The 121,896-nt window shown below is 46.7% G+C and overlaps 6 protein-coding genes and 3 long non-coding RNA genes across 27 annotated transcripts in view; 6 read left to right on the plus strand and 3 right to left on the minus strand.

Annotated features, from left to right (window-relative positions):
• The window catches only part of LOC124051874 (unconventional myosin-XVIIIb-like), a 21,064-nt gene extending 1,684 nt beyond the window's left edge, over window positions 1-19,380 (plus strand). Inside the window, exons 2-43 of one of the 2 annotated variants that reach the window (XM_046375635.1) lie at window positions 206-352; window positions 429-785; window positions 925-988; window positions 2,119-2,231; window positions 2,319-2,486; window positions 2,953-3,163; window positions 3,238-3,380; window positions 3,471-3,571; window positions 3,827-3,890; window positions 4,307-4,451; window positions 4,717-4,896; window positions 5,253-5,343; window positions 5,587-5,779; window positions 6,342-6,422; window positions 6,679-6,799; window positions 6,899-7,046; window positions 7,160-7,343; window positions 7,420-7,570; window positions 7,710-7,819; window positions 7,910-7,975; window positions 8,057-8,185; window positions 8,557-8,700; window positions 9,095-9,184; window positions 9,269-9,388; window positions 9,553-9,658; window positions 9,811-9,935; window positions 10,039-10,193; window positions 10,988-11,111; window positions 11,600-11,800; window positions 11,881-11,991; window positions 12,518-12,622; window positions 13,124-13,285; window positions 13,378-13,491; window positions 13,593-13,709; window positions 13,799-13,882; window positions 14,034-14,171; window positions 14,252-14,437; window positions 16,121-16,254; window positions 16,336-16,377; window positions 17,278-17,442; window positions 17,659-18,600; window positions 19,206-19,380. In XM_046375635.1, the coding sequence (XP_046231591.1) occupies window positions 206-352; window positions 429-785; window positions 925-988; window positions 2,119-2,231; window positions 2,319-2,486; window positions 2,953-3,163; window positions 3,238-3,380; window positions 3,471-3,571; window positions 3,827-3,890; window positions 4,307-4,451; window positions 4,717-4,896; window positions 5,253-5,343; window positions 5,587-5,779; window positions 6,342-6,422; window positions 6,679-6,799; window positions 6,899-7,046; window positions 7,160-7,343; window positions 7,420-7,570; window positions 7,710-7,819; window positions 7,910-7,975; window positions 8,057-8,185; window positions 8,557-8,700; window positions 9,095-9,184; window positions 9,269-9,388; window positions 9,553-9,658; window positions 9,811-9,935; window positions 10,039-10,193; window positions 10,988-11,111; window positions 11,600-11,800; window positions 11,881-11,991; window positions 12,518-12,622; window positions 13,124-13,285; window positions 13,378-13,491; window positions 13,593-13,709; window positions 13,799-13,882; window positions 14,034-14,171; window positions 14,252-14,437; window positions 16,121-16,254; window positions 16,336-16,377; window positions 17,278-17,442; window positions 17,659-18,595 (6,327 nt within the window). In that variant the 3' untranslated portion in view covers window positions 18,596-18,600; window positions 19,206-19,380. The remainder of the gene's footprint in view (window positions 1-205; window positions 353-428; window positions 786-924; window positions 989-2,118; window positions 2,232-2,318; window positions 2,487-2,952; window positions 3,164-3,237; window positions 3,381-3,470; window positions 3,572-3,826; window positions 3,891-4,306; window positions 4,452-4,716; window positions 4,897-5,252; window positions 5,344-5,586; window positions 5,780-6,341; window positions 6,423-6,678; window positions 6,800-6,898; window positions 7,047-7,159; window positions 7,344-7,419; window positions 7,571-7,709; window positions 7,820-7,909; window positions 7,976-8,056; window positions 8,186-8,556; window positions 8,701-9,094; window positions 9,185-9,268; window positions 9,389-9,552; window positions 9,659-9,810; window positions 9,936-10,038; window positions 10,194-10,987; window positions 11,112-11,599; window positions 11,801-11,880; window positions 11,992-12,517; window positions 12,623-13,123; window positions 13,286-13,377; window positions 13,492-13,592; window positions 13,710-13,798; window positions 13,883-14,033; window positions 14,172-14,251; window positions 14,438-16,120; window positions 16,255-16,335; window positions 16,378-17,277; window positions 17,443-17,658; window positions 18,601-19,205) is intronic. The other variant, XM_046375636.1, reaches the window with a different exon arrangement.
• A 228-nt stretch (window positions 19,381-19,608) lies between these two features.
• LOC124051785 lies at window positions 19,609-23,087 on the plus strand. The gene is made up of 3 exons (XR_006841879.1): window positions 19,609-19,750; window positions 20,169-20,335; window positions 21,999-23,087. It is a non-coding gene; the product is annotated as an uncharacterized LOC124051785 (long non-coding RNA).
• A 6,180-nt stretch (window positions 23,088-29,267) lies between these two features.
• Window positions 29,268-66,574, plus strand: LOC124051865 (seizure 6-like protein). 4 transcript variants are annotated; one of them, XR_006841884.1, is made up of 18 exons: window positions 29,268-29,563; window positions 50,429-50,884; window positions 51,441-51,583; window positions 52,987-53,182; window positions 54,229-54,414; window positions 54,618-54,789; window positions 55,206-55,372; window positions 55,897-56,091; window positions 56,192-56,330; window positions 57,681-57,877; window positions 60,965-61,159; window positions 62,139-62,330; window positions 62,912-63,106; window positions 63,883-63,918; window positions 64,170-64,284; window positions 64,427-64,532; window positions 64,646-65,029; window positions 66,042-66,570. XR_006841884.1 is itself a non-coding variant. In XM_046375616.1 (17 exons), the coding sequence occupies exons 1-17, from the start codon at window positions 29,467-29,469 to the stop codon at window positions 64,673-64,675; spliced, it is 2,817 nt and encodes a 938-aa protein (XP_046231572.1). In that variant the 5' UTR covers window positions 29,268-29,466; the 3' UTR covers window positions 64,676-66,572. The 4 variants fall into 4 exon arrangements, 3 of the variants coding, with proteins under 3 accessions (XP_046231572.1, XP_046231575.1, XP_046231573.1); XM_046375616.1 differs by having other exon boundaries at window positions 64,646-66,572; XM_046375619.1 differs by lacking the exon at window positions 55,897-56,091 and having other exon boundaries at window positions 64,646-66,574.
• A 2,532-nt stretch (window positions 66,575-69,106) lies between these two features.
• ubc (ubiquitin C) lies at window positions 69,107-71,665 on the plus strand. 4 transcript variants are annotated; one of them, XM_046374173.1, is made up of 3 exons: window positions 69,107-69,261; window positions 70,213-70,901; window positions 71,358-71,665. In XM_046374173.1, the coding sequence occupies exons 2-3, from the start codon at window positions 70,220-70,222 to the stop codon at window positions 71,363-71,365; spliced, it is 690 nt and encodes a 229-aa protein (XP_046230129.1). In that variant the 5' UTR covers window positions 69,107-69,261; window positions 70,213-70,219; the 3' UTR covers window positions 71,366-71,665. The 4 variants fall into 4 exon arrangements, with proteins under 4 accessions (XP_046230129.1, XP_046230128.1, XP_046230130.1 ...); XM_046374172.1 differs by having other exon boundaries at window positions 70,213-70,673; window positions 70,902-71,665; XM_046374174.1 differs by having other exon boundaries at window positions 70,213-70,445; window positions 70,902-71,665.
• A 588-nt stretch (window positions 71,666-72,253) lies between these two features.
• On the minus strand, window positions 72,254-91,501 carry slc4a5b (solute carrier family 4 member 5b). 4 transcript variants are annotated; one of them, XR_006841775.1, is made up of 28 exons: window positions 91,438-91,501; window positions 90,891-91,112; window positions 87,921-88,050; window positions 87,564-87,724; window positions 86,957-87,112; window positions 86,672-86,779; window positions 85,686-85,741; window positions 83,570-83,727; window positions 83,406-83,493; window positions 83,163-83,317; window positions 82,757-82,882; window positions 82,495-82,669; window positions 82,257-82,390; window positions 81,994-82,174; window positions 81,834-81,924; window positions 81,251-81,309; window positions 80,704-80,895; window positions 80,302-80,415; window positions 79,974-80,087; window positions 79,378-79,539; window positions 78,231-78,409; window positions 78,075-78,147; window positions 77,920-77,988; window positions 77,221-77,394; window positions 76,975-77,133; window positions 76,250-76,352; window positions 75,334-75,386; window positions 72,607-72,691 (listed from the first exon to the last, which is right to left on the minus strand). XR_006841775.1 is itself a non-coding variant. In XM_046374168.1 (27 exons), the coding sequence occupies exons 1-27, from the start codon at window positions 91,499-91,501 to the stop codon at window positions 72,400-72,402; spliced, it is 3,645 nt and encodes a 1,214-aa protein (XP_046230124.1). In that variant the 3' UTR covers window positions 72,254-72,399. The 4 variants fall into 4 exon arrangements, 3 of the variants coding, with proteins under 3 accessions (XP_046230124.1, XP_046230125.1, XP_046230126.1); XM_046374168.1 differs by lacking the exon at window positions 76,250-76,352 and having other exon boundaries at window positions 72,254-72,691; XM_046374170.1 differs by lacking the exon at window positions 72,607-72,691 and having other exon boundaries at window positions 75,254-75,386.
• Window positions 73,169-87,597, plus strand: LOC124051156. The gene is made up of 6 exons (XR_006841777.1): window positions 73,169-73,220; window positions 73,707-73,780; window positions 76,672-76,773; window positions 77,056-77,425; window positions 86,666-87,276; window positions 87,450-87,597. It is a non-coding gene; the product is annotated as an uncharacterized LOC124051156 (long non-coding RNA).
• A 2,655-nt stretch (window positions 91,502-94,156) lies between the features above and the next one.
• LOC124051927 lies at window positions 94,157-98,220 on the minus strand. Of its 3 annotated transcripts, none has more exons than XR_006841896.1 (4): window positions 98,107-98,220; window positions 97,733-97,844; window positions 96,559-96,631; window positions 94,157-94,865 (listed from the first exon to the last, which is right to left on the minus strand). It is a non-coding gene; the product is annotated as an uncharacterized LOC124051927 (long non-coding RNA). The 3 variants fall into 3 exon arrangements; XR_006841897.1 differs by having other exon boundaries at window positions 97,973-98,112; XR_006841895.1 differs by lacking the exon at window positions 98,107-98,220 and having other exon boundaries at window positions 97,733-97,962.
• On the plus strand, window positions 98,220-104,933 carry LOC124051926 (substance-P receptor-like). 4 transcript variants are annotated; one of them, XM_046375726.1, is made up of 8 exons: window positions 98,220-98,690; window positions 99,572-99,747; window positions 100,341-100,535; window positions 102,200-102,350; window positions 102,511-102,707; window positions 102,845-102,941; window positions 103,185-103,385; window positions 103,924-104,933. In XM_046375726.1, exons 1-7 carry the CDS (start codon window positions 98,463-98,465, stop codon window positions 103,368-103,370), a joined length of 1,230 nt encoding a protein of 409 aa, XP_046231682.1. In that variant the 5' UTR covers window positions 98,220-98,462; the 3' UTR covers window positions 103,371-103,385; window positions 103,924-104,933. The 4 variants fall into 4 exon arrangements, 2 of the variants coding, with proteins under 2 accessions (XP_046231682.1, XP_046231683.1); XM_046375727.1 differs by having other exon boundaries at window positions 103,934-104,933; XR_006841893.1 differs by having other exon boundaries at window positions 98,221-98,690; window positions 103,185-103,758.
• Window positions 104,934-108,221: 3,288 nt separating this feature from the next.
• Window positions 108,222-120,721, minus strand: scarb1 (scavenger receptor class B, member 1). 4 transcript variants are annotated; one of them, XM_046374294.1, is made up of 13 exons: window positions 120,498-120,655; window positions 118,345-118,505; window positions 116,740-116,881; window positions 116,447-116,650; window positions 116,068-116,163; window positions 115,870-115,985; window positions 115,525-115,691; window positions 115,273-115,391; window positions 112,607-112,680; window positions 112,408-112,459; window positions 111,691-111,837; window positions 110,134-110,206; window positions 108,222-109,235 (listed from the first exon to the last, which is right to left on the minus strand). In XM_046374294.1, exons 1-13 carry the CDS (start codon window positions 120,615-120,617, stop codon window positions 109,228-109,230), a joined length of 1,479 nt encoding a protein of 492 aa, XP_046230250.1. In that variant the 5' UTR covers window positions 120,618-120,655; the 3' UTR covers window positions 108,222-109,227. The 4 variants fall into 4 exon arrangements, with proteins under 4 accessions (XP_046230250.1, XP_046230249.1, XP_046230248.1 ...); XM_046374293.1 differs by lacking the exon at window positions 120,498-120,655 and adding an exon at window positions 119,166-119,488; XM_046374292.1 differs by lacking the exon at window positions 110,134-110,206 and having other exon boundaries at window positions 120,498-120,721.
• Window positions 120,722-121,896: the final 1,175 nt, after the last annotated feature.

Genomic DNA, 121,896 nt, shown 5'->3' on the forward strand with positions numbered 1-121,896 from the left:
CACCTCCGACTGTCGTCTGTGCGTGATGCTTTTTAAACATGTTGAACGAGAGCAAGTAAACCCCGAACGACGCTGCAGGATTGGCAGTTTGTGAATAAACACTTGAAGTCCGTCCTTGACTTGAACGTGTGCGTGTAGCATCTTTGTTTCTGACTCTGTGACTTGTTCTAATTGTGCCTGCTGTCGTCGATCAACGAAACCACAGATAAAGGAGGAGAACAAGCCGGTGGTCGCGGCCGTCCCTCCGCCTCCTCCTCTGTCGGCTCTGCCGGGCGGCTTCCTCAAACAGCTGGTCAGAGACTCGGAGAAGGAGACCAAACAGAAAGAGCCGGAGGTCAAAGAAGACAGACCGGTGAGTCTTGGCAGCATTCTTGTCAAATTTTGATCAAACAATTGAGTCATTTAACCCGATTTTTCCCTCCTTCCAGCCAAACAGACTGAGCGACAACCTCGTGCAGCAGTTCCTCCACCCGGACGAGACGCCGCCGATCCTCGAGGCCCAGAAGTCCCTCCAAGCCGAGCAGCTAATCAACAACAGCAAGCACATCGTCGCTCCTGAGCCCAGGAACAACCAGGAAACCAGACAGGAAGTGACACCAGAGCCCCCGCAGCAGCAGCAAGAGGATATGAAGCCTGAGAGGAGCCAGAAGACGCCACAGGCCGAGCACCGGCAGGACAGGAGAGAGCAGGTGAAGCAGGTGAAGCAGGTGGAGAAGAGGGAGGAGCGGCAGGAGCCTGACGGAAGGCAAGCAGACACAAGCATAAGTGAAACCACCAGGAGGGAGGTACGCATTTATAATGAGGCGTTAATGTCGTCGGTTGGTAGATTTAGTAGATTTAGATTTAGTGTTCAGAAGGCAAAAGCTTTAAGCAGAGGAGACAGCATTAGTCTTTGTCTTTGTCCCTCTGTCGTTTGTCCCTCAGGTGAGGGACGTGTGGTACGAAGCTGGAGACGTATGGTACGTCCACAAGGACGGTTTCACGCTGGGTGAGTCCTTAAAGCGACCAGAACAACCAAATGCGTCCAATCACTGAGCTTTAAATCATGTGACGTGCACCGACAGGTGGGTGGGGGTGTGTGTGTGTGTGTGTGTGGGGGGGGGGGGGGGTCGTTTTTATTTGGACGTAAAAGAGCATTTCTGACACAGATGGAGTTCCAGGTGTCACACGTGTTGGTTTGATGTGTGAACAAGTCGTCTCCATCGTGCAGGATTAGCAGCATCTTCTGCTAATCCCACAAACAATCTCTGTTATGTTGGTACACGTTAGTCACCTCGTCCCTCCTGAAGCTTCTGAATGAATCCATCCATCATCCATCCATCCATCATCCATCATCCATCCATCATTCACCCATCCATCATCCATCATCCATCCATCCATCTGTCCACGCTGCTTTAAATGATCAGAGAATTAAACAGGAAAAGCTTAGAGTGTCTTGAACCTGGCTGGGTGTAAGGAGGACTCGAGTCGGTAGGGCAGTAAACAAGGTTGATCCCAGGCAGAGGTCGGGACACAGAGAAGCAGTCAAACCAGGCAGACGTATCCAAGACGTGAGGCAAAAAGACGAGGTCAAAGACAAGCAGGGATCAAACACTAAGAAGCTATGACTGCAACGTGAGGCTGTGAACAATGACGAACTGGCAACGAGACAAGACACAAGAGGGTCTATATGCACGACTAATGGGGAGTGATAAGAGACAGGTGTGGGACAAACAATCAGGGATCAGGTGCACACAGACGGGGAGGGGGCAGGGCACACAGGAACCTGGACCAGAGACAGAGGTGAGCGATCACAAAATAAAACAGGAAGACAAGACATGAAGACATGAGGGAAAAATAAAACACTTAACAGACAAGGAACATGACATAGAGGGACCTGAATACTCATCCATACAGCAGTAACGGAAAGTACATTTACACTTACATTTATAGTTTTGAGGTACTTGTACTTGAATAATTACATTTTATGACACTTTATGCTCAACACAGTTTGAGTATCAGAATTTTGTTTCAGTTTTTTTCCATTTGTCTTTATTGACCTCAGCTTCTGATCAAAGTCTCATTGATATAATCTGATATATGATCTCCATCTGATTGGTTGATTTGTACTTGTTTCAGCCACTCAGCTGAAGCCAGATGAAGGCACACCTGAACTGCCAGAGGGCCGAGTGAGGGTCCGCCTGGAGGCCGACGGCTCTCTGCACGATGTTACAGAGTTTGAGATTGAGAAGGTCCCTCGGTGCTCTTTATGTTCGAATGTCTTCCTGTCTGCCTGCCGCTGTCCCCCCTGTGGACTGACGGTGTGTCCTCGTCCACAGTGTAACCCGTCAGAGCTGGACCTGTGCGAGGACCTGAGCGACCTGCAGAGAGTCAACGAATGTGGAGTCCTGCACACTCTGATCAGCCGAGCCAAAGCCAACATGCCGCTCACACACGCTGGGCCCAACCTGGTCAACTTCTGGCCTCCGATCCAGACGCACAGCAAGGTGAGCCTAACCTAGCATTAGCCTAGCCTAGCCTAGCCTAGCCTAGCGTTAGCCACTCTTCCATGCATCTCCTGGTTTGTTTTCTATGTGTATTCAAAGTCAGAAACACCTGTGAGGATCCCTGTTCAGACTGTCAATCTGGCCTCAGTGCTTTCATAAAGACAGGAAAACACCTGGTCAGGTGGGCAGGTTTTGTTCCTGATGTCATAGTAAGAAACCAACTTTCGGTTTCGGCTTTTCGGTTTTGAATCCTCTCGAGTCTTGGTGTAGTGATGGGGTAAAAAACTTGTACACAACCGTGGAGCTTCCTCCACTGAGCGAACGTCCGTCTGTTCGCTGTAGTTTGACGGTTGGGTTTCCGCCACTCTTCCTGGTCTCCTTCTTTAGTGAGATAGTGAATGACTTTATGAAACAAGTGAACTGTTTCCAATCATCTCATCTTCTTCTTCTTCTTCCTGTCTGTTAGACTCCGAAGTCCCGGCGAGGGGAGTCGGTGTGGGACGCTCCTCCTGCTCTGGCTGCTCTGGTCAAACGGGTCTACGTGTCCATGGTGGGCACCAGGAGAGACCACAGCGTGTGCGCGGTGGGACGCAGCGGGACCGGGAAGACGACGGCGTGCCAGGCCTTCGCCCACGCCCTCCTCAAACAGGCCGGGACGACCGGAGAGAAGATGAGCGGTGAGTACAGCGGCTGCCTGCCAGGATGCCAGGCCACACCCTGCAGGCCGCTGATTCGTCTGCTCTGTCCGCAGTGGAGCGCGTGCAGGCCATGTTCACCATCCTCAAGTCTTTTGGCTGCGTGAGCTCGCAGCACAGCGACGCTTCGTCTCGGTTCGCCATGGTCTTCTCGCTGGACTTTAACCACGCCGGACAGGCTGCTGCTGGACACCTACAGGCACGCCAAACGCACACACACACACATTTAACAGTCCACTGTGGTCTCACACTCATGTCACTCATGTCACGCCTCCTGCTGCTCCTCCAGACCCTGATGTTGGACAAATGGAGGGTTTGTCAGACGACTCGGGGAGAGAGTAACTTCCTGGTCTTCTCTCAGATGCTGGCGGGACTCAGCACCGAGTTGAGGTAACGTCCAGAGTACGAACTCCCCGCGCTGCTGTGGATCCTGTGAGACGTGCTGCTTCTTGGTCTCTGGTTGGTCGGTTCTGACTCCAGCTGACAGATTCTGTATCAGTTGTGAACTGCTGCAGCTGCATCAGTCTGAACAATCCAGCAGAGTCACACTCAGTTTACTACAGAATGAGTACTTTTACTGCTTGTTACTCTATGATTTGACTCAGTGTGTACTTCGGCGCTCACACTCTGAATTTTCTCCATCAGGACTGAACTGCAGCTGCATCAGCTCCCAGAGTCCAACTCTTTTGGTATCGTCCATCCCACTAAGGTACAGTAAGTGCAGCCGACTGCACCAACAGCTGCTGAAGGAGCAAATAGCAACGTGAACGATGATTAATGATCACTTAGCAATTTAAAGTTAAATGTTTTCAAAGTTACTTCCAAAGTCAGGAAAAAGAACCTGATGAATCTGAGACCATCTTCTGACGTGGCGCCCCCTGCTGGACGCCGTGCTCAGAGTGCAGCGCTGAACAAACAGCAGTTTTGTGTTTACTACGCTGCTGTGAGCTCGTGCTCGTGTAAGAGTGAAGCACTGGGGAGGAATGAAAATGGAAAAATGAGCCACAAAGTGTTTTTGAACGGCGAAATCATGTGACGAGGAGACTGTGATGGCAGATGAGATGTGACTCAGCTGTTCCTCCGCCTTATTAAGATTTCAGAACCTGTCTGTCCGTCTGTCGTCAGGTGGAGGAGAAGCAGCGAGCGTCCGTCGCCTTCGCCAAGCTGCTGGCTGCCATGGAAACGCTGGGCTTCTCGGCCGGCGAGCAGAAGGCGATATGGCATGTTCTGGCTGCTATTTACCATCTGGGAGCTGCTGGAGCCTGTAGAGGTAACACTGATTCATCATCATCGTCATCATCATCACTCACACCCTGTTGGTGAACACACACACACACACGCACACGCTGTAGTCCATCTATGCTTGTGAGGACCCTTGTAGTCGTGTCCCCTCCAGACTTCTCTCATGGTTCCATTTACTTCACTGTTGGAGGTCCAAGCACAGCAGCTTCACACACAGGACCAAAGTACATGGACTTCAGTAACAAGCTGTCCCTTCGTGTCCTCTCTGTGTCGTCCCCTCGTCCCCTGCTCAGTGGGCAGGAGGCAGTTTGTGAGTTTCGACAGCGCTCAGACGGCCAGCGGCGTGCTCGGCTGTGAGGGAGAGGAGCTCCACACGGCCGTCTTCAAACACCACCTGCGACAGCTGCTGCAGAGAGCCACTGGGGGCAGCAGAGAGAGGAACGCCGCCGCCACCGCCGCCGAGTCAGAGGAGGGTGAGATGCACACACACACGCACACATGGATGATGCCGTTCCCTCAGGCACGTGAAGGAAAATCTCTGAAAATGTTGGAGGTTTTAGATTTTATTTATTGAGCACTTTGTTCTGACAAACAAACAAAAGTGTTACGACTTTATGTTCTAACTTTAACTTTAAAGGGACAGTTCGCCCCAAAACCGTGCTGTTTGTCCATCCAGATGGTTTTGGTGTGAGCTGCAGTTTGGAGATGTCAGCTGTAGACGTCTGCCACCAAAAAAACTACACTGAAAAGCTCAGTTTGAAAGATGTTAACTGTTGGACGTCCCTCACTGGAGGAGGACACCATCTGACAACATCCTGTCTGTCTGCAGGTCGCCGGCTGACGGCTGCTCAGTGCGTGGAGGGAATGGCTGCCGGACTCTACGAAGAGCTCTTCACCGCCGTGGTCTCGCTCATCAACAGGTGTGGATGCGTCTCACGCTGCCCAAAACTGTCACCGCTTGGTGAAGCGTTGGACAGACGGCTGGTTGGAGCTTCACCTGGAAGACTCCATCCGTCCATCTGTTTGTTCAGGAAGGAGACGCTCGGGTGGAAATGCTGATTCTGATTGGTCATACTGGATCGTTATTGTTCACTGAATCGACCCAATTCTCAAATCATCCTTTAACCTGTGTGTGTGTGTGTGTGTGTGTGTCCTGTGTGCAGGGCTCTGAGCAGCCAGCAGCTGACGCTGGCCTCAGTGATGGTGGTGGACACGCCGGGCCTGAGGAACCCGAGACACTCTGCAGAGGAGCGAGGGGCCAGCTGGTCTGAGCTCTGCCACAACTACCTGCAGGAGAGGCTGCTGGAGCACTACCACACACACACCTTCACACACACTCTGGACAGATACACACAGGTAACGCACAGACAGGTCGACAGCTCGTTGTCTGCACGCACGCACGCACACACACACACACACACACACACACACACTCTGATTCCTTGCCTTCCTGGCTCCACGTGACTGGTTTGAGTCAGTGAAGGTGGAGTAAAAGCCGACTGATGAGGTGTCGGCTCACCTGTCGGCTCACCTGTGAGGTGGGCTGCCTCCCCTGTGGCGCCGTGTTCTTCCGCAGTACAAAAGCTTTTCCTTTCCTGACAGTGAAGCGATTACGGAGCCTCGAGGGGGGAACACAAAGTTTGTGCTGCTCACAGGAAACTCGCTGAAGCTGACCAGAAAGCAGATAAACTCGAATGACTTTTCCTCTGCTGTGAAGTTACTTTTGATCTTTATTGAATTTTGTTTCCTGGTGTCCTCTGTGGGGCTCCGTACGACAAAGTGCTGCTGTAATTTTACAAATACTGCAGTCGCGGATGATAAAACACTCCATCCTTCATTTATTTTTATTTTTCTCATTTCGGTTTTCCGGTCTCAAAGTGTTAAAGCTTCAAACAGTTTACTTTATAATGTGCCACAGGAGAAGATCCCCGTGGAGGTGGAGAACCCAGAGAACAGCCCGGCTGAGGTGGTGTCAGCCGTCGACCAGCCGCCGCCGCAGGTACGCAGCACACACGAACCGCACAGCTACGTCACGGCGCCGCTTAAAGGGCCACTCCGCTCGTTTTACACGTGAAGGTCGGTGAGTTCGTCGTCTCTGAGCCGACGGCTGGAGGTCTCTGACCGAACGTCCGCATCACCTTCAGGACGTAACCTTCATAACACACACATGACACTGTGTGAAGTACCAAACAGCCAGTCAGTGCGTGTGTGTGTGTGTGTGTGTGTGTGTGTGTGTGTGTGCGTGCGCCTCTCAGGTCCGGGTGGCAGATGGAGACCCCAGAGGTCTGTTATGGGTTCTGGATGAGGAGATGGTGACGCCAGGCTCCAGTGAGAACACTGTGCTGGAGAGAGTCTGCCAGTATTACAGCAACGCTGGTAAACACACCGCCACACACACACAGGTTAAGAGTCCCTCCCGGTGTCTTCGTGTGTGTGTGTGTGTGTTATATAAATGTCCTGTTGCTGTGAATTCAGTGCGTCAGTGCGAGCAGCCGCTGCAGTGCGAGGTGAACCACCTGATGGGCTGCGACCCCGTCCGCTACGACCTGACTGGATGGTTCGGTCTGATCCAGAACAACCTGTCGTCTCTGAACGCCACCTGCCTGCTCCAGAACTCCACCATGTGAGTCCGCCTGAAGGCCCAGGAGGCTGAACGCACGGGCGCGTGGTCGTCGTAGGCTACAGGTTTTGTTTCAGACAGGAAGATGGGCTCAGTCTCTCTCTCGTCTTCCTCAGCGCGGTGGTGAAGGCCATGTTCACGCCCAGGATCTCTGTGCCCGCTCTGTGTCGAGGCGTGGGGGGTCTGGAGGGCAGCAGCCAGCGCTCCCTGCAGAGGAACGGCATCATCAGGAAAACGCTGAGCGGAGGAATGGCCGCCATTCGCCGACACTCGCAGTGTGTCGCAGTCAAACTGCAGGCAGTGAGTATCCCAGCGCGAGCATTTCTCCCCACGCATGACCGGATGCATTCAGCCTCTCGCTATCGCCGCCCTGCAGGACGCCCTCGTGAACCTGATTCGGCGAGCCCGGCCCGTCTTCCTGCAGTGCGTCAGCGCGAAGGCAGACGGTGGAGGTTTTGACGTGCCGGCGCTCAGAGTCCAGCTGCAGTCCACTCAGATCCTGTCGGCCCTGCAGCTCCACCGAACAGGTCAGCAGTGACTCTTACATGTTACACAAAGCGTGGAAACGTTCAACAGTTCAGCTGAAACGATGAGTCGAACGATCAGCTGTTTGCTGCCCTGCTGTCTCTTCATGTGGAAACTAAATCCGTCCTGTGACCCCCTCAGGTTATCCAGACCACATGACTCTGAGCGACTTCAGGTGTCACTTCCAGGCGTTGTCTCCTCCCATTATGAAACGTTACTCGTCCATGTTTGTCAGCCACGACGAGAGAAAGGTCAGCAGCTCTGTGCCGTACGAACCGTCCTCTCCGCCGCTCTGAGCCAACAGTCGGTTTCCTGTCTCTCTCTCTCTCTTTGTGTCTCAGGCGGTGGAGGAGCTGCTGGTCGAGTTGGATCTGGACAAGAAGAGTGTCGTCGTGGGCGGCAGCAGGGTGAGCACGTGTTCCTCTAATGGAGCAGCAGGACACGTATCCAGCTGATGTGTCATGGATCTTCTTCCTGCCGTGTCTCAGGTGTTCATGAAGCGAGGCGTCCTGCGACACCTGGAGCAGCGAAGGGACCAGCAGGTCACCGGCTGGTTGGTCCACCTACAGGCCGCCTGCATGGGACATCTGGCCCGTCAGAAGTACCGCAAGCTGAAGGTGAGTGTTCCCCCGAAGACACACGTCACCCTGATGGACCCACTCGTCTGAGCATCCACTTCCTGTCCCGAGCAGGGGTCCCTCCTGATGTTTCCTTGTTTTTCCCACCTGGTTTTTGTTCCTCATAAGAAGGTCTAAGTCAGAGGACATCAGATGGACTTTGTTGTTATTTCCTCCGTCAGTTAATCTGCTGATTGTTTTCTCAACTAATCATAAAGTCAGAACGAAGATGAAAAGTCAAAAACACAGAAAAATGTCTCTGAGCTGAAGCAGACGTCTGCAGACCCCAATCGAAAACCCAAATAAAATCAATTCGTCCAAACATTTAAACCTCTAGGTGCGCGCGTGTGTGTGCGTGTGTGTGTCTCCAGGTGCAGCAGATGGCGGTCAGCTGTCTGCAGAGGAACCTGCGGGCTCTCAGGGTTGTGGCGAAGTGGAGCTGGTGGAAACTTTTCTGTCGAGTGCGTCCTCTGCTCGATGTCAACATGGACAACGAAAGGCTGCGAGCTAAAGAGGTACACACACACACACACGCACACACACACACACAGGACTGATGGAGTGTCAGCAGCATCATGCATGTGCACAACACGACCTGAAAGCAGCAAACGGTTCACTATTTTAAACGTAGGGTTCAGTCAGGTTTGTCCTCTGAGTCGTCACAGTGAAGGCTCAGCTGATGAAGCTGACGAAGCTGACGAAGCTGATGACGCTGATGAAGCTGACGAAGCTAACAAAGCTAACGAAGCTGACGAAGCTGACGAAGCTGACGAAGCTAACAAAGCTAACGAAGCTGACGAAGCTGATGAAGCTGATGAAGCTGACGAAGCTAACGAAGCTGACGAAGCTGATGAAGCTTCAGGCGCCTCCTCGGTCGCTCTGAGATCCTCTTCTCTTTCTTCTCTGCAGGATGAGGTTTGGTCTCTGAGACGCCGCCTGGAGAAGTCAGAGAAGGAGAGGAACGAGCTGAGGCAGACTGCAGACAGTCTGGAGACCAAGGTGTGCACTGCAACACACACACACACACACACACACACACACACACACACACTCTCTGCTCACGTCATGTGTGTGCGCGTGCAGGTGACAGCTGTGACGTCGGAGCTGAGCGATGAGCGTTTTCGCGGCGACTCGGTGGGTCAGGCTCTGGATGTCGAGAGGGCAGAGAGACTCCGACTCAGCAGGGAGAACAAAGAGCTGCAGGTGTGTGTGGAGAAACACCTGAGCACGTCCTCCTCCTCCTCCTCCTCCTCCTCCTCCTCCTCCCCCGCTTTCAAGTCCACTCGCTTGTCGAGCTCCTGTCTCCATACTTTTCCATCACAAAATGACTGTTTCCACCCCGCAGTCAAACGTCTCTGTTCTCTCAGGCTCGAGTGGACCAGTGCAGAGTCGCCATGGTAACCCTGGAGAAGCAGCTGGAGGAGGAGAAGCTGAGGGTCCAGACCGCCGAGAGTCAGAGAGGAGCAGGGACAGGTGAACCTTCACGAGCAGCAGCTCATCCTCTGTGTGTTTATGATATCAGTATTCCAGTTTTTACAGCCGTACAGTAAAAACCGACCAAACAGGAAGCATCATCAGTTAGCCCGTCAGCCCTGACGGTGTCGCCTCCACCTGTCCACACACAGGCAGCGAGCTGGCCGTGCAGCTGGAGTGCTGCCAGACGGAGGTGGAGTTTGTCCGCAGACGACTCAGGCAGACGGAGGAAAAGCTGGAGACAGAGAGACAGACGCGGCAGCAGCTCGACACCAAGGTGAGACAGGAGGCCGAGACGCGCCGAGACACTGACGGCACATTAAGTGTCTGAGGGGTAACGCAGTGTGTGTGTGTGTGTGTGTGTGTGTGTGCGCGTGCAGGTGGCCACGCTGCAGGCCCAGCTGGAGCAGTCCAGGCGGAGCGCGACAGAGCTGAAACGTCACTGTCGCCGCGTGACCTCCGACCTCCAGGACGCCCGAGTCCTCACCGACAGCCTGCAGGGCCGCATGCACGAGCTGGAGCGCAAACAGAGGAGGTCGGTGTCCTCCTCTTCCTGTCCTTTCTGTGGGCTCGCGTGTGTCTCGGGTGGTGTGATCGATGTTACCTCCACCTTGTATCAGTCGGAGGAGGGAGGGACGGCAGCAGAGCCTCCTGTGGGAGATAAACAGGATCGACTGCCCTCTGCGGCGGCCTGCGAGCTCGGACAAAAGCCTTTGGTTTGAAAGCATGCGGACGTTTTGCCGCCGTCGCCTGCTTTGTTAAACGAGGCTGAGCTCGTTTTCCCTCCTGAAGCTGAAGTCTGAGGAGGTCAGCGCGAAGCTTTTCAGTCGGATTCTGCCAGCCAAAGAAACGGGATTAATGAGTTCATCACAGAGGCTGCTTATGTAATGTTATGAAAAGGTTCTGGAGGGAACAAGCAGGAGTTCAGATCAGACCTCTGGGTGAAGGTCTTCTCCTGGTTCCAGTTTTCTGATGAATTAGTTAGACTTTTATAACCAAAGCTGTGAAACTCTGAAATGTTCTCTCAGGCGCTGAACTTCATGTTTTATGGGTTCATTGGATTGTATTTCAGCTGTTGATTCATTTATGCTTAAGCCTTTGATTGCTTAATGTGTAAATCATCTGCTGAATCAGAATAACATACATAACAGTTGATGTGTTAAAGGAACAGTTCACCCAAAGAACAAAAGTTCAGTCATTTTCCCATCAGCTTGTGCACCCACTTCAGACGGGGTTTGTGCCGATGCTTTTAGCGTTTAAGTGACATCCTCAGATCAGCGGGTCGCCGGGTCAGCACTGGACCTGAATGGTGTTTCTGTTTGCCTTCAGGTTCGACAACGAGCTGACTCAGGCTCTGGAGGAAGCCGACGGCGAGAGAGAGCAGAAGGACAAGGCCCTGCAGGAAAACGCCGCTCTGGGAGCTGAAGTCTACGCCCTGCGCCGGAGCCTGCAGGTGCGTTCAGATCGACGCGCTCATTCACACAGAACGATGAGGAGCAAACACGCTGAGCTCCTCCCACCGCCGCTCGCCGCAGCCAACGACGTCAGCAACACCAACACTCGTCAGTTTAATGTGGACAAGAGCACGTAATCTGTGGTGGAAGTTACCTGTGTGGTACTACAGTGTAGTATCACACTGTAGTATCACACACCACCAGCTTTAACATTTAACATTAACCTGGTAAAAGCACAAAGTTATCATAAAATGGAAATAGCCAAGTACAGTACAAGTACTTCATATTGTACTTCAGCGCAGAACTTGAGTAAGCACTGATTTTTAACTGATGTCTGAACTGTTTCCTGTTTGTCGTCCTTCACGCTGCTGCTTTTCGCTTTCGTCTCTCGAGTGAAGCAGCCTGACCTGCGCTGTCAGCAGGAAGTGGAGGACAGACAGAACGGGGGGGACGAACTGAAGTGTGTGGACGCTCTGTGTGTGTGCAGGAGGGCCAGGCGGAGGTGGGCCGTCTGCAGAAGCAGAAGGACGAGCTGTGCGCTCAGATCCGCGACCTCAGCCTGCCCGTCCATCTCGCCTCCGACTCCCTGCCCGACCTCAAGAAGCAGCTGCGCCTCCTGGAGAGTCAGGCCGACGAGAGAGCGCAGGAAGTCGGCACGCTGACCGCCAGGATCCAGCAGCAGCAGCAGGTGCTGACGGCGCCCGCGGACCGGCTGACATGTTTTCACATGTGCCGCCCTCCTCACCTGGTCTCTCCTCTCTCTGACAGATCCACATGCGCTTCGAGATGGAGATGGAGAGGATGAAGCAGATCCATCAGAAGGAGCTGGAGGATAAAGAAGAGGAGTTAGAGGACGTGCACAAGTCCTCTCAGAGACGGGTAGGACAGCACGTTAGCACTTCAGTTTAATGTTAATGTGACGATAATTCACTTCGTAACAAAGATTATCCTCCAAAATACGACTTCGTCCCTAATCACAGATGATGTTTTTGATTTCAACCTGCGAAGGCGTCAAATACACGTAGTGAAGTAGAAGGCTTCCCGTCGAACTGTAGTGGAGAAGTAGTCTGAAGTGGAAGAAAATGAAAGTACTTTTGAGTAAAAGTACTCCGTTCCTTCCCTCCTCTTAATCTTCTCGATGAAGAATTTCAGTTTGTTCCCTTCAGCAGAAGCTTTAAATCAACGAGCTGCGGTTGACTGATTCAGCAGGCGGCTGTTGGCCTCTGGTGTTTGTTCTGTTTCCTGTTTTATGCTCCTCCACAGATGATGATGATGATGATGATGTTCTCATGCTTATCGTTGAGCATCCTGCTGCAGGGTGCATCTCCCGTCACAGACACAATGAAGGCTCATTCAGGCGGCCGTTCATCACCGTTTTATTTGGTTGTGCGTTCGTTGTGTGTAGCTGAGGCAGCTGGAGATGCAGTTGGAGCAGGAGTACGAAGAGAAACAGATGGTGATTCATGAGAAGCACGACTTGGAGGGACTCATAGCAACTCTGTGTGAGCAGGTACACACACACGCACGCACACACACACACACACACACACGCGTGCGCACACACACACACACAGCTCTTCATCGTTGTGTCTCGTGTGTGTGAAGTGACTGACTGCGTGTCCAGCCATCAGTACATCATCATTATTGTGTCTTAACGAGCTGATGTGTCATTGCTACAAAACCAGCATATGCAGCATGAAGGCGGCAGCTAATTCAGCGCTCCGTCTCTGTCACTGTGAGCTTGTAATTGGAGTACTGATGAGCCGTGGCCAAGGCCCGAGCCATGGCCTGAGCCGTGGCCAAGGCCCGGGCCGTGATCAAGGCCCGAGCCGTGGCCCGAGCCGTGGCCCGAGCCGTGGCCCGAGCCGTGGCCTGAGCCGTGGCCTGAGCCGTGGCCTGAGCCGGGACCCAAACCGTGGCCGGGCTGGCATGCAGAGGTTCAGAGCGAAGGATGTAATCTCGTTCCCCAGGTGAGCTCATCCCTCTCAGGTTAATCCGTCTTGTCTCGCAGGTGGGGCACAGGGACTTTGATGTGGAGAAGAAGCTGAGGAGAGACCTGAAGAGGACTCACGCCCTGCTGGCCGACGCTCAGCTGCTTCTCTCCACCGTCGACGGCTCAGGACAGAACCTGCCCGACGGCAGCAGAGAGCAGATCGAGCGTCTGCACTGCCAGGTACGCTCACCTGAACGCTCGCCTGACTCTCAGCGCTGTCACCTTCTGCTCCGTTCGAGGTACATTCACGCCCTCTCTGTGTCACCGATTAGCTGGAGGAGAGCGAAGCGAGGCGGCTGGAGGCCGAGAGCATTCAGGCGACTCTCTCCCAGGAGCTGGACAACACTCAGATGGAACTGGAAAATATCTGCAAACTGAAGAGTGTGGTGAGTGTGCAGTCAGGTGGCTGAAGGGACTTTTCGAGAAATTAAACTGGGGAGCAGATTCGCATGGAACCAAGCTTTCCTTTTTATCTTTGACCGTGCAGACGGACGAGCAGCTGGCCATGCTGCAGCATGAGAAGGCGGACCTGCTGAAGAGGCTCGAGGAGGACCAGGAGGACCTGAATGAACTGATGAAGAAGCACAAAGCGCTCATCGCTCAGGTAAGGCTTCGTCTGCACGGTTTGTCTCTCCAGCTCTGTTCATCTTCGCCCTGGAAGCAAATCTGTGTCCCCCTGTCTCTGCCGTTTAGTCCTCCAGTGATATTTCTCAGATCCGAGAGCTCCAGGCCGAGCTGGAGGAGGTGAAGAAACAGAGGCACACTCTGCAGGAAGAGGTAGAACACAAAGGCAGCGGCGAGAGGCTTCTGAGCTGAGTGTGCTGCAGCTTTCGGGGTCATTTCACACCTCTCAGTGTAAGCGTCACATTCACTGGTGCTCTGGTGCTTTACTTTGGCTCTCCTCTCCCTCCACCTACTCATCGTGCAGCTCCAGCAGAGCGTGTCCAGGCTGCAGTTCCTCGAGTCGTCCACTGTGGGGCGCAGCATCGTCAGCAAACAGGAGGCGCGTGTATGTGACCTGGAAAATAAACTGGAGTTTCAGAGAGGCCAAGTCAAGAGGTTTGAGGTAAGAAAACATGACCGTGTGTAATGCTTGACTCCCTGCGTGGCTTCATCTCAAGTCTGTCCCCCCTGTGTGGCGGCCAGGTGCTTGTGCTGCGTTTAAGGGACAGCGTGGTGCGTCTGGGAGAGGAGCTGGAGCAGAGCGCCCAGGCTGAGGCTCGGGAGCGAGAAAACACCCGCTACTACCAGCAGCGCCTGCAGGACATGAAGCTGGAGATGGAGGAGCTGACGCAGAGGGAGCAGGACAGCAGCCGCCGACGCGTCGAGCTGGTAACCAACATCAGACCGCCGCTGCTGCGACGTCCGCCCACAAACCAAACGCACACAAACCACACATGTTCCCTGCCCAAACAGAAACCAAATCCACCTACAAACATCTGGACAAGCTCACTGTAGAGGACTTTCCATCCAGACTTACTCTGCATTTCACAACATGCTCTTCCCTCTCAGGTCTTATTCTGTCACGTCACAACAACATCAGCAGCAGCAGCAGGACTGAAAACCTTTCTGTCACAAACAGCAAACCCTCGTCCAGAGCTGAGGACGATTACAGGAGCAGAGAAAGGGAGTAGGTCCTCCCTTTCTGCAGACAGATCACCTCCAATCTACCTGGACACAAAGCCCAGCAGGTGTTACTCACGTCCGAGCTGTGAGACGGCAGTTCGAAGCGACGCTGGTGCTTAAAAAGCTCTGGCAGGAAACTCTTCCTCCAGGCTGTGGCTCAAAGTAGCACAGAGGAGTCACTTCTCCGCCGCTCTCGTTAACGGCGGATTATGTGGAACATCAGAGAACACGGCTGTCGTTAGCGTACAGGTTTGATGAGTGTAGCTCTGACGGCAGGAGGGAGGGCCTCTCCTAAACACGCCTACACGTTCTGCGAGGATCACAGCGCCTTCAGGTGACCGACGCGCTCTCACAGCTCGTTTATATCACCACGCTTTAGCAGACAGGACGTCCTGCAGGTCAGGGCGGGCGATCTGACGCCTTTAGATCACATCGACCTCGAAGGCGTCCGCAGTCGACTTCACACGACTGCTCCTGGATCCAACAGAAGTGCCAGTACCAAATGGCATGAAAAGACGAGTACCTCCACGTGGTACATGTACTTAGTTACAGTCCACCTCAGCTTCGAGGCAGGTTTTAGGACCACATGATGAGAACGCGTCCTCATCTGCGATCAAACACACAAACATGATGAAGAAGTGAAGTTTTCTCTGCAGACTCGACTCGTTCACAGCAGCTTTTCTTTGTGAGGCACAGCTTCAATAATTATTCAGTTATTAGTACAAAGAAAGCAACACACACACACACACACACACACACACAAGGATGCCCTTTAACAACCTACCAACACACACACACACACACACAGTCCTGCACTCCTCCTCCTCCTCCTCCTCCTCCTCCGTTCTTAACGTCATCTCTCCCTCATCCTGCTTTCTCTCTCTGACTGTGATTAATCCTCATTGTCTCTTCAAGGTTATGGGCACACACACACACACACACACACACACACACACACACACTCATACATGGTTATGTGTCTCTATGACAACCGCTGCACCCACACCCGTCTCCTCAAAGCCAACAAAAGCAATAACTTTGAAAGCCTAGAAGCTTTTTGTGTGTGTGTGTGTGTGTGTGTGTGTGTGTGTGTGTGTGTGTGACAGGATGCGAGAGAGACAGAACAAAAAAACAAAAAAACAGACAAGATGAATTAATAAATCACCCAATGTCAGCGGGAAACAATTTTCTTTCTAAACAAGCCGGGCAGACGGTTCAAACATCAGCACCTTGGAGGTCTGCAGGGCTGAGAGGACACGTTGCAGGACGTCCACCGTTTGACCGACGGGGTCATGAGGGTCAGGCTGATGGCGCCTGCTGTGGCGGGTTGGGAGGTGCACACACCCGGCCGCCCTGCTGACGGGGACCAATAAACATGTTTGTTTACAGGAGATGCAGGTGGAGGAGCTGAGCGCCGTCAGGCAGGCGCTGCAGGCCGACCTGGAGACGTCCATCCGCCGAATCGTGGACCTGCAGGCCGCGCTGGAGGAGGTGGAGTCGAGCGACGAGAGCGACACAGAAAGGTGAGTGAGTTCGCTCTCTCCGCCGCCTACATGATCACGTCTGTGTGATCCGGTCCCTCACCACTCTGCCCTTCACTCCAGCGTTCAGACGGCCGTGGAGTCCCTGACTCGAAAGAAAGACCTGTAAGAACCTCCTGAGTGTGTGTGACCTGAACATCAAGTCATTAAACACCTCATCGCTTTCTGTTCGTGTGATGGACTGACGTCATGCTGCTGCTCTGCTCTGAGCGTGTGTGAAAAGCGACTTCCTTTCTAGGATGGTGAAGGACCCGCCCAACCTGCTCATCGTCTCTTGTATCAGCCAATCAGAGGCAGAGTAGAGCAGGCCATTCCTTCGCCATCTGAGAAAAAGGAAACAAGCAACAAGTGTGTCCAGGCTGCGTTCGGCACTAAAATGTCCTCTGGAAACACTTCCTGTTTCCTGTAGCTGCAGCACGTTTTTGTAACGCGTTTGTCTGTTTGCATGTGTTTTCTCAAGCTGCAGTGTGTTGAGCCCTCTCAGCCACCGTACCAAACTTTAGTAAAATGTGTTTGGTCTATGTTCATAAACCAAATGAAAAATTAAATCTAAATTAAAGAAGTGATCTCCTTTACCTGACCGATCCTGTCCTCTTTACCAGTTTGAATACCTTTGAAGCAGCACAGCCATCAGTTTGAACCAAACCGTCCACACTCGCGATGCTCCAACTTCCTGATCTGTGATTTAATGAATTACAAAACGATATGTTTCACCCCTCACACAGCGCAGATAAAACTTGAGACAAACAGCTCAGTGTAACGTAAACCTAACGGCGACGCCTCCGAGGGGAAACGAGGCGTCGAACGTCCTGCTCTTCCTGCATGTAGTCCAGCTGGGTTTGTGTTCACGGCTTTGTGGGCTTGATATGAACCTAAAGCTTCTACAAGACGTTCAGCGTGTTCGGGGTTCAGTCTAGATGCTTGCATGTTCGTGGCAGCCAATCGTGTGTATTTGTCAGTTACAGGAGAGTTAAGCTGGTCATCTGATCTGATTCTGTTCTGCAGTGACTCGGTGTCCAGCGTCGGCTCCATCGGGACCGAGGATGTCGGAGAGGGGATTCGGATTCGAGGAGGCTCTCGTGGCCGTGGATCTCCCTATGGCGGCAGTACTGTCAGCAGCCACGGGGGGCGCCAGTCTGTCACCGACACCATGAGCACCTACAGCTTCAGGTGAGCCTGGTGACTTATGTTCCTCCACAGGTTCAGACTGATCAGAAGAACATCAACAGGAAAAATATTTTGTTAAGTCATTAACGTTTTTCACCAAACTCATTCTGCTTCCAGTTTCTCAAACTTTCTGTTATGTCTTGACAGTAAACTGAATATCTTAATGTGAATAGCTGCAGCCATGGCTGTGTGTTGTGAGTCTCTTCTGTCCCTCTGCAGGTCTTGCATAGATCCTGATGACGACGGCTCTGAGGCTGGAGGTCCCAGGGGTCTCGGTCGAGCCCCGTCCTCCTCGGCCCTGTCTGAGCTGCTGGATGGACTTCGTAAACGCAGAGCTGGCGGCGATGCAGGAGGAGGAGCCAGCAGCGCCGTCTCACTGCCCATTTATCAACCGACCGCAGCCTCAACTCTCAGGCGAAGAGCCTCGGCGCTCTCTCTTGGTCCAGAGGACCTCCAGGAGCCGCGGCCCGGCCCGAGCATCCTCAAACCGTCCTCACCGCTGCTGCCTCGCGCTGCCAGCGCTCGCTCCATTGGTGACGCTCAGACGTCCTCCACAGCTGGAGCCAAACTCTCCCGCTTCAGCTCAAGCGAATCCGTCTCTTCGCTCCCCTCACTGCCACGCCTCTCCTCCTTGGCGTCCTCTCTCGCCACTCGCCATCGTCCTCCCTCCCTGGCCATCCCAGAGGAGGACGCGGAGCAGCCCGTCCGCTCCGTGACGACTCCCATCCAGCGCTCCCCTCAGGCACCACGGCGGTGCATTCTGGGTAATCTTGTTGCAGAGGATGGAGGTGAAGCCTCTCTGGGTTCAGAGTCCATGGTCTTCCAAAACCGCCGCCTGACTGGGGATAACGACGCAGCCTCTGACGTCCTGCCTGCCATCCGGAGAGCTCAGTCCACCAGCAGCCTGGCCAGCTCAGTCAGAGGAGGCAGGAGGGCATTGAGCGTCCACTTTGGAGAGCTGCCTCCTTCGACCCGCAGCAGGAAAAGCTCCGAAACCGAGTCCTCGAGCTCAGGCGGATCAGGGGGAAGTTCCCAGGGCGGCGGGCCGAGACGCAGGTTTGACAGGCCGCGGGGAGAAAGGCTGGAGGCGGAGGGGAGTGAGGGGGGAGACGTGGCGTCAGTCATGAAGAGGTACCTGAAAAAGGAGGCTGACTGAAGCAGGTGAGCTGAGCTCCCAGAGAGGCGGAGTCGCCGTTAATCACCACTGGAGGTTCTCCACCTCGTGGTTTAGATTCCACTGTTTCTACATCAGAGCCTCATTTCCTGAAAGCATGTCAGGCCTAAGATGATCATAAAATTCATCTTAAAAACATAAAAACTCTCATGACCGTACTTTATTTTACATTTTAATGATAATTTAGCTATCAGTTATGTTCCAATATGAGTTTTTATTGCCTTGTGGTGGGATTTTCTTATCCTTTTCCTTATTATTATATTTATTTGTTGTTCTTTTTCTTGCTTTTGTACAAAAAAGTGCTGTTCTTATCAGGAAATGTGATGTTCGAATGTGATTTCACACTGAAACCAGAGAGAAAAAGCACACAGAGTCTTCTGGCTCTGAAGGCTGTAAATCTGAATGGGGAGGTGTAGCCTGAGGTGCAAATATCCCTCCAGTCCCATTTGGAGGTTGTGGTATTTTTAGTTCCACTTCCTGGGCGAGATTCGGAGGTGTTTGATAAATGCAGGCCTGGACACGAGTACGCGGCGGTTTCTCACCACCCATCTCTGGTCTGACCATCTCATCTTTGTTTTTTCTCCCCCGTCAGCCTCGTCGTGTGTCCACATCCAGCTGTGAGCTCCACAGACTCTGAACCCAACACTCCAGAAGCCAGCGAGGAGCTTGTCTGACTTGTTAAAACCACCTGAAAATCCACAAGCTGTCAGTCAGCTGTGTTTCAGATAAACACTGTTTGTATGTGAATAAAAAAAAAATGAGATGAACTTTTTGCCTTGTGAATTTATTCCATCATTTGTCATATTTGACGTGACTTTGGATCGTCGGACAGCGTGTGCTTCCTGCTGGACGTATTTACTTCTGATGACGTGATAATTCAGACGCCGCGTAGCCTTAAATGTTGGCCAATATAATCAGTTTCCAAAGCAGAGATCCTTTCAGTAGAGATGCTTGTTCTGTACTTCCTGTTGTTTTTCTGCCAAACATCACAAAGGTCTTCCAGGATGTCCTCGACACTCAGGACGTTTACTCAAAGCACAGCTGCTTGGTTTTTCCTCTTTCATTTCAAAACAACTTTTGAATGGAAAACTCTCACAGCTGCTGCGTCAGAGAGTTTCAGACCACAACATTTCAGATGTAAGTATTCATACTTCTCACTCCACTGCATTTACTTAAGTTTTTACATTCACAACATATAAAACAAAACTCTTTGTTGAAGATCACCAGCAGTTATTCATGTGCTGTGAGTACTTTTACTTTAAGTATCTTTTGATGTACTGAATTTTGAATACAGGATATTTACTCTAGTAATGACAGTATTACATCTTGGTATTTCTACTTTTACTTCAGTAGATGTACTGAATGCTTCTTCCACCACTGGTATTTTAAGACTTTATATTTAAACCGTAAACAGTTTTCTGTGCCAACATAAGAAGTGAATGTAAACAGTACAAGCTACAGAATAATGACACCATCAGTGTAGCGTGTCACTATTTCCACTGTCAATATTTAAATTTTCTATGCTTTTTAAACAAAGAATCTTCGTCTTCATCAGTTGTCACCTAATCGACAGTCAAAATGTTCTGAAACGCTGGAGGCCTAAGCTGAGAAGCTGTTATGTTCAGGGTCATGGAGGACGGACTGCTGGTCAGGACCAACCTGTCAGAGCTTCATTGGCTGTGGCTTCTATGTTCTTCATCCCCATCTGTTGCTCTGCATGAGGTGAGCCACAGTTCAGCTTAAGGTAACATTACTGAAGGAATCTCCAGGTGAAATCACCTGCAGCAGAGAAGCAGGTGAGGCGCGAAGGAAAACTGTACTCTGTACCACATCCAAAAACGAATACTGCTGAAGTATTTCTACTTTCTACCAGACTCCAATGTCGTGTGATGTTGTCTTTAGTGATGCTGTATCAATTCTCAGAGATTTGCTGCTAGGGTTCATTTTGAGTTGCGTTTACACCCCCGACAGCTAGATGGCAGTGTTGCAGTCTATCCTCAGGTGTTTGACTGCAGTGTAACTACAGAGACAGGACGAAGTTTAGCACATATCGTGATACGTATCACATCGCCAAACTCCTGCCAGTTCGCACACCAAATCATTACAGTTCTGCTGTATCATCTGTCAGATGTTACTGAAATCTTTTCCCTTTTAAAAGGACATTATGGTGTTTGGAAAAGTTTACATGAAAATGAAAAAGACTAGAATGAAAATATGAGCTAAACGTCACTGATCTCCCTAACATTGTAGCTAAAACTAAAACAAAGAGATACCTCTCCTGAAATTATTTTTAATTAAAGAAATTTATTTTTATATTGCATTTGTGGTAATGAAGGAACACCTCACTGCTGGTTTGTCCTCAGTGATCAGTGAAGGCATCTCTCTGATTGCCTTCACTGATCAACCGTCTCAGTATGGCAGCAAATCAGCTTCTATTTCCTGCTTTTGAGATTCCATCACATTAAACTTGCTTTGCCTAATGAAATCTTGAGGTGACATTAACGATAAGAGTTGTGGCAACCAAAGATAATTAGTTTATAAGAACATCTCCGGCTACCGGCGACAGGCTCGTGGATTATAGTCTTAATGTTGTGGATTATGGATTTGCATTATCTGCAGATTTGATTGAGATTCCCCACACTTGAGTTTTGAACTGTGTGAAATGGTTACGCAGCACCCACACAGCAGCTTCAACTCGCTGCGATCGCTTCATCAATGTAATCTTTATCATAGCACAAAAAACCCCACAAGCCCCGTGAGTGTCTGCAGGGCTCGGAGGTTTGGGATCGATTCGGTCATTCACAAATCATCAGCGTGGTGTTCAGAGGGATGGAAGGAGGAGCTGTGTGATTCTGTCCATTTCCCCTCCTCCTTGTCTCGGTTCTAGTTGGCGAAGAACAAACACAGCGTCCTGTAGCGTTGGACTCAAACCCTTATTTGTGAATTCCCAGGAGTCTGCAGCTTTTCCATCCAATGCAGCAGCTGGTTTGGTTTTCCTGTCAGTCATCTGTAAGGTGCAGCTCTGACCGCCTGCAGCCTAACCTGAAACGCTGCTACACCTGGCCGGCCTTGTTAGCGCTGCTCCACCCGCCACATGTAGTTTGCTGCAATAAATATGATCATGCTCAGTATTTTTTAAAGCCAGTTTGTCCACAGTTTAAGTCAGAGGTAAAAAAAAATGGCCTCTGATTTTTGTAAAATGACAAACTAGCAGATTTTATCAAGCTAGTTAGCTAATTAAGCTAACGTCAACATCATGTGGAGGCTGAGGAAGACGTTAAACCACTTTGATCTCTCTTAACTTCACTGCAGTTTTTGTTTTGAAATTAAAGGTTTGTGTCCATGTTTTATTGGCATTTAACCAAAATCCAAACATTTCTTTCAGCTTAACCAAAGCGCTCGGTTTGCCTAAACCAAACCACAGACGGGATGCAAACTCTGGATTGTGATGTGCCATCCACCTCCACCGACTCCAGCACGATTTATCGTTCACGAGCTGCTGTGATGGCGTGTCGCTTCGACGTGACGAGAGGTCAGCAGCACAGGTGACATTCGGAGGATTGGATTAGTTTTTGTGGATCTGCCTCTCACACATGAAGCTGTTGAAACAACTTCTCTTTCTTTGCTGTAATGGATCTACGGAGGAGCTGAGTGCCCTTTACGAAACCTTCCTTTACACTCAGATAATCCCCCTCCAAACAGCTGCTATATTAAATGTTTTCCCTCCGAATGCCTGGGAGTAATTTTGGATTATCCCACTTTAACTTGTGCACTGAACTCTTGTAGCTTTTAAAATGTAGCCACAAACTTGTGGCCCACTTCAGCTCCTCGGTGTGATGAAGCATGTCAGACATTAGTGTTCACTGATTAGCTCGGTGCTTGAGTCCTGACCTAATTGTCTGAAGTGGAACTCTTGAATTGCAGACCTTTTGACTGTAATCCACAACGTTGCACTGGGATTTTTTTATTGATCCAAAGCAAACATGAGTATTTGATTGAAAGTTCCAGTCAGCTATCATTTCTCAGTATTACCACACAGGATCAAATAACAATTTTAACTTCAGAGCCCTTCAACTGTTGAAGAACCGACACCGTACCTTCCCTGTAGGAACGTTTATTTTTATGTTTCTCTCAGTTTCTAATCTTTCAGCTCACTTGAACCAGAAGACATAATTACAGTCTGTATCTTCACCTTTTTAAAATATCTTGAATGAATTTCCAGCGATATGACTGGCCTGGCTCTTTGTTTAAGGTTGTTTTCCTGCTCCTTCAGTCTGTTATTTCTTGGATGGAACTGAAACGAGATGAGGCAGGATTGTTTTTAAGTTTCCAGTTATGACTTTCCCTAAATGGCTTTGTGGTGGAGAGGCAGATAAATGCTGTGGTTCCATCCTTATGTCTGTTAAATGTAAGGGTACATTGTGCACTCATGAACAGTAAACAGGACCCCATCTGAAGGCAGCAGGGATTTGGACCCTGGACCCTGCAGCAGAAACACACTGAGCTCCTTCAAAGCTTCCTCCTCTCTGGGGGAGATGAGGCTCACGTTAGTGCAGCTTTGTGAAGGTGACAGGTGATCCACATTAACCTGCAGGCAATGAAAACCAAATGGATGGGATCAACATCATGTCCCAACAGGATGGAAAGGAACTGCAGTGTGTGTGTGTGTGTGTTGTTATTTACATTTACAGTTAATGTCTCCTCAGTGCTGTAGTTGTCCATGTTTCTTTTTTGGCTTTTACTGCTCGTACCCTGAAGGTTGACCCCTCTCATCACGGTCGTTGTTGTTGTTGTCATTTCAGGACGCTTTCTTCATTATTCTAATGGCTTTATAATGTGCATAACAACAAGTCAGTTTAAAATGCTCTTAAAGCGGACTGTGTGATGTACCATAATGACTTTAGAATTTAGACAGTTTAAAAAGAGGGCGTGACTGTCGTTATTTGTTGCTCGGAGTTGCACTGTTGATTTGGTGGTGACTCCTGACAGGAGGCCATCGTGCTGACAGATGCTGCTCATACAGGACATTTTCCCCAGTGTTTGTTGTACTGCTGGTGGTTTCAGAGATTTGAAGGGTTGACCTTTTCCTTTGCACCCTGTTTAATCATTCTTTACACAACTATTTCTGTCACTTTTCACCAGTTCAGCCGACTGTGAAGACCACCTGGGAGAGACTTTCTGTTGTGTTCACCTTTAGCCCCAAATCTTAACAGTTAATGCGTCTCGTTCCTCTCTGTGAGTTTGGTCATTCAGGACAGTTTAACACTTTTGTTGAACAACATAGTTCTGAAGTTCCTGCCCACATAGATTTTCTACCAGTCAGAGCCAACAGTGTTGGTCAGGACTAAAAACTGCTTCCTGGATAACAAAAATCTCCCTGAAGCGTTTTTCAGCTCCTTCTGCAGGAGCTTGAGGTTGCTGCCGACCAGATGACATATATGATCCCTTCTCTGTGTTCTCGGTCTACCCGGAGGTTTCCTACCGGTTGGACGTGTGTGTAAAACCTCCAGAGGATCATGGCCAGATGCTGAACTGCCTCCATTGACTTGGTTTGACGTGAAGGAGCAGCAGCTCTCCTCCGAGCTCCTGAATGTCTGAGCTCCTCTCTGAGACACGACACAAGCTCACTTTAGCTTCTCGTGTCCGTGATCTCCTTGTTTCGGTCACAACCAAAAGCACCAGGTGGTGGATTTCGTCACAGTCCTGCTGACACCAACCTCACGCTCCCTTTGACCCTCGCTGATGTTTGTGGTAAAGCATTTTGTAACACTGGATTTAATAACTGCTGTGTAAATAAGCATCATTTTTTATTAGTATACAGAATAATACACAATTTTTACTATTTTATTCTATTATTTTGTTAAAGTTAGCTCCATCGTATATTCTATATTTTTATACTCCTTTAAACTTTATATTTTCGTACTTTTCTACTTCAATGCACGCCAATTTGTGCTTTCTGTCTTGTGCTGCTGCTGCTGCTGCTGGGTACTGAAATTCCCTCAGGATCAATAAAGTATCTATCTGTCTATGTAGAACATCCAGGATCTTGACAATGATGGATGGGCGTATTAAAGAGATTGTCTCCATGTAAAAGCTGACTTACTGTACGTGTGTGTCATCTGTATTCCTGTCATGATGGGGCTGTGGATACGAAACCCGAGCGAAGCAGTCAGCCCTCATTAGGAGCTGGAGAACAGCTGCACATTAGCTATGCCGCGTCAGTGGGAGACCTTCCTCTGTGATTACATCTCTGCCGCCACACGTCCTCGCTGCTGCATCCATACCGAGCAGAAATTATGTATATGGAGCCTGATTGTCCTCACTTGTAATTGCTGTATGATTTACAGTAATCGCCCGGCGTCACAGAGCTGATGTTTCACTCACCCTCTGATGCCTCCTGCGACTGAACATACTGTCGGCGGTTAACGACTTCACATAAATCCCGTTTATGTTCCCTGAGTCCTGTTTATGAAATTGATGAGGGAAGGCAAATAAAATTAAAGCCAAGCGATTAATAACTGGCTGTCTGCTATATGCTAACCAACGCAGCCTATAGATCAGCGAGCTCCTGTTTGACTGAGGCAAACAAACGCTGGCTTGTTGGAGAATCCTGACAATAGAGATCCTGACCTCCACTTCAGCAAATCTTCACCACCTCAGGGCCTCTTACACTCACAGTGCAGCAGTGTGCGTGTGTGTGTGTGTGTGTGTGTGTGTGTGTGTGTGTGTGTTAAATCGATGCCTTGTGTTTTGTCCTGGAGATAATATAGCAGGGCTTGTTGGTTAATTTCATGTCTCCAAATGTCGGACGAGACGTGGATGGAGGCAGGGCTCAGTGTGTAAATTGTCCTGCTCGGTGACCTAAAATATTGTCCCCTGCAGCTTCTGTAGACGTGTTATTGTGCTGAGGACCTGGCGCTCTAAGTGAGTGTGCACAATAGGAAGAGTGGGTACACAATGTTATTGTCTGTTTCTGTTCTGTTTTCCTGCTCGTCAGCACTGATGCCGGTTAAACTCCAGGCAACAGAAGCACTTGGTGGAGGAGGTGTGCGTGAACATCTGTTTTCTGCCTGTTGTCAACAAAGGAAAAGACGTCCCATGAAAAGACAAAAACCAACAGTGAGCTGGTTCCTGTTCCAGTTTGGGACAGGAACCAACAGCTCCAAGCCGATTAGTTCCAACTGAGGACGAAAATCTTTGAAGTCAAACAAACAGGAGGAAAATGCATTTGTTGGGGACTATTTTCAGCGGCGGATTAATCCACATTTGGTGCTGCAGTGGGATTGAGGGAAAATCAATCACTCCATCAGGCTGACTTTTAACTCTTCATTTAGTGCAGTTGTCCTGTTCAGTTGGGACTTAGTGTCCACGTCCTTACACTCGTACTGCGATGTCTCCGGTGGCTCAAGCTGTCCGTTTACTGCCAGAGTCCAGCGGTGAACCTCACCTGAGACAAACAGCACACTGAGCTCACGATCATGTAAATCAACAGTTCATTTGCTTCCTGATGTCATCAGTAATCGGACCACAGATCTAAACAAATTTAAGGCAGGAGTCAGACTGTCAGATTTACACCTCAGTGGTTCAGAGGAGTAAAACACATCAGGCCTCAGACGTGCTCGCTGACCAGGACACGTTCACCGTGGGTAACCGTGATCTGTGCAGCATCACGTTCCTCACAGAACATATGAACGTTGCTGCCTGCAGATCTTCATTTATCCTCCCTTTCATTCACAGCTACACCACAGCCTGTTGTGCTTTTTCTCCTCCCAAAGTGTTCTTAAAAAGCTCACTTTGTGTTTTCTCAGCTCAATGTGACCTCTGCACCTCCGCCATGCAGTGTGAAGGAGAGACGTAGCGGCGTGAAGCCGGCTGTCGCTGAGCCGCGGCTCATGGCGGAGGCTTATCCTCCCCTCACATGTATCTGAGAAGAAAACACACAACAGCAGCGTGAGAACCAGGAGCGATGGGAGGAAAGTAGAGAGATAAAAGAGATGAGATTGGGGGTAAGATGGAAGAGGGGGGGATTAGACGGAGGGAGAACGAGCAGGGATGAGGACTGATGACACCGCGAGTGAGCTGAGGGTGGAGGAGGAGGAGGAGGGAGGCTGATTTTTCACAGAAATAATGATATCTCTCCTCCGTCGCAGGCCGTTGTCTTATCGTTTCATTCTGTGGTTATCAGAGATGGTGGAGACGGCGCTCAGCGCTGCCCGTCCCAGCACAGAGAGGCCAGAACGAGGACGATGATCCTGTTTACAGTCTCAGGACGGTAAACATGGCAGCACGTCAGCTGAGGAACAACCCTGCACAGATGATGAACTGCTGGTCGGGTTATTAAAGGTGCAACTTGTAAAACATGTCCAGAATTCAAAGGTGGGCAGCAAATTATCAGAACAAGTGCAAAGTGCCGCTCACTGCGCCGTTTGCTGTTGTTTTCTTTGGCTGTAGCTATAGCTATAGTTAGCTCTGTTAGCCGTGAAGCTAATGGCTGTTCTTCAGATTCTAGCAGAGGAGATTCACAGTGTTGTGAAATCTAATCACTGAGTCACTCAATAATTAAAGCAGCTCTGGTTGTTATTTTACAATGTGAGGTCACTCAGGAAAGTGACTCAACAGCAAGGTGTTTACGGGGCTTACGATCATCTGCTGCCCCCATGTGGCCACAAAATGTGTAAGTGCAGGTTTAATGTTTTATTTCATTTAAATACTGTCCAATGGATGTGTTAGGCCTTCGTTGGAAAATTCAAGTCAAATAAATATTTGAAGTGATGGACACAAATTGAGAGAAGAAAATCAGTGAGAGCAAGACTGATCGGGCTTCCGTCCTATCAGAAGGGACCGACTGAAATCCAGAAGATGTCGAACTCTTATATTCAGCCTAAAACTATTACGGCCTTTCTTTACTCACACGCCGTTCGCGGCGTCCTTCGTTTTCAGCAGCTCGGACAGACGCATTAATATTTTCTTTGTGCACCAGTCGTGTTGTGCTCTGTGGACGGTTTTCCTCAAGTTTCCACTCAGTTTTTCCCCGTCGTCGGCTCGTCTCTGTGTGTCAGCAGCTGAGGGTTGCGAGTGCAAAATCCTGCAGAAAAGGACGAGACGGCTGCTGCAGCACAGAGTCAAGACGCACATGCAAAACAAGACATGCATCCGTCCATGCTTTGCTTTTTAAAATAAACTGATACCACTGAATGATTGATAACCTTTTGTCATGCATTATAGACGGGCTGAGAGGCTAAAGCCTGTTACACAAATATGTTATTTTCTTACACGAAACTGCTGCTGCTACAGATTAAAGCAAAGTGAGGCCCAATCAGCTCAGACACGTTCTATGAAGACCACATCTACATCCGTGCATTGTAGTGTGTTCATAATGCTTTACGACTACAGGCATGAACACACACGACGCACTAAAAACTTATGAAGCATTACACATGTGACTGAATCATAAGCTCAGGTGGTTCATGCAGGCTCTTCACTGGTTATAGAGGCTGACTGATGGGGCTTATGATGCATAATGACTGCTTATACTCACCGAATGCATCACGAATGCCTTCATAACACAGTGTAGGTGTGGTCATCTGACACATTCACAGACTGCACTTCACCTGTGGAGCCTTCAGGCCTTTGGTTGGTCTCTCACACTCGCAGCTCTCAGTGTGTTGTGTCCAGCAGAGGCGGGCAGCTGCTTTCAGAGGAAAAGCTCTAAGAGTTCACCTGCTCAGCACCGAACAGCCCAGTGTCACCAGCATCCACTCTGAGGCCTCTGCTGCAAGCTGTCACCTGACCTTCCCCGCCCACCTGCTCACCTGTTCCCACCTTCGCTCGCCGGCCTGCCCGCCTGACCCCTTTCTGACAAGGTGTCTGTTTTTGACAGCAGGTGAATGTGAGCTTTTACTGAACGAGTTCATCACATGGCTGCACTGCACCAAAGTGGCCAAACAGATCAGTGACGGCAGGCTTGAACGGCGGCTGGCAGCGTGAGTTTGATGCTCTGAAAGACGTGTAAAATCCTGTTTACACTCCTCATCTGTCCTGGTGGATCCGGTGAAGGTTCGGAGGACAGGGGACACTTTACTGCACTCAGTACTCTTACTTTGAATACTTTAAGGACATCACCGTGTTTTTCAGCACTGCAGTGATTCAGTGAGTTACTGTTGATGTGATCTGAACATGAGCGTCTATCTGCGCTGTGTTCAGTCCACTCTGAAGCTCTGCCACAGTGAAATGCAGCTACTTAAACAGATTACCAGCTCGGGATGAGATGGCTCGTAAGTCAACCCTCCACCAGCACCACCACCTCCACCCCTGCAAACACACATCCCCTCATCCAGCTAGTAAATCTGCACTATGGGACAATGTTATTTTGCCTCTCTCATCTTATGTAAGTGTATGTGTGTGTGTGTGTGTGTGTGTGTGTGTGTGTGTGTGTGTGTGTGTGTGTGTGTGTGTGTCCTGATGTTACTGCAGCCCACAACCTGACACACACACATACTGAGCAAAAGTTTCATTATCATTAAGGTCAGCTCGGCGTGTGTGTGTGGAGGGGGCGGGCGGTGAGGGGGCACGCAGAGAGAGAGAGAGAGAGAGAGAGAGAGAGAGAGAGAGAGAGAGAGAGAGAGGGAGGGAGGGAGAGCAGAAGAGTCCGCGGAGGAGAAAAGGAGGACAGATCCGAGGCAGAAAGCAGGAGGCGCTCCTTGCAGTCAGGAGGATGCTGCGCTGACACGCGGACCGTCGGCTCTCTCTCTCATCAGGACCGCGACGTTACCGGCTCCAGATCAGCCAGCTGACAGACCCGATCCCGCCAGTCCACTGCGCTCCCCCTCTCCTCTGGACCGGCTCCCGTCGCCATGCCGCCGGCCGCCCGCTCGGTCGGCTCCCTGCTCCGCCTCAGCCTCCCCGCGGTGCTGTGCATCGGGCTGCTGTGGAGCGGCGTCTCAGCGGGAGGTAAGCTCGGTCTGATTCACGATCTGCTTTAGTGTTCTCCCACTCCTCTCTGCCTCGGCTTCCGTCCAGGCTGAAGGACAGCAGCTTGAGTTCAGCTGCAAAAACAACTCGTCTTTGTGGGCATCCCTCCCTTGTTTGGAGACATCTCCTCCCGCGACTCGTAGGAGGAGAAAGAGGGGGGAGAGGGGGGAGAGGGGGGAGTCTGAGGCAGCACTGGTACACTTGAAATTAACGCTTTTGTTACGGGTTATTGACTGCGCGGCCAGTTTGGCACCACAGTCCAGGCAGCGCTGGCGTCCAGAGGGAGTCCAGGTGGACCGGAGCCCACTCGTGTGCGTGGGAGCCTCGAACGGGAGTGAATGCAGAGACAGAGACAGCGAGAGATCACCTGTCAACAAGCTCTGCAGCTCGCCTGGTTGTCACGCACCGAGTGGGAGACCGGGGGGATCCCTCCAGCCCGAGCTCCAGCCCGAGCTCCAGCCCGAGCTCCAGCCCGAGCTCCAGCCCGAGCTCCAGCCCGAGCTCCAGCCCGAGCTCCAGCCCGAGCTCCAGCCCGAGCTCCAGCCCGAGCTCCAGCCCGAGCAGGATGGCAGGAAAGTTGAGACGGAGCTTTTAAAACGACTCCTCTTCAAACGAAGCCCGTGTTGCTGGTTAATGCGCGCGCGTTTGCTTTATTTGATTTGGTTTCACCTCATCAGCAGAATGTTATTCTGAAATGTGGTCCACACAGTCCACACAGATGAAGCCCACGCTGCTTCACGTACAGAACACAACACAAATTGTACCCACACGAGCCACGTCAGGACTTGATGACTCCGTGGCTGCACTGCATCACTTTAACTGCTCTTTAGTTTAAAAATCAGTGGCACAACCTCAGTGGACTTCAGCCGACTTCCTCCTGTCCTCCCAGCAGACAGCGGCGAGACGTCTTATACGTCTTTGTCCCCCCCGGTTGTTGTTGAGGGATTTGCTGCTGTTCTTGGGGGGGCAGTTTCGTGTGTCTTTTGTGGCTCACGAGGAGCTTCGTCTTGGTGGGCCTTGAGTGGAGTTTAACAGCTGCCAGGAGCCAAAAGTCCAAAGACTGCTGGATGATCTTCCTTTAGATTAACCTGAAGTGTTCTAGTGGCAGAACCCTCACCGTTCCTGCAGCGTTTGCTCAGAACCTTCATCTCTCATCTCGTGGTCGTGATGTGCAGATTCTGTAGAAACAAAGGGCTGAAATATTTTGGCTTCAGAGGCTAAAAACAGGTTGTTTGAGGTTCCGGGTTGGTTTGTGTTTGTGCTGACATCTCGGCGGAGATGTGACGTGTCGTTCACTGTATGGCAGATCCAAGGTCAGTTTTCTGTCACACATTACTCAGAACATCAACCAATCTGCAGCAGCAAATACGTCCTATTACAAAATCTGCTTTGCTCCAGTGTGATTAACGTGTCTCATGTGGCCTCTCGAAGGACTCAGTTATGGTTTAATACTGAAACATCATCAGTCATGTCTGATGTCAGGGTTACATTACTGACACACTTACAGCTACAGGCTGGCTCCAGATCAGCTCCATGCATTTGACAGGTTTATGACATACATTGGATGACATTATCATACAAATATTTCACCATACACTGTCTATGCAGGGGTGCTTTCACCAAAGTTTTGTTGCTTAGTTGTCAGGATCTCAGGGTCTTGACGTTTGACTTAAGTAAAGATGGCCGACGTGTCTTCCTCCCACTGTACAAAAGTGAAGACAAAATATCCTGGCTTTGAGCGCTGCCGTGTTGTTGTGGTGATGTCATTTGGAGCCAGAGTCTGTGCACTGAGTGATTGAGTTCCTGCCCGCACACCCGTCTGAGCCAATCAGGAGCTTTCTTAACAATTAACTGTCTGTCTTTTGTTTTACTGCTTTTCTGTTCCATGATGTCCGTTACTGGTCGACATGATGTCACCTTGAGCTCTGGGTTTGTTTTTTGATGATTAAAAGAGACAATAATCTGCAGACTAATCAGTAATGATAAGCATGCTGGTCTCGGATCTGTTAGGCTCCATAAAACGTGTACATTAATGTGGTCATAGCAGAGACAAATCTGCCTCACATGATTTCTCTGACTCATTCCAGCTCTGACTGAACATCCTGCTGCAGCAGATTTCCTCTCTCTTTGATTTTATTTTGAAGTTGGTCTCGTAGAGCCATTTAATGTCCCACAACCATCGACGAGGACTTCTTCGCTGTGTGTTTCAGTAATTCACACACACACACACTCTGGTTTCATCTCTCTGTCGGTGCTGGTGGTTAATGAGATCACCCAGCAGAGATGTAATGTGACCAAACAAGCTCGTGATCGTGTGCGTGTGTGTGTGTTTTAATGTGAGGATTGTGTGTGACGGTAGGCTGGATCACCGCGTGGTCTCATTTCTCGGGGTGAGACTGATAATCTGCCAGAGAGGCAGCTTGACGACTGAGTGCGGATTCAGGAGCTCCAGCTGGGAAGCAAAGCCGAACTGCAGTCTGCATCCAGGGAGCGACTCGTTTCAGCGTTTTTGTCGGCCCAAACCGGCGCTGTTTTCTGCGAATGCATGTTGGCTGGGTTTAAAACATACAGATTCTCCTCTGTAGAAGTTATTCATCTTGTAGCTCGCCTTTCTCCTCTCACCACATGACCTTCCTGCTGCCCTCTCAGCCTCTCGCCTCTGATCTTTGTTTTACTCGTGAGTGAGGGGAGAGAAAAATGAAACCGAGGGAAAGGCTGAGGAGATTGTTTCTTATGGCTGAGTAACTCTGCCCTTATTATACAACAAGATCCTCAGGCTGCAAACTTTTGAGGATAAGCTTCAGAGGATGAGGAAAAGTGAGGCTGAGGCGACGAGAAACAAAGAAGCAGAAGAAGGTTGAGGTTGTGCGAACGTTAGGGTTCATGTACCTCATACGTATGGAACGTACCGTCAGGTTTGAGCCACATTCTTGAATTAATCAAATAAAAAAGCTGATTTATTCTTCATTATGGGAAATCGCAATGAGCTGTTTCCATAGTTTTCCTGCATTCTACAGTCCATCCATCCATCCATCCATCCATCCATCCATCCATCCATCTATGGTGCCAGCAGGCTAAGTGAGGCAGTCCAGACGTCCGTTCCAGCAATGGTTCCAGCTCCCTCTATCAGGTGTTTCCAGGCCACCTGGGCCCTGGAGGAACGCTGTCTGGTTTCTCTGTTCACCGTTACCGTAAACAGCTGAAATGACAATAAAAAAACCTTTTGACTTGACACAAGATGACATGATTTCTCCAGAGGGTTCTGGGTCGACCTCGAGGTCTGCTACCAGTTAGACTTGACCAGGGACCCTCCACAGGACGCGGCTCAGGATGATCCAGATGACATGAATAAAGATGGCTTCCTCCCACTGTGCAAGATCAGATAAGATAAGGTAGGCCTTTATTAGTCCTGCACTGGGGAAATTCACACTGTGCAAAATTAAAGACAGAATATCCCTGATACGAGCGCTGCCATCCTGTTTGGATGATGTCATTTGGAGCCAGAGTCTGTGCGTAATGTGTTGATGCTGCTGTAGATCATAAAAGCGTGTCTGCAGAGTTTTGAGTTATAACTTGGAGTTCTGACTCTGAGGGGCTTGAAGCATGTGTCAGTAACATTACGAGCTGTCATGTGGCTGTAATGTGCTAACAGTCGTTGTAATTGATCAGCCACTGATATTTGATTGATGTTGGCAGGAATGGAAAGCCAGTAAGCTGGTTAGCAGAGCCACAACAGGTGGAGGAAGAGAGCATCCTCTGAGACAAGAGCAGGCAGAAAGTTGGAGGTGACCCCATTTTAATCAGCAGCACTCCTGGCCCAGCAGCAGCCGAGCACAGGTGGGCTTAGGAGGGGTTTAACCTTTCATTTCCAGGAGAGCTCAGTGGAATATGAGCCCCTGATTAACGTGATTATACAGATCACTGTGCTCTTAATGAAGAGCTAATGCTGTGTGTTCTGATGAAGTACTGCACTGCAGTCCAGCTTCAAAGGGCTGCAGCGCTTGGTTTAGCTTGTTGCACCAATATTTTCAATATGCTGAGTTAATTAGGAGCATAACAGGTTATGTTAAAGTGGATTTCCTGCTGGTTTCTGGTTTCCTCCTATTCAAAGGGCTGCTGTTTTGGCCCAAAACCTAGAAATCTGGTTTTAAAAGAGGTTACCACACAAACAGCTGGTGTAGAAAGGTTATTTTTGTGCTGTGAATGAACCGACCGGCTGCCTGAAACGTAGAAAACCAGTTTAGTATTTTGGTAAACGACTTAAAGGAACACCAGAGACTGAACAGTCAGATAGGTTGGCTCGTCGTCCTGCTCCCTCTCTGTGTTTGGGAGAGTTTATCCTTGTTTGTGTTTGCTGCAGCTGGAGGAGTGACGATGATCCACAAGCTGCCATCTCAATTAGTCCCTGCACTCATTAGGACCCGAAGTGAGAGCTGCAGTTTCCTGGTCTCTCAGACACTCTGACATATGGTCGGGGCTTCTGCACCAATCCTACCAGAGACGGCAACATCCCAGTGAATTATTCACTGTGTGTGTGTGTGTGTGTGTGTGAGGCGGTGGAGGAGGTGGTGGGGGTGTTTTCTCCTGGTTCTAACCTTCCTCTGCGTGCACCGTTGACATCAAAGGAGGACGTCAGAATCCGTGGCAGGTCTTACCGCCAGTGATGTCTCCACCTCAGCAGGTCTGCTTAGACCTTTGTGACCCAGTGCGGCTGTTTAAAGGGGTGTGAAAGAGTGTGTGTGTGTGTTTGTTGTTCAGTGTGAGCTGTTGGTGCCTCGGTATCCAGGATTATCCTCTCGAGGATGGCTGCAGGATTGCACGGATGCTGCTGACACTTCTCTACAATAGAAGCAATTAACTGAAGCTTAACTTGGTGTTTGTCTGTTTTAAGTCTTGTGTGTGTGTGTGCGTGTGTGTGCATGTGTGTGCAAGTGTGTGCATGTGTGTGCTTGTGTGTGCTTGCATGTGTGTACAGTTGAAACTAAACCACTGGGGTTTTTTGGGTTTTTTTTTTTTTTTGTAATCTGTCTCCATTCCAGGGTCTTCATTTATCAAAACATTCTCAGAACAAGTTGTGAACGCGTGAATGAAGTGAAAACATGATTCATGTGGACCGGCTCTGAAGCTCTGATTGGTGACGGATTCATGTGGACTGGATCTGAAGCTCTGATTGGTGATGGATTTTTGAGGTTGCTAACAGGTTAAAGAAAGCTGATGTAAAAGTCACAGTGACGTCTGCACGATGCAAATCCATCTGCAGGAAGTTCACTCTATTGCAGCTGAGAGCCCTTAAGTCTAAACAGTTAGATTCTGTTACTGGAAGTTTGTTGATTTATTATATAAAGTGAACAGTCGCTAATCTATTCCACAATTATCTCATTTTATGGGGGGGTCATGTGCCAGACTTTGTGTCTCCACGGTGACGGGTGAGGACAAGACTCCTGCACTTTCTCTTTATGCTAAGCTAAGCTAAGCTAATCATTTTGTTGCTGTCACAGCTTTCTGTTGTCCTCAGAGCATCAACTGCCAACGACCAAAGTGTGAGTTTATTCCTTCATTTAGTCTCCAATGCAGACGTGGCAGCAGACAGAACTGGTTCCAGCCCGACTGGATCAGCAGTCAGCCGAAAGCGAGGAGAACCAGTCCAAACGCTGACGGTGTCTTTATTCTACAGTCATTACTCAATAATCACACGGCAAAGCAGAAATCTGTGTGTCGCCAGTTTAACGGCCACTGATGTAAACCTCCAGGTTGATTAATGAGGCCCGTGTTTTGATGTCAGCGTGAAACTGCTTCAGGGTCTCTGAGGATCCACAATGTGCCAAAGAGAAATCAGAAGAAGCCAAATTTCTTGATTGAATTCTTGCAGAAAAGGAAAAGCGTTTCCTCTCTTTTAGACAAGTCTTCATTTAATGTCCCACTCCTCAGCCGTCCTCTGAAAGGACACTGAGAACGTCATTCATCTTGGCTCAGTGGCAGAAGATGAATTGTGATCCAAAGAGAGATTTGCTATGGTTGTCGGGGAATAAAGTGACAATTTGGATTTTCAGTCTGACCGAGTCTCACACACACACACACATGCACACACACACTTTGTCTTGTCAAACTCACTCAGAGCAGATTGGCACAATTGAGTGTGTCTGCAGCCAAGCCTTTTAAAAGGTTAATATTTCAGTTCCCATTTGCCTCAAAGCTTACGCTAAGCCACCGCTCGACTCCCTCATCTATCCGCCTTTGAAACGGGAGTCCCGCTGAAGTACTTCTGTTGACGCCTTCGACAAACAGGCGTCTGTGTGTGTGATAATCCACGGCGCTCGGCGCTCACGGCGATGCTGATAGCGACGCCTGTCATGCTGTCGAGCGAGCGTGTTCGTCTCCCTCGTACTTCAGCTCGAATCGGCCTGAGAGAGCTGCAGAGACGAGCCGAGCATTGTGGGACAGAAAGGATGTCTGGGTGTTTTTTCACTGTGATTGGCTCCAGTCTGGGCCGCCAGGTTCAATGTCTCAGCGGCGCTCCGCTCCGCCGCCTGCTCGGGGATTGATTGATTGATTCCTGTCATGGCGTGTGCAGTTTTTGCTTCCTCAAAGCCCCCCTGAGCTTTGGAGAAATTTATGGTCCAACAGTTTTGAAGCGCGATGTAGGATGAATTTAAAGGCTGAGGAGATGCAAAGACTCCGGCCAGACTTCAGCTTCCTGCAGGATGATGGCTGCCAGTCACGCTCTGAAGAGGAGGACGTTTGTTTCTGTCAGACTGATCCTCAGAAACCGACTTCCTCTTCTTCTTCTTCTTCTTCTTCTCCTTTCTCTTCTTCTACCTCTTGTCATGTTTGCCATGTAGTTTCGCCAAAAACATAGTCGTTAAAGAACCTCAACGGTCACTGCTGTTGCCAAGTTACTCTGAAGCCGTTTCTCAACCTGAATTCATGGAGTCGGCTGTTGATAGGACAGCAGAAAGCAGGAGGTTTAACAACCTCACTGCTGCTTTTTGCGTGTCTTTCTTTCCTGACTTCCTGCCCTCCAGGCAGTGCAGGCTTGTTATTAGTTTCTGTGCAGACTAAAAATCAACTTGCAGAGACTCGGAATTTGCTTGTGACGGCACTCTGTTGCATTTATTCATTTTGTTTTGCTGTCTTTGCAGGCTGTGAGTCTGAGAAAACCAAACTGCTGAACACAAACACTAAAACACTTGATCTGATGACGAGGCGAGTTTATCTGCTTCATGTCGTGTTGTTTCTTCGATCGTATTGAGTTCATAACCCAGCAGTCGTCATCCTTTCGTCGTATCAGTCGTGTGCTGACGTTATCCAAACATCTCGACAAAGTTCAAACCCAGAGGTGCATTTCACTTCCTGTTGCCGTAACTTCCAGGAGGGTAAACGTTCCTGCCTGAGTCGCGTCAGGCAGACTTTCATCAGCAACAAAGAAGACCACAACTCCCATGATGCCGCGCTGCCTCACGCTATGGCTGCAGCAAAGCACGACGTGTCCATTTCAGACTGAGTCTAATTAACTCACCAAAGGAACCCGACTGCAGTGAGCACAAAATGAAAATAAGTGAAACATTTCCACATCATCGTCTTCGGTCTGATCCTGTCGGCGTCTGCTGGATCTCCTGACCTGCCATCAGTTTTTACCGACTTTTGATCATTTACTCATGAAGGTCCGGACGGGAACAAAGCTGCTGGGGCTGAAGAGCAGAGCAGGTCATCGATCGACGCTAAGGTCACGTCTGACTGAACCTGAACAGTTTTCATTCCACCAGCAGGAAAGCAGCTCGCTGACCATCTGATGCGAGACAGAAAACGCCTCAGAAACTGCGAATCCTCTGCTTTTAGAGCACATTTATTATTCTATACTGTAAAAGCCTCAGCGGTGCACTCAGGTTGATGTTTTCATCACCGAATCGCCTCGAAATGAATCCCACATCCGAAGCTAAACAGGAAGGAGGAGTTTGTTAGGCGTTTCATTGTTAATCGCTGTGTGACGTCACTGAAGCTGACACACGACAGTCCAGCTTTCTCACTTTTCCCGCTCTTCGGTCTCATCATTTATTCCTGGATGTTCTGCATGTTGACATGTGGCTCACGGCTGCCCTGAGGTTCACACTAAAAGCATTTCGTCTCTGACTCCTTTCAGCTCTTTCACAATTCATGTGGCTGGTGAGGAGACACGTCCACCTTTTCTTTTATTCATGGATTAAAAGCACAGAGCTCACATACCTGTGACAGCCCACACACACACACACACACACACGCTCTGTGAGGCTGCGAGCTATGAGATGACTCCACTCAGAGATTTTCTTTATCATATCATCCTTTCAGTTTACTTATCGGCTGTGCTGAAACTAACAGCATTTTGCTGATATTATTATGATGATGAAATCCCACTTTAGGAGCTGTGCCCTTTGACCTCAAAGTCACACACAGACAATATTTTACTTTAAACGACTTTACGACGAGCTTTAGGTGATCACAGACGTGCTTCTGCTTATTTCAGCACGTCTGCTTTGCTGTGACGTCTGACATCTAAAGGAAAACGCTGCTTATTTTCTGTATTTTTCTTATCGTCAACAAATGGAAAGCGTTGCTCACTGTAGTTTTTATCAGAGGAAATGGTGTGTAAGCAAACTAACATGATAGCACCAGGAGCAAAGACATGACAGCAGCACAGGCGTCAATATTAACAACAAATGATGGCGACGCGTGTCGAGCAGCACTAACTGCTGTTTAAATCTCCCAGTCGTTGGTTGGACAGCGAACACACCATCCTGTCACACTCCCGTTGAACGACAATGACGTCTCCGTTCCTTTCACGCGGACGGTGAGGCACAACGAGAGAGTTTATGCAGACATGACCAAATTCAGGTCTGACATTACGTAACGATTTTCATGGTTTGCTGGAATGAGAGGAAACCAGCGGCTGACCTGAAGCTCTAAACACGAAACAAACCACCTACTGAAACACGATCCAGAGATCCAGAAGACAGGACGTCCTCACTGTGGGCCTGGGGAGGGATGGAGCTATCTGCTGGCATCACTTTCCTCCATCACTCCCCCTCCTCCTCCCCCTCCTCCCCCCTCAGCCCTTCCTGCTGCCAACTGGAGGCAGGCAGGAGTGTGATGAGAGTTTCAATGACTTGTGGCTGCGAGTGCACTGACACGGCGAAGCCTCTGCTCGGCGAGGCAGCTAACAAACACGTACATGTCGACACGCACGCCCTCACATTTGTATTACTGCTGCATACTTGTTAGAGACTCAGTCCTCCTAATCCTAACCTTTACCATTACTAACGCTGACATTTCCACTTAATCCCATCCTAATCTTAGCCCAGAAACCCACATCCAACTCTGAAGCCGCCCCGAAAAGAAGTGAAACTGTTGTGACTCGGGACTGTTTTCCTCTTCCTTCTTTCCTTTTTGAGGACGTTTAATCCTCGTGAGGATTAAACGTTGTCACATAAGAAGACACACGGAGAGAACTGCACTAGTTTAAATCGCTTCTGCTTTCCTGTTCATTCCCACTGCAGCAAACAACTGCTTCATCATTCGCACGCAGTCACCCTCCTCCTGCCTGCGCGCCTCATTGCCTCCAACACAAACCAGGAGACGCTCTTACTCAGTGTCAAGGCTCAAGAGCTTCTCACGCTAAGATCAGCCGGTTGCTATGACAAACATATTTATGAGACTTAAATGTGAAACGTTCAGTCATCGCAGGAGGTGCTGATAGTCATGACTCCGTCACTGATGTCCATCTGGGAGCTTTGGCACAACAAGCGTCTCCGCAAATACGGTTTAAGAGGCAGCGAGGTCCAATGAATTATCATACTGTTTACTGTATCTACGGGGATGGTTTGTGTTGGGTTTGTATTGACATTTGGTCCTGGATCTGATGTTGTCTGAGGCCAAAGATCTCACAGCTGAGAGCTGCTGTAACATTCAGGCTGGGATTGAGCTGAGGTGGAAAGTGAGGCCTTTTCTCTTTTGTGCTCAACAAATTATGATGATTTAAGGGAGTTAATGTTCCATGAAATGACTCGACTAAACCCTGAAATATTCTGCTCAGAGGAGCAAAAACTGGAATGGATGTTCGCTTCTGACGTTTGTTTTAAGTTTGTCTGCGTGCACTAAATGTTTCTGGCAGTGATTTATGAATTTTGTTGTAATCAGCCTGAAGTTATGGACCGTGAAAGATGCTTTAGCTGCATGCTCTCGAATCCCTGAACAGGTTTGGCATTTTTTTACATGACATTAAAAAACTCATTTATTCATTTATTTCTGCAGGTAAGGATATTTGAGTTCAAACTGGGTGACGTATTAATCTTAAATGTAATCATATATAAGGAAAACATTCTTACTGGCTGTGAGTGAGATGTTTTAGAGTTGAAAAGTAAACTTCAAAATTTTGTTATGCTCGCATTAGGACAGTAAAGACAATAAAGTCTCTTGAATCTTGAATCTAAACTCTTCAGTGGCATCTAGTGGACAGGTTATGTAATAGCAGCGCTTCTCGTAAGCACGTGTGGTAGGGTTGGGTTTCAGCACTAGATACTGAAATAACCCAGTACCAAGTAGTATCAAAACCTCTCCGGCCAAACGTCACGTGCAGTCGATCCTTTCTGTGAAAATATGTTTCCCGCAGTCTGTCAACACAAGCATTCACTGATAGACCAGATCAAACCCCTCCTCCATTTTGTTGGCCTTCAGGGTTCCAACTCCTGCCCCACCTACACGTGTCCGTATGACACACATATTGTTAGCTGCAGTCTTCATCTTTCTGTTATTTGGTGGTGGCAAAAGGTCATGAAATTTTGAGATGGAAATATGAGAAAGACGACTAAACCACAAAAATAACTTCAAATAAAAATATGGATGTTTGTGGGCTGAGCCTTAGATGCTCATGGCGGGTGAGTCTATAAAGAGTGCAGTTAGCTGATGATGGGTGAAAAAGGAATTAGACTCTCTTAGAATAAAGCTTTGGCGTTGCTCTACAATCCAATTGGGAAACAGTTTCTCTGGTTGAGCAACAGGATTTATTGCTCATTAATCATACGTGTTGCCCGGGGGAGAATCACAGTTACACGCTACAGCTTTACACGGGAAAAACACAGGAACAACAAAAGGGATGTGCAGACATCCAGGAAGGATTAAAGTCCATCTGAAACGAAGGCGGAGGAGGAAACACAGCTGCACCGACGGGCTGGTCGTGAAGCAGGAGGGGAGGACGCAGGCTGGACGACGAAACGAGAGGACGGTGTGAAGGAAAAAGAGTCCACAGACGAAGCCATCTGCTCCGCTGAGCTGGTCATGGCTGGCTGCAGCAGCACCTGCTGCTCACACACACACACACACGCACAGGCACAGGAACACACACTCACACACACATAGGAACATACACACACACGCACACACACACACACACAGGAACACACACACACACACACAGGAACACACACACACACGCACACACACACACACACACACACACACACACACACACACACACACACACACACAGGAACACACACACACACACACACACACACACACACACACACACACACACACGTCCAGCTGAGGTTTGTGCTGTGAAACTGTGATGTTGCAGTGTGGAGTTTTGAGCCTTAAACCAAAAGCAGAGCAGGTTTTTCACAGCTGGTGAAGGCGGCTGCACTCAGACAGTTCAGTTCATATTTCAGACTTCAGACTTTATTGATCCACAGCACCAGCCAACACAAGAACCATACAGATGGATCTGTAATGTGCTGCAGCTTAGAATACATTTGCTACAGCTGTTTCTGTGTGAGGAGCAGGTTGTTGACTTGTCAGAGATGGTTGTGTTGTGCTGGATGCTGTGCGGCCGAACGCTCCTGTAAAGCTGAGTGGGTGAACGTGTTGCATCGCTGCTGAAGTTTAAGTGACGTCCAACAAGTCCCTTTAACCCCATTGGTGCTTTTCCAGGTCTCCAGGTTTAATTAAATAACTTTAATTGTAAAATGGCGCCTCTGCGTCGTTAGTTGAAGGATGTTATTTAATCCTAAAACTCAGCGAATATTAGCCTTATTAATCAGGCCGTTCATTTAGCAAACATCAGCAGTCATTCGTTTTTCTCCTCGATTCACCAAAACTTCATGAGATAATCAGTTTTAATGAGGCTGAGTGTATTTAACCTTTGTGCTAATGACAGTGTGCATTAAAGTCTAAATTATACAGATGCTAATAAGCATGTTTACCCGCCGTGTGTGTCAGCGTGTGTGTGAGTGTGTGAGTTAGCAGGGAGGAGATTGTTTTCCCATCTGCCCCGAGGTCGTCGTCCACCAGTTCGATATCTGCTCTGCTTTCACTTTCAGGTCATTCCACTCGCTGACCCCGAGCGCCGTTTACGCGCCAACCCTCAGATACCATCGATCAGTGTGTGTGTGTGTCTGTGTGTGTGTGCGTGCTGGCACTTCTCACACAGGAAATCATTAAATCAGCACAGTATGCTTACCCAGCGCCTCATTTTGAGAGGCGAACACACGTGAGGTCACAAACGCTGCAGTTCAATGAGTGCTTGATGATTAGCAGCGAGACGCGCTGATGCTCGAGCTGTCCTGGTCTGAAGCGAGTGGCCTTCCATGATGATCACAGTAACACAGGACACAAGTTAACTGCTGAGGCCCGGGAATCCTTTAAGGCAGTTTATTTACTGCCACCAAGAAAACAAAAATAAAATAAATAACAAGAAACATTATATGGACAAAGGTATTGGGACAGCTGCCCATCACACCAACAGGGACTTTAATGACCTCTCATTGTAAACACACAGACAGCTTTGCAGCTCTAACAGCTTCCACTCTTCTGTGAAGGCTTTCCACAACATGTTGGAGTGTTTCTGTGGGAATTTGTGCCCATTCATGCAGTAGAGCATTTGTGAGGTCACACACTGATGTTGGACCAAAAGGCCTGGCTCACAATCTCCGTTCCAGTTCATCCCAAAGGTGTTGGATGGGGTTGAGGTCAGGGCTCTGTGTGGGCCAGTCAAGTTCTTCCACACCAAACTCATCCAACCATGTCCTGTGTGTGTGTGTGTGTGTGTGCGTCCATCGCTCACAGCTGCCTGCACTCTCTGGGCTGCTGAGTTTGTGCAGGACAAGGACTCACATTGTGTGAGAGTCTTATCGTGACTCTGATGTAATGTAATTCACTCGTGAGCGTGTCTGATCAGCAGCCTTACCCAGAGCTCAGCAATTACTTTGGGGAAGACAACATCAACCCAGCTGATAGGCCTGTAAATGATAGTCAGAACTACAAAGATTACACCAAGATGTAATAAACATGGATCGCTCTTTCATTCGGTCACTTCACTTGGCTGGTTGTTGTCCAGATATGTTAGTCCTGCTTCTGAAAAGGTAACCTGATTTGCTAAAGCAGCCAAAAAACTGTCAGCTGTGGCCTGTGCAGAATTCAGACAGCTGAGTCGTGCTGTGTGTGTGTGTGTGTGTGTGTGAGTGTGTGGTTATCACAGTGTGTCTCCATGGGGAACGGACATGCTAGACAGGGAATGTATTGCAGATACAGTTGCTGCCACTCTCAGCTCTGATAAAGCACTTTAAACAGCCACGAACTCCCAGAATACAAATTAAACCGAGTAACAAAGAAAACAAAAAAGATGAGCTTTTCTCCCTGTATTTTAGCTCAGTGGTTCAGCCTCAGAAAAACACACACATAAACGCACACAAAGCCACAAAGGAGCCCATCTTCATTGTTGCCAGGCGCCCCCTTTCAGAGTCACTGAGACCTTTTTTGACATCGCTTTAAAACCTCAGACCTGATTGTATTGGAGTGAAAGTCTGCAGTCACTGAGGACTATTGAATTCTGCCTCCATCTCGCTCTCTTTCTCACAACACTAATTCAGTTTCGAGCACAAACTCAAATAAACAGACGCCCTTGTTTTCCTCCTGCGGTGAATTTGTGAGACACACACACTCCAGACACTAAATGTTGCTAATAGGCTGACGTGACGAGCGCCGCTTCAGCGTCGTGTGATGTTTAAGGTCGCCTGGACTCCTCAGTGAGGCATGTTTGTGTGTATTAATGGAGAATGAGAACCAGCCACAAATGGAGGCCAGACGCAGACAAGCAATGAAGAGTTTAATGAAATTTCTGGCATCTAATATTCATGGCTTCAATCATCCATCTGATAACGAACCAACATCAGCAGCGATGAAACAGAATGCATTTCCCATTCGCTTCTGCCACAGTTCATTTCCTGCATAGTCAAGGAATTCAAACCAGCAGCACGATGCTCCCAAACTCCCACGCTTGATACCACAAGTGAATACTTCCAAATATAAAATGAAGGAAGGAGACTGTGAATCCACAAACTGGTCGTCCCCTAACTTGTTTCATCATCTGCCAAATTTCTGCCAGATATGTTTTTCCTTAAGTCGAAAGTGAGTCTGAGGGGGTTTACTACCCCTCATTAAAAGTCCAAATGATCAGCAGTTTGGCTGTCAGCCGTTATTGATGACGGGTGGCTCGATGAGTGCAGTTCACCCTCTTTATCATTTTGTAAACTAAACATAAGCAATGCACATATATAATGCATAGATAAGAAAACTCAAACAGACTGATCAAGTGCCATCAGCTGGTCCAGAGTCACAAGTTTCTGTGAATTTTTCCATCTCTGTGGATTATAAAATTTCAAATCCCTTTTCCCAATCTCACTGTCAGTGTGATGATCATAATGTGTGTGTTTTCAGACCTTTTCATTGGTCTAAAGAGCCGTGGACGATTGTGGTTTTGGGGGGCGTTTTTAGCTTCAGAGGAGGTCCCCTCCCAGCGCAAGAGGAACCTTGACTGACAGAAGTGTTTGGTGATTGGTCCAGTGAAAAGTGCATGCTGACTGGCTGAACACACGATTCAGTGCACCGCCGCCAACCTCCATTTTGTGCTTGATCAATATTTAAAAAGATGTGGTTAGCACAGTGCTTCTCAAATAGTGTGACCCTGGGGAACATGCTTTTTTTGCCGTACTAGAATAAAGTGTAATTGCACATCCACTACAGTAGTTGGCAGTGGCGCTCTCATCGTCAGAGTGTGCGCAGGGAGTATTAGCTCTGTGGTGTAGCGGTTTCTTTGCACCGAGCAGGCGATATGAAGTGCAGTAAACGAACCCTTAAGAGACAACATGAAGACATTTTTAACAGGGATGAGAAGAAAGGCGGAGAGAGACGAAGATAATGAGACAAAAGTAACTCGAGGAAATATGACGAAGCATATGTAGCTTGGCTTCACTGTGACAGCAGTGGGAGACGACAGACCGGTGTGTTTACTGTGTCTAAACATGCTGGCAGCGGACAGCATGAAGCCAAATAAATGAAGGCGCCACTTGAAGACATTACATCCCAATCATGCTGATAAGCCGCTGGAGATTTTTCAGCCAAAACGTGCCGAATATTGCCAACAATCATCCCGCTTTGTGAATGCTACTTCAGTAAACCAGCGAGCACTGTTAGCATCATATTATTACATATTATTACATATTATTATTACTATTATTTATAGTCGCGGCGGGGGGCGAATTGTTTTCTTCTTGCTGGGGGGGGGCGCAACAGAAAATAATTGAGAAGCACTGGGTTAGCAGTTTTTGTCGGTGACTCTAATGTAGCATCTTATACAGTGAATTTATTTTAGAGGATGCTGTTTTGGCTCGTTGCCTTCCTTCAGAATAAGAGGCCTCTTGTCCTGAAGGACACCGTGTAGCATAAGTGGATCAGAGTTATGAGTGTGCAGCTTTGCCCTCGTTTGGATAGTACCTGTCCTACTGACACCAGGTTCAAAACAGAGCTGAATCCCAGTAGTACGGGGTTTGGCAGTCAGACTTCTTCTGCTTGGAGAATCAATAAAATGTTTAGATTCTGTTTACAAAAATGTCCTGATTATTGTCAGCTAAAGCACAGGCGAAACCCTTGTCAACGCCCAGCAAGAGGCAGCTTTCATGGTTTCTTTGTGATCAGGAGGTCGTCCAGGTATCCCTGCACCCCGTGGAGTCCTCGCTCGACTTACCCCACAGGCCTTTGAAACAGAAGACATCAAGGCTCTCCCAAACAGAAAGGCTGATCTTCAGAGCACCTGCCACCCCCTGAGGTGCCGCACTGACCTTTCATGTCTGCACATAGATTTGGAGAATGTGCACAAACAGCCAAACATGGACGTATGAAAAAGGCCGGACGCTGGCAGATTATCAGCAGTCGTTAATGTCACTCATTTCATCAAGTGTCTGCAGTAACGACCTCCATGACCTGAGAGGTAAAGAGGTTTTAAACTTCTGAGCTCACCATGACACCTCAGCTGTGTGTATGTGTGCTGTGGCATCGCAGCATCAGACATGAAATGCGTTCTTTTTAATCTGTGCCTTTTGTTAAGCAAGAAACTGACTGTTCATTCCCGTGTGCTCAAACCCTCCAGATTAAACTTTGTCTCTATTTTGCAAACTGATGCTGGATTGGTTGTAGCGGGCAAAAAAGTGCTCTTTAGTTTCACTAAAGACTTTAACTGCAGACTCTGACATGAGTGGGCTGAAAACTGGGATTATCAAATCTTGATGCAAATTTTCCACAAACTGTGCAGAAACAGAAACATAATGGAAAAACACCAGAATTCTGGTGGCTTTTGGAAAGAAACTTTCTCCAGACTAAACATCGTGTCTTTTTTAGGTGTGATAAGCACCCCGTGACTTGTTTTGTGTGCAGCGTTTGGTAATTATCTCCAACCACACAGGCAGCCAGTGTGGGTTCCTGCCAGTGCTTTGGACTTTTGCCATCCAGCCGTGGCGACAATCACACCTTATTAGGTTTAAAGTGTTTAATCTGCTCAGCGGTTCCTTTCTCGTCCCCGTTGTGTCGGCGCGTTGTTATCCTGCAGCATTATCGTCCCTCGTCGCTCCTCGCCTCGGCTCCGTTTCTTTGTGTAGTAGCTTTTTGGTGAACTGTAGTCCCATCAGTTTGGTGAACACAAGCACTGGCTGATTATTTCCTCCCGTCTGATTGAAGGTGCTGATCACTGAGATCAGCTGCTCTGGGTTCTTGGAGTGGAATAAAAATCTGCAAACTCAGGTCAGCACTTTAAACGAGATCCAAAGGGTTAAAGCGAATGTCTGGAGATGACCCATCAGATTTTTAAGATTTATTTCCTCATTGTCTCGTCCTCTTGTCGTGAAACGGTATGCATGCAGTGTGTGACGAGCCTTTCAGCAGACAGTCTTTACAGAAAGCTGAAGACCACATCAAACTAAAGCTGTCACAGCAGACGTCACACCAAGTTCTACTTCAAACGAGCCTCAGAAACAAGTCCTCGCAAGTCATCAACATGTCTGCTCTCTTCCTCCCAGAGCTACATGCTGAACATGAATCTTCAAAACCACAAGGGGGGGGGGGGTTGTTATGAACACAATCTGTATTTTAACGGCCTTGACAACATCTGGGCCTTAATTATTAATCTAATGGCGAGGACCACATTGCTCAGGTAGCAGCGCAGCTATGGATGCTGTCAGCACGTTTTCCTGATACATAACAGGAAGCTAATTATACAGCATGTTCAATAGGCTTTTTAAACTGCATCAGGAAGGTTTTAACAAAACACACACAAGCTCAGTGATTTCTCATTTGACAAGTACGTGTGTGGTGAGATATTTGAGTTTAGCGGCTCAAACCGCAGGCCACACTTCAACCAAAGAGCTCATCATAATTGCTTTTACCCCAATCTATCAGTATTCATGTGTCTCTCACATAAAACACTCATAAAAGTCAGATGATGGCCCTCTTGCTATAAATAAGGTAATTGGGATGAGTGCAACAACAAAACAAAAGCACAGTGAATGCAAATGTGTGCGGTGCACACTGGAGACCAATTAGGACAAAGGACTGTCAGCCAACGCTGTCTAGAAAATTCTGTCAACAACATAAAAATAACAAACCACAAATGTGCTGCTTGGGCAACAAAATGTCTTATTCAGGAGGCTCAGAACAGTAATACTGAAATACCCAGGAGCCTCAGCCACCGATCCTGGAAAGAAGGAGCCGGCAGAGGCACAAACAGGGCAACAGTGAATCCAGAACATGTCGCCACAGCTGAATCCAGATCTTTGATTTTCTTTTTATTCACAGAACCAGATATTTTCTATTTAGATGATTAAACCAGCAGAGTTTCAAGTGGGTCCAAGCTGTAGAAAAGCTCCAACTGTGAGTCACATAACATTGTTCTTGGAAATAAATGGGATTTTTACTTCCTGAACCTGCAGGGCCTGAAATATGTCCTCCCACATGACTGTGTGTCGCCCTGCAGATTTCTGCCTCCGCCGCAGCACAATGAAGGTGGAATTTCATCTGTGGCTCTCGCAGCATTGAAATATTTTATTTAAGAAATCCTCGAGCAAAGTGTGTGCACTTGATTAATGATTTGGTGACAGAAAGCAGAAGGTTGTCACTTTCAATCAAAATTCAAACTACTGTTCATGTAAAAATGTTGTCTCGTGCAGCTCTGAAAGGAAGCAGGCTTTAAGCTTTCTATTTGTGACTAATCCATCTGAAGCTGTGGCTCACCTGATTGAAAAATTGTGTTTGTCACCACTAAAAGCTTCAAGCAGTAAGTTTTGGGCATTAATCAGAATGCATTACTTCCAGGTATAATGAAGCCTTGTCTTCCCGCTGAGCATTTCTGATTACGACTGGAGGAAACCTTACAGAGATGTGGCTCACCTGCCAACTTTGTCGGAGCCAAATGGACTGCAATAAATGATGTTCTGACACAGTGGCATTAATGTTAAACTTCACCTCCTACTATAAGGAAGTGGGGAATGAAAAGTCTGTTCCGCTGCCATTGTGACTAATGACTAAGTTATTATAAATGATTCATGCACACTAAATTCGGCGTACACACTACATTTCACTGCAGTTTGATTCTCACCTGTGGCTTTGATTGTAGGTTACAAGGCTTACATTCTAAATATTACTCGGCCAGGCTGAATGTTATGCTGGCTGGTTTAAAACAGAAGAGACAAGACTTCTGCAAAACCAGCACACAAGAGACAACATATGGATATATAAAGTCAGACAATCCACAACTGGAAAGGAGAAGAAAAAGAAAAGAGAAAACCATAAGAAGAGAGATACGATGAGGTGGTCTGGAAGCTTCAACAGTAAAGCTACGACGGCTGTCCGAAACGTGTTTTTAACTGTGAAAACTTAGCTCACAAGTGCAAGTAAAAGTCAGTTAGATGTGGTGAGGTACGTGAACTGCTAGCAAGCATAGTCTCATCAGCCCTCACAGTCAATGGGAAAAATGTTTGGGAATAATGCTAGCAGCTCAGTGAGAATGCAAGATTTGGCGGGTTTAAAGTGCACGTAATTTGTGACTCAGTTGTTCGTTCAACTTTTGTTCAAATAATTTAACCGTGAGAGACAGTCAGCGTGTCTAACCTAGCTTGGCGTAACGACTGGAAACAGGGAGAAACAACAGCTAGCCTGGCTCTACCTGAAGGTAACGAAATATCACTACAAGCTAAAGCCTTAAAGCTAATCAGCTTGTTGTAGAAAGTTGGATTTTTTTGGATTATATACGTCAGACGTTGTATACTCTCTGGCATTTCCAGTTACTATACAAGTCTGCTGCTATTACCAGACTTAAGGGATCTTTATCCGAAATGTTTATGTTGAGTGTTTCCATCTCTATAATTAATGTGATTTTCAGTCAAAATAATTGTAAACAACTTATCAAATGCACAGCTGTAGAGCAAAGCCATATGTGTGTGTGTGTGTGTGTGTGTGTGTGTGTGTTCTGTGTGACTTAGGCTACTTTCAGGGACAAAGTTCAGATTCAGATTTGAGTTTAGTGGGGACAGATGGTGCAGCTGGGGACAAAAGCCTGTCCCCATTTGGAAAGCAACTGACCCAGAGGTTAGGTTTAGGGAAAGCATCCAGGAAATTAATGTAAAAGTGATCTAAGCATGAGTGTGTGTGTGTGTGTGTGTGTGTGTGTGTCAACATCTGCTGCTAGCAGTTGCAAGCTGTGAAAGCTGAAATGAGTTTCTTGATGACAGCAGTTTGACACATCGAGCGTAATGCAGGTGTATAGGCAGATATGAAAAAGGCTTTTTATTTTTATTTTCTGTCTGGAGATGAAAAGTGGCAGAACAAGAGGAATGTGCTTGTTGTGTAGCTGACAACACGGAGAGGATATTTTCTCCTGTCTTATTTCCTTCTCTATAAGAATGACAGCGGCGGAGCTCTCTTGGTCTGCGTGGTTTTTGCTCGAGGACGGTTTAAATGACACTCAGATGCAGATTAAAGTGAGGCCGCACTGTGAGCACCTCCTCAGCTGGTTTGTGTGTTCGGCTGCTGCTTGTCGTCAGGGTGGACCGTAAGGTATGCAGACATGAGTGTATGTGAATGTGTGTGTGTGTGTGTGTGTGTGTGTGTAAATGCTGGTCTGTGCTGTTTTTGAACTAAGCTGCTGGAGACGGCATTTTAGCATGCACGGCAGAGCGGCTTGCCTGTCTGTGCATTTCTTCTTCTTTCTTTTTTAGCTTCTCCCCCCTCCTCCTCCTCCTCCTCCTCTTGGCTCAGCTCCTGTCATGCTTAACTGCCCTGTTTCCCAACTGTGCTGTCGTATCGTGTGTGTGTGTGCATGCTCACTGTGTTGTTTGTGTGTGAGATGTGGAGGGAAGCTCGACTGGTCTTTGGCTGTGCTGCTAGATAACCTAACTCCTGATAAGACCAGCAGGGCAGTGACAGAACCACCCAGAGCTTTACTGCCAGGACATTTTCAAAGATTCCTTTTCATTCCTTGTTTTCCACTCTTTTCAGATAAAGAAGCCCCCACAGCTGCCCCCTCTGCCCAGTCTCCAGTGGTGACGCCAGGGAGCACAAAGGAAAGCAGCCCCAAAGGCAGAACCTCCAGCGGCTTGGCTGGAGGTTTGCTACAGTCAGTGCTGACTCAAAAAGGACGACTTGTCTCCCAGAAAGGGGACACCCTCCCGTCCGCTCTGCCCCAGAACCTGCTCCCTCTTCTGGGCAGAGGACTCAGCGTCAGCTCCGTCCCTGGAAGCCATTCCCTGGAGCATCAAAGTGGGGGATTACTGAGGAGGGTAAAACCCCCATCATCAGCTGCAGCATCAGGCCCAGGCAGCCATCCAACTGAGCCTGCAGACACACACTCCCAGCTGCCTCGCACACAAACACACACAACCGAGCAGGAGGCCGAGGTCACCACCGTGAGCACGATGCTGGACGTGGACTCAGAGACAGAAACACCTGCACCAGGTACGAGCATGGACACCATACCTGACAGTCGGTCCACCACTTTGTCCCATGCTTGAGATATCTCAGACATTCATGGTCCCCAAAGGATGAAACGTGCTGACTTTGGTGATCCCCCTGACTTCTCCTCTAGCGCCATCATGAGGTTTTGTGTGATAGTTCTAGATTATATAGCACAGTATTTTCCTCTCAAATATACTGCGGGGGGCATAAGTGTAAAGCAGTAATGTACTACAAAATTGTACCAAAGTTTTGGACTTAAATGTACTTTCTGAATGCAGGATATGTACTGGTGATGGAGTATTTTTTATAGTACAAGAATCTGAGTACTTCACTGATCTTACTGAAGCCTTCAGAGGAATGTGATTATTTATTTCAAGTTAACAGCCACAAGTCCTCGCTGTGCGCCGCGTCGGCTCCGTCACCGTTTTGATTCCTGGAATTTCCGCCATTAATTATCCCCAGCGGGGGTTTCCAGCGAGTCTCCAGTCAGGGTCACATTAAAGGGAAAACAAACAATAAGACTGGTGCAAAATAAACTCGTCTGCTTCCTCCGCAGTCCCGTCGAGCTGCATGGTGAACTTCTCAGACCCAGAGGGGTACATAGACTCGACTGACGACCCCCCACTGCCTGATGGAGCCTCCTCCTTACACTGCACCTACACTGTGACCGTGTACACTGGCTATGGGGTGGAGCTGCAGGTACACGTCAGCAGCATGACATTACAAACACACACACACACACACACACACATACCTGCAGTGCAGCTCTGTGCTCCTGTGATGACCATGAGGATCTGATCCCATGTTGAACTCTGCCTCCTGGTGGCTGCTGCTGGTACTGCTTTCTTTCTCAAGTTCAAATTACTTTATTGGGTTTAATTATATCCACAGTAGTGGATAGTATCTTGGCGCGTGTGTTGTGTGTTGTGCTTAAGTACAGCCTTGGCACTTACATTTTACTTGATATTATTATTATTTACATTTTATTAACTCACTACATTTCAAAAGCAAATGTTCTACCTTTTACTCCACTACATTTAGATTAGGAGTTTACATTTAAAAACATGTTTCAAACACTGTTCTGCTTGTGGCTTTTCATTTCCCCTCTAAACTCCTCACATGGTTTCAGTTCATTATTGTTCTTGTCCAAGCAGTCAAAAGCTGCTCTGACACTAATGCTTCAGTATTAGCAATCTGATAAGGTCACACAGAGAATCAGATATCAGTCACAGGAGACGTTTTACTGCACACTGAGTACTTTTACTGCTGATGCTGTCACTACAATTTACAACTATTTGTATTTTAATAGGAATCCAGTGTTGGAAAGTAACTAACACATATACTTTTGTTCTGAAATATGTGATGTCCTCACAGTGCAGGCATGTCCTCACAATGGCTGACAGTAGAGCTGGTCCCCACAAAGACAGCAATCCAGCGCAGGCACTCACACACACTGAGGATTTAATTTCAGCTTGGCGTAACTGACAGATGTGATATACGACCAGATTCTCTGACGAAATGAATTCTGTTTCCTTCCAACTGTCTGACAACCAGTTGAACTGTTGTTGTTGTTGTTTGTTTGTTTTTTTCCGGTCACTCAGTAATTTGCTGCATCATGATGCAAATTGAATTCCAGAGACAGAAACAGAATTTGTTCCTCTGCCGCAAACAAGAGCTCAGCAGCACAGCCTGTGAATCTGAACAAGAAGATTAAGACAGAAAAGAAGGTTCATCCACGTTTAACCTTCTCCATAACAGTTAATCTCTCTGTGAGCATTTGTTTTCAGAGCTTACTCTGTGCAGTATCTTTTAGTGGTCTTTAAAGGGACAATTCACCACAAAATCAAAACTTTGTATTTTTCTTCTTGCATAAAAGTGAGGATGTACCTCAGAAAACAGTCAAAATTGAGCACAGTTTAAGCTCTAAGGTTAAACCTTGTCCTATAAGATGCTGTGCATAAGACCCATTTGAAATGTTAATCACATCCATGTTAACAGCAGTAAGAGAAGTTTGTTTATCATACATAAACATGCAACATTTCAGGTAGATTAACCATCCAGATTAAGTAACAGTAAGCTTTAAACTGTTCCTGTGTGTTCAGGTGAAGAGCGTGAACCTTTCAGAAGGTGAGCAGCTGTCCATCAGGGGAACAAACGAACAAGGCGAACTGCTCGTTCTGGCCAATCACACGCTGCTGGTTGAAGGTCAGGTGATCCGCAGTCCCACCAACACTCTGTCTGTCTACTATCGCTCGACGCCGGAGGGAAGTGTGGGCATCTTCCAGCTGCACTATCAGAGTGAGTGCATACGTACAGACGCCAGGGTACACAAAGTCAGATCTGAATATTCATGTACATAAACACGTATATAAATTCAACACGTGAATTACTTCATTAAGGCCTGAGGGGCTGTTTGTACTCTGTATACATGCTAATTACATAATCAGAAATCTTCTCCTCTAATCACTTAGCATGGTGATTGAATCTGTCATGTGAATTAGCTGATTAGAGCTCTGATTAATTGGCTTTCATCTCATTAGGAGGCTGAGGATATGGCAGTTTGTATAGACTGTGTGTGTGTGTGTGTGTGTGTGTGTGTGTGTGTGTGTGTGCATGTTTCTGTATGTGTGCCAGCCCATAATGCATATAACGAGGTCTGGAAAGGAGGAAGCATCAGAGTGTTAAGACCCACCTGTGCCATTAATCACAGCCATCTAATCTGCTCACATCAGCACCCGCAGGTAGACGAGCGCTGATGGAGATTAAAGGGAGGGAGACACTCGAGATGAGCCATGAAAATTAGTGTTAAGAGAAGGAAAACGACACAGACAACATGAATACACCAGGACTATTATCACAGCTTATGAGTGTCAATGTTTATTCAATTAAAACTCCCCTGCAGGTACGTCATTTCTCGAGCGATCATACGCATGGATTAGAAGCAAAAACACCGACCTAAAGCTCTAAAGGGACAGTTTACCCCAAAATCAAAAACACATCTGTTTCCTGTGCTGTTTATCCATCTCGTTTTGGTGTGGACTGCAGAGTTTGGGAGATGTCGGCTGTAGAGACGTCTGCCTCCTCTTCGACATAACAGAACTAGAACACTTAACTCAGCAGCAACGTCTCTTTCCAGAAATCGTGAGCTGATGATCCAAACTGTAGCAGTGGTTACAGTAGTATTTTGCAGTATTTACTGCAGTTGTAGAAGCAGTTGTAGTAACAGTAGTAGAGCAGAGACAGGAGCTGAGCAGTAACGCCAGCAGCGTTTTCTTACTGTACTTCATGTTTACTCGCCTTCCTGGTACACAAACTTCCTCCCCGGTTCCTCCCTGCGTTCACAGTCTTCAGGTTGAGCTGTTCACTCCCGAAGAGGCCTCACTTCGGGGAGGTGTCCGTGCTGGACCTGCTGCCTGGAGGCACCGCCCGCTTTCACTGTCACATGGGATACCACCTGCAGGGGGAGTCGCAGCTCACCTGCGTCAACGCCTCCCTGCCAGTGTGGAGCGGCAAGGTGCCCACCTGCAGGGGTGAGTGGTGACAGTCCAGCAGACTGCAGGTTTTCAACCTAACCAATTAAGGTTCTCAACATGTTCCCAACATGCAGTACACTAACAAAAATAAGACTATTTATCATATAGCACCTTTTCAGAGCAGTGCTGCTCTGTACACATGCATGTGTCTTTATGCCTGATCACTCTGGGAATAAATGAAAGCCACTTCCTGTCTGCAGCTCTCTGTGGAGGCACAGTGAAGAACGCCACAGTGGGCAGGGTGCTGTCCCCCTCTCCCCACCACGGGCCTAATGACTCCCTGGACCGCTCCTGTTCCTGGTCTCTGGAGGCACCCAAGGACCAGCGGCTGCACCTCCACCTGGAGAGACTGGCCTTGGGACCCACTGACAGGTAGGAGGACTGGTCTTTGGTGTCCCATTTGAGTCAGCGGTGGCTTGAGCCTTTTGACTTGAAAAAAGCATAAAATGCTGTTTGAGGAGGAAACCTCTGGAGGCTCGCAGCTAAACAAAATGTTTACGGACGCATCGCTTCTGTCTCTGGAGTCTGATTCACAGATGCAGGGACAGGGGCTTCATGTTGCATTCAAGGGCAACCCAAAAACTCGGAAATCTGTTCCCGACTGGCTTCAAAGAAGATGACTTGGAAATTGACTTTGAACTTTTCAGCCTTGAGTGCAAACACTTGACTTATTTGTGAGCTGCAAAATGATGACTCGCTTTCACCTCTGTGAAATAATCAACTGCATGCTCCCTCTGACGCTTTCACTTGCACATCCACTCATGCATACAGCGTTTCCATCCCTGCAGGCTGGTGTTGTGGAGCGGGTTGGATGCTGGTTCTGTGGTGCTGTTCGACTCGGGCCGGGGTGGGCAGATCCCTTTCGAGGGAGTGATCAGCGAAGGTCCAGCTGTGAGGATCCAGTTTATCACCGATCAGCCCAACCACAACACGGGGTTCAACATCCGATACGAAGGTACAGAAACTAAAATAGAGCCTGTGTTTCTGCATCACAGTTTAAAACTTGCCACAAGTCTTGTTATATTTCTATAATTACAGTGTAATTATGTAAACAAATAAGGAGGATTGCAAGGCTCAGTGTTTCTGCTTACATCGTGCACTGCCAAGCTGATTTTGGCTTGGATCGTCAGAAAGTGGGCTGATCATCCAACGTAATCTGAGATAAAGCTTCCAGAGTTTCTGGCAAAGTCCGATTGTGGAGGGATGGAAATATCTCCTCCAACATGTTTATCCTCATCAGTAAAGAGAGGAAGAATTATGTTTGGGAGTGGAAACAAGATTTTGAGACAATGTGTGATTACAGTTTATTTTGGGGGAGGGGGGGGTTCCAATCATCCTGGCATCCCTGTTTATGGAAATTACACAGTGGAAGCACAAAGAGACTGATGGACAGTTTAAGATTCAAAAAGCCTTGCCTTGACACATTTTGTTAAAAATATGAGGCAGACTGAGTTGTCTGGCTCTCGTTTCCTCTTCCAGCCTTCGAGCGTGGCCACTGCTACGAGCCCTACCTCCAGAACGGAAACTTCACCACCTCCGATCCCCTGTACGGGGTTGGAGCTGTGGTCCAGTTCACCTGTGACCCGGGCCACGCTCTGGAACAAGGCCCCCCAGTCATCGAGTGCATCAGCGCAAGGGACCCATACTGGAATGACACAGAGCCAATTTGCAAAGGCAATACTGACTCTTTTGTATCTTTTATCCTAAACTTCTTTCTTTTTCCTGTGAGGCAAACTTCTCACAAGTCTTGACTTGTCCCTCTGTCTCCCTGCAGCTCAGTGTGGAGGAGACCTGACTGGTCCGGGAGGTGTGATCCTGTCTCCAAACTGGCCGGAGTGGTACGGCGAGGGAGAGGACTGCAGCTGGAGGATCCACGTTGGCGAGGACAAACGGGTGCTGCTCGACGTTCAGCTGTGAGAAACCAACACGCTCAAACTCGCAAACATCAAAACTTCAGCTCTGATCCAGAGTTTGGCCCTAGAAGCAAATGTTATCATTAAAAATGCATGCAGGGAGTGTGGAGGCTCAGTGAGGGGTCCGGCACCCTGTCTGCATGTGCCCATTGATATTTCCTGCTCATACGGAGCCATTAAATTCAAAAAGTTGACAACTTAAGAGAACATGCTGGTAAGTTTTCAGCCTGGAGTCTGGACTTTGACCGGCTCACTCCAGAGCTGGCTGGCTTTGACTGAATCTTTCAATCCCCCACATTCACGTCTCAGGCACTTCCAATTGAATGGGGAATGTTCCAGTTTAACGCCATTGAGTGCAGTCTGAATGTTTCACACAGAAAGCACAGAGCTGCCTCCTGAATTTGCTGTGAGAGTTTATTCCAGTGAAGGGGACCTTGATTAGCTACCCCCAAAATATATTTCTTTAAATTTAGAAGCAGTTCAATAAGCAGCATCACAGAAACATAAAGGATCTGCTGGAGTACATGCAGCAATAAGACGGAGATGCAGGAAGAAGCCAATATGTTTAAAGCCTTGTAAGACGGAAAGAGGATTTTGAAATCGGCTCTGGCTGGTATTGATAGCCAATGAAGGATCTTATGTGATCAAAATAGAGTGAATGAAGGTCTCTTAATGCTGCCAGAGAAAAGCACAGTACAGTAGTTCATTCTGGATGTTATGACAGCAGGATTTTGTTGTTCGGGGTGGATAAAATGGGACAAATCTTAGCTGTGTTCTCTAAAAAAGGCAGATTTTGTGATGTGTAGTGTGACAGAAACTGTGCAGTGGTCATAATTAATGGGAATATCCATGAAAATGTCAGTTGTGTCTGGCTGAACCAACAATAAACATCATCCTGACCCAGCCTGACCAGGCCACAGTCTTCTTACAATACGTGACTTTGGGCTTTTTATTTAAAAATCATGAGTAAACTGCAGCTGGTGCACGGTGACATACAACATGTGCTTGTTATGAAATGGGTTTCATGTCTAACTGTACTTCCTGTAAGCATTAATCCAATTACGATCCGTTGGTAGATTAATGTCACATCATATCTACAGATATTTCAGGCTGGCTAACTGCACGTTTAAGACTCCTGTGCCGTGTGGTGAAACAAACGCCTCTGGGGCGCTAACAACATGGCTGTGTTTACAGACCGCTAAACACTTCGCCTGTGGGTGAAGGCAGCGTTTAGCCTCTGTGGTCATCTCGTCTCCCACGCAGTCGTCTGTCGACATGACTGCGCTCTGAGTCATCGTCATCGCCTGAAATGATACCACAGGCTGCACTTCTCTCTCTTTGTGTCCTCAGACTGAACATCAGTAACAGCGACATGCTGACCATCACTGACGGCGACGAGGTCACCACTCATATCCTGGGGCGCTACGTCGGGGGAAGCGGCCCCTTCAAGCTCTTCTCCACCACCCCCGACCTGACTGTCACCTTCCAGTCCGACCCGGCGGGGCTCGTCTTCGGGAAGGGCGAGGGCTTCATCATCAACTACATGGGTGAGAGTTCAAATCGACCTGACTGCAATGTGTTTTGATTCGGTCCCACATACACCGTCCTGCTGCCGCAAATACTCACCAGAGCGCCAAATGTGGATTCATCCAACAGTCGGTTGTCACTAATTCTCCAATCTGCACCATTAAGATATTATAGAAGAAAAGGAAAATCAAGAAATAAAGTCCCATGGCGGTCCACCCAAAGCGAGGGACTTCACCTTTACCTCCTCAGTGGGAGCCATTGAGCTTGAAGCTTCCATAGACAGGAAGTCAGAAAACACTGCGAGACAGATGGTTGTTGGTTGTTGGTTTTGGTCTTTTCATGGAATTTGTTGGTGTTTTTTGTAAAAAAAACAGATGTCAAATAACACCTGCCTTATCCTCTAACTGGATCTGGAAATGTTAGCTTTCATCCAGTTTTGCCATTCGTTTTAATTTAGCCTTTTCTCCTCAATCTGCCGCCTCCGTTTTTCATCTTCCCTTCTCTCTCCTCTCGGCTCTATTTGTCTTTCCTCTCGTTTCCCTCTGCCCTTATTCAATCACATCCCATTTGTTTCACCATCTCACAATGGCTCTCATCTACACACAGGCCCAGAGTTTAACAAGCAGCCAAATAAGCTCACTTCCTCCTTTTACATGCAGTAATCTGCACTGCTTCCCATATCCAGCACCTGACTCCAATTTAGAGACACACACCGTCCAATTTACTCGTCACCCACACCACAACATCACAACCTCACACACATTTCCCAGAGGAGTGAATCAAGTAGACACAGCATGAATACGTAGGCTACTCTCTTTGATTATGTGTGTGTGTGTGTGTGTGTGTGTGTGTGTGTGTGTGTGTGTGTGTGCAGAATAAATTACCCACCACACACATTCAGGCTACACTGAGAAGCAGAACAAAGTCAATAGAGAATGAATAATTGATCCAGGATCCTTCAACTTACAAATCCCCAAAGGCCGATTATATTGTACAATGTAATGCAATACTGTACAACGCTGATCAATCATCAGATGTACGTATGCAGACACACACTCACACACTCGTCCCAGTCGGAGGCTACTTGTTTATACGTCTCTCCAGGCTTTAAACAGTGTAGATTTTATTAACGTTCTGTATTTTCTTCCTGGCACAAAGAAAATACTGGAGGTGGTTTGTTATGTTCTTCCTTTATTCAGGCCTTTTCTACACTGGAGATATTAGAATCCACAGAGCAGCAGCAAACAGCCTTTAAGTGAATGAAAAGGAAGGACATAAAGCATCTGTGAAGGCACTTAACAGCTAATTTTCAGCTCATTCGACTGAGCTGCAGGATTGATTCTGGGCAGGAATTTCTTTTCTTATTCACAACTGAAAAAACATTTGAAACTGAGATGAGAACTATAAACTCGGTAACAATACTTGACAATAAAACATTGAAATGCTCAGTGGTTTAAACGGGTCAAACCCCCATTGTGTGGCTAGACTTTTTATGATGTGAAAATCTGGTCGGTTTCTCACAAGGGTCAGCTGCAGTCTGCATTATATGAATTATATAATATTACATCGGAGGGTCTACTTTTACTGTCCATAACTTCACATGTATTTTGAAGCTAGTAGCCTCCCAGCGTTTGGTTGATTTTGAACAATCCCAGAAGTTCCTGGTGTGGTTATTTGCCCTCAGCCTCTCCAGCATAATGGTGCAAAGCCAGTATACATGTTTCCCAGCCAGCTCACCAAAAAGTGTGGTTCTTCGATTTTTTGGGGGAGCATTTTGGAAACTAAAAATGAAAGGAGCTTCAGATTTTTACTCCTTGATCAATCTGAAGGGAGAGTTTCTCAACTTTCATGGCTGTGAGTTTTTATCACATTCAATTGGGAGCTCTGAAGTCTAAAGCTCCACTGATTTTAAGACCGTAGAGATAACGTGAAGAAAGTTTGAGCCGGACACTTTTAATCCAAGATCAGAGGAATTCTTGATTCAGAATGATGAAGGGACTGCTGGTCTGAGTGTCCTGCTGCTTCTCTCTCTGTGTAATCTACTCTTCTCAGATGCTGCATGTAAATCATGTAGCTTTCAGATGGGTCAGGGCCAAAACGTTCATCTTTTGTGTGATTTTTCTTTGAGTAAAATAACTAGAGTTTCAAACTGCCTCTTCAGAGCTGTTCTAATTGATATTTTTGGGTCTATGTGTAATATAAGAGGTGTACAAATAAACCTGCAGCCAACCATCGCAGGTACCGTCTAATATTCATTCTCTTTTTGCTCTATTTTTGGTTCCCACCACTTCCTGATGGAAATATCTGATCTTTTGCTGAGAGTGAACCAAAACAGTATTGTAGCTGGACAATTAGAGACACTTCGTCAAACTGAGCCGTAAAGATGAGGGCAGCTGAAGATTCACGTGAAATAAAGCAGAATGGACAATAAAATGTCCAGAAAATAACCCCAAAAACTTAAGCATGAAAAGTTCATTCATGACCTTTCAGTCAGGTCATCAAGAGCAGTAAGTCGAGGCTTTTGAGCACATCTTCCTCTATGTTTGGGTGTATGTGCATGGTTTTCCTTCTTTGTTTCGTGGCTTTCTGTTATATTTTTAAACATGGTGAAGTAAGCCAATCTGTCACCTCATGGTCATCATCATGTGGTTGAAACTCTCAGAAAAAGGATTAATTCGTCAGCTTCTAAAAAGCATAAAGAAAATCACCCTGACAGTGCATAGTGCTTTATCCTGTCGCAGATCAACACAGCAGTGACAGATAACTGACAGCTTCTAATAATTTCACTGAAGACTGTTTGAGTGGGAGTCTGTCGACTGGCTTCTCCAAACGGCAGCTTCACAGATTATATTTGAATGCTGTCCAACACAGATGAAATCCATCATTCTGTCACACGGTCAAGCGATCGCACAATAAGTCCATCAATCTTCCTCACGGGGAGTATGTGCCAGTATCAAGTCTAAATCACATGTAGTGTTGCTTATCTTATTCTCCTCTTGACCCTCTGGGCTGCTGTGAGAAACTGTACTGAACCCGTGCCACAAGCAATAACACCATCATAATGGGGCCATTAATCAAACTTTTGTTTTTTTAATTTCTTTTCTCAGAGGTGTCCCGAAATGACTCCTGTCCAGACCTGCCTGAGATCCAAAATGGCTGGAAGACAACGTCTCACATTGCGCTGGTGCGAGGGGCTCGGATCACCTACCAGTGTGACCCTGGCTACGACCTGGTGGGACGAGAGACCCTCACCTGTCAGTTAGACCTGTCCTGGAACTCTCAACCTCCGTTTTGTGAAAAGAGTCAGTTCCACTCTTGTTCAAACACCTCCTGTGCATCTGTGATCGTGTGTCATTGTTTATAGTTCAAAAGACTCCTTGTAGCTGCTCACCCCTGAAATATGGAAATTTGGAGTCCTTCTGAACTTTAGTGACAAATCCAAGTTTCTCCTGGACCAACGCTTGTCCAGGCTGTCTGGACAATTAAGGTTTAGTTCTACATTCACACATTCATGTCAGTCTTTGAGTGATGTTTTGTTCTCCCTCACCCATTGTAGAGGGAAAGTCATTCCAAATCATTCCAAACGGAGTTCTTTGTTGTTGAGTAGCAGCAAAACAAATAGCCCGTCTTTGCAGGGGAATTCCAGTTTTTTTTTAAACCTGGGTCATATATTTACTTGTTTTTGGTGTGTTAGTGATTCATGCTTACCAAAAGTTTTGGATCTTGTCAAGTGAGTTGTTGGAGTCGATTGTTGATATCAGCTAAATATTCAGCCATGGCTTTGGAAATAGATTTTTGTTGGCAGTTGTACTCAGTGAACTCTGATCCTGACGTTTCCATGGTTGACTTCCTGCAACAACCAGAAGTTGCTAAAAGGGAGAATAAGTGAGGACATGAGGGAGAAAGGGAAAATTACTTAATTTGACAGCCAACTTTTATTTCAGATGTTGAATGTGAGGTAAAATACTTATTATATTATGTGGTACTGAATGCTCTCCAGCAGATTTACAGCTACAGGGCCACTAGCTCTACAGCTAACTGAGCTCATGTTAGCTATAGCTATAGTTATAGCCAAACCACCCATGGCAAACAGTTTATTGAGCAGCAGTTGGCTGTGATTCTAGTGATATGCTGCAGCCCATATTTTTGGAGCCACCTTCAAATTTTGGCCAAATTTTGCAAGTTGCTCCTTTAAATACTGATGCTATGAATGGACTCTATAAAACCAAATGAGATACTCAGAGGATATTTCTGTCTGTTTTCTTCATATATTCCTCTCAGTCATGTACTGCTCAGATCCTGGCCATGTGGAGCACGCCACCAGGTCTCTGTCCGACTCTAAACTCTTGGTGGGGACAACCATTCAATACAGCTGCAACCCTGGCTTCATCCTGCAGGGCGGCGCCACCATTACCTGCTACGGCCGCGAGCCAGGGACCCCCGTGTGGACATCTCGACTCCCTCACTGTGTTTGTGAGTATCAGAAAGATGGTCAGTACAGCTTCCAGTGCAAGAAGACGACAAAGCATGAGACGTTGGTTGAGCTGGCAGTTCCTTTATCAAACCGATAAAAAGGTTCCTGTGGTTTACTGGTAATTTGTCAGCCCTATGATTCCAGGAACCTATCAACAGGATAGACAGTTGCACATAGCAGTTAACTGAAGATGAGAGGCTCTGTCCCTGTAGCTGTGCGATCTAACGAGTGGGATTTTTTAGCCTGGCTCTCTCTTTCCTCTGCTAACACAGATCACAGTGTGTCTGCATTTCATCTTATGACTGATGATGTGTGTGTGTGTGTGTGTGTGCGCGCATGTGTGTGTTTTTAGGAGTATTAATGTTTGTGTGAAGTGTTTGATATGTAAATGCCATGCTAATGCACCGTACCAATCAGCCCTCAGCCACCTGGAGGAGGAGGTGGAGATTATCCATGAGTCATGTCACCTCAGCCAGAGCCTGTCAAATCTGTCAGTCGAGCTCTGACGCAAAACCTCTGATTTGTGTTGAGAAACTCAACAGGATCCATCAAGCTTTCTTTTTTTCTGCCTTCTATTTAGCTGAGGATTCTGTTTCCTGTGAAAACCCTGGTCTCCCTGACAACGGCTACCAGATCCTGTCCAAGAGGCTTTACCTGCCCGGTGAATCGCTCACCTTTGTCTGTTACCAAGGTTACGAGCTCATTGGAGAGGTTGCAATTAAATGCATCCTAGGAAACCCTTCATTTTGGAGCGGCCCGCTCCCACTCTGCAGGGGTGAGACGTTTGAATTTTTTATGTTTTAAGAATGTGTGGAATGAAAGGCTCCCTTGTTCTCTGTACCTTTGGATTTTGCATGTACACAATATCCTTGAAAGACTTCTTTGCCCCGTGCTTGTTGGTACAGATTAATCATGCTCCTATGCATGCTAATGACCGTTAGCTAAAACCCTTTGCCTAGCAGCAACTGTCTAGCTTAGCAAGGCATTAAAAGAGTTTGGAAGGTGTTGCGCTTTTATTAGCCTTTCTAAAACCTAAAGGACTAAGGAACTGATCAATAGTGTGTTTGTTTGATGGAGGGTGAGCTGGAAGCAGATCCAGCTAAACCATCACCAGTTAGCATATCATTAACTAACTGCACTAATTTGTGGGGTTACAGCCTGCTCTGTCTCTGATTGACTAGCTCTCTTTGCATTCATTGGTTGGATTGGTTAGATTTAAGCGTGATGAGTGAGGTTGGTTAGGGTTAGAGTAAAAATGTCAGGCCAAGCCAATCAGAGAAACAGCGGGCCATGCCAATATCGCCTCCCCCCACTGTATGGAGGGTACTAGAGTTCAAGCTAACATTTGTGAGTTTGTCCTGGTCTTTGTTGGATTTGGGGAGTTTTCACTGGAGTGAACGTTACCCCTGATACCCTGTGTGAGAACGTAAACGTTAGCATATTAGAATTAGCTAACGGTCAGTTCAAAGCAGCCTTGTTACAAATAGAAACTGGACAGGAGGTGTGATGTGAATTTTCATATGCACTGACTGACAGAATGATGTCTTGCAGCCAACCATGAGTGCTTTGGCAACCATGCTTTGGAAGGTGAGTTGGCCTGTCTGACGCTGTGGCCTGAAAAGACCACATAGCTTGTTCATTGCTACCTGCATCAGCGAACATCTGCCTGCCACCTTCACTCCCACTGTGTGTGTTTGTCCGCCCACCCGTTTCTGCTCATCTGTTAGCATTAACCTGCGTTTGCTACCACCTAGCCACGGTTGACCGGACTTGTGGAGGTTCTATTTATTCCCTCTGCCTTCAGTTAACCTTTGTTTTATTCCTGTGTTGTCTATCAGTTGCAGAGGCGACTGCAGGCTCCGCTCTGGATGGAGGGAACGTAGCACTGGCCATCTTCATCCTCGTTCTTCTGCTGTCTGTGCTGCTTGGAGGGGCTTACGTCTACGTCACACGGTACAATCTTTGACTTCTCATCTTCACAAGTCTGAAAAGGCTGGATTACCAGCCTAACCTCGAAGCCTGATCTTAAAGAGGGTTCAATAATAAAGTTGTGTCATGTTGTTTTATTTCTGTTTTGTTTCTTTCTGTCCTTTAGGTGCCGATATCACTCCAACTTAAGGCTTCCTCTAATCTACCCCCACCCTTACCGACAGATCACTGTGGAGACAGAGTTTGACAACCCGCTCTATGAGACAGGAGGGGTACAGCAGGTTTAAAACCACATAGTCCACATACCCTCAGAGTAATCAAATAGCTAGACAAACACGCTACTAACACTGTCCCTTTCCTCCGTCTTCTCTTTCATTGCCAACAGGACACTCGTGAATATGAAGTATCGATATGAGAAGGCTCGTTAAAGACATTTCTGAACCGACTGACCTGTCCTAACTCTTCATCCTCTCCTCCCTCCTTCTCCGCCCAGGAGGAGGCGATGTAAATACAAATAGAAGATGTCCAGCCCCTTCTGCCGTGAGACGCAGTGATTGATCCTGTTCTCTCCTCCTTTGGCGTGACAGCTTCTGAAGACATGATGGGAAGCAGGAGAGGAGACAAGAAGCAGGAGAGGTGGTAGGCGAGTCAGTAATGAACCTGTTGGATCAGAGTCACTGGGAGATGACGGGAGGAGGAGGATGGAGACCCAAAGATCATCTCAGAACATCGTGGAGAAAGAGATGTCAGGTGTAAAAAAGACGTTAAGGTGGGAGAAGAGGAAGGAGTGGGGGGGCAGGAAACAGAATGAGGAATGTGGACTGAGGAGATTGAAGCACTTTTTATGATTTATTTATTTTATTTTTTTTCACAAAATGTGAAATAGTCCCAGGATATGTCTCAGAAGGAGGGAGAGTTAAAGTTATGATCCTTAAGATTTTCATGAAACCAAACCCCATTTTTGATACTCTTTACGGTCGGCGGACTTTTTTTGTCCATAATACCCCTTCAGAGTATTTACATGCAGTAATCGTGTTCTGTATAGTAATTACTGCCATTCCTGCTCCAACTTCAATTTGCCTTCACACTCATGAGGGATTCACAGGAAATGAATCATGCATGTAATACAGGTTAGCTTTTTTTGAATGTGACATCAGCCTCGCCGTTTACTGTTCACACAAAACTGGATTAACATAATGCTAATGCTAATACTGCTGCTGCTTCACATGAAAAGGTTTAAACTTGTGAAACACGGTGGCTTTTATTGTGAAGCAGTCACAGGAAGTGTGTCTTATCTGTCATAGAGGTTACTGTGGAACGTGACGCAGCTTCAAAATGTGACAACAGTCATTTTATACGTAACTTTTACTCAGCTGATGCTTTCATCCAAAGTGACTTACAGTTCAACTAAACAACTGAGAATCACATCAAAAGTACCTCAAACTTCATTGAATACACCCAACTGCTTAAAGGACAACATTTAGAATAAGGGAATTAGAGATCAAAAACAAGTTTATTTATTTATTTTATTTATGGGCTGAAGTGCAGTCTGAGCAGGTGAGTTTTCAGTCTGAAGGTGTGTTTCTGCTGTCCTGATGTCAATGAGAAACTTATTCCACCATCATCCACAGATTACAACTTTAAGAGTCTTGGGGATCCGTTGGCAGGAAGATTGTTTGATTTGTACTTCTTGTTTACATCCACATTCCTGAGTCACTATCTGTTGCCACAAAAATGATGATAACGGGAAGGAAATATTTTTCTTCTTTCTTTCTGCGTAGCCCGGATGTCTCCTGTCCCCGAACTCCCTCCTGCCTGCAAGACTTTTGACTCCAGCCGGTCCACTCCTGGCTTTAGCTGTAGTCAAGTGTTTTTTAACTCTATGCCTTTAGGGCCAGTGCAGTACTGATGTCTTATTTCTCACATGTAGTTAGATTGATGACCGTCATAGGCTGGCCTCAGAGTCCCCAGGTCTGGACTGGCTGATGACTAAAAGGAAAAACAAGCACTGTTGCAGATGTGGAGGTTGCGATGTGAATAGCGTAGCTGTAGTTAACTGATCGATCTTTGAGCTCGAGCTCAATCAACCCACCAGATGATGTATTTATTTTGATGTACTGTATATGTGATGTTTTATGCAGAATGATAAATGTACATTTTCATTGAGACAGATGTTAACAGTTTCCCTAAATAAATGGTAAAACTTGAATAAAAAGTACAAAAGACTTTCTAAATCTCAAGGCATCCTGTTGAATTCTTTTGTGTGGAGAAATTATCACCTGTATGCCATCTCTCTTTAAAATCCATCAGCGGTCTGTTCACACTCTCAATTGATATTTATTATTATTAAAGCTAACCTGTTAAAATCAAATGAATCTCAGTTCATGAGGCTCAGGTCATGTTCAGCTGAGGACTAGTGAGCAAGCAGATATTCACCACATGATTATCGTCACGCTAGATAGACAGATAGCCTTTATTGTCATTGTTCAAAAAATAAACAATGAGATTGCGAGTGGTACATCTGAACAAGACATTCAGTCTATAAAAACAAACAAAAGACAGACTACATGCAATTCAAAGATAACAAGAAATAATTTAAAATATAAATAAAGAAAAATATTAATTTAACAATATAATTGTAAAATCTATAGAAAAATGTAGAACAAAATACTGTCAGTAAAATTCATATTTAAATTTGTTTGTTGTGTGTATTGTCTCTTTCACACATTCATGCCCCAATAAAGCACGTTGGCATTAATGAGGCATGAATATCTTCATCTTCAGAGTCAAGATAGTACTGCACTATTAGTTGACTTGTAATTTTGAGTTTAATTGCTGTTGTATGGATTCTATTTTTATTCATATTCTCAGTTGTATATCATATGCTTTATATGAGCTTCTGAGAAAATAAGTCCAACTCTCACTTGATTCATGACCTCAGTGAACAGTTTCCTCACGAGTTTATGGTCTCAGTATCTACTTTCAAGTCTTGTTCAGTACAACATGATCTTGATTTTGTAAAATAACCCATAAAGCAGGGGATGCTTTAGGGCAGGGCTACCTTGTGACTGACAAGGCAGCACCACAGCATCAGATCCAATCGGGATGCCCTGTCTACCTCCACCCTCTATTTCAAATATGGTCACTTAGGGCTCCAAAAAACCAAGATGGCAACAGCCAAAATGCCAAACTCAGGGCCTTAAAAGGGTTCAAAACCAATGGGCTTCATCAACAATTTATCATCTTGGAAATAAAAGCATTCATTAATTCACATGAAATAGGAGATGTGTATTTTCTGCTTTCCTGTTCTGTTAATCACCTTGCAGCTCCTTTTGAGGGTCCCAACCCTCATGTTGGGAACCAACACTGTAGATCGTGAGCAAACACAACTCCAACACCGCCAGCGTCAAAAGATTTTAATCTACTTAATATCCCTAAAAGTTTCTTTGAAGTTTGAGCTTCTTACTTTCACCACATCATGCAGTTCTGGCTTCCATTCAGTTTGAAAAGCAGCTTTTTTCAGGACTGAGTGCTACAAATATACCCTGATGGGTGGGAGGCAAATCCTGCCCTGCAGCATTTCCCTGCCGCCAACCCGTTTTAATGTCCTAATGATTCCTTCTGTTGCCATCCTGAATGCTAATCAGAAGATAATGTTTCCTGCCACGATAGCAATTTCCAGAGGCTTTCCTGCTGCGGTTAATTCAACTGTTGAGAAGCTTTTAACCAGATGCTTGATGATATTAGGCACTCTGAGGACTGCTGCCCACACAAGTTTAATGAACCAAAGGCATTCACGGAGCCAGAAATACATTAGGTTTATGTCTGCATTTAAGGCATTTAGTTGGTACTTTCTTCCAGAGAGACTCATAATGAGTGCAGCAACAAAATGAGATCATTAATATTATGAGCAGATAACAGCATGGGTCAGACCTCCACCAGACAAAAAGATGCTGCAAATATTAGTCCACTATTTTCATGTGTAACAGAGAGATGCAGGTGAAAATTTTAACTCCTAACACTTTACAAAAAGGTACACAAAAATGTGAATAGTTACTCAGGAACTTCATCAGATCGCTCCCCGATCTGATGAAGCGCTCACTTCCTGAGTTCCTGAACTTCTCGCTGGTTCAACGACTTCATAATAAGTGATGATAAGTTTCTAGAGAACAGACTGGTTGACACTGTGTTAATGACTCATTGGGTAACAATTTCATAAGTGAATCAAAATAACAATAACAAAAACATGTTTTGATTCTGAGCGAGTTAAAATATTCACCTGATGATGGCGCTAGAGGGGTAGATAATGACTGAATTTTCATTTTCATGGCCTTGAAGCCAAACAAATTATTCTCAGGACCTCTTTCTCTAGTCTGGTGATGTCATATGGATAGCAAAGTAGAAATAATTACACAAGTGTGGTATTTATATTTGTTCTATATATGTGTAAGCTTATCCATAAACTTTTGTTTTGTTTATTCCTAAGAAAGTAACTTTGTATTTTGGTTCACCCCTCTTGCCTCTTGCTTCTGTGTTTGAGGTTAGTGGGAATGAGAATTTGTAAGGGGCCTCTGTGTTTGGAAATATGCTATATTTGTTCTAATTTGCAGCACTGCTCGGTATTTTAGAGAAAAAAGTGCAAGTCATAATAACGTTAGCATTACTGTCGGTCACTTCCTGTTTGCCTAAGGTGTATCATGTCTACATCCGCATGGACTGTAAAAGAATAATTATTTTCACCGTTATTCAGGTCTAGAAACGCCCCGTGTCCTTCCCATAAAAAACTGTCATTGCATGTATATTCGGAATAAGTTTGTTTGATTAATTACTAAATAATGGTGGCATGTTTGTATACGTCCAACTGTTATAGATCCAACCGGCGAATGGGCGGAAGGATATTGCACTGTTGTTTATAAAAACCGTTTCGCTGCTCATTGTTCGTGAGACAGCAGAGAGGATTCAGAAGCGTTAGCGAGAAATATCAGCGGGAATCATTTGTTTGTAAGTTTGGTTTATTTAACTGTAAACTTCTCACTCATACCACATTTTCATATGTATCGCTATGTGATATTTTGTGTATTGAATCGAGCCTATTTACGCTGTCTGTATCGAGTGTATCAGTAACTACGTCAGCTGTTCTGGGAGCTAACAAGGCTAGCTGGGGCCTAACGTAAAAAAAACGGCACAAAACCTCAGCCTAAATCCGAATCTCGCTTTTAATTCAATCAGTTTGGTCAACATAAACAGATGTATTAACCATTAAATGGATAAGGTTGTCGATGATAATTCGGTGGCTAAGTTAACGCCTTAAAAACGGCAAACCCCGACTTCAGATTACCTTACTAGCTTCGTTAGTTAGCAGTTAGCTTAGCTGGCCGATCACTAACAGGAAGCGCCTTGCTCGTTGTTTTATTGAGAATTATCGTTTTGACATGTACGTGGTTTTACTAGTAAGCTGTTAAACTCTAGCTTTTAATCACAAAGCTTCGATCAGAAAGTGGTGATTGTGACCGAAATAGACTGCGTCGTCGCCTAACTGTTGAACAACGCAGCTGTTTGGGTTAATCAAATGTACTTATAAACACGTCAGCAACTAGTACTCCTTAGCCGATTCACAGAGAATTGATTGGTAATTATTTGGGTAAAAAATATTAAACTGATTAACTGTTAATGATATTTAACCATACACGCTAAACATCGTCACCTTTGCTGTTGTTTCTGAAATTGGATGTTGGACTTAAAATGGCTGTTGAAATGGCGTCTGCACAGCTAAGTTGAATAATCACAAATCACGATTTGTGAATGTCAGCAAACCACTTCCCTTTAGGTAGGAGCACTTTACTGACACGAAACCAGAGCTTCTCCTTCCCGAGTTCACATAATTTGCAAATAAAGCATTAGTGCACTTATATTAAATGATGTTCTACAATTAAATGAGTGTTCTCTTAACAGTGTCAAGATGCAGATCTTTGTGAAGACCCTGACTGGCAAGACCATCACCTTGGAGGTGGAGCCCAGTGACACCATTGAAAATGTGAAGGCCAAGATCCAGGATAAGGAAGGCATCCCCCCTGACCAGCAGCGTCTGATCTTTGCCGGCAAGCAGCTTGAAGATGGTCGCACCCTCTCTGACTACAACATCCAGAAGGAGTCCACCCTTCACCTGGTCTTGCGTCTTAGAGGAGGTATGCAGATATTTGTGAAGACCCTTACTGGCAAGACCATCACCTTGGAGGTGGAGCCCAGTGACACCATTGAAAATGTGAAGGCCAAGATCCAGGATAAGGAAGGCATCCCCCCTGACCAGCAGCGTCTGATCTTTGCCGGCAAGCAGCTTGAAGATGGTCGCACCCTCTCTGACTACAACATCCAGAAGGAGTCCACCCTTCACCTGGTCTTGCGTCTTAGAGGAGGTATGCAGATATTTGTGAAGACCCTTACTGGCAAGACCATCACCTTGGAGGTGGAGCCCAGTGACACCATTGAAAATGTGAAGGCCAAGATCCAGGATAAGGAAGGCATCCCCCCTGACCAGCAGCGTCTGATCTTTGCCGGCAAGCAGCTTGAAGATGGTCGCACCCTCTCTGACTACAACATCCAGAAGGAGTCCACCCTCCATCTTGTGCTCCGTCTGAGAGGAGGTATGCAGATCTTTGTGAAGACCCTGACTGGCAAGACCATCACCCTGGAGGTGGAGCCCAGCGACACCATTGAGAATGTGAAGGCCAAGATCCAGGATAAGGAAGGCATCCCCCCTGACCAGCAGCGTCTGATCTTTGCTGGCAAGCAGCTTGAAGATGGTCGCACCCTCTCTGACTACAACATCCAGAAGGAGTCCACCCTTCACCTGGTCTTGCGTCTGAGGGGAGGTATGCAGATCTTTGTGAAGACCCTGACTGGCAAGACCATCACCCTGGAGGTGGAGCCCAGTGACACCATTGAGAACGTGAAGGCCAAGATCCAGGATAAGGAAGGCATCCCCCCTGACCAGCAGCGTCTGATCTTTGCCGGCAAGCAGCTTGAAGATGGTCGCACCCTCTCTGACTACAACATCCAGAAGGAGTCCACCCTCCATCTTGTGCTCCGTCTGAGAGGAGGAAACTAATCTGCTTAAAGATGTCTCTGCACACCTGCAGTATCCAGTGTTAAAATTGCTCTGTCTGATCAGCTGTTAGTCATTCCTTTTTAAGTTTCAATAAAGGTTGAACATTCCTGAATTCATAAGTTGCATTTTGTCTGCCTTAGCTAACAGTTTATGCTAAAAGAAAAGCAATTCAATGCTAAGAAATTGGATGTGTGTTTGAAGTATTAAGCATTGATTGAAAAGTCAAAGTTTAAAGTTGGAACTGTTACTTGAAATGATGTTGCAAACTATCATAAACAATAAAATGGCTTCTCACTGTCATCTGGTTCTTGTTTGATATTGTGAACAGAGCATCAATAAATGGTTCAGTGCATTTAACTGTTTATCCAATTCATATATATAATTTTTTTTATTAATATTCTGAGGGTCTTGGTGTGTTTGTTGGCCATCACCAGAGACCAGTTAATATCTGTGTGTATGAATACTGTAACATGTATACTTAGTAAAGTCTTGTGCTAATATGAATATTAGTTTTATGCAAAATTCTACTTGCCCAGGGTTGCAGCAGGTGGCAGCTGATATTATGTTGTACTTGTAAATTAACTAATCTTAAGCTATAGTACGTCATAATTTGCTTATAATGTATAAAGTGAGTGTCTGGTGTTGCTGACCGTTTTGACTCAACAAAACAAATTGGTTCTGTTGGAACTGAAACAGTCACTTGGTTACCACAAAATAAGTCAGGACAAACCAAAGCAGGTTTAAAATGCAGTTTTATTACAGTTTTAATGCACACGACGTAAATCACCTTCTTTAGCGTTCTTTAAATGAACAAGAAAAACAATCCAAACAACTGATGGACAACTCTGATGCCTAACAACACGTTTTGGTTGTTTCTTTGTTGAGACATCACCTGAGCACAGACACACACCTGCTAAAATCCAATTAAGAAAGAGCGCTTGCTGCGAGATGATTAGCATCAGCCTCTAAAAGTGGGGTTTAAAGCGACACATGGAGAAGAGGGTGCAGCTCTTTGCTCCGCCCCTGCTGTGTGTCTACAGGATGGTCTCGGCACACGAGCCACCAAAGTGAGCACGCAGCTTCCGGTCAAAGTCTCTGCGTATTCCAGGTGGAGGCAGGTCGTGAGGGGGGGAAAGGCGGTGGTGGTGGTCGTGGTAGTGGTGGGTGGAGTCGGAACCAGACTCCTCGCAGTCTGACTCCACCTGGATGCTGACCTGGGGCACGGGCTGGCGTGGAGGCACGTGCGACGGAGGGTCCCCGGGGGCAAGGCTCGTCTGGGAGTGGGCAGGTGAGGGGGGACAGGAGATCTTCAGGTGCAGAGTGATGCTGAGGAACAGTGGTGCAACCGGCCAGGTTATACTTTAACATCTCACACGTACACTCAGCTTCCGGCTTATAAAGTACAGCTGCATGAAACTACCATCAACTACAGCCTTGTAGTCATGAAGGTGTGCCTAATAAACTGGACAATGAGTGTACTGTACACACAGACAAGCTCAGAAATACACAAAATGGCTGTACTTCTTTAAAACTGGAAACTGTGTGCTGATGTCTTCACTGAAGGTACAGCGAGTTACTTCAACCATCAATATGGCGGTGATTTCTAAAGAGACCGCGTTTGTGGTCGGTTTACAGCCCCGATGCTGCATTTTATGGCATTTTTGTTGTACTTTAAAATTACTGTGGGGGGCGCTGTTCCTCAGGCACAGCTACAACTAAACGTGAAGTTTCTAACACAGGCGGGTGGTCTAAGGAGGGACAGGAAGTGAAGCGAAGGATGGCGGGTTGCGTCAGGAATCAGAAGCACAGCGATAAGAGCCATTAGGTGAAAAGAAAAGACAGAGCAGGCCTGGAGGTAACATCTCGAGAACAACACAGAAACAAATTTACGAGGAAAAATCTCAGCAGTGTTTTTAGGCTAAAAGTCAGAGCCAATGTCCCGAAAACACTGACATGACAAAGATATCATTTCCTCAGTAATGGTTAAGAATTACAGACTGATTTATTTCCCTTAATACGTCAGGATAAATCCAGTCTCCTTTGCTGACCTGAGCTACAACAATTAGCTAATTGTAAACTAATATTTTGATAACATTCTAATAATTTGAGTCATTTCTTTAGGCTAAAAAGCTAAAAAAAAAAAAAAAAAAGAAAAAGCTAAAACATCTTCTCTGGTACTTTACTGACAGGCTCAAGAAACTGTTAGCTGTTAGCTATTCAAAAATAACTTTCCTATTTCAAATAGACTATAGTTGTGCTCTTAAATTTAAGTTAATGTACTATTGTACTAATGTACTATTCTTCTTCTTAGTAGAAAAAAAACAAGTCATTGTTTTCCCAGGGGCTGATTTGTTGTCCTACGTGAAAACCACGTGAGACAGGAGTGCTGCGTGCTGCCAGGTGTACAGTCAGCAGGTAAACAGGATCAGACTGTAGGACACACAGCGGACGGCAGCCATGCAGAAACAGAGAGACTGGGAGTCTGTCTTGTTGTCTTATTGTCTTATTTTCTAAAGAAACAACCAAAACCCTGCAGTTTGCTGTCTCACAGCCACCAGAGGGACATCATGTGCTGCAGTGAGAATAACAAGAGCATTTTGCTTTTGAAGGGTGACAAACAGGAAGTGCACGAGCACGAGTGATCACTTCAGTAGCACCTCCGACCGTGTGTTTCGGACACATTTGGGGCATGAACTGGTTAAACAAAAGAAAATAATGCAGCTGCTGAAAAGCAAAACACTTCAGAAACACATTAACTCCCTGAAAGAAATCACTAAAGGCCCCCAAAGACAAAAACTCTAAAAAAAAAATTTCCTGCAGACATCAGAGTAAAGCTATAAAATATTTGCCTAATTGTGACTTTGAAAGTGACTGTAAACTTTTTCCTGTCACAGCTAGCAGTCACACAACTATAATGTGAATAAACAGCAGAAACTGACAGTTCAGACTCAAGATTTGCATTCGGGTTCACAGTGAGATCTCAAGCTAACATCTGATTTATTGTTTTTACTCTGTTCTGCCCAACAACACAACACACTTTACAGTAGAGACAAGTGATTATAATAATCTGTCTAGATATGGCAGGAACTATTAAGATTAAAATACATGAAGAGCAGGAGACTACAGGAAGTGGTCTTAAATTAAAGGACAGACCAAGAACAGAGGTTTTCAAACTGTAAGCGCCTCCCTCCGGGGGGAGTCAAGGAGGGAGCGGAGGGGAGGTGAGGTGAACCAGCAGCTAAAAGAGGGGAGCCGAACCTGATTTATTAGTCAAATCAGTCAAATCTATCACACATGTTTAGTTTCAGGGTGGCTTACACTTCTATCTGTCCATTGTGACTAAACGTCCAGAAAAGACAGGAAAAAAGACCTTCCAATACTGCAGAACTTGCCTTAGAAACATCACGTTTTTAACTTTTCTACAGCATCACAGTAATTCAGTGAGAGTCATCAGTACATCCATGAGTGTGCTGCAGACAGGAAGTGCTAATAGCTAATTCGGCATACTTTTAATTTAATTTAAGAAAAGTTGTAGAACAATTTGGTGAATCCATGGCAACACTACACTTCCTGCTTATGTCTCTCAAAATGTTGTGAGAAAAGGTGGAGCAGGGATGGGAGGAGGGGCCCACAGCTGAAAACCTCTGACTTACAGTATGTACATCTTACTGGATGACAGTTTCCTGCCCTCATGCACTGCACTGTACACAGTACTTTGTATGCAAGTGCACTGAATTATATACTATATTATCTGTACAAGCCTGGAGAGTAAAAACAATCCACTTAAAACATCTAAAACCATCATGCATCATCCACATGAGTACAGGTGATGCACGCTGTGTGTTCCTGTGCTGGTGCTACGCTGTGTGTGGTTGTGTGAAGGTGAGAGTGTTGTGCTTCCAGCCCGTGTTGTGTCAGGTGAGTGAAGCAGGTCGCTGTAGGGCACGTGCAGTTTGAGCACACAGTACCTGCGCTCTAACTCAGTCTGATCGGACGTGACTGTCGAGTACGGGTTGGTCTCCTGTGAGGAAACGCGCACACACACACGCGCACACACACACACACACACACACACACACAGAGAACATGTGCACAAAACAGGCAAACACAGGCATGTAAACACAGTGCAACACACACACACACACACAAAGATGAACAAAACCATCAAAAAGAGAATCTGCAGCGTGATGGTCACATGGTAACAACATGTTCAGAGGCTGACCAGTCAGACTGTAGTGAATACATCGGCCACCTTCACGTGTACCTCACAATTGTGATTATTTGAGGCTGAGTTGACCCCATGCCGACTGTGTCCATGTGAATCTGCTGATGGGGAGCAGTTTCATGATGCCCGAGTCTCCATTTTGACTTACATGGAAGAAATCAACACCAGAGTTAACCTACGCTCAGTGGCCACTTTATTAGGTACACCTGTGCAGTCTATCCCATTACAGCCTCGTTTTAGGATGCTGATAATTTTCAGGTTTTAGTCGTGTTTCCAACGAACTGTAAAGCAAATTTGAATTTTGAAAAGTCTTGTTTCCATTAACTGGTTTTCTCTTGTAAAAATGATGTCATGTGTTCGTGTGTGTGTAGGCTACGTTCCGCAGGGTTAAAATAGAATACAGTAGAAGAAACAAAACCAAAAAGACGTGGGAATGTGGGATCTAATCTGGGACGTTTGAATCTTCCTCTTCTCTCGGAGCGGAAAACAGGTGGCCAGTTGTGTGTACATCGCAATCACATTGTTGAGCACATGTAAAAGTAGCCGATGTGAAATCGTACCAAAAGCCCCCATTAACACTCCATCTGTCACATTTAGTAAATGTCATCAAAGATTTAAGCAACACGACGAGAGGCGGAGGGAGCGGACGGTGTACTCACACTCTGAGGTTTGGGTGGGAGGGTTAACGTGGGCGGAGACAGGCTCTGTGGGGGGCCCTATGGCCTCCATGGGAATCATCACTGGAGGGGAGGGCGAGCTGGGCTGAGCGACAGAGACAGGAAGTGATCGGCATGCAGGACAAACTAGGATTTTAAAGAATGAGACCAGACGGGTTCTATATTTAAGTTAAAATCTTACAGGAAAAATGAAACAATTTACTTGTGACTCATTTAAGATTCATGACTTCAGTAGGAACCAATGAGCTCGAAGCCCTGACTGTACATGAAAATGGCAGCTCCCAAAAGCATGGATCATGCTGATTAATGTTCGGCTGATCACTTTTTAAATTGATTTCACTCTCTGCTGTGGTTGATTTGTTGACAAAAACTATGGAACAACGCTGGTCTTATCCTTCTGTCAGAACCAACGGTGGACAACAGCAGTGTCCATTTAGGACAGAGTGAACAGATGGGAGAGGTGGACAGATGGACCAGAGGGAGGACGGACAGACATAAAGACTGTAGTAAGTGTTTGTACAGTGCCTTTTCAGCAACACTGTGGGACAAAGAGGAGAAACATTCAGTATTAGTCAGAGAAAACAAAGCCAGGAGCGACACGCCCACAACAGATGGAGTGACACACATTTCATTTAAAAACAACACATCCACACTCGCTGACTCTGCAGAAGACAGGTTAATGTCCCGCGGGTCCACGTGTCCCTCACCTCCTCATCGCTCTCTGGCTCTGCTGCCTTCTTCTTCTTCTTCTTGTCATCCTCCTTCTTCTTCTTGTCTTTGTCTGGCAGGATGTCGTCCAGCCAGGCCAAGTCGTGTTGGGAGAACATCAGGTCCAGCAGCTTCCGGACGACCATCAGACCCAGGATCTACATGCGGAGGAAAGACTGAAGATCACACAGGTCCACTTCAGAGTCCCGGTGTTCCAGTCCACTGCAAAACTATTACACACTCACCATCACTGGGAAGATGATGGCGAGGAAGGTGGACTTCAGGATCCAGAGGACAGCCAAACAGACCATCTGGACGAGGGTGAAGAGATGGACGCGTCTCAGAGGGACGTGACGCAGGAAGGAGAAGTCTGGCTGGTGTTTGGCGGGCATCAGATACAACTTGATCCGCTCCCAGAACTGGACAGAACCATAGAGAACAGCTCCTCAGGTCATGTGGTTATTTTGATTATCATTCTATTGATCAGCCAATTAGTTGAGGGTCAGAAAATGAATCAAATACCAACAATCCTCTTCAGTAGAAACTACTTTTTATTTGTGAGAATATTCTGTTTCTCCTTGAAGGAGTGTGTGGGATTGATGAGTTTATTTGTTTGTTTCAAAATGCTCCTCATGTCTCAGTCAGAAGCCACCACATCTAAGGGCTTGTGTGTGTGTGTGTCAAACATGAACTCATCGACCCGACTCTCAGTCAGACTCAGAGTTCTCATTTTGTATTTTTCTTATGATCAGCATCTTTTTCCCTGAGCGAATCAAAGTATTCCTGCGCGTTTCGTATCCTGCTCTCGGCGCTCTGTTGATGCTGATGACAGGACACTGAATATCAACACTGAGTCGTCACGGTTTGCTTGTTCTGTTTGATTTGCACCAGTAAAAAGTGGACAAAATGACTACGAGTGAGACGTGGATATGTGTTGGACCCACCTGGATGCCGCTCAGCGAGGCCACCCCCATGTAAAGGAAGACTCCGTACAGGACTGGCATGGGGATGAACTGGACATAAGTTAAAGCACAGCATTACAGGAGAAGATGAGGGAAACATCACATAAACTTCCTCCTTCACGCGTCCCCTGACTGACCTGCAGAACAGGAGCGAGGAAGACGGAGAGTCCGGTCAGAACGAACACCAGCGTACCCGTCAGCCGCTGCTCCCTGGAGACGGAGAACCACGTTAGGTCAAAGTGTGAACGGCGGAGGGGAAAGGAATCACACCTGGACGGTGAGGATGGCCTCACCTGACTCCCAGGAACTGTGGCTGCTCTCCAGGGGCGCTGGACTCGCTCTCCATCTTCAGAGAGTCGATGTGTGCGATGGAGATGACAGTCGCTGCGACGTACCAGGGCAGACCCATGAAGGAGCACACAGCCATCAGGATCCCCACCCACAACAGGTCCAGGTGGTAGCCACAGCCTTTCTGCATGTGGCACAGTGACAGGAAGTGAGAAATCATTCAGGCCTGAACAATCTGAGGAAAATATCTGGTAGTGATTTTTCTGACAGGAATAGACATTTTAACTATTCTCTGCAAATTAAACTTGGGGTTTGATGGGCAGATGACAGCATCGTGTCAGACTTTGTGATGTCACAAGTATCATACTGTTGTCCAGAGAGTCGATATACAGTGAACCCTCGCTATATCGCGCTTCACTTATCGCGGCTTCGCGGTTTTTTTTACAGTGCTTATATTTTCCGCGCTTTTTTTTTTTTTTACAGTGCATTGTGCTCTGAATCCTAATTGGCTTCGGGGCTTTACTGTATAGAAGTGAAAAAGTTGATATTGTTGATATTGACAACTACCCATAACGATGTTCTTCTCTCGGGGAAAGACTCCTGCGCAGCCTTCAGTGGAAAAAGACGCTACAGCGCAGCGGAGTCAGGACGAAGAGGCACAGCTGGACGGACTGTGAAATACGCGTGTGCGAGAATAAATCCTGTTTTTTAACATAGTTTTTGTTAAAAAAAAAACGTTAATATTTGTATTTCTTAAACACATTTTAGGCCTGAAAACAAGTTTTGATGTTTTGTTTCATTCTATAGTACAATATTGCATTGTAAAATAATAGTAAAAATAAAGATATCTACTTCGCGGATTTCACTTACCGCGGGTTGTTTTTGGAACGCAACCCCCGCGATAAACGAGGGTTCACTGTAATATCATATAGTACACCCGCACTCATCATCTTCCACACCTGCAAGGTTTGTGGGTGAAAAGTAAATTTCTTAGTAAAAAGTGTCCACTTTAGGACACACGTGTTACATGTGAAATAATGATGACGGACCTGCAGGTGAGTCATGTATAAACCTTATTCGGCATCTGCGTCTGCTGAATGTCAAATGCCTCTCTGTTGAAATGGAAAAGACAACAAGTTTGTGTTTTCAGACCTTCAGCTTGTTTTCTTTGCGGTTGACAATGACGGCGCTGATCTGCTGGTCCATGAAGATCAGGATGGTGACCAGCAGGGCAGGAACGGCGCTGGCCAGATACCACCACCAGGGGTTCTTACCGAACGGCATCACCAGCCAGCCGCGATCAGCACGCGTGGGCTGATCACACACACACACACACGCAGAACAACGCAAAGTAAACATGCAGTACAAGTGGAAATATGAACACATCCGTCTGAAAGAATCAAATGCTTTATATCGTATAGCTTTTGTTAATGAGGGTGAAACCGAAACACACATGCAGTGAAGGAAAAAGTATTCACGTCATTCATGTATGTAAGAGTACTACTATAACAGTCTAGAAATACTGTGGAGTACAAGTATGAAGTAGTAGAAAAAAAGGAAATACTCCTCTGAAGTACAAGAACCTCATCGTTGTACTTAAAGAGAAGAACACACTCAGTTACTTTGTCCTGCTGCTAGCATGCACACATGCAAACACACATGCAGGAGGGCAGTCGTGTGTTATAGTGTTAATACACACACACACACACACACACACACACACACACTCCAAGACAGAAATCAAATACCTTGAACTCAGTCGGAACGATTAGTTTGGGTGTGTCTAACCCCATCAACATATCCAGACCCACAAAGCACAAGATTGACATGAAGATGGCAAAGTCACTGATTAGCTTCCTCAGCTAAATGTCCACCAACACACACACAGGAGACAGAGGGAGGGTAAGGAGCGGTGTGATGAAGAGGAGGGGACACGTATGTCCAGGACACACGAGGAAATGAAGACGGGGAAAAGAAGAAAGAATCATTAAGTCGAGAAAACCAAATGAAATGTACAAAAAGCAGTGACATAAAGAAGCTGGCGAAGACGAAGGTGGCGTTGAGGGACGAGTGGACCTTGAGCTTAGTGGGCACGTGCAGTTTGGGGGTGTCCAGGTCCAGCAGGCAGTCCAGTCCACAGAAGAGCAGGATGGAAATGATGATGGCAAAGTCACTGATGAGGGTACGGAGCTGGAGGGCATTCAGGGAGAGCAGGGGACAGGAGGACATGGGAGAGGACAGAGGTGGAGGGTGAGGGATGAGGAGGAGGACAGGATGAAGCTCACTGCACCCTGTTTTCACATGAAAGCTGCTGATGTTTTGTGCAGACATTCAGCAGCTGCTGAACGTGAAGCCTCATCCTTTGGACTCTTTCCATGCTTTTATTGTGATACTACAGGAAGCCGGCACTCCGCATGCAGGTTCACTTTGATTCAGGGTGGGACAGCCCTGAAGATCATTGTGGGAAAGCGCTCTTACCTTCGTCGGGAAGTAGCGGCTGAACTTGAACTTCTTGAGAGACACGGTCATGGAGTAGGTGCCGAAGAAGAGGATGAAGGACATGAGGGCCAGGTCTGGAACATACTTACAGGAGCTCCCCACCAGAGAACCGCCGTACTTCACACACTCTTTCTTACTCAGCTGGCTCCAGTCCTGGTCTGTCAAGTTAAACTACAGAGACAGGAAGGAGAGAAGAGGGACGGCACGGTGGGACGGACGGTGGAGGACAGGATGGGAAAAGTGAAGTGAAGGAGGGGAGAGGAAGTAGAGACAAAAGAGAGAAAAGACAAGCGATAACAGAAGAAAAGCAAAGACAGAAACAGGAGCCACAGTGTCCTGCAGTGATCCACTCCTGAATCCTCCACCAATCCGTTCAAAGACTGTCAGGCTTTAGCATGTGTTTCCTGGCAGCTCTGCACAGGTTAAACACCAGCACACGTGAGAGTCGTTTCATAAATTGTGAAAGCAGAAAGGAAATACAACTCAGTTACTTGAGCGTGATGTTTTCTGTCTGTCTGTCACTTACCAGCAGAGTCATGTTATCGTCTGCGAGTGGAGCTGAAACATTCAAGCCCAGCGCAGATGCTGAAGAGCAGGAACACCAGAGGGAGACACACAAGAAATGAATGGTGGGTCACGTGACGTGTAAAAGCCAGCGTATCGTGTGATATGAATGAACCACAATTAATTTCAGGAAATAATCCACACACAGCACTGCAGGTAACAGGGGAAATGTGTGCTTTTGATTTGAAATTGAGGTTTAAACTTTTCAGAGCCTACAGGCCGTGGATGTTTGTATCTTCTTCTGTTTAAAGGTGCATACTCACTTTGTCAGAAAGCATCCAGAAATGAGGCAGAAACAGACAGGATACACAGATCATCACAGAGTAAAGACCAAATACTCCCATCCAATCACATCTAAATAACTCTTAACCAACACACACAGAATGACAGAAGGACACAAACACCCAGAGTCGTCCCGCTTAAGGATCAATCAAGCCATCTCTTAATGACAGGAAGGATGGGATTAAATCAGAGTTTTCAGCTACAGCTACCTAAAAGCACTTCAGGAAACGTAAAGAAAGCCAAAGAAGAGTCTGAAGACTCACCCTGGTCTGGTGCCACACATTCACACTTGTAGGAAGTGATGTAGTCGGGTTTGAAGCCACGGTTGATTGGGTAATACTTCAAGGCTCCTACCTGTGGAGGATTAACTTCTGTCATTAAGTTCTCTGGTATTTTTCCAGCTCGCATGACGACGTCACCTACCATCTTCTTGATGGCGTCAGAGATGAATATGAAGGAGATGAGGCTGGAGAAACCCTCCTCTGTGAAGCGGGTCATGTACTTGATGATGTAGCTGGCGTCTGACAGCACCAGCAGAAAACACTGCAGACACGAGTGGAGGCCGATCCACAGGCGAAGCTCCATGTAGTCCACATCGTTGTTCCTGTGAGGAGACAAAGTGCTGGCGTCACCTCCTCTCTGCTCATTTGTATTTGTAGGAGGACGTCTGTGCGCTTCTCCCTTACTTGCTGAATTCGTAAAGCAGCTTCTCAAAGATGAGAATGGGTCCAGTTGAACTGAGGATGATGAGGGGCTGCCCGCCAAACAAACAGAAGACAGTCCCTGCTAAAGCTGTGCCAAGGAAGCTCTCCATCACTCCCTTGGAAAAGAGAAGGGACAGACAGACAGAACACATGTAGTCACATTGCACGCTGGCCGGCTGGTTTTCTGGACTGCTTCATTGTGGTGCAGCTTTATGGAGACCTGGTAGTTGTCTGTAGCATCTCCGAGCAGTCCTCCAAAGGTGATGGCATTGGTGATGCAGCCCAGGTAGATGAAGAGCACAGCAGAGATGGACTGGATATGGAAGCCGTCATAGATATCGCTGCAATACCACGGGATCTTCCGCTTTATGTCCAGCCACAGTCCACCTCCAACCCTGCAAAAACAAGGTCGAGCACAGCGTTAAGGCAACAGATCCAGGAGCTAAGTGGACCCCGTGACACACGATGTGGTCCTCTCATACCTCCCAGTGAATTTCAGCTCCTCTCCAAGCTCATGTGGGGCTGGAAACTCCTCATCTTCTCCTCCAGCTGCCCCGCCGGCCGAACCGTTCATTTGACCCAGCTCGTTCAGGTTCAGCACTGACTTCCTGTGGTAAACGTGGAAACAGAACAAGGCGTTAGAAAGTCGTCAGGAGGCGAATGTCGACATGAACCTGCAGAGAATTATCAGACTTACATTCATCAGGTGGACACAAACACGACTCCAAATGAATAATCATGTTGCTCTGTCACTGTTGGATGTGTTAACGAGTTCGGCAAATCAGCTTAAAGGAGATGTTATGTTCACTGCTTGTTTCTGCCAGCAGGTGAGAGGAAACTCTGCCATTGCAAGTTTTAAGGCCGTTAAGTGTGATTGCATGTACTTGCCTCATATCTGCCGATGGAACCTTCTTTGGAGGTTCGATGCGTATTTTTGGGTCCCATTCCCCCGGAGGCAGGACGATCACCTCATCCAGAAACTCATCAACGCCTGCAATCAGGTCTTCACGGTCCCTGGCTTTGTAGGCGACATCACTGAACAGCTGACAGGACAGAGAGACAAAGTAAATCAAAGGAAGAAATGTAATGCCTGTACGGGTAACACGTGGGAGAACGGCGCCGGTCACTCACATCATCCACCATGAGTGTAGCGATGGCTCTGCCAATCTCATTGTAGGACTTGGTTTTGCCATGAGGACCCAGCAGAATGAAGAGGAACCTGTCAGAGCAGAAGGTTATGAGGCTAAGAACTGCAAGGACCCTCCAGAGAGAAGGGACACATAGGAGACAGTCACCTTGTTGGCACAGGGACTTCGGTGAGGCCTCCGAGCGTCGTGGCCTGAGCCAAACGTACGAAGGAGACGAAGGGTTTGTCCAAGAAATCCACCTCACCAATCAGGACATTGGACGCTTCGGCATCACGGGGAATCTTCTTCATGAACTTGTTCTTGAGCTGGGATGAAGCAGGAGGAAGCAGAACGAGGGGAAGTGTGAGTGGAAGTCGCTTATTTGAGGCATGTTGCACTGCAGATACTTCTGTGTGCCATCATCAGCTGGCTGGGGTGCTGGTGGCTAATCGGGTCATGTGAGGTGGTGGGTGGTTACAGCAACTGACTCGTTACAGAAAATCACATACGGGAAGGCCACAATGACAGCGACATCCTCCTTTAACACAGACTGCTGTGCTTTCACTGGTTATAAAACAAACTTAATTCGATGTGGACGCCTCTACATGACCTGCATGAGCAAACGAGACCATGTCGTGTCTCCGGGTCCAGTTCTCCTCAAACTAAACAATTTAAGAATATGTGAAAGAAAAAACAGCATTAAAAATAATGTGTGTCTTTCTTTCCCTTGCTTCCAAAAAAGATAAAACTTTACATCAGACGCGGAAGCACTACCGCTTTTGTCCACAGGGGCCGCCAGAACCAACACAAAAAGTTCTGTAGCTGCTTTGACTTCTAGTGAGAGCTTCTCATTAAAACCTCTTCAGGACAGCAGTGCTGGTTAATGCTTTGGTCCACCACTTCCAGAGTGAAATGTCTTGACACATATTAGGTATGAAAGTCATGAAATGTGGTTACAGCCTAACAAAGATGTTAGTTTTGCTGTGTTTTACACTGCACTGGGAGCACATAAACTTCCATCTGACACGCTGGTATTCCATAAAGTATAAAACTCATCCACCATCATGTCGCTGCACCTCCTCCTCCTCCTGCAGCATCATGTCGCTGCACCTCCTCCTCCTCCTCCTCCTCCTCCTAACCAGGGAAGCACGTGGCAGTCGAGTGGTGGCTGCTTAAATTAAAATCTCTTCATAATCTGTTTTCAGAGTCAATTCACCAACTGGTCGTCTTTCACTTCTTGGTCTTCAGTGTAATCGAGTCGTTTTGGTCTAACACTAATTTAAACACAATCTACTTGCGCTAACTCGTTTTAGCTGCCATCTACAGATCTGCTGCAGTTTCACTCCTGCATGTTGGCGTCACGGGATTATCGGTCAGATCAAAGAAGCAGGAGGTGCCTGCCAGCTCCTGTGAACAAATAATTCAGCCAGATTCACAGGTCACATGCATGAGTTCAGTTGTTGCCTTGAAGTTCTCGCCAAGATATTGACCAGATCGACAAACACACACCAAGTGCAGGACTTGGTTTTGCCATGAGGACCCAGCAGGACGAAGAGGAACCTTTCAGAGCAGAAGGTTACGAGGCTAAGAACCGCAAGGACCCTCCAGACAGAAGGGACACACATGACCACCTCAGCTACCAGACCGGGTGGATAAGAGGGGTTTAAAAGTGAACCTTCCCATAAGACAAGACTCAGCTCAAGAAACAAACAACACACACACACACACACACACACACACACACACTGGGCCATGGAGAGCTGACATGTCACCTTATGTCATCTGTTAACTGTGAGCAGCTAAATTAATCCATCGTGACTCTCCCACAGGCAACAGGAGATTAGCTGATTAGAAATCAATAGCAGCTCAGATAATGATGACAGTGTGTGTGTGTGTGTGTGTGTGTGTGGCTGTTAAAGGGTTGTTAAACCAGTTTACTTCTTTTATGTCCTCTGCAGGAGCTTTTGTCAGGTAGGAGAAACCATCTTGTAATCTTAATTTCAGTTTGGGCCTGGAAACTACACATTTATGAAAGGAAGTTTGTGCTACAAGTTGCACATGAGGAGCCTGAAAGATGTGAATGTTTACCAGGAAGAGGTGAATGGAATTATGGGAATTGTAGTATTTCACACCAGCAGCAGCAGCCACGTCTTACACCATGACGGTTTGTTGACAATAAGAATGTTGAGTCTGAACATGAACCAGTCTTATTCCTAAGGATGACTTTGTTATGAGGTGTACGAGCTGAACCTTCAAAAACACACATGAAATACTGAGGAGTTACCTGGTCTGTGCTCGGCGTGTCTGAAATATCGTTCATGCTTCGGCTCTGGGCATGATCTGTAAATGAAGCACACGCTTAAATTTGTTATTTAACACACACAACACGCCATCCTGGATTTAAAAACTGGAGATAGAAACAGGCTTCGGTTGTGTCTCTGGGGGATATTCAGGATGCTAATTTCATCCAAAAGGCATTCAAGTATGTCCACAGTGTGTGCTAGAAACTCACCAGTTGTTCCTGAGGGGGATTATTTTTTAATGACTCATTTCCATTTTTTCCCCTCAAAGCTGATTTGGGAACAAATAAAATCGAACAAAAGGAGAACAGGAGCCAAAAAAATCCTTTCATAATCCTTTTCACCCACATGGATTCACAAAAGAAATGCGCAAAGGTGCACACAATAGGACCAAAATGTCTAACATAAACACGCATTACGTCCAACGCGCTGCGTTCGAGGTGAGAATACACACAAAGCCTTCTCGAGTGCTGAAGTCATGCAGCAGCAGGGAGTCAGTGGTGATTCAAATCAGAATAAAGCAGACAAGTTAGAGTAAAAAGTGCAGCTCTAACGCTAAATGTTCATCAGTGATGGAGGAAGTCCAGTGGTTCCCAACCTGAGGGGTCGGGCCCCTCCAGAGGGTCAGCAGATAAACCCGAGGGGCCGTCGCATGATGATTCAGCTGGGTAGTTTTACTCCTTCTGGCATTGAGCAGTCATGTAAATGAAATCCTCTGAGGAGTTTAGAGAGGAAATGTCTCTTGGCCCCCAACACTACTTTTTGTCACAAGCCAAACAGGTTGGGAACCGCTGGTTTAATCTTAAACAACACTTTGTGTTAATCTCATTGCATGTTCTGCTTAACCTGAAGAGTAACCAGAAACTCAGCATGTCAGATTGTCAGATACTTTGGTAAGTTGGTAAGTTAGTGACTTTCCACTGGTAGTAATAAATGTGTGTGTGTGTTTGTGTGGTGTGTTTAGACTCACGCAGGCGGCCAAGGCTGCTTGACTGCCGAGAGCGTAGGTCTTCTGTGGAGCGGTGGATCCCAGAAGCTGAACTAGTGCTACGATTCAGATTAACCTGAGGACTACGATCTGACAGAGCAGCAGCAGCAGCAGCAGCAGATGTGAGAAGCACAGAAGACGTGATTGTATGAGGAAAGGCGAAACAGCTGGTCATCAACAAGGAAGCATTAGGATGTAATCAGAAGGTGGGATTACTTTGGTGCTGATTGGTGGTTGAAGACGGGTGTTAGCGGTGTACAAACTTACTGGAAGCAGCGTTGGAGGACTTTCCGATGTCCGCCAGCGAGCGGTGGATTGGTTTCTTGGTCTGGTGGCGATGCTTCCTGAGCAGCACGAAGCTGATCTTCTCCTTCAGATCCGGAGGAATGAGACCATCAGCTATCTGCCGATCCACAATGTCATCTGGAGTAAAAGTTTACAGCTGAATTTACATGCATGGACTCAACCGTTCAGCACAAGGCGAGTAACAATATTTTACCAGGTTTACAGCGACTGTCCAACTGTCAGGCACTCAAAACAATAAACAACAACAAACGCTGGATTTCGTCCCGAATCTTTGTTTGCTGGTGATTTCAAGGACATTTGAGGACATCTGACATTTGAGATTCGAGATATGTGGGTCAGATTCTGCGCGTGTTAAGGAAACACAAATTTTTACTTTAGTACTTTAATGCACCATTAAGTCTCTGCATACAAACAATTTTAAGGAAAGCTTGTGTGTGTTTTTACTCTTTTCAAGCAAAATTCAAGTGGATTTTCATGGAGTATGAAAGGTGGGAATGCAGTGGTAGCACTCTGAGCTGTATGGTTGGTGCGCTCGGCAGGACCGGTGGAGAAACTCTGCTGGACTCACCCACGATCTGCGGCAGCGAGTAGCCCTCCAGGTCGAGCAGAATGCTTCCTGTCTGCAGGCAGGTCCTGAGCTCAAACAGGCTGTGGAGGGTCAGCGTGGACACGTGAGGCTTGCTCCATCTTTCTCCTCCCTCCTCCACCTTCTCCTCAAACTTCACCCACCTGCAGAGACGGACAGCAGAGTGGAAGACAGGATGACTAATGCGTCTGAGTTCAGGAGTGCCGACCAGCAGGATGCTGTTATGGCACATAAACTGCAGCTTTAACCACATGTGTCTGAACCCTTAACCTCTACGTCACAAGTGACCCCAAATCCCAAACTAATGAAAGCTCCGACAGCCTGGATGTTTGTGAGTACCTTGCAGACTCTTTCCACTCTAACTCGTCCCCCTCATGCTGCAGTGTGTCCATCTCAGTGAATATTGTGGGTGTCGGGGTGCTGTCATCCTCCCCCAGTATGTGACGCAGTCGCTCCGCTGCAGGAGACACTTCAAAATGGAGGCAAAGCAAGGGTGAGTTTCAGTGTTCTATTAAATTCACATGTGAGCCGCGTCAGAGGCAGCCTGTGTGCCAGGAGGCCAACCTGACCTGGACACGTGCATTAGCCACAAGCATGCTAGCCAGGGCTGCAGGAACTTCTATGAGTTGGTAATGACACTTTGGTCCAGAGGATAACATGGACATAAATAAAGATGGCCGATGCATCTCCACTTCCTCTCACTGCGCAAAAGTGAAGCCAAAATATCCCTCATATCTTGTTCTGGTGACGTCATTTGGAGCCAGAGTCTGTGCAGTAGGAACTGGGAGGTGGAGCCACAAGCCTGAGTTCCCGCCCATACACCCGTCTGAGCCAATCAAGAGCAGCGCATGATGTTTCAGCTGTTTTTTATAGCATTAAATAACTAATTAAAACCAAACTGGCACTTTGCTTTAGACTGAAATACCTCTAAAACTGCTAGAGGGACTGTCGCAAGAGTTTTATTACAGAAGCTACCATGTTCGTACATATAGTGGTCGCTCTTCATATCATGGAAGAGGACTGTTGGCCTGCGCTCCCTGACTGCCACTTCTAGTTATTTGATTTTGCCCACACGGTTTCCAGTGGAGAGCAAAAACAAAAACTGGAAGCTTAAAGAGGGTCTGGGATTACTTGTGACAAAAGTCCTTTGTTGAATTAAATCCATCAGCATTATAAATGAGACCAAATGAGCCTTAGCCGCCAGGCCAACAGGACCATCCTGGAGAACAGTTTCAGCCAGCCAGATGTAAAAAACAGTCTAATCCAAACAATCCCCATTAAGTTTCATTAATGAACCGACAAGAGACTCAGTTCCTCTAATGACAATCTGATCAGCCAGCACTTTTTTCTAATTTCACTCTGAGATCAATCCCCATTAACACCCAAGCCCAGAGGCAGTGTTCACTCCCATCCCACCACTGTGTGTGTGTGTGTGTGTGTGAGGGAGAGAGAGACTCAGCCCAGCTTCCTGTTGCTCAGGTTTTTTCCTCTTTGTGATGCAGAAGCTGAAATAAAGTGAGAAATCAATGAGATGTGACCTCTTAGATGTGAAAGTGTGTCACAAACCTCATGTGACGTTCACAGCCTCAATCAAAGGCAGAGGGAACAATTATGTAATTATGTTTAATTATAATACAATACAATGTTCCATGGCGTGTGCGACATTCAACAGGAACCAGTTTCCATTAGAGTCTCTGCTCTGTCACATTAGGTCGACTCATGGTCGTCGGGGGGTCATCATGTTTGCACTGCTTTAGATCACTTATTGACCCACACATGCACACTGACGTATTTTAACTCAGTGACTGAAGCATGTTGTCTAAACTCTGCCAATCAAATGTCCGTATGAATAAAGGTGTGTCAGGATCTGTGGTGATGCCGGTCGGTTTGACGTGATGAACTGTATGGCTAAACTGGCTGAAACATAATGCAGCGCCGCTTTAAATAACTGACTTTTAAACCTGTTTGTGCCCACAGCTGAACTTTTTTGACCTGAAGAAAGTTTTTAAAGAGGTCAGAATGTTTTCTTATGCTCTCACACTCATCCTTGGAATATACAGCACAGTGTCGCGGCTTCATCAAACAGTCACCAAACACCTGGACAGAAATGAAAGGTTTTACACTGGAATGGAGCCTGATCCATGTGAAGCTCCTGACCCTTTTGTCCATTTTGCCAACCACTTCACCCTCCACTCTCCTCTGCTTCACTTCTGCTGTGTTTACCTATCTGGGAGCCAGTCAGGGTCCAGCGGGAGGCCATGATGGAGGGGAAAGACGCCGCAGGGTCCTGCATGCTCATTGGATCCTGTGGCCAGAGACCCAAAGGTAACTGGAGATCCTCAGGTCTGCTTCGGGCAGAGAAAACGAGTTTCCTTTCCCACCAGGAGTGAAGAGCAGTGACTCGCTTTCCCTCCTCCTCGCATTCGTCCTTCCTGCTCGCCCTGAGTGTTATCCCACGGCCTGTTTTGTGTTTTCAATCAGCCGTGTAGGATTTGGTTTGCTGTCTGTCGAGGTGGTCAAACCTTCGCCGTTCGATCGGTCGGAAAAAACTTCTGCTCTAAGCTGTGGCAGAAATCCACTGAAATCCCCCGAGCAGCAAGGAGCCCGAGGCTTTAAGAGGGCTGACGCACACCACAGGGCCCTCGAGCACCCTCCTCCCACAGGGCCATGTACTCACACACACGCTCACATTCTCACACACACACACACTCATGGATCAAAAGGAAGGACAACATGACTTCTACTGATGGACCCAACAGTCCTGCATCAGTGACACTTTAACCGTCCACCTCAGGCCTTTTGGTGAGAATCCAGACTGGAACAGGCAAAAACACAAAGCCAAAACCACACACACACGCACACACACACACACACACACACACACACACAGCTTGGAGTTCCTCAGCTCTAATCAGCTTACAGGCTTCAGACTTCAGGGCCCCTTGGGACCAAAACATTCATCACATACATGCAAGCAGTAGTCGAGCACACACTCCTGAAGCAGGAGGCCTCTCGACCTGACAGCAGCTCGACTCGTCCTCCCGCCACACCAAAAAGGTTTTTCACCAAGACTGAAGAGGAATTTGGTCCTCAAAGCTGCAGGTTTACAGCTTCAGAGACTGCAGCCATGTTGGCAGCTCATTCATTCTGCAGGTATCTGGAAGAGTTGAAGATTTTAACCACCAGTTCATCCTGCGGTGAACATTAATGTCTGTTTTGGAGCCAGGAAATCGTCTCAGGGTCATACTGTTGAACTTTATTTATTCTGTGGGAACTGGTGAATACAATGACACACAGGTAGCTGCTCACCTGAGGGGTCGGCGTGCTCTGCATGACGCTCTGGACTGCCCTCGTCTTCGTCGTAGTGCTCCTCTCTGTCGTGGTAAAACCCCCGGTGCGAGTGCTCGCGGTGTGTGTGGTGATCGTAGTGTGTGTGCCGCGTGTTGCGTTCAGGGTCACTGACGTACGAATGATGTCTGCGCCTTTTCCTTCTGTGGGCGGCGGGAACTCCGATGTAGACCGGCTGGGCCTCTGAGTGACAGACGGGAACAGGAAGTTTAGCTTAGCTTAGCTCAAACACTGGAAACTGAGAATTTCTTCAAATGTTGAGTGTTCTGATGGAAAACACCTCACTGTTTCAGCCTTGCCAACAATCAAGCACAGCTGCAAAACATCCTAAGAATGTTGAAAGCACATTTCATTTTGTGTGAGACCCCTCACCCTCCTCAGATCGTAAACAGCCTGAGCTGAGCGTCATGTTCTACGTACTGTGGAAATGTTGATATGATACGCATGAAAACTGCACAAACGTACGATGTCAACATTTGATTGTGGCGACCGGCAGCTGTTTTCTCACCGTCATCGTCGTCGTAGCACCTGTGACCTCTGCTTCTGCCTCGCTGCCAGTCGTGATGATCCATCCTGAAACAAAGAAGTGTGCACATCAGCCCTTCTCGCGCAGGAGATCCGCCTGGCCTCACCGTGACCCCCACTGGAGGGATGTGAGCTGCTGGCCGGACCACATGGCAACACATGTGCCACGACACCCTCCACAGATCAATGGATGACAAGAGGAAAAGTCAATGGAAAACCCCAGCAGAACCTCCAGGGCCGCAGCTCAGCGCCGGAGGGAACAGGAAGCAGGAATTCCCAGCATTCCCATGAAGTAATCACATAAATCGCATGACTTCATACTACAGCCGTGTACTGGCACCAATCTGGTGATACGCATCGCGACACAGCAGGAGTGGCAGTAAGGCCAGGATATTCTGTGTACTACTACAGTACGTGTGGACAAACAGTACAGCATCACTAAAGAAAGTATCGCAATACTGAAGTGAGTCATACCACAGCCACCTCAGAAACATTCAGAAATATCTCCTGAAACCGTGACGTTCACCGAGCCGATCGCCTTAACCTGAAAGCTTCCCTTTAGCGTGTGTGTGTGTGTGTGTGTGTGTGTGCTGCAGTGACACGCAGACGTCCTCCTGTAGGTGTTTTGAAGCACACGCTGAGCGCCGAGAGCCGAGAGCTCCTGTCCCTGATCGGGGGAGTTTTCTAGGCTGATCAATAGGTGTCATTGCTGATCTGCTGTTAGTCCCTGACGCCTGATCAGTGACTGTGAAGGACATGAGTGCAGTCACACACTCACACACTCACACACACACACACACACACACACACACAGTAATGAGAGGCATTTGTTAGCACGTTATACTGATTCATATTTGTATGGCTGTCAGTTAATACGTCAGTTTTCAGCTTTGGTGATTGAAATGAATCACCAAACGTTTCGTTTCGGCTTCTCAGGTGTGAATCTGATCTTTATATCACATTTCTTTTGTCCTCTGTGACAGCAAGCTGGACGTCTTTGGGTTGGACAGGACAAGATGTCACCATTTTATGACATTTTACCAACCAAACAACTAATCGATCGATTGAGGAGATACTCAGCAAGATAACTTTTCAGTGAAACTGTTGCCTAGGAGACGAAGCCCAGTGATGCTGTTCAGCTTATCGTACATGAGATCTTATTGATACACGACCACAGTCATTTTATTGTTTATGTCACCAACGTTTCGGTCAACAGGAAGTTCTTACCACCAGATGACATTTTGTTTAAATTTTGGTTGTGTGGATTTATTTTATTTTTGTTCCATTCATTCAGGATCTTTAAATTCTGTTTTCATGTTCTAATTCCAATATCTGAATATTTTTACCAGTTTAACGTTGCTTGCTTTCTTTGCTTAATTATGTGCTTAAATAATGCTTTGCTTAAAAATGGTCCTAAAATGACAATAATATAATTTATCCCAGTTATTTAAAGTTATGACAATCTGCAGTCTGAGTCAGCACACAGCAGAAACTGCACAGAAAAACCACACGGTCTGAAAAACGTCACTTCGTTTAACAGCGATTTTTCTTAAATGAAACTCAACTTCACTTCAAAAAACACGTTCAGCTGAAGGTCACAACACGTGCAAACTGCAATAAACTGAAGGAAACGTTTTACGTCTTACCTGCCAGGAGAGATGAAGCTGAAGTATTACCACAGTGTTTTTATGAAGTAAAAGTACGCTCACAAAGCAGCAAACGCTCAGAGCAGCAGAGACTTCAGCTGCGTTCTGCACGGGAACTACAGAACCACCAACACACCGATGATTCACTACTGTCAGTGTGTGTGTGTGATGATTCAATACTGTCAGTGTGTGTGTGTGTCTGTGTGTGTGTGATAATTCAATACTGTCAGTGTGTGTGCGTATGTGCATGTGTGTGCGTGTGTGTGTGTGTGAGGCATCCATTCACATTTGCCTTTAGTTTGAGAATTGAATTGGATTTTACTTGAGTATTTCAGTGCAGTATTTTATACTACGTTTGAGAGGGAAATGTTGCACATTTTACCTCATTTATTTGACAGCTTTAGTTTATGTTTTTTAAATGTTTTTTTTTTTACAGATTTAGACTTGACAAACTAAAGTATGTGAGGATCTTATATGTTAGGGCTCCAATAAACGATTGTCTTTGTTCTTGATGAATCTGACATTTACTTAATTACTCAGTCAATCGTTTGGGCCACTAAATGTTAACGTCTTGTTTTAGCAGACCAACAGAAGAAAAGCAGGAAGCAGCAGTGTGTCTTTTCAAGGGCTTTACTGACAACATGAAAATGTAAAATATCTATCAGATAAATGAGATATAATCAGATTCTGATCACATTTGATGAGGCTGCCAGCTGATCCACGTTCATCCTGCCGAATGTGACCACACAAACCCTGGACTCCCACTCGAGCTGCGGCACCACGTGTCACCACTAGATGGCGCCGAACACCGGAGCAGCAGGTGATGAGTGGGGCAGCCGGCCAGTGAAACTCAGGTGATGTTAGTAAGCCTCTCAACACTTCAGACATAAATGAGAAGATCTGAGTGAACACAAACAATATAACTGTATTCAACAATATTAAAGATTTTAGACGTTCATACTTTGATTAGCTTAATGATATTTAAGAACAGGCCTTCAAAATAAAATTTCAGTTACAGTTTGCCTTTGTTAGAAATCTGTCTTTGTTACATGTGTTGTTGAGTTGTGTACTTGTGTCGTTTCCAGCAAAGTTCAAACCCAGAGCAACCTGCAGGTTTATTCAAACTAACAGTGCATTTCACTTCCTGTCGCTGTCGGCGGGTCACAGAGTGTGGAAGGAAGTCGTGACTAAACGTAACGTGAATTAAAAAGTTTACCTGGTCTGTAAACAGTCGGCTCTGATAGACTTTCATCAGGAACAACGAAGACGACAGCTGCCACGATCCCACGCTGCTTCTCAACATCATCACGCTGCAGCAGAACCTACAAGCGGTGTGTTTTAAAGTCATTTAAACACCGAAACAAGAGGAACAAATAAACTTGTCCACAGTTCTGTTGGTACCCGGGGTTTGAAATGTCACACTTTAACAGAAAGATGAACTCATGACATCCTGTTTATCCTCTTTCATCAGACTTCCTGAGAAAAATCAATTTTTCCAATTACTGCAATGTTACCATGGTTACAGTGGGTCCAAAAAGGCACCTGCTACTGTTTGTTGAATTATAGCTCACATATTGAGTGTGTGGTATTTTAGTTTCCCAATCAGTTGTGGAGTTCTGTTTTCCTTGAGGAAATCTTAGTTCATTTCAGTCAAGTGTTTTGTTGAATCTCACCTGGAGTCCAGCAGGAGGGTCAGGTGGCTCCTCATTGGTCGGCTTCTCCTGAGTCAGAAGGCGTCCTCACAGTCGTCCTCCGTCCGTCCGTCCTTTGGACACAAATAGCACACTTTCAGGTTTTTATCAGTCGGTGACAAGAAAATAAAATACGTCTGTTAGCCCTGATTTGTGTCTCAACATTCCAGTCATAGCGGGAACCATCTGCTTCTCTCAAACATAATTAATGTTTGATAAACCGGGAGGTGTTTCCCATTGTTTTCTGAATTTCCAGAATCTCCAGAGACTTTTGTAACCATCTGGATGAAAAAGGTTTCCATCCGCTGCATGATGAAAACGGTTTTTGATCTTTGTTTTTCAAACATCACCAGTTTATTATCTTCTAGAAAGACGTTTAACTTAGCGCTATGTGAACCAGCTGCATGCTAACACGTGAAACTGGCGCTAATCTCCGCACGCAAGAAAAGTTTTTACATTTCAGTCTTTTAAAATATTCTGCAGTGCTGACTTTTTGTAACACACAACACATTTGTGAAGTTTCATTTTGTATTTTAGGTCCTGAAAGTGAACATGAGCTCCCATTGGCAGAGAAACTTCGCTCACCAAATAAATTTCAAATCCTGATCCTCACAAATCTTCTGGTCAGGAACAACAACCAGAAACACAGTAACTCTGTGCTGGGTAACTTCAGCACCACATTTAAGTAATACAACTACTTTCCTCTTCTCACTAGTTAAGCTAGCATGACTCAGCTAGTTTCCGCTGTGCTCACTCCAAACCGCGCCCCCTGTTGGTCATTTAGCAGAACTGCAACATTAACATCACGTTTTATTTCACGTAACATTTCATCGTTACACCTCAACGATATCACTGGAGCTCTTGCACCACTGATGGTCTGGACAGCTTTAATCGCCTGCTGCAGAGCCTTCCAGTCCAGAACCGCAACAGTTTGTGGTGTTTCCAGTCTGCTGCTCTGGAAAAGTTGGCAAGAACTCAGGGACAGGAATTTAACTTTCATAAGTTTCTCCAGGATGTCATATCATGTTTCATAAGAAGTGAGTATGATACAGTGACATAAACATACAACATTAATATTGTAAGTCAGTGATGTAATATTTTCAAAGTGAAGTCTGTGAAGTTTTAAAACGCAGTGCGTTTGATATGTCACTATTGCACTCCCATAATAATAATAATGATGATAATGCTTGTAATACAGCCAAGGACAACTGCGTAGTGTTAATAACATCCCGAGAAATAATGAGCAGTTGTGACTGATAACAGCACTCGTTTAAACACAAACAGTCCAAATCCAAATTCTCAGAGTGGCCATTAAAAAAGATAAACTTATAATCTGGAGAGTTAATCTCCGGTCAAAGTTCAAGGTTCCGGTTCTCAGATACTTTATCAGCTGTCTGAGAAGTCGAAGGTCACCGTAACACTAACAGAGAAGCAGAGAGGCTATTTTGAGACATTTCACATTATGGAGAAATGCTAAACCTTCTCCTCCACCACATTTATCCAACAGCTGTAGTTAGATTGAGGTTTTAGGCAAACAAAATACATAATAAAGAAGGTTATGAGGTACTTTCTGTTGTAAAATTAAACAAGTGGTTTCCAATCTTACTGGCTTCTGGTCTCTTACGAAAAAAGAAAGCAGGACTTTCACAGATGGCTTCTATAGCTGCATTTCAAAATGTGTACCGCTCACCTGCTTGCTTACTATAGATCACTTCAACTATTTTTGAAAACAATGTTTGGGTTTTCACGTTTCGAAATAATGCTCACCGGCTGGGGTTCACTCTGCATCACCAGTCAGCCTTCGCTTTCCAGGAGATGTCACACCAAGCGGACGACGGGACTGAAAAGTGAGGTTTATAAGGAGCCAGTCTTACACTGATGGTGTCGTTACATTGTGCAAACCACATTCACTTCATAAAGACACTGCACAAACATGTCTGCTGTCACGTGTCAGAATTGTTCATGATAACTCCTCTAAATAATAAAACATCTTCGTCCGTCCTCTCTCCTCTTCACCGGCTTTTCTATTTGCGCTCCTGTTACCGAATCCTCACTCTTTAATTTGAGTTTTGTATGAAACCAGGTGGCGGATAAGCAGGTAAATTAAAGAAAGCTCTGCATCATTCTCAGGTGAATTCTGCCGCTCTTGGTTGGTGTCACTTCCTCTCCTCATCATCAGTTCAGACCTGCACTGTGGTGTTAGTTACAGCCGCTGTGAGGGGAGCAGGTGACGAATGAGATTGAAGTCTTGTTTTCCCTGCAGTGGATTCTCATAGCGCAGATGTGAGACAGACAGACAGACAGGCAGGCAGACAGACAGACAGACAGACAGCTAGTTGAGTTGAGCTTAGAGATAAACGATGTGTAGTGCCACATATCTGTTTTTCCATTACTTTGGTGAGCTGACATGCAATTTGGCCAGGCCGGACGCAATCCAGTCACCTTCTGACCTTCGAGCCATTGAGCCCTTAATTCACAGCGAGACAAGCACAGCAGCACCATGTGGTTTAATGATCTTGATGTGGCCATTTAGACTTTAAACAGGCATCATTTGTGCGGGATGCATCAAGTGCTGAAGCGTGAAATCAATGGAGAACCAGGAGCCAATTTCAAAACTGTCCCTCTCTGAAATAATGGCGGCAGTGGAGAATTTGCATACAACTTGAGTGTATTTTAGCATTTAGAAGCCACACTCAGTAAAGGGTTTAAAACACAGTATAATGCAGTCGTACATGTTAAGAAGTTCTAAGGTTTCTGAAGAGCTGTACATGAAGCTCCAAGTGGCTCCAGCCGTCGCCATCTTGGCTCCACTTCACTCCAGGCCACTTAACTTGACCCACTTCGTGGCTTCCAGGCTAACTAAGGCTAACAAGTTAGGCTGTGGCTTCACACTGTATAATAAACAGGTTCACACAGAAAGCAAAGCAGGTTCATGTTATACCTGAGTGCAGGTTTATGTGCTCACACAGCCAGAAGACCTCACTGTACTCCGGTCAGCACTCAGCAGACACTCTGCTTCCTTCTGCTGTCTGCCAGCAGCTTCTCCTTCTCCCCTCCATTCAGCAGCCAAATCAGGGAGATTCACAGCACATACACTCAGAGGTAATTCACATAGCAGACTCAACATCAATAAACACACATCACATTGCTAAAACTACAGGTGACAACAGCTGACACCTACAGCTGTCATTATCTTTGATTTATATACTGTTAGCTGCTGTCATCGTATTATATAAACCAATATCGTCAGATAGGCCCAGACTGCTAATCCCGCTGAGATCGTATTTAATTGTGTTGCGTTTCAGAGTGACTCACAGCGGCTGATTTCGGCCAGACAAGGCAGAGACTCATCATTTGGTGTGTTTACGGACAGGGTGTGTGAGTGGACGTGTGGGGAAGGCAGGGGGTTGGGCGGTGAGGTTAAACAGCCTGAAGAACGTGCGTGCTGCCTGGTGGGGCTGCGTCGCGCGTTTTGGTGCTGTGATGTCCTCAGAAGCGCGCAGCTTCACTGTGCGTAAAGACGCAGTTCCACCGCAGAAAAATGTGGGAATTGCGTTTTTTACACATTCACAAGAGCGAGCCCTTTTCCTCCAACGGAGGCATCCGCTCCGGTAACTGGACACTCATCTATTTTTAACATCCAACTCGCCAAACAAGCTGGTGCACTGAAGATGGACCCTCTCTACGACGCCACCGATTTCAACGCCACGAACGGGACGACGAACGCGTCCGTTAACCTCAGCGACGGCTTCAACCAGTTCATCCAGCCGGTGTGGCAGATCACACTGTGGGCTGTTGCCTACTGCAGCATCGTCGCGGTGTCTGTGCTTGGTAACGTGGTGGTCATCTGGATTATCCTGGCGCATAAACGCATGAGGACCGTCACCAATTACTTTCTGGTACGTCGCGTGTGTTCAGCTCTACCGTCGTGTTTGATGTTGTTTGAGAGGATGATGAAACTTTTGGAGCGTTTGTGTGAGGCCTCTTAAATGTGTGACCCCACTGAAATGGACTGAAACTGAGCCATCGTGAACTTAACTCCTGCATGCAAGCTAATTTGTGAAATGAAGATGCCCAACTTTCTATTTCTGCAAACTTAATAAATGACTGGCACACCGATGATGAAGATGTAAGAATGAACACAGAGAGAATAAAATGTACCAGCTGATTCCTCACTTGATTAATCTTACAAATATTTTCTTGATTAGTGCCAGCTGATGTCTTCTAACTGCTTGTTTTGTGCAGTGACGTTCAGTTTACTCTCATATGAAAACAGAGAAAAATCTGGAAAGAAAACTTCAAATAATCACATCTGAGCCTCTGGAGAAGAAGAAAAATGAAAAATCAAACTATTTGCTGATTCTGCTGATTGAGTAATTGATTAACTGATTCTGTTTTGAAGTCAGAAGATGATCGACTCAGTCTCAGAGCAAACCAACCAAAGTCATTTAGAACATGTAAGAGTCCAGAGATGACTGATCACTGATCAGAGGGAGATGTTTGCCCTGAAATGAGTCTCCCAGGCAGGTCTTCCTCCCACATATTATCACATATTAAAATGTCTAATATACCTCCTCTCACTCACCATAACGTTGGTTCTAAATATATCTACTAACTAAATGTAAGATTGTTGAATTAGCTAGGCTGTTCAGTCGTACAACACGGCAAACGCTGTCACTACTGCAGTACTGGAGTAAATGTGAATTAGCGCCACATCCCACTGCTGTGTGTGAACATGCTAAACCCTGTTTGATGGAGTGTGTTGTGGTCTCTCCTGCAGGTGAATCTGGCCTTCGCAGAGGCCAGCATGTCGGCATTCAACACGGTGATCAACTTCGCCTACGCTGTCCACAACGAGTGGTACTTTGGTTTGGTTTACTGCCGCTTCCACAACTTCTTCCCCATTGCGGCCATTTTTGCCAGCATTTACTCCATGACGGCCATAGCTCTGGACAGGTGTGTGTGTTTTCTGCAAGGACCGAGCTGTGTGTCGTTAGATTTGGTCTTAAATCCCACCCAGCCTCCACCACAGGACTGAACTCAGTCATGATTTCACTCAATCAGTCATGAGTGTGTGGCTGCCTTAACAGTGGAGGCACATCAGAGGATCCCTCACACTGATGCAATACATGGGAAACGTTATTTAACATAAAGGGTTTTTTCACACTTCTCACTCATATTGTTCTGTGTGAAGTCCTGAAGAGGAAAGAAAGAAAGAAGAGCCCACAGTCGTGCTATCAGTGAGGCACAGCCGGGCTCTGAGCAACATGCTAACAACATGCTAACAACTGGGAGCATTCAAAGTGGTACAATGAGAATGTAACGTGGTGTAAAATTGTTTGTTACCCACCTAAAACAAGTTTCATAGTGCTGCAAAGTGAGTGGAGCTCATTGGATGCCTATCAAGGAAGTTAATTAGGAAAATGATCGGCAATATGTTATGGGCTTAAAGCCTAGCAGAGTATATTAACAGAGCTGCCTGAAGTGAATGAACAGAAAATGTCCCCTCATGTCCACATCTTCTCTGTCCTTGTGTCTGTGTGTGTTAGGTACATGGCGATCATCCATCCCCTGCAGCAGAGGCTGACGTCCACAGAGACCCGCGTGGTGATCGCGGTGATCTGGATGCTGGCCCTGCTTCTCGCCTTCCCTCAGTACTACTACTCATCTACTGCCCCGCTGCCCGGACGCACAGTCTGCTACATAGACTGGCCTGAATACACCACTGTGGACTTCAAGAAGATGTGAGTATACCTGCATTTTACCTACAGAACACAAAGTTTCCTCCCAACACTTGGACTGCTGCGTTAAATGATCTCAGCAGAAACGAGGCGACGACATTATGACCAGATGATGTTCTGGTTTTCGCCATCCTCGCCGACACTCCTCCTCTGAAACGTCCACATGAAATACGGTGAATCGAGGGTTTGCTTTGAAATCAGACTGATTGTTGGATCAGTGAAAGATGAACTGTTGGACTCTGGAGGCTTTGGCAAGTGTGACACCAACTGTTTCTGCTTAAATCAACAAAAAATCCTTGACCAAACGGTCTCTCTGTGCAGGGCACACGGCTAAAATACGATCCCAGGATCCAGAACTGCTCCGTGGGCCGACTCAGTCCAGCCTGCAAAGAAAAATGAAACCATCCTCAGTCAAAGGCAGGATTATGTCAATGAATCGACTAGGCAAACGACTATGTCTTAGCTTTTTCTTTATCCCAACATGTGCACACACACACACACACACACATACATCATGAAATTATAGCCTGAACTGATCTGATGATTGAGGTGTAAAACTCGTCTTCCATCAGTTTTCACAACAGAAGCGAGTTGTTCTGCCACCTGGTAGGACAAATGTGCAGTATCATTCCGTACTATGTGGTTAATAAGTCTGATCCATACTGTGGACAGGAAGCAGCAGCCTGACTGATCCAGGGCGACAATCATTTCCTCGAGGGATTAATTTCGTATATGAAGAAAATAGTCCCAGCGGCTGAAGTGAGTCCTGTTCAGGTGATGCAGCCGTCTGAGAGACTCATCCTCATGTCTGCTCCACGTCTTCTGGAAATATCTGTGGAGCTAAAAGAGGAAAAGCAGGCAGTTGATACATTTGCTTCCAAAATTAAAACCTTATTATCATCCCCGACAGACCTCCTAACACACCGTTTGTCTCTGCAAATGAAAGCACCTTTAATTTAGTGGTCCTGATTTCTTCGCACCAAAGGAGGTGAGAAGTTCCTCACATGTCTGTGTGTGTCTGCATATTAATGAATGCAAACACGCAGTCCATGATCTCTTAGACATCAGGCAGATCTCAGCTGGCAGAGTGTAACGTGCTAAAGACCACAGGGGTCTGCAGCCCTGCCAGCTGTGAGGCACAGCATGGCTTTGGGCTAAATGCTAACGTCAGCATGCTAAGATGCTCACAGTGACTGCATGCTGATGTTTAGCAGGTGTGATGTGAGAGGCAGAGTATGTCCAGAGAAACAACATACAGAAAAGGGTGTGACAGTGTGTGCAGAGACCCTGAAGCGTCAGGGATTCTGAACTAAGACAGCTTTAGCCATGTCTTAGCTTTGACTTTTAGCATACCAACATTTGCTAATTAGCACTAAGCAGAAAGTAAAGCCGAACTATTGGACAAGTTAAACTTGATAATGAAGTGGTTTCCAGTTTACATTTCCCTAAAAAATACGAGTTTCAACCTCATGGTGGCGCTAGATGAGAAGTCGAGGGATCACCTAATGAACATCTGGACCGACAGATACGACGTTACAGTCCACCGCTAGCTGTAATTACTACGCCAGTCAGACGGTTTTCCTCGCCTGAGTGACTTCAGTCCTCTGATTGGTTTTCTGGTTCGTTAACGTTCTGACTTTTGTCCTCTCTCACTTTCATTTCCTCAGATACTACGTGTGTGTGACACTGCTGATCTACTTCCTGCCCCTTTGCATCATGGGATGTGCGTACACGACGGTGGGTGTCACCCTGTGGGCGAGCGAGATTCCTGGAGACTCCTCTGAACACTACAAAGAACAGCTGATTGCCAAACGCAAGGTGACGCACACACACACACACACACACACACACACTGCAACCTGCCGCTCAACACGATCGTTTAATTTAATGGCCTTTTTAATCCCCACACGAAAACAGAAAAAGTCAAAAGATTATTTCACAGCCGCCCGCCGTCTCTTCTGTGTTTTTTCCGTGGCAGGTGGTGAAGATGATGATCGTGGTCGTGTGCACGTTCGCCGTCTGCTGGCTGCCCTATCACGTCTACTTCTTACTGCACCAGTTCTTCCCCGACTCGTTCGAGCAGCGCTACATCCAGCAGGTCTACCTGGCCGTCATGTGGCTGGCCATGAGCTCCACCATGTACAACCCCATCATCTACTACTGCCTCAACAGCAGGTGGGAAGCCTGGCTGTCCAAGTGTCTGTCTGTCTGTCTGTGTCATGTGGCAGGTAATCTGTATTTGTGTCAGTAATCCCATGTATATAATTCCTGTTTAATCCGCCTCTTGTGGAATATTTGTCTTCCACCGGCAGGTTCAGAGCAGGTTTCCGGCAGGCGTTTTGTTGCTGTGCTCCCGCCGTCGCCAAGGAGGAGCTAGAGCTCAAATCACCGCGCTACCTGCAAACACAGGTGAGAGTAACGATGGGTTCCAACGTGATATGTTCGTCTGCGTCAGATTATAGAGACGACCGGACAGACTTGATGTGTTTAGGAATAAACGACTTCCTGGAATGACAATGTAAACGAACATGGCACCAATCACGTAAATGATCGCTGTTAGCTGACATCACAACAAGTTGAGAAACAATTTAGTATCCAAGTTCAGGATTCTTTGTTTTCATGAACGTGTAATTTAATCACATCTGTTTTCAGGAGAGCATATACAGAGGCAGTCGGATGGAGACCGTCGTGTCCACTGCTGTCCATCCTGCAGCGGCAGAGCCAAAGAGGGCGGGGCTTCCGTGCTGTGACCCCCACAGCCAGCCTCATGCAGAGGTCACACCCAACGGATCCGGCTCAGAGACGCTCACCAGGAGCCCGAACAGCCCGTCACTGTAGAGCAAACACCATCAGGTAGTGGGAACACAGCGGGCTCGTCTCCAACGTGCCATCGACTCGCTCTTATCGTACTAAAGAGGAAGTCGCGCTCAGACGATCTGTTGCTCTGGTGCATTATTTAGCTGTGATGTTTTGTTCTAACCAGGCAGGCGAGTGCATTAATACCCCATCAATGCTTAGATTATCAGGGGGCAGGGAGGCGAAAGGCAGCGGCTGTCAGACTGACCGGATCAGCAGTCAGCAGTGATTTCCCACCCTGTGGCAGACAGAACTGCAGAGTGAGCGTGAGGTTTATGGAGAACCAGAGCGCTGGTGTCACCTTCATTCTGCACACATCACGTTCAGATGCAGAATCATACGATAAAGCTAAAAAACTGTCTAGTTCCAGGTGAAGTCAAATTTTGAGGTACTTGTACTTTACTCAAGTATTTACATTCTGTGTTGTGAGGGAAATACTTTAACATGTATAATATAAACACATATTATATTCCATCTAATATTATATCAACATACACAAAAAAAACGAAAAGATATGAAGGCAGGTTTGTGTTAGGACACCCCAGACGTGGACCTCAGAGGCCCGATGGACACAGTAGACACACTGCAGTCAACATCACGCTCGCTGGTTTCATCGTTCAGCGGCGACACTTGACCTCCAGCATTCCCGGGACGGTTTTGGAGAGCGTGACCCTCGGCTCCCCCTGGCAACAACAGTGTCAAGTCAAGTTTGAGCGCGTGACGCTGCGTTTGTGCTGTGTGGAAACGGGGAGGCGGACTCGGAGCGCGTGAGTCGATCTAGCACCTGTTGGACAGGATTAGTCCCTTGTTTTGACAATGTGCAGTGCAGGGTTCAGTCTCCAGCTAAATATAGAGGACTGGACGGGGAAACAGACACATGCAGAGCCATTGATAAAGCACCAGAGGAAAGACAAGGACAGGAAAACACGAGGAGCTTCCCAGTGCATCTCTGTGCAGGCTGAAGACCGGGGGGACGCGGCACGTCGCTGGCGAGGAGCGATGCTATTTGAGCCTCGCAGACGGCAGCTGCACAAATTCAGTCAAATAATCCGCATTACAGTTTGTCGGACCGGCTTTCCCCCACAGAACGTGTGAGGACCAAATATTATCATGTCAACATGGTGCAAGGTCAGGTTGTTACTGATTGGCTCACACAGGAGGTGCAGAAAATGGGCCTGTCATCTTGTCTTTTTACTTCCTGTCCACACAGGAAGTGGGAATGTTTCGTGTTGTGCAGGTTGCCGCCTGTGCTCATCTTTACCTTCATTTTATCAAATATCTGACGGGTTTAATAATGTGACATACAGCGTGAAGGAGGCACAGAGCTGGAGGAACCTGACCCACACAGCTCTGGGATCAGCTGCTCGTCCGGCTCTTCTAAAAGTCAGGGCGACTGGTGGTCAGACCTGTTGGTGTTTTATTGTGTATTTAGCTGTCTGAGTGGACATTTAAAGTGCATTCACATGGTAGAGACTCGTTTGGTTGGTTGTGTAACAAGAGGATTAATTCAAATTCCATAATCAATAAAATCTGTATTATATTACATATTGGATGTGTATTGATTAATCTGATTCCAGTCCAACAAAGTCGAACTCGCCGGTTTATTGACCGTTTATGACGAATAAAGTTAATAACGTGCATCATCACACTAACAATGAGCTTGTTAACGCAGCATGTGACTTTATGCCCCGTGTTGTCTCTTAAATGTGATATCTGTGGCGGATGTTCTGCCCTTCATTTCCTCCTCAAAACGTTTCTTCCAAACTCTGAGATGCGTTCAGCAGTGTGTGGACTGTGTGAGCTGATCAGGGCGGAGACAACCAGCAACAGCAACCCGAAGTGAAAAGACAAGACAAATGGAACAGACATTTTGGAATCGGGATTTTAACAGGAATGTCGCTTCGAACAAAGAGCAGGGACACATGATGCCACACTGGCTGAGATAAAAGTAAATAAACCACAAAAACTCCAACTTAAAATGCACCGTCACAGAGCTGAAAACGTGATTTCACCACCGTCAGAACGTATGAAAATGCAGTTTGATGAATATTTATGAACTGCAGGACAGTAATACTCAGTATAATTCAGATGAATGTTATTTGAGAGCAAACAGATCTTTTTGTAGTGTAATCTGCTGTCAAATTCCAGAAACAGGGCTGTAAATAGACACAAAAACCTCCACAGCTCCATCTAGTGTTTCAATTCCAAACTGCAAACTGCTCACAGATGGTTCTGAAGAGCCAAAGCAAAGAAGCAAGCATTAAAAGATTCCAAACGTGATGCAATCATCAATCTAATCTCCCACATCTAAAGCTCCTTCCTCCAAACAACTAATGTGATCTTAAAGGCAACCCTGTCCTACATTAGCTTTTCAGGTCCGACAGGTGAGGAACCCCGGACATTTTAACTCCAACCCAAAGAGCTGAGGCTGATATCTGCAAGACGTTTGCATTTATATGACAGGAAGGTCAAGGCTCGCCCAGCGGGAACCGAGGAACCGAGAGGACCCACAGCTGCTGCTTTATGGGATCTGTGTGACCTGCAGTGAGGAATGGAGGCCCTCTTTTTCCAAAAGGAGGCCTTATTTTCAGGGAAGCAATAAAGTTACAAAACGCCCTCAAACAGAGAGGCATGAAGGTGATCCAAGACAAGGTGGAAAACTAAAGTCAGAGCTGCTCCAGCTGTCCTGAAGGGGCACGCCGCCGGTTTTACAGCATAATGTCTGCAGCAGATCTGACAAAGCAACACGTAGCATCTCAGCTTGGACAGACTTACTAACAGGAAGTCACACTGCGAAGTGGTTTTCGCTGGTCGACATGAAACGTGTCAGTCCATAAGCTCAGTGATGCTTCATCTGGGAGGGTGAGGCGAGGGGTGTTCAGTTGGTTGTACCTTTAACCTTCTCCTGATGGTCCAGTCACACAACATTTGACAGAACAGAAAGTTCTGAAAGGACAGCAGGTGTGAAACGCTATCATTTTAGTACAGTTTGGACGCCTTACTGGACTTGCGTACAAATACTCACTTCGTAACAAACCTACCAAAAGGAAAGTCTTTCACCAGACTTTGACTCCCAACCCTGCTGCGTGTCTCTTAATAGTGGAAGTCATTATCACTGAGGATAAAGGCCGTAGTACAGATAAAGAGTTCAAATTCCTCTGCATTCGAAGAGGATTATCACTGCAGTCTATGTGCTCATACACAACACTTTCAACAGAGGCAGACGGGTGAAAATAAAGAGTGCAGCAGAAGAACAATATTCACTCATTCGGGAATCGGAAAGAATTAAGAGAGCTTTGATAGCTCTTTTAGAAATCTTGCTGATGATGAAAGTGTGTGTTTGAGTTTGAGCTTCTGAGAGGCTCAGATTCACTCCAAAAGGCTCCACGGCGAAATGAGTTCAGTGTGGAAGCAGTCAGTCTGTCCACCTCTGCAGATATCAACCATAAAACTGAAGCCATCACAAGTGGATGACCAAAGCACGGTCAGACACCTGAAGAACATCCAGATCTCATGACTCTGAAGAGCCGGCATCCACTTCATGGCTGTAACGTAATCCTTTAGGGCAGGTCAGACCGTCAAAGGTTTTAGCCTCTCAGAAGCTGACAACATCACAGAAAGGATCCCCACAGAGGAAGACCTTTTTATTGAAGAGTAAGATCCTTTTTGTTTAATCAGAAACACAAGTCTCGCTCTGAAGTCTCATGTGAGTCGATCGTGATTCAGAGTCATGGCTGAATATTGAGCTGATTTCAATCGAGACCCCTGGACTGGGCCTACATGGGACAATATGACAAAGTAATTAGAAATTCTTCTCGTGCTCTCTAATGCAGTGCAAACTGGTGGGGAGCCCCTGAAGCTGGTCTTAACTGTGCCCCTTTCTGCCAGACTGAAGAACCTGAGGAGGTGCAAATAACTTTTCAGATCCCTTTGGGATCTCACGACTTGGAGAGACTGGACGAGCTGCACTGGAGCCATTTTAACAAATGTTTGGGTGAGCTGTTCCTTTAACCTGCACCAGCCAGGGTTTGCCTCTCCAGGAGCCTGGATTCTTCATGGACTCAACGGGGAGCTGGTTTGTGGCCTAACAAGACTTTGCTCTTCGCACCTGAAGAACAGTCTTGTGCCGAGCTGTGAAGACTGAGCAGGTCACAGCATCTCGAGACAAAGCGAGCGTCTTCATCCTGCTGGGAGTTTCCATTTCAAAGGGCCGACTGACGGCATGAAAAGCCTCAACACGTGAAGCAGGTCGTGTTATTCAAATGCTGCCCTGTGGGTGCTAAGACATCGAGTGACCCCACCCTCGAGTCCTCTGAGGTCCTCTCGTTTTGGGATTTTCAGGATTTTAGCATCCTGATGGGAGGCTACATTCCACAAATAAAATATGTACCACATGGTTTATTGGCCAATTACAGCATTTTTGGCATCACTATTATTTGAATTTTACTGCTGTTGGGCAGCTGGAAAAGAAACTTTATTGATTCCCCAAGATGGAAATTTAATAACCTTTAGCAGAATGTGGGTCAGGCAATGCAAAGCAGTATAGCAATTAGGCCTAAAGTATAACATAAAAGTTGTATAAACTGAGAAAAAAAACAACCCACATTGTTCCACTTTGTCTGCACAGAGACATGAGGAGTCAGCTGGTTTTGCTTTTGGATATGAAACATCATCACATCATCATTTGGTTTTGAGTTTTAACTAAAGAGTGACCCTTAAAAAAGTGAGTTTTGAGCACCAAACTCAATTTTCAAGAAATTCCCTCAAAGTGTACCTGAGAAACCTGAAAAATTCAAGGAAAAAGAATAAAATAAGAGATCACACGTTCACGAATAGAATTTTAAACAAAGGCACATTTATTACGTCCAAGGTTTTCTTCATTCACATATTTATAACAAAAAGATATCTGACACAAAATGCCACCAGTCATTTCAACACACACACACTGATGGAGGACAGCTGTATTCAAAGAGGAGTGTGTGCGTTCTGCTCCACCCGTTGGCGGTCGGAGGAACAAATTCAGCTTCAACACTGGGATCCTTAGTGTTCAGGAAACAGCTGGAGGTCAGTTACACACCTTAACGAAGGCACTTTGGCAGTGAAACAGTGCAGAGAGCTTTTCTGCCCTCCAAGTTCCCTTGTCTTTGATACAGAAACGTGTCTTTAAAATGGCAGTAAAACGAGCCACCACAGTGAGAGTCAACCACTGATGTCCTGATGAAGGATAAAATGTTTTGGACCCACACTGACGCTGAGCAGAATGAACGCAGGCTCGAGTGGGCGATCGCTTCAACGTGACGGAGCACGTGCACTCGCTCCGCCCGACGAGACCAAACAGCCTCAGCAATTCAGGAAGTAAACGTGCAGGAAGTCTTCATCTGAATCATTTAAACTCGTTTGTTTGTGTACGGAGTTTAGCTTTTATTTGTTTATTCACATTAACACAGAGAGAGCTGAAGCTTGAGTCAAGTTTACTGGGATTCAAACTAACAGATTCAACTTCTAATTACGCTAATCGATTCAGTTTTTCAGTGCAGTTCTTCATGTTACACAAACCAAATTCAAATCAAAGTCAGCTTTTCAAGGCAGCCTTTCAATCTGTGCAACTGAAATGAATCAACCTGAGCAAAACATTTCTGCCCATAACGAGTCTTTGGTCGAGAGTTTCACAAACTTTACAGAGCAGAAAAACATGTGATATAAAACACACTGAGCAGAACACCTTGTGACGGTGTTTCGGTGTGTGTGTGTGTGTCAGTCCACGTCGTCTTGAAGGAGGGGGTCTTTCTCTTCCTCTGAAGTGCTCACGTTTCCGTCTGATGTGATGCTGCCATCACCTTTACTTCTCTGTGTCAGGACCAGAACAAAGAGGTCGTTACGAAGATTTCAGGAGATAAAAGTCAACAAGTCCACATGCAGCTGAACACCGTAAAGAGAACAAAAATGAAAACTGATTTCCTCCTCCGCTTGCATTTTCTCATTTCATTTCTGACCTTTGTTTCCTGCTTATCATCCAGTTTTTGCAGACTCTTGTTTAACTTTCATGCATGTAAACATCCTGGATTCAGAAACCTGAACAGACGCCAGGAACTTCTGACACCTCATCCAGGTTTCTGACTGATCTTTGTCCAGAACATTGTCACAAAGCTGACAGGTAGGAGAACATAATGGAAGGAAAGAATAAATGCTCCTCCACACCTTCACACAGGACGTCCAGTAAAGAGCGAGTCCAGCACACACAGCAGAAGAACGCAAGCGCGTCCGATACTCTCACATCATGTGGAAACATGTCTGAACCTAAAGAGACGTCTGAGTCTACGAGCGGCTGCACATCCTCAGTTTTCAGTGAACGGAGCTGTGAAGAAGCTTCCCCGTCCTCAAGCAAAAGAAGAAGCTCGGAGAAGTCCTTCACAGTAAGTATGAAATATTTGAATAAAGTCTTGAAGTTTAAAGTGATCTGGACATTAATATTCATTCATTAAGCCTCAGTCCACAAAACTAAACAAAGCAAAGTCACACTGAAGTGACAAAACTGCTTGTGAGGTAAAATTGTATCATCCGCCAAGCAAAACCACGTCAGGACAATTTTTGCTGTTTTAACAACTTTAACATCTCGTGACACACACGAGTTTTCATGCGATTTCTGCATGTGAAGCAGAAAATCTGGTTTTCCTGCAGCTTCACACACAAACAACAGGAACATTTAAACATGCGTGTGCTTTAATGCTTTTGTGCGTGCACCCACCTGGATTATTCACCATATATTTCTCCTTTGTTTCATGGTCATGTGCATCTTTTATCAGCTCTTTATCGGAGACCTAAAAGGTGACCAAGCTGTCTTACACATCAGACAATCAGAAAGTACAAAATAAACTTTGATTGTGGATGTGTGGAAATATTAGAGTTCATGCATTTTCTGGTGGTGATCCATTCGACCGTGCAGCTAATCAACAGGACATGCGATTGGTTAATTCATGGTCTTCTCAGTGAAACGTGAAGGCGTTCGGTTGGTTTGCCTCCTGACTCATTATTAGAATCTGAATTTAATGAGAAAGGAAGGATTAAAAGATGAGAAGGCCTTTGTTTGTGTCAACTACACTAAACGTCAAGTTCTTCATGATTCTTTAAACACATTCAGAGTCCAAGTAAGAAAAAATGAAGCAAAAACTCTTGCTGCACTGATTAGCCAAAAAGCTCCACTTCAAAAATCAAGCAGACACCCAAAGTTCAAAATCACGTGACTATCAAAAAGCAGACAAAATGATTTGGATTCGGATGATTGAAACCACGTTGCTTTAGGAACTGACAGTTTGACAAACCGCGGAGATCTCCAGCACTGTGGAAATCTGTGTAACCTTTTTAGCAGACGTCTGCAAACACAAAACATCAAAACCACTTTCAACCATCATACTAAAACCCAGCAGGGCTCGTTTCAAAAACGAGGCAAACATGAAGCTACAGCCTGAGGCTAGCTAGGTTAGCTTGGTGCTAAGACTGGAAAAGGTGGACACAAAATAAAAAACTCTTCATATCCTGTTTGTTATGCCGTGACGTTGGAGCGAGGCGAGCGTTTCCCCTTGCTATAAGCCTAAGCTAAGCTACGATACGCTCTCCTTGTTGTAGCTTCATATTTAGCGAACAGACATGAGAGCGGTTGAGGTCGTCAACACTCCTCCAATGTCTGCACGCCACATACGAGGCTGGAACAATAAGGCAGTTAGCTCTAAGTGAAAATGTGTCTTTCACGAAATGTCAAACAATTCCTTTTAAAAGTACTTAATAATTGTAAGTTAGGAAAGGCGTCGTTTTTTTTCCTATTTCCCAAACAGATGTTAAAATGTTTTCTTATGTTCAAGGTGCGTTAATGGAATCCAGAGATTCCCGTGTGTGTGTGAGGTCAACACAACACAAGACCTTTTCTTTGCTAATGAACACGACTGTTCGCTGTGTCTCAGCTGGTAGGACAAAAACATACGAGACCTGGCAGATGTTAACTCCTAACTTGCTTCATGCAGTCAGTGAAAGGAGATCGAGAGTGTGCAGGTAAAGTCTGGAAAGAAGAGAGCAAGAGTGACTGGCTGAGATGCTCTTGAACTTTTCAAACCACTAACGATCTACGTTTTACTATCAATGTTAAAGTACGTCCACTACATCCTTATTGTCAGCGACTCGCACGCCGCTGCCAGCCTTCATATCAATCAGAGCATCAGAGCGCAGACTCTCCTGCTCCCGTTTCCACATGTGAAAGTGTGACGTGCAGGTAATAAGACACAGCAGGCTGCATGCCGTGCGGCAGCTTTACCTTCGCTTTGTGAAGCACCACGGCGGCGATCGCTATCGTTGCCAGGCCGAGGGCGATGAAGCCATACTGCATGTACTCCATCACAGCGGGCAGAATCACCAGGTTTCTGTGGAAGGTCGTGAGGACTGGGCCGTCTATGTAGCCGCTCTGAGGAGGGAAGACACGGCAGTGAGGGAAAAACAGGCGGACTGACCCTTTAAAGCACGGCACATAGTTTGAGACATTCAGATCACCAAATGTTGGACATATTTCACACAGCAGAGGAAAGAAAACCATTTCAGTGTACGGAGTCTGTCGGTATTAAAGTATTTACACAAAGTACGTTAATGCTGGATTTACTGCAGTTTTGACAGCAACAGAATGTAAACAAGTACATTTACTCAAGAGCAATTTTGATGTACTTTCATGCTACTTTATGTGCCTCCTAATTTTAGCTTCAGTTACTTTCCATTAATACACAATACAATCAAATTCTAAATCAAGGACTTTTATTTTGGTGAACCACACGCTTGAGAGCCTTAATTGTGTGCTTTGTTTTACACTAAAACATTTTCACTACGATTTAATGCAGAAAAGTCACAAACTGGTGGCATCAGATGCCCGATGTTGAAACAAAACCTTCGCTCTTCAACATACGATCAGGAAGCTGCGTGTAAACACAAATTTTTAACACACAATTTTAATACACAGAGTTACGTTTTAAAGTCATCGACTCACCTCCGCAAACCAGATCATCGGCATCACCACCTCAGAGATCTTGCCAGTTTGGCTACAAGGACAAGAACACTAAAGTTGAAACTGCAAGGCGGCGGCGGCCGTGAAGCAGGAAACGTCTCAAGACTTCGTAACAGTGAAGACATTCAAAACACAATGTGTTCTAATGGCATGACAGCAGCTCAGGGAATCTTTTCCTTACTTAAATCCAGACACTCTCTTCATGTAGAGGTTGAGCTGCAGGCGGATGGACACATTCAGAGGGACGCCAGTTTGCTGGAAAAAATACATAAAGCAACGTCACATGGGGACAAAATGGACCAAATGTCTACTTTGTGAGTTGGTACTGGAGCGTTGAAGTCTCCAAACAACTATAAAGAAAAATCCAGCAAACAAAAGAAGGAAATCCTCACGTGTCAGTGATTCCTATGGGGAAAAGAAAACTAACCAGCTTCAGCATCAAATCACAGACTAAACTGACAAGTCGATCAGATAAACGAACGAGAATTTTCTCAATTTTGTTTTCTTTCCGTATAAACGTGCAGGACACCGAACATTGAAATTACAACAGATGAAGGACTCAGCACGCAAACTTATTCACCTCAGAAATAAACATGATGGTCTAAATGTTAATGATGGATATTTAACCAAGATGTCATCGAGCAAAAAGGCAAAACAACAAACGAGTACGCGACTGAAGTCGAGCTGCCACGACTAGTCGGGTCATCGGTCCAAAAACTAACTTCTGCCCTTCCAGCTTCGTGTACGTCGTGACTTTCTGACAGTAAACGAATCTTCTAAATGAGTCTTTGGGTTTTGGACCGTTTGAGGTTGGCTGGATGGACTTTCTTTTCATTTCTCTTACTGCCACAGCCTCTGGGCCTTCAGCTACACAAACACTCAGCTCAGATGTTTTCCAGCATCCGGCGCACGAGAGCCGGAAATCAAGCAGTCACCTCGCGAAGCTGCAGGAAATGAAATGTCCTCGAGCCCCAGACAGCAGCGGTTAAAGGGGAAAAGTGAAGGACTTTCACAGCCACAGAAATGTGAGAGTCAGTGAAGTACACCTGAGTGACGCCGAGCCCTGCAGGGGCTTCCACCTGGCAGGCGTTACCTCCACTTAATTTGAGATAAGATAAAGTTTTATTGGCGGAGGTGGACATAAGCTGAACGTGTTTTCTGGAGCAGGTGATGAGTTAAAGGCCGTTTGTCCCAGATTGTTCACTTTGTGTGTTTGTCCACACGTGTGAGGCCGTTGTGTAAGTGTTGTTCGTGTGTCACGTCCCCTTCTGACCAACCACAGACTCCCTCTGGACCGCCACAAGCCGCCAGCTGTTTGTGGACATAAACATCTCAGGTCATTTTCAGGTTTCAGAGATCCGCTTGAGCTTAACTTGTGCTGAAGTCAGCGGGATGAAGGCTGAGGACAAGTGACCGCAGCTGGTGGTCCGACTTGTTGTCTTTATGAAACACTGATCCAAAGGCCTGTGGTGAGCAGTCGTTACGAAACGCAGTCAGCAACAGGAAGCGTCTGAGGCTGAAGAGGACAGAAAGCCTCCTGCTATCAGCGTCGCCGTTCAAACAAGTCGCTCGCATCTTCACCGCCTCCCAGTCGCTTTCTGACCCGGAAAACTCACGACAAAGCGACAACAGTTCGATTCCCGGCCCATTTTTGTGCATCAGGGAAAAAAACTTAAACGAAGCTTAAACGATGCCGATGATCACGTGACTCCCAGAGGAGAGCTGGAGCGACGAAGAGGTCGTAAGCTTCGTCACATTCGGACCCCTCGGCTTTGGAACGACCCCTTAAGAGACGCCGTCTGTGCTTTTTATGGACATTTTGGGTGTTCTGAGGTCACGCTGACGGTTTCCCTCACCTGCTCTCATCTTCGCTCGGCTCTCTCGCGTTTTACAGCCTTCCTCGGTTTCCTCATTTGTCTCGTCTGTGACGCGCTTTGGAAACTCTGCTTTTTAAAACATGAATTAGAAATAAAGTGGTGATCGTGTTTCCCACGTGGCTCGACTGCGGCTCTTTTGTCCAGGTGTCCACCGGTGGACGTGAACATGGATCATCTGCTTTGCACGTTTCTGGAAATTTGGTTGAAACTTGCACAATATTTCAATGGAAACCTGAGTCATGACGGCCAGTCAGTCACCTGTCATGTCATCAGTTACAGCCTGGCGAGATGTCATTTAATTATTAACTGGATAATCAATCTCATTCACTTGAGCTTTAATCTGCAGATAAAAAACTGTTTTGTTATCAAACCTGATGTTTTCTTATCGGAGCTGCAGGGAGTTTCTGATGACCCTTAACTCTCAAACAGCTGCAATTACAGAGCAATAACCCAATTTCCAATTACCTTATCAGCAGGAAGCCTGCAACCAGCGCCGCCGCCACCGAGCTTTACACCACCTGAGTTGCATAAGGAATTTGGAACGAGCTGATTTATGAGCGCGTTGCATCAAACTTATTGGTGTTTGTAGTTTAGCAAAGCTGCAGTGTACTTTAACTGTGTTTCTGTACAGCAATAAAGTCAGATAGCGTCGAGTTGATGGTGGGATTTCTCAGGGACACCAGCTTCAGGCCTCCCGCACGAGCTCCAGCTGTGACATCAGCAGCACAGCAACACTAACAGACGAAGACGAAGACGATTTTCAGCCTGACTTGCTGATGAAGGCCAGATTGTGGGACGATGAGCAGCTTTTGTATGCGACTTCATTTAAACTGTTGGGTGACACACAAATGTGTGAAATTCTCCTTCTGAAATCCATCACACACGTGTTTCTCTGAGGACGCACCAACCTCTCCGCCGCAGTGTGTGTGTGTGTGTGTGTGTGTGTGTGTGTGTGTGGGCGCGTGCTCACTGGGTGAATGTCTATGAAGAGGCCATGCTCCTCCTCTTTGGGATGAAGGCCCTGAACGTAGTCCAGCAGCACAGGGTCAGCGTTATAGAAGTGAGGATGAGAGATGAAGACTGGAGAGTCTGTGAAGCAGACGACAGGTCAGATATTTCAGTACTACAGCCACACTGAGTACTTTTACTCTGAATACTGTAGATGGATCCTGTACAGCAGAACAGAAGCACAACAGGTGAACTTGTGTTGGCGTGGACTCACTGTGCCGGCAGCTGCTGACGTTCAGCAGTCCGGACTGCCGACAGGGGCAGAAGCCTTCGTTGGGGGGGTAATCCGTCCCGTTGGCGAACAGCGTTTTGGGTGCAACAAAGCGATACAGAGGGACCCCCTTGAAGTTTCCGGGACGCTGGTAAACGAGCTCCATGGACCTGACAAAAACAACACAGGAAGTGGTTTTTAAAGCGCGCACATACGCCTGAGAGGCAGAGTCGAACCTGCAGGCGTCGGGGCTGTAGAACAGCAGCGTGCTCTCTGACAACACAGGAAGTGGTTTTTAAAGAGCACACAGACGCCTGAGAGCGAAAGACGCCGGAGGCAGAGTCGAACCTGCAGGCGTCGGGGCTGTAGAACGGCAGCGTGCTCTCTGTGGTCATGAAGGGAGGCCACAACTGTCCAGCTGTTCCGTTGATCATGTTGCACTGAGGGGTGTTCCAGTACCTCAGCTGCAAACAGAGCGGACACTCGGGTGAAAAACCGCCGTGAGACGGTGAAAACTGAGCTGCAGGCGTGACGCCGGCGCCTCACCTGCTTCAGGCCGTTCCAGGAGTCCACTTTGTGGATCTTCCTGATGTCGTCCTGTCCCGTGAAGATGGTGAACAGGCCCGTGTTGGAGTTGTTGAACTAAGTAAAGACACAGAACAACATGAGACTTCGCCTGCAGGAGGAAACCAACCAGAGAAGAAGATTTCACAGCTTTGAGGACAGTAAAGAGAAATCCTGCTGGGTTCACGTCTCATAAGACAGAAATCAGAATGTGACTTCTGCTACTTTTAAAAAACGTCACAAACAAACACTCAGGACAGATTTTTCTGCATGAATACACACTTCACATGTTTCTGGTTTCCCACATGCAGGCCATAACACTGGACCCCTGTGAGCATGACAAACCATCTGAAGTCCTCACCTCGGCGAAGAGGCCAAACTTCCCCGACAACGGCAGGGTGCCAGGCAGATATTTATTGAGGAAATCAACCAGTTTACTGTCGTAGCCCCACATCAGCTCCCCGACTGTCTTGGTCAGGAAGGGCCCCTCTTTGAACCCGTTGATGGTGGCGCTGATCAACAACCGCAACACGTAGGGCATGTTCTCCAACATCACTGCTGCGCCCTGGAAACGGACGGGAGTCAAGTGAAGTGAAGACCGCGGCTGAATTAAGGAGAGAGCGTGTTGGTGAGGGAGGGAAAATGATGTCGTACCAGCACCAACATGTTAGGAATCGTGATGACGTCAGACTCGTTCCCGACAGACATCGACGGCTCAAAGTAGTATCTCCTGTACTCCCTGTAGGACACCGTGTAGTTGGGGTGAAATGTGATGTTGTCTTTCTGGATGCGCTTTCTGAAAAAGGCAAAACAAACAACAACAACTGAAAACCAGCTTGTGTCCAGCGTCTCGGGCACACGGCGCCCCCATCTGTTTGAGTACGGTGGCCCAGAGAGCTCAACAATGCGCACTGAGAGAACGGCTCCACTGATAGGACAACACGTCCAAAGCGAGAAAGCGACCAAATACAGAAGCAGTTTGAGGACAGAAAAACTGTTTCCAGGGGACACTAAAAAGGGACGGACAGGCCAGGAAGATGCGGAGACACGCTCGGTTCGTGACTTCACTGAAGTCAACTAAACTGTAAGTTAACTAAAATGTCTCTCTTTCTGCTGGCACAACAAGCGCACTCGTCACCTTTTAGTGTCCCCCGGAAACAGTTTTCCTCACAGGGTTCCTGGATTTGCATGTGGTTTCGTTGGGCTCTCGGGGGCCACCGGACTGAAGCCTCTCCGAGCACTCTCCGAGGTACTTCCTGTACTCGCAGCAGTAAGCCGGACGCCCTTGAACACGGTGGACTTTGTCCACAGAATCCTGCTAATGTGATAAAGTGATAACGAAGATGAGGGCAGATAAGATAAATGAGAGGAAGACAAAGTAAACTGTTTCACTGATGGCTGCCAACATTTTATTATTAGTATGTTTTCACACCATTTTATTTCACCAAAGTTCCTATGCAGCTGCTTGTTTAAAATTCAAGAACTCTGACTAATTTTGATAAACCGATAGCAGATTTCCAGAGTCTTTGAATGCAGCAGCATGCACACAAACACTGCTGAAGTACTCTCACATACTTACAGTATACTTGTAGTGTGAAAGGATACACACAACAGCTTTCTGTCATCCATCTTTAATTAAACTTTTAGCTACAAAAACTGGACTGAGTCTCAACCGGCCAAACGTTCAGCTAACGTTCAGAAAACGCCAACGACCAAACTCCAAAGATTAGAGAGGATGAAATTAAATCTCAGTGTCAAAATGTACAAACTGAACACCGCTCACTCACATACTGTACTCAAGTACAATGCTGAAGTACTTGCACTTGAGTATTTCCGTGTTCTACATCCATTTGGCAGCTTTAGTTACTTCTAATATGAGGATTTATCACAAAGAAGAACATCAGCGACTTTAAGTGGGCTGATTGACGTGTTGGAGGAACAGATTGTCCCCCCTCGCTTCACATGTGGAGCCGCCGTGTAAAAACATCTGGCACGTAACGCGTTCGCTTGCTGCAGGAAAGTTCAGCGCATGCGAGCTGAGTGACCCGCATATGAGCACACGGTGTTCCCTAAAGTGAGCCAGTCAGGCACAGAGACACGGCACTAATCCACCAAATCAGCAGCCTCGGGCCACTCTGGGTGGTGTTGAACGGGATTTAATAAAACCAAACAGAAAGTGAGAAGCCACCATCTCAGGACTGCAGGACAAAGTGTCCCAGCAGCAAGAGGAAACAGCAGAAGGTGGATCAGCATGTGTACCTGTACACGTAGGGGCCTCTCTGCTCCACCATGGGCTTCTCCCCGTTCAGGATCTCATTCGGGTTCAGGATGTGGAAGAAGTAGACGGACATGAAGAACGGCACGGGCACGTCCTTCCACATGGTGTAGGACATCTCGTTCTTCGGGTCGATCACTGTGTTCTGACAGGAGACGGAGACAAAAACGTTCATCAAGTGCCCCTCGGATCAGTCCAGAAGCACACACACACACACACACACACGCACACACACACACACACACACACACACACACACACGCGCACACACACACACAGCTTTAAATAAGAAGATGCAGCTGAGGTTTATAAGAAAGCTGTCGCTGTCTTTGTCTTCCAGTGGGAAATGCTCTGAGGAGACTCTTTAATGTCTGCCTCTCTTTGGGTTCAGCTGCTTTAATTCACCTAAAATCCATCTGAATGACAGCAGGAAAATCTGATCAAACTTACTTGTTAAAATTTTGAAACATTGCCTTACTTTGTCATTTTACCTCACGAGGAAGCCGTTAGAGCCAACATCACAGATGAACTGCAGATAAAAACCTTGTTAGCACAGCACGCCGCGACATCCGTTCGACCGCTTTTAACCCGTTTTAAAGGGATTTTCAGTAAAATAAATACAAAGTGACAGTGAACGCATCCTAATAACATCCGAGGCTTGCTGGGCCACAGAGAACCTCATGTTACCGGTACTGTTTTTATTTTATCTGTTCACCTTCACATTTTTCACATTTTAAAGCCAAACCAACTTGTCCCAGCACGTCAAACCGGTTCTTAACGGATCTTACACGTCCGGGCTGCTCACCTTCACGATCTGGTCGTCGATGATTATCGGTCCCACAAAGGTGATGACCGTCCCAAAGACGAGCATGAAGACCCCCGCCGCTATGAAGCCCACAGCGCATTTGGATTTGCTGGGGGCCATGGCTGATGAGAAGAACAGCCACTTTATTGTCAGTCTATGAGTGGAGCTGACGGTTCCGGTCGGCGCGAACGTTTGGGCTGAACGCGTCGGCAGCTCGTGCGCGGCTCCACGTTAGACTCTGAGCTCTTCAGTCAGTATGTGCAGCCCGGCCGGCTTTTCTGACTACCTGATCGGTGTTGTTGACCTGCTTCGCTTGCGTCCCCATATTTATATTCGGCTGGCTACGCCCCCTGCGCCGCGCAGAGGCTCCTGGGAAATGTAGTTCCCACCAATTCCGCGCGGTTCACAGCCATGAAGTCTTCAGTATGAAGTAAAATAACAGTACGATAGTATAAAGACACTCCGTTACAAGTGAAATCCTACTTAAATAGTCCGGTGGTTCCCAACATGAGGAACCGGGCCCCTCCAAAGGGCCACCAGATGAACCGCATCTAAGTAGGTTCCTGTTACGGAAATTTCATTTCTGCCTGTAGTGAGTTAAGCAAAGCAAAACAGGAGATAGCCTGCACCAAAATGTTTAAATCCCTACAGAGACGAGGCAACACTCAGACCCACACGGCAGCAAGCAGGTCAGAGCTGAGCCCCCTGACTGAAGACCTCCTCTCATTTCATACTTTCTGATGTGTCTGTGGTTCTTTGTTTGGAGCTTCAAACGCATTCCTTCACAGGTTGAAGGACAAACAGACAGGATGCAGTACCTGTTAGCACCCCAGTTCAGGTTTATCTCTCGTGGGATGAAGATCTCATCCTGCCCTCCGCTTTACCCAGGATGTTATGTATAACGGAGCAGTTCACCAGGCCGTTACTCGGTCACGATAACACTGCACAACACGTTTACTCAAATACTGAGGAGTCACTTTGAAAGATTCTAACAAAGTGGGTCACTGCTGGCTGACCTGAGTGCAAACGTGCCCCCTCAGCATCAGGGGTTGCGTAATAGTGCGCGCGCGTGCTCGTGCGTCACAGCGCGCTCTAAACAAATAATCTACGCTGCATGGAGCTGCACATCAACATCAACATCAGCTGTTCTGACAAACGTGCAGCATCACACACACTTTGTGCTGTAACACATCTCAGCAGCGCAGGCGCACAGCAGCCCGGTGTGAGGTGACCGTGAAGGTGCAGCCGCCAGCCTCCCTGAGTTTTACGCACTGAGTCCTGCTGAGTTCTAGAGAAACGAGTCAGTGAGACGGGAAATGTTGTTCGTCGTACCTTCACAATTTGGTCGTTCATCACCGCCGGCCCCACGAACAGCAGAACCACCCCGAACAGGACCGTCAGGGTCCCCGTCACGATGAAGCCGACGGCCACTGAGGCTCTGCTGATGGCCATGGCTACAGGTGGTCACTGACAGGCAGTTTGACTTCCAGCTGAGGGACGAATCACAGCGTGTTAGGGTCCAGCAGAGTGATGGAGTCAGAGGAGGCTGCGGGGCAGGCGGTGTTTATACCCCGCACACCCCGCCCCTCCCGGCACCCTGGGAGGGCGTCTTCACATCCTGTTCTCTTTCATCCCTAATGCGTACTAATTCATACAAGCCACAGTTTGGTCAGCTGACAGCTCGTCTGATAACCTGCTGAATATGGAGGTGACGAGCTCCGCGGTGCGTCCTGGCCTGACATTTGCTCATCAATCTGCCTGCTTTGCACGTCATACAACAGCCAGCGGGCCTTTGGGAGCAATTAATTACACTTGGAAAATAACATTTGGTCCTGAAAACAAACCCCGAAGTGAAAAAGGAAACATCAACGTTGGGCATTTGTGTTGGAAAAAGCCTCAGCGGAGACTGAAATGATTTGTTTTCTGTTGTTGTCTTTGGTATGTTGTGTGTCTTTCATTGACAGGCTTCTGGATCAGGTCTGTGAGCGTTTCCATGTGGTCGAGTTGACATGTTTATTCACTCATTCATGCTGCTGTGAATGTCTGCGTGCGCATTTCACCCAACTGACTGACTGTCAACCGAGCTGCTGCTTCTTAGCTGCTGCTGCAGAGACGCTTTGTCTGTCCCCTCAGCAGGGACCCCCGTCCCTTCCCGCTTGGTTCTGACCCTCTGGGCGTCACACTTTAACCATTCAGAGCAGGCGTCAGGAGGGTGCAGGGCTCACATCTGAAACCTCACACACACACATCATCATCATCATCATCATCATCAGTATGTTAAAGTCTGAGGTGCATTTTAAAAGAAAGGCCCAACAGTAAAGTGAGAGTATTTAACTGCAGTCTCAGGTGGTCCAGCCTCATGCAAAAGTACAAGTTCTTCATTCATAATATCACATTAACGGATTATCAGCGTTAGTGCATTAACGCGCTCATCGCTTTAACGTTTAAGATAAGATAAGATGAACTTTATTGATCCCACGGTGGGGAAATTCACTTGTCGAGGCAGCTCACAAGAACAGCAAGAGAGTGCAAAAAGCAAAAAGTGTGCAAACACAGTTACAAAAAATATAGAGGTAATAAATTAACAATTTACAAGTACAGTAAACACAGTACAATATACAGCGATATACAAGTCCTCATGAGGGAGGACAAGAGGACCAGACTGAGCTGTACAGTCTGACAGCAGTGGGAACGAAGGATGAACAAATCTGTCAGGATCTGCCCGTGAAGT

Source organism: Scatophagus argus, chromosome 20 (assembly GCF_020382885.2).
Source record: "Scatophagus argus isolate fScaArg1 chromosome 20, fScaArg1.pri, whole genome shotgun sequence".
NCBI lineage: Eukaryota > Metazoa > Chordata > Actinopteri > Scatophagidae > Scatophagus > Scatophagus argus.

Coding starts and splice junctions, on each gene's coding strand:
- LOC124051926 (XM_046375726.1), top strand. CDS start 98,463: ATGGACCCTCTCTACGACGCCACCGATTTCAACGCCACGAACGGGACG. Junction 102,351..102,510: donor AGCTGATTGCCAAACGCAAG/GTGACGCACACA, acceptor TTTCCGTGGCAG/GTGGTGAAGATGATGATCGT. Junction 102,708..102,844: donor TACTACTGCCTCAACAGCAG/GTGGGAAGCCTG, acceptor TTCCACCGGCAG/GTTCAGAGCAGGTTTCCGGC.
- ubc (XM_046374171.1), top strand. CDS start 70,220: ATGCAGATCTTTGTGAAGACCCTGACTGGCAAGACCATCACCTTGGAG.
- slc4a5b (XM_046374168.1), bottom strand. CDS start 91,501: ATGGATCATCACGACTGGCAGCGAGGCAGAAGCAGAGGTCACAGGTGC. Junction 81,925..81,993: donor CTGACGCCATCAAGAAGATG/GTAGGTGACGTC, acceptor AATCCTCCACAG/GTAGGAGCCTTGAAGTATTA. Junction 77,134..77,220: donor CCATCATCTTCCCAGTGATG/GTGAGTGTGTAA, acceptor CTCCGCATGTAG/ATCCTGGGTCTGATGGTCGT.
- LOC124051865 (XM_046375616.1), top strand. CDS start 29,467: ATGCCGCCGGCCGCCCGCTCGGTCGGCTCCCTGCTCCGCCTCAGCCTC. Junction 50,885..51,440: donor GACAGAAACACCTGCACCAG/GTACGAGCATGG, acceptor CTTCCTCCGCAG/TCCCGTCGAGCTGCATGGTG. Junction 56,092..56,191: donor CACAGAGCCAATTTGCAAAG/GCAATACTGACT, acceptor GTCTCCCTGCAG/CTCAGTGTGGAGGAGACCTG.
- scarb1 (XM_046374292.1), bottom strand. CDS start 120,617: ATGGCCATCAGCAGAGCCTCAGTGGCCGTCGGCTTCATCGTGACGGGG. Junction 112,681..115,272: donor TCTTCATAGACATTCACCCA/GTGAGCACGCGC, acceptor TATTTTTTCCAG/CAAACTGGCGTCCCTCTGAA. Junction 111,838..112,407: donor CGATGATCTGGTTTGCGGAG/GTGAGTCGATGA, acceptor TTCCCTCCTCAG/AGCGGCTACATAGACGGCCC.